The sequence below is a fragment of the Saccostrea cucullata genome, unplaced genomic scaffold (assembly GCF_032062105.1).
Source record: "Saccostrea cucullata isolate Sc308-1 unplaced genomic scaffold, CSIRO_AGI_Scuc_v1 ctg2449, whole genome shotgun sequence".
Classification (NCBI taxonomy): domain Eukaryota; kingdom Metazoa; phylum Mollusca; class Bivalvia; order Ostreida; family Ostreidae; genus Saccostrea; species Saccostrea cuccullata.
Window position 1 is genome coordinate 266 of NW_026918935.1, and position 144,179 is coordinate 144,444.

Sequence of the window (144,179 nt, forward strand, 5' to 3'; positions counted from 1 at the left end):
AAATTTAAGGTAATAAATTAGGACACATCCCACTATACATACTAATAGTAATATATGAGAAGTATGTCTAAATAAACTGAGTATTCAATGCCTACATATATGTTATGTATTCAATTTCATTGAATTTGTTCCTATTAGGGATTAAATGCCTTAAAATAAAATGGTATAGAAATTATAATTGGTGGAAAAATCAAGTTCATATGGGGGGGGGGAGGGGTGTTTTCCGCTTATGCTGACGGAGTTTGAGTACGCAGGGATATTTCTACATAAATAAGAGAAGTTGAGAAAAAAAATATAAATTCATCGTGTTTATATAATCATCACAATATTTTGCTGTTAGATTATGTACATTTTACTTTAGTTACGTATTTTTCTTCAGTTCAAAGAAATAAATATTTTTTATTGCGTTTTATTGCGTTTTATCGCAAAACTTTGCGTTTAATCATTTGTATTGCAAGGGTATTTCATGTCTACTGCTGAGTCAAAGTCTTAGACACTACATCTATGAAGCAATTTTGTACAGAAAATGACTTTTTGTAAGTGCAATAACAGTATTACTGCATTAGACAGAAGCTTTTTTAAAGAATTGTCCGAGAACTATTTTTCTTGTCCATCAAGTAGACGAATTCGCAGCCTACATGAAATGAATAGAGAGCTTGATACATGTACATGTAATGGATTGTTTGACACCATACCAGAGAGCTACATGTACGATACAGAATATAACTTCAAAGGTGTTAATTAACACTGCCATGTTAACTTGACGTTCCCTTATCATAAACTTGACGTCAACATTAAGGGCTGACCCTTTTCTTCAAAGTGGTTTAGAGGCAGATACCAGCTTTTGCACCTGATCAATTCATTACATTCCAAAAAAAAACAAAAAAAACATCAGACCTAAAGTTTTTGAAGATTACGAAACAACAAATATAAAAGAGAGCAGAGTAAAGAACAACAGCAAAGTAGTGGAAATACCAAACACAAAAAAGACCAATACAATATATCTTATTCTTTGTGGGCACTGCAGTAAACTGGAACAATCTGGAAGAGGAAGATGTCCGTGCCCCAAAGCTAGAGGGCTTCAAGTCAGCATTACAACAGCGTCGCAACTAAATGCACCCCCCTCCCCCTCCGTCACATTAAAGGCCAAGAGGATTATTTGACGAACAGAAACAGATATAGATATAACAACTCCTCTGAGGAGGTAGTCATTTCATGATTTACAAGACAAAGCCAATGGGGATAATTTTTCTATTAAAAATGCTCCTCTAGCTTTAGAAATGAAAAACTTCTAATTTGATCATGATTATTTGAACATCTCTAGATATTTATTTGGAATCTTGTGTCTGAAAAAGTTATGTTCTGTACAAGCATTAAATATTAATGAATTAAACTGAAATGAATTGTTTAACAGATACAGCAATTTAGGATGTTCAGGTAACCTTCAAAGGAAACATTTCATTTGAGGGGTCACATTTGCACTTCATTTATTTTGTAGTTTTGTGTGGAGGAAACTGAATCAACCTAATCTCGTATTATTCTTCAATGTTATGTAAATTAAATTTATATATTAAACCACAAAGATATATACGATGCATATAATATATCATTTCTTGAATTATTTATACAAATGAATGATCCTCTGCATGTTCTTCGACAAGGATTTTAAAAATTTTGAAAAAAATTTAAATGTAATTTGATTAATCATTTTTGCAAAGAAATTGTAATTTAATTGTTATTTACCTAATTGCTTTTTAAAGTAATTGACCCCATCCCTGGTTGATATCTATTTACACCTGCCTCGTGTTAAACTGAAATGCAAACTTATGAATTGGTAGTGTTTCATACCATAAATATTTCCTAGGGGATGATATTTTTTGTAAAAAAAAAAACAACAAAAAACTGTTAATCCTGAATTAAATGTAACAAAAATAAATCTAGGCAATATATTTTTACTGATACTATTTATTTCTTTTTTAGTCGTGTCCAGAGAGGTTGAAAATTCTTCCTTGTACCTTATATAAAAAGATTCCTATACAAGCAAAAATTTTTATTCGTATTTTTCCATGAATACAGGAAGCAAAAACATAAAAAAAAATAAAGCGGAAATTTTATTTTGATTTTCAATATATTCCTCTCTGGTTGCAAGGGATTTCACTGATTAAAATCTTAAAACTGATGCTATTCAAAGATACATGTTCAGCATATTAAGACAATGAAGGAAAATCATTATCAATATTCATTAAAAAAAATAACAGTAGTCATTACCTAGTAAATGTAATAAAATTTACAATTTAGAGACAGGAACCTCTGAAAACATAAGAGTTGGTTTTCAGGTGTCATGGAGAATTGATGATCATTTGTCAACCGGTAAAATCTGTCGTGTTCTCTTTATCAGGGTTTAGTACACGGAAACCTGATAAACCAATAATCGGTAAACACTCGAACAAAAAAGGTCATCAGACATGCATGCATTTACCATTGACAAAATATTGAATTCTAATAAGATTAAAGATTGTTTTTTTCAACTTGTCAATGATTTGCATCGTTTTGGAAACTGTGTGAAGGTAAAAATATCTTTTTCGTATCAATTAAATAGGGAGGATTAACCCCCAATTGTAATGATTTTGGTATATTCATGGACTATAGAAAATTTGAAGTCAGAATATTTATCAAAGTTAACTTAATTTTATAGTTTTCTATCATTGTTTCTCTTTTTCCTACCCAATACCAAACTGAAACGGCATTTTAAGGCCTTGTGTTGTCTTGATCTGAGATACGAGGATATATTAGATCAAAATATGAATGAAATTAATTATCATTGTCAATTCATAAAATGTGTGGATTTATCTCCAATCAATCTTACTCTTTGGATCTTGTGTCCAATCCCTTTGACATAAAGCAAAAGAAACAAAAAAAAAAACAAAAAAAAAAAAAATAAAAAAAAAAAAAAAAAAAAAAAAAAAAAAAAAAAAAAAAAAAAAAAAAAAAAAACAAAAAAAAAACAATAAAAAAAAAAGCATACTATTCATTAATTACTCCAACAATCGTTTAAGTCCTTCAGGAAAAAAAAGTATGCCTAAGTGTTTGTCATCATATACACACTAAAAATTATGGGCACGTGTTGGCGTCCTCATATGAATAAAACATCTAGATTCTCATGTGCGGTGTTGAAGCAACAAACTTCAGAAAGTTCATAGCACTCCATTTCTATAAAAGTACAAAGAAGAAAAGATTTATTTATTGGTCATTGATCACCTTTAAGTTGATATTATTTATTTATTTTTTGTCCCCCGCTTGAAAAGTGGGGAATATTAATTGGGGTTTGTCCGTCCGTCCGTCTGTCCGTTTTTCTGTCTGTCTGTAACGCTTTCGTTTCCACACGATATCTCGAGAATCCTTTGAGCTTTTGCGATGAAATTTTACATAGCAACTCTCTAACAACCCTTTTGATTTTGAGGTTGGTCAAGGTCATAAATAAGCAAATTCTGTCTGTTATAACACTTTCGTTTCCACACGATATCTCTAGAAATTTGAAAATGAAATTTTACATAACAACTCCCGGTGGCCTAAGGAAGACCCCTATTGATTTTGAGGTCAAAAGGTCAAAGTTCAAGGTCGTAAATTTATACATTCTGTCTGTGTGTAACACTATCATACACATTTTGAGCTTATGCAATGTAATTTTATACCAAAAAAATTCTCATCTCAAAGTGCGTTTGTTTTATTAGTATTTATAGTATTACATGTCGCTATTTTTAGCAAGGGGCACGGAGAGATATTGTATAAAACAGTTTCGGCGGCATGTTCTTATTACATCTATTAGAACTGTTTAATAAAGGCTAAATAAATTAAACACCATGGATTGTGTAAAATTGTGACTACCGAGCATTAATATATACATGTATGTGACTTCACTTCTGAATATACTTCACTACATTTATAGCGATTCCGTGGTCTAGTGGTATGTCTCCCGCTTCACATGTGAGAGGTCCCGGGATCGAATCTCGGAGGATCCTTTTTTTTTTAACTTTGCTTTTTTATGAGGTTATGAAATCATCATTACAGTGTGATAAATATTCCATATAAAAAGAATCTTCTATACACATAATAAAGAATAAGCAATCAAATCTTTAAACGCATATTGACATACTTGTATTTTATTTGATTCAGTATACATGTATACATTTAATAATTTACAAATTCATTATTAAGCGGGGGATTATTCTCTGAATTAGCTTGTTTTTACAAATCTCCCACAATTTAAATTTGGGAAAAACACAAATAAGGATTTATATATTTAGACTTCCTATTGATTAAAGCTGGTGTATGTAATTGAATTGAGATCTTATTTGCAAGGGTATAAATGGATTTAAGTACTTTTAAAAAATAAAATTCTACATACAGGGCATACAGACTAGTTTGTACATAATTTACCACTAAGATGCTATTCATCAAACAAGGAAAAGAATATGTAGTGGAAAAGTTTTAAAAAAAAATGTATGCATATTTTCGTTCACAGATTCTCTCTCCTATATATCATAATGATAATTATTTTTTTTAGCTATTTGAAATTGATTTTTTGTACATAAACAAATTCATTTATCTGCAAATGTTTTTATCAAGTTCAAGAACTTTCGCATTAAAAAAATATTAACACCAGATTCATTTACATAAAAATCAATTCTTTCATTGGATTAATTATTAAGTTTTGTTCAATACACCTCTATGATTCATTGATTGCAGATAATCTCATCAAAGGTACTGCGACATTTATTTTCTAACTTCCGTCAATTTAGAGGAAATTCGGATTAAAAAAACATGTGTATGACCATAAAACCCAATGAAATTTTATAGTTAATAGTCATACACACAATATCATACTTAATTGTATTGTTTAACTTATTATTCATGCTCAAGCATAACTACTTACCCCTTTATCACCGATCTCAATATCATCAATCCTTGACGTGGCCTCACCAGTAGACTCCATAGCGATTGGTGATCAGCAGATTTAGATTCAAAAATATTGCGGGATTATTGCTATTGAATTAATTCAATAATAATCTTAGGATTATATTGGCCAATTTAACAGCAAGAAATAATTCGTTTTATCTATTTCCGACTGAAATATGAATGTCTACTTGCGGTTTTGTTTTGTGAAAAACAAATCTATATTATTAGTAAACCAGCATAAATATGATTTTAAGTAGGTCAGTGCTGGTTTTAAAATAGGTCAATGCTAGTTCTATCCTTTGCTTGCTGATGCTGATCCCAGTAATGTTGTTTTTTTTGAATGCTGATCCTGATGCTAGCTCTTTCGTGATGCTACTTATGATTATTCTGGTTTATGTAACAAAATTAGTTCCCCTGCACTGCATATGTATATATATCGGAATTGTATTAAGTAATGTACCTGTAATTTGATTTAATTTGATAAATTATTACAATCGAGATTTAAAGAGTACAGAAGAAATCGGAGTATAAAATATAAACATAGCAAGCCAAAACAAATAACTTTAAAAAAAAAATCAAAACAAAAATTTGAAAGAATCAATTTGACTGTACAAAATGTTATGTGATGCTTTTATAAATAGTCGTCAACACACTTTGCAAGATAACGATAAAATGTTATCTAATTTACTTTAAAATCATCAGTATGACATTTTTAATGGATCATTTTAAAAGACACCTTTGTTTTTATGAAATTCTTTTCATCAGCCAATGTATTGATTGAAGTCTGGAAAAATCAATCCATATTAGATTTACTTTAAAAAAAATAACAGTTCAAGTTCAATTATTCACTCAAAACCATCTAAAATATATGGTGCATGATGACAATGAAAAATATGTACAACATATAAATTCAGGTCTGAGGTATTTAATGAATTTCAAGTTGCACGATTGTATGTTTTCTTGGTTGTACGATAACACACAGAAACGTTGCTGATCGCCAAAACGTGATGTGTACACTTCAAAACTTTATTTTGACACTTTTGCTTGAATTGGGAAACATTTATGAATTAAAATGTATTTGTTAGTATGTTGTTTGTTGTCCCTCTCGAGAATTTTTCACTCATATGGAGATGCCACCACTTGCTGATAGAGAGCGCTGCAAATTTTATCCTTCACGTAGTTGGTGCTTAGGACCATTGAGCAATCAAGGATCCTTTTCATACCAACTCTCACCGCGATACATTCGACGATCTAAAAACCCAAGAACTGCAAATGTGCCTTTTTGAATGTCGATTAATACTTCATAATTTTTTCTTGAAGTTCAGATAAAGAGATTCTTGAGTTTCTGATTGACAATATCTATGTGGTTTTTGGAGACCAGGTATTCCAACTATCTACTGGAATTCCCATTGGTACCTATTGCGCTCCGTCATTAGCAGACCTAATTTTGTATTCATATGAAGCAAAATTTGTGCAAAATTTTATACGTGAAAAGAAGAAAACACTTGCTGTGCCCTTCAATTCGACTTTTAGATATATCGACGAAGTATTGTCAATTAAGAATTGTAATTTCCATTCCTACGTTGATACGATACACTGTATATCCTAATGAGCTTGAGATAAAAGATATCACAGAGTCTGACACATCTGTTTCAAACTTGGATATTTTACTTGAAAAATACATTAATGGTAATCTAACATCAAACTTATATGATAAACGTGATGACTTTAACTTTTCTATCGTTAACGTCCCTTATGTATGCAGCAATATACCTTCATCACCTGCATACGGAGTATATATATATCAGTTGATTCGATACGCAAGAGCATGCTCTGCATATGAACAATTTCTAAAACGAGGTAAATTATTTACAAGCATGTTGATGAAACAAAAATATCAGGAGACTCTTTTAAAGTCATCATTTCGTTAGTTCTGTGGTCAATACAATGATCTTGTCAGCAAATACAGTTTATCATTGAGTCAAATGCTAACTGACGTTTTTCATACTTATTGTTAGTCCATTATTTATACACTGAATTGACAACAAATTTTCCCGTTATTACCTGATCATGACAAGGAGCACACGGCGGATGTGACCGGTCAGCAGGGGATGCTCACTCCTCCATGGCACCTGATCCCACCTCTGATGTTTCGGAGGTCCATGTTTTCTCTGCTCCTATTTTGTATCGTATTATGGACTTTAGGATTGAACACTGTTCGTTATTCCATATTCTTCATATACCCGCGTGAATGCAGGGTAGTGAATTAATGTACAGTATATAAATATTTTCAAGTTTCAGCATTTAGTTCTAATTTTCGAATGCCATTTTTTTTCTGCTGGCAAATGGTAAATAATATATAATTTATTGCATCTATAAGTTAGGAGGAAGGGGGGGGGTCGGTTTTCAAGGATCATTTTAAAAGAAAAGGATATGTTTCAAAACAAAAATGTAGAGAGCCCCCCTTCCCCCTGTTGCTGATCGCGCGGTTACAAACATGAATTGATTATAAAAAGATATTCAATTATCCATTTCTATAAATAAATATATTTTAAACTAACTCCTTGTAGTTTTTTTTAGATGAGAAATTTCAGCAATCTTTGCATTCATTTTATACATACAAATTTCCATGTAACAGGTACTTTTTCTCTGTAAATTCATATAAACCAAGATTAATTCATAAACTCTTGTAAAAATGCATAAAAGGAAGTCTTTGTGTTGCATTCAATTCGACATTATGATATTTCGAGGTCATCAATACAGTGAATTCCATTTACACGTCAACTCAGTGTACATGTATCCAAATAAAATCCAGGTAAGAGATTCCACACAGTCTTTCACATGTATATTTCATATAACTAGAAAAATACCTTAACTGAATCTTTTGTTTCAATGATTTTTTTCTCCCCTCTCTCTCTCTCTCTCCCATAAAAACACCTGTTTTTTTTGTTGATAGATGTATATAATGCTGTATGATGTGAGAATGAAGAAAAATAGATCACTGCCCACAAACTTTATACATGTATATTAACAATGAATAAGTACACAATAAATGTTGATAAATAAAAACTATTTCCTCCTTACATTTTGTTAAAACAAATATAAAAAAAGGATTACTTGAGTTCTCTCTCGGCTAGGATTTAGATTATTACAGTAATATTGCTCTTAAGGTTGGTCGCGGGTTTACTGCATGAAAATTCTTACGAGAAAACATATCCTGAGAATTTGATATAAGGTTCCTTAGAATTTACAGCGTATTATTTGCATTTTTTATTAAATTTGCCTACGTAGTTTTATTGCTATATTACTGTAAACGCAGTATTGTTGTTAGTACTTTTTACGCTGTACTATTGAAATGTATTGGAAAATGACGTTTTTAAGCCAATTTTGTGAAAATAGTCTCTGTATAACTTTTTAAAGACGTAGGCGAATTAGTCAGGAATTTCAAAATGTCAGGACGAGGTAAAATCAAAACTATTATTATAAAAAAAAATAAATATGTCTTCTCGCTAGACTTTTCGCTTAATAATTTCAGTTTTCTTTTATACTGCTAAAATTGTTGCGTTTATGGCGTTATTGATATCTACAACGTCATTTGTTGAACGTAGTCAAGTTTACAGTACGAATATAAATATCTTGACCTTTGGAATATGCATGATTTAAAAGGCGACAAAGATACAAAATTAGATTTTATTCATCATTTTATTTATTGCGGAGACATATTAGGATGACCAGCAACTTATTTTCACTAGTATTGTGAAATTATTTTCTGGATCACAAAGTCAGAATAAACTGTATAAACATTCCGCGTGCATGATAATTATTATACAGCGGCAACAACGCGAGTGAAAAAATATTAGTACCTGTATTTTTAGGAAATTCATGGTCAATAGGATTTAAGGCATAACAAAAAAATTTGATCACTTTATTCGTAAACGGTAAGAAAAACATCCCGATACTAAGGAAATAAGCGGCCGGGGGGGGGGGGGGGGGGGGGGGGGGGGGGGTGCAATGTTCTTTCTATATTCGTCGCAAGCTATAGTATTTGGCCCTAAATCTCAAACCTTTTTTTTATTTCGAATTCTCTGAATCGAATTTCAATACGCAAAATGTAAAACACTCGCATTTAGCTTTTACACTTTGAGCTTTTGTTTAAAAAAATATAGAGAGAAAAACGTGATACTTTTAAATTGTTTACAGTGTCTTATAGGTATTACAGTACCCGTGCCTGTTTCACAAACGTTTCTTAAGATATGTCGTAAGATATAACTTAAGATATACCTAAGTTAATATGCCTAAGTTAGAACTTAGGAAGTTCCTCAGATTGTTACAGCTGTTTTACGAAACAATCTTACCTTAGATTTTTCCTTAGTCTATTCTCAAAGTTGTGCTTAATGAAATAACTTCTCCGCTCTATCTACAACTCTCAGTATCTCACTCTGGGTTATATTTTTAGCTTCGAAAAGGGAGGGGATTATCCCAACTTTTACAGGACTTGGACAAAAGTATGTTTTAACTTTGTGAAGTTTGCTTGTTTAAAATTTAATACATAACAACCAAACAATAATGATAATGATGGTGATAATAAAAAATAACAAAACATAAAATACATGTAATTAAAATTAATCCGCTTTTAGTAATGAGGATTGATTCTATCCTGAAAATTATACGCATGTTCTCGCCATGGCTTTGATCAGCAGTCATGATACAATACGCATGTTCCCCTGAGTTTCAAATAACGTGCGCACATACAACCCCCCAATATTTCCGCTAAGTAATTTTTATTCATGATACATGTCTTTCTACATACCATAACTTTTACGCTGATTTGTTCTGATTGACTTTCAGCAGTAAGTTACACTTACAATTTAAATTATTCCTTTCATTTGGTATTGTATTTAATTATTCCTAAGACATAACATACAATCACATATCAGAATTCAGACTGATATTTAAATATAAGACATGTACAATAGCATTTACTTTGTATTAATCTATTTGATTCGTACAGAAATTTCAACGTCATTTGCAGAGAATTAAAAGGGAAACAACATAACGTTGCCTTTGTGACGTAACTGACGTCATAAACAAATGTGCATAAAACAACCGCTCGAATCGTCGAAATTGTGTACCAAAATTGATGACAAAAGCAAACCCACGACCTTCCTTAAATCAAGAGTCTTTGCCGTAACTTAGTCACACAATTATAACGCATCGTTTGAAAACAAAGTAAAAATATATTGATGAATACACGGTTCCCCGGTGTATAGATATTGTTTTTATTATCGAATAAAAAGAATTAAATAAAGCGATTTTTACAACTAAGAATCATTCCTGTAACAACTCAAGTAAATAAAAAAGTGATGAATTTCGAAATACAGTCTGACGCAGGCGAAGTACTTGTATTGAAAACCATGCATTGTAAAAATGTTTAACGCCTTCTAGACCGAAAAAAAGAGAAACAGCCAGCAGTTGTTCTCCTTGACTTATCAAAAGCCTGTCCCAGACCAGTTAAATACTCAACTAGTTCCGTTTCCTCTGCTTCCTTGGCACAATGGAGAACAGTGCGTCCGTAAAGATCCTTTTTATGAAGCAATTCTGGGGAATTCTTTATTAGTAACTGACAAATTTCTATATTTCCTGTCACACATGCAATGTGAAGAACATTTTTCCTTTCATTATCTTCTGCAGTGATGTCTATATCCTTCTTAAGAAGATATCTTAAGAAGTCCAAAGCCTGAACAAAGGAGGCTACGTGTAACACAGTCCATCCATTTTTGTCTCTTGTCTTCAATAAATCAGGATAATGATCGGTTACATACTTACACATCTCATATTTTTTACTGAGACAAGCAATATGCAGGATACTTTTACCATCATTTGTCAATGTAAAAAGATCTAAACCTTTTGTGACAAGAAAAGAAAACATTTCGACATTCCCACCAGAGCAAACTGAATGTAACACAGTCCATCCTTCGTTATCTGTGACGTATAATAAATAAGGATGCTTATGAATCAGATATTTGAACATTTTCATATGTTTACCTCTTTCGCAACATATATGCAATACAGTCTTTCCACTATCAGTTGTAGAGTAAATATTTAGAAATCTTGTCGATAAGTATCGAAAAAGAGATACGCTTCCCCCTAATGATGCAGAATGGAGGACATTTAATCCATTATTGTCACAAACATCCAGAAGCCCAGGGTTTTTTCTTAAAAGATAACTACACATCTCATAATGACCATTTTCACACGCGATATGGAGAACAGATTGTCCTAATTCATCTCTTCCATTCGCTTTAGGCTTTCCTCTACCTGCTGAATATGACATCCTATTTTGTGACATCCTATTTTCTTCCTCAAAAATATTTGATATATATTCAAACACATCGATTTTCCCAGAGAAAGCTGCCCAGTACAAGAGACTTCTCCCTTGATTATCTGTATGGTAATGGAGTAATGCAGGGTATTTTTTAGCTAGATATTTAACGATATCTATTCTTCCGCCTAGACATGCGCCTGTGAGAACCGTATGACCAAATTGTTTATCTTTAACATACGGATCAGAGCCAAATTTCAGAAGTATATCGAATGCATGCTCGTTCCCAAAACAGGCAACGTATTGTAATGCATCAAAACCCTTGTCGTCTGTAATATGCAAAAGAAAGGGATATTTTGAAAGAATGGGTTCAATAAATTGTATCTGCCCTTTAAGACATATTTCCTGAAGTAAACTGTGTCTGCCAGGACTCCACAATGGGTTAGCTGTACACCATGTTTGACGAAGATCTGCAAATTCACACACTTGAAGTAGTAATTCTAAATTACCACTTTCTACGGCATGAAAGCATGTTTGAATATCACATACTGCACCAGAGGACAAAATAAGACTGAAAATATCGTAATGATTTTTTGAGCAAGCAGCGTTAAGTGACCGATATCTTTCATCTTCATTTGAATTTGGATGTAAGTATTCTACCCATCGTTTATTTCCAGCTCTTGAAAAATGCACCATCATTGAATCTCCGTTCGTATCAGAACAACTTTCAAATCGAGAGATACAGGGCTTTGATGCTAACATGTGTTCATTAAAGTGTGAATCCTTCCATAATGCCAACAAAGATATCGACTTGTATTCAGTAACAACCCTTTTTGAAATGATATTAGCAATACGAGATGCCACATCATCAAATAAATCTTGCCCAATTAAAACTTGTGTTTCTGTTCGTTTTTCACTTGTTGACAATTTTTGTAGCAAGGAATGGTGACAATCCTGTATCATTCGCTTAGGATCCAAATAAAAAAGAGCAGTAAAAAGAGACTCTTGCACTGAACTGTGGGAAAACCTACAGATATTTTCTATTGAATCTCGAATGATCAAAAATCCATCATAACAATCAATACTATCTTGGAAATCATTCAGGGAAGACGCCTTTAAACCCACAAATTTTAGAGCGACACGCTTCGTTTCTAAGTCTACGTGAGGTTTATCGATTACTTTGAATTCCACTTTACCCCCACAAAGGAGAAGATATACAAGTACAGCAACTTTTGCAGTCCGATTTTTAAAGAGATTTTTGAAGTAGTCACTCAAAAAAGTCATAGGTTCCATTAGAAACTCAGATATTTTCTGTTTAATGGCTTCATTGTTTCTAGCCAGATTACAACATTGTGGAAATCCTATTGATATAGGCATTTTATCAACCTTAATTAGAAGGTCATTATCATTTATGGTTTTACATAAATTGTAATTTTTTGACATCTGAAGAATTTCTGCTTCTCGCAATGCATATGTGTTATTTGATAGATCAATCATTGATGAGCGAAAAAAAGCATCAATGTTTTCCTTTCCCTTGCTTATATATTCCTTATAAACATCATTTCTTGTTGTAAATATCAAAATGTTTGATTTCCCATAAATATCAGATTTTGTCAAGGCTTTTACCTTTTCAGTTGTTGATGTATATTCTTGAACATCACTGTTTAAAAAAGACCATTCCCCAAACACATTATCAATATAAACTACAATACCATTTCCGGGTGAAATGCTTCCGTACAAGTCTGTGAATTTACTAAGCTGAAGAGGAGGTTTTCCGTCCTCCATTAGTTGCTTCAATAAATATTTGGCTATCGTTGTTTTTCCAGTTCCAGGGTTTCCCGTTAGAACCACAAAGCCATTAGTATCTATCAGCTCCTTTGCTCTGTCAAACGCATAAGTCCTCACTAATAAATGGCTTAAAGCTTCATGATGCATAGATACCATTTTTCGGGTTGTTTCTAAGATGAGGAAAAAAGAATTATAACTTTCGTCTAAAAACACAACACCATTATAATCAATTTTTCCATTATCATACATTTTTTATTCTTGCATGATACATCTAGGTCATATTAAAGATATCCTCTTTTTTTGTCATTACCCTAACAAAACTACTCTAATTAAATTTAATTTACTATAGTTAACTATAATGAACACTCAGACACTATGAAAACTTTGATTTACTATAGTGAACACTTTGATACTTTTATCCACTATTGTAAACACTTTGATTTACTGAAGTGATCACTATGAAATCTTTGACTTATCACGGTGAACACTACTAAAACTCGACTTACTATGGAAAAACGTTGATTTATTATAGTGATAACTTTGAAAACTTTGATTTACTGTAGTGAACACTTTAACACTTTAGTGAAAACTTTGATTAACTATAGTTAACACTTTGACACTTTGATTTACTATAGTTAACAGTAGTAAACTATAGTTTACTATAGTATTTGTTTGTTAGGGAATTTTCTACAGTAACATTTTAAACAGTGGTAATTACTGCATGCTGGTCAGTGTGAGTAATACAGGTAAAAATTCTCATTACATGCAACGAGAAGTGAAGGAATGAAGCAACAAGTAGGTATTCATATTACATTCAATATATTTTAAAATTTACTAACCGATCATGTTAGCTATTCTTGGATCTACAAAGAAAAAAATAATTATTTCACTAAAATATAAGTTAGCAAATCATTACACTTTGTAGAATAGTGGAAATGATTACTTAAACGAGACGGCTGAAAATGATGAGATTTGATAAAATAAGGAGGAAGTAAAAAAAATTTTATAATGATAATTGAATGCATCCTGAATAGCGTCACATCAAGATGGCATGAAAATTGTGTTTCTACTATGCATATTTAATAACGATTAATTAAAAATGTATATATATCTACAGTGTTTTATTCACAACCAGAAAAACTTTTTATACCAATAAATTTTGATTCTACCCGAAAATAAGACTAATAGGTTACTCTAAAGACCATTCGAAGTTAACACATGTAAAATATTTTTTTCAGTGGACATATCCGTTATTATATTACAGTTTATTTTTATTATATTCCACTAGCGGCCAAATCTTGGCTGAAAATGAATAAAATTCACGTTTATAAACCCCAAATTCAAAATTCACAAAGGGCGGGCTTTTTCTTGTCTTCCATATTTTTTTCACGCGTGAATGAACAAAGTCCCTGGGATTTCTGGGATTGTTAGATCTTTTATAGCATTCCTGAAGCAGTCCCAAAGTGCTAATTCCCAGCTTAGTCCTGAGGATTTTTCTGGAATATCTAGATATCCCGCTAGTACTTAATTTCTAATACTACTGTATATATTGATATATGTTGCTCTACAAGCCAGGGCATACGTGACTTTAACTAGCATGCGTTTATTACCACGAGGCAGTATCATCTCTCTCTGGATAGTCTGGATCTGACCTGAAAAAATTCAAGTTTACATAAAATAATACAGGTAAATTACTAAATTAGGTGTATTTCATCAAAATTAGCATAGTAATATCTCTGGTATTTATTATATATGTTATATTATAAAACACTAGTATTCCAAAAAGCAGTACTTGTATATCCATAAACCTTATACAGTTATTGACTGGGTATGAGGGCAACATCTGATTGGTTGGACCTGAAGGTGAAAATGTTGCCCGAGGCTGCAGGCCAAGGGCAACATTTTCACCTTCAGGTTCAACAAATCAGATGTTGCCCTCATACCCAGTCTATAACTGTTTTGTTATACCTTCAGTGCTCACTTAAGATTTAATAAATACATACTATTTTATCAAATACTTTATATGGAAAAATACTGGCTTAATCAGTAAATATAAAACAATAGCTGAGAAAAAACAAAATTAATTATATTTTTATTATATCACAAAAATTATTTTTCACAGAACATATACCCATCCCTTCTTCCTTGCTAGTAGCAACAACTCTTACAGCTCTTAGCTTCGGCTATGTCTGTGTCGCCGATATTGAACGATGATTAATTACTTGTGGCGTAGCAGTGACGTTGCGGTCTAACAATTCTTATGTTGGACCGGCAGGCCCGTCAACAGTGAAATTGTTAAACCGAATGTAATAAACTTTTCTTTTGTTGGACTTTTTATTAGTAATAAATATATAGAAAGCTATTTATAAGGGTATAACAAATTCTTATAACTTTTAACTCCCACGTACTTGATAGATTATCCACCGTCTTATGAAATTCTCTCACATCTCCAAGTAACTCAATGTATTTTTTCTCTTGTTCTGGATCCATGGAGCAGGTTTGTATTGTGTTGATGGCATCCTCGTACACCCCTGTGGTTCCAAGGTAGTTCTCTAGTTCTACAAAGATATCTCGGATGTTCCGCCATTCCGCTCTGAACTTTGATTCGGAAAGAGAAGGATCAGCAGCGTGTCCATAATATTTGTTTCTTAAAAGGCGAAGCCTTTCAATGTTTGCTGCAACACTTTTATCTCCTGGTCTGGGAATTTCTCCCCAACCTTCCGAATGTGGAGGTATTTTACTTACATTTCGTAGAAGTAAGTACAATAAAGATATGTCAAAATCGGAATAATCGCCACTGTATGCTGTTTGTGAGGTAGGAAAAATGATTTCTAAATGTGATCTATTGAGTGGATTTCTTTTTTTAAGTTTAAGTTGTTTGTCTGTATATTCTTTAACTGTTTTTGATAAATCTGACGGCAAAACTTCTTTTTTCAGAATGTCACGCAATACATCGGTACAGGGACCCAGTATGAGCCGTGCCAGTCGAGCAATATTCGTCGTTTCTTGGGTAGACGCATATTTTGATAGAGACATATCAAATATTTAGCAACTGCCAGTTTATGGTATTCTAATCTACAATAAAGAACAAGTGAATGAAAGCATCAATGTTAATGTTTTATAATTACTTAGAAAATCTAAGCGTATAAAAACAAATTCTTTCAATTTGAAATATCAAGAATTAACGTTATAGAAAGGGTATAAGTGTTGAATAGAAAACAAAGCCTTCGCTTGATATCTTCCAAATTTATTCAAGAGTTGAATCCGAAGATTATGTATTTTTCTCATTTGTCGTGTGACTTTTAGGCTTAGTTGAATGGTTGAATTTATTTCATGTAGGCGCGCATGTACAAGTAGTAATAAGTTTTGGGTACCCCTGCTGATATTATTTTTTGTTATAAGGAAAATGGATAAGATAATAAGAATTCCGTCCACAATGTAAACGATAAAATGCTAATGTAAATAATAATCTTGTAAAATTTTAAAGTAATCGGTTTCTCTCCCCAAAATAGACTTTTGTTAACCCGTTTTGGTTGTCTGTCGAAATTTTTCACCAACCATTAAATTGATTTCCAAACTTGAAAATTTGATTCCATCGTAAACAGAACACTGTGTCGCGATATGTCGCTTTTCTATTTTATAGGGAATTTGAATTCGCATAAATATAACTTAAACTTTAATCCATGTAATACATCTTTTACACCTTTAACAAATATTCATAGCTTGCGATTTTCAGAAACTTGTAGGAAAAGGGAAATACATATATGAAGGTAAATTAGGACGCTATAAATTAATACATAAAAATAAGATAAAGAAGATGTTATACAATGTAAATACACATTAAACGTACTTGTAATAAACAAAATTCAGGAAAAATAAGATGAAAGCTTGAAAAGGTGGTACTTACCCTCTATCAAATGTTCCACATCTCAATGCTTCTAATTCGTGTAACATGTAAATACATGTGTGCACAAAATGTATGGAGGACTTAAAATTGAACAAAGTCACAAGATATTTGTGGAATTGAAATAGTTTTACCTTTGAATGTCATTAAAACATGACTAAACAATCACTTTAGAAGGGAGTAAGTAGTTAACGGAAAAACAACCTGATCTTCAAGTAGATGATTGTACAATACCACTTGTTTCATATTCTGACGTTGTTTATGAAAATCAGTGATTTTAAAAAGTTTTTTTTTATTTAACATTAACATTTCAGATTGTGGGAAGAAGGTTTCACTTAACCTAAAGTACTTTCCCTCATGATTTAAATTGAATTCAAATTTCCATATCATGTTACGTGTCAGGCAACTTTACTGTACATCAGATGAGCCTACTGTTTACACACGTCAGCATGTTTAAAGGCTGCAAGATTGCCGTTGAGTACTATTACATCATTATAGTTTATAAAGACTAAGATCTTGCATGTTAACGTTAATGCGTACTTAATTCATAACCATGGTTAATACTTTAGTTTATTCATGTAATTTTGTATAAGTATATTGAATTTATTTATGGAATCTAAAGTGAAAAGGAAATATAACTAAAATTATTCTGCTCCTGTTCTGTGACTGACGAAATTAAGACTTTACAAATCCGTCCTGGTTTTGTTTATTGTAGTCTGTTCTTTCCTCTGCAAAGCTCTGTATCTGTTTGTTAGCGTGCTTTTAATGGAAATCTTATTAAAGTTCCTCACCTTATTGTATTTAATGATAAAGAAATTAAAGATATCTCAAATCAATTTTTATTGGGTTAGTGCAATGTCAGTTGGGAATGTAAAAATATCCAGACGTATATATTAAGATCAAAGTAATTTGAAGTTGTAATAATCATGTGTTGTCATCAGTTTGAGACATAATTTTTTTTAATTTAAGAAAAAACCAAAATAAATTCAAGGACACAAGAGTTAAATTATAATAAGGAGATTGTCCTTTGTTGTGAATAAATACAGTTTTAAAAGACAATATTCTTAATTTTTATATGTTTTGTTTCTAGTTCAAAATGTCTAGGAAGATAATTCAGCATAACCAAGAATATTCACAATACCCACAAATGTTATAACAAGTCGTTTTAAACCAAGATTATTACATTTTGCATCATTACATTTCGTGTCAAGGGAAACTAGCTGTATTAATTTAAAATGTATTGAGGAACGTCGGTTGTACTGACATGTACATTTAATTTGCTTTTTTAAGGGAATGATAAATACTCCTCTTTTAAAATCGCAACTAAGGATTTTGATGTCCACTTTCGCCTTGATATTTAATTGTCTTCGTCCTTTTCATTATTTGGGTATTTTCCCCCCGTATTATTTCTTTCCAAAGTCAGACTTATCTTTTAATATCAATTCAAAGTAATTTTATTGTATTGGTACATTTATTCTAATTTTTGGAAAGTATCGCAATGATTGATTAACGAAAATTCAATGTGTACTTAGAAGACTGGCGTATGTCTATTTGAATTCATAAAATTGATTATTTAATATATCAAGACATATTACACTTCTATATGATAATGTTTTAATGGCTGGGATATTAATAAGAACTTAAACAAGGACTGTCTCTCTGTGTTTCGCTCATTTACTTTTATCATTTTTTTAAAAATTTTATTGTCAATTTCCGCAAGCAAGTAGTGGCGTCTTTATATGAGTGAAAAATTCTCCAGAGAGACGTTGAACAAATTACAATCAATCAATCATCTTGGAGAATCATCAATTTTTAACCGTAAAACCAAACCTACCTCTCAAAGAGAATTCCCAAACATAACGCACAAAGGTAGAAACTGCATTATAGATTTACAAAACATTACTATACCTAATGATCATGAGAAGATCAGGACAATCAACTTTGATCTGAGGTATAAATTCCAGAGCAATCCTAAAAAAGCATTCAAGATCTTGATAAATAAACACGAGCGGTTTTCATAAATGCAATAAATTTAAAAACTGAAATCAAAGCGTCTGCACAATAACAGAAAAATACCAAACATAAACATTGGGAAGTCCCCTTACAAGCAAGACGCGTTTTGGAACGTGATGAATGGATTTTAAGTTCTTGCTTAAGGCATCTTTTTTTAAGTAACGATATTTTCGAGGGTTGGGATTCGAGCCCGCTCCCTAAGTATCAACTCTTTACCTTGCTCCTAAAGAGCAGACACATCAATTTCTCGAAGAATACTGACCACAGTAATGACTCTGAAGATATGGTCAGCGTTGACGTAATTTTCTTCGAGAAATAGATGCGTCTGCTCTTGAGGGGCGAAGTAAGGAGTTACTACCATTAATCGCGGGTTCGAATCCCAACCCTAAAAAATATCATTACCCGTAAAGGGTCGAGTTTCATATTCTGCTCCAAGTCACTAAACAAGATCAAGCTATTTGGAGGAAAGATTTGAAAAAGCTCTCAAAGCAAGTTAAGACAAATAGTGCAGATACATTGAGCTCTCATTGGAAACGATGTTGAAGAAATAGATCCTACTGACGAAAAACTTCAGGAAACTTACCTTTCAAGCTATAAACCAAAAAGTAAAAGGAAATTGTGTGTGTGACTATGATATGAAAACAGAAAGTTTAATAAATGGATAGTTTGATGTAATGTCTGCTGTTTTTATTTTCTGCGTGCACCCATAGTTCTCTTAATAAAACTGCAACGAAAAACACCGTATGAATTTGATAACAATCATTTCATTAAAAACAATATTTATCCTGAAAAAATAAGGATTTATTTCATTCATTTTATCAGATCAATTTAATGTTAGAAGAGGAAAACAATTGAATTGTCCTTACTTTTGACATTTAGATATACCGGCGAGGTATATATAAAATATTTGATAACTGTCTTGAAATATAAGCGATATTTGGGCGAGGGTAAGAAAACGAGATAGAGGGCGAGGCTTGCCGAGCTTCTTACGTTTTCCACCCGAGCTTATAAATATCGCTTATATGATAAAAATAAGCAAGAGCATGCTCTACATATGAACAATTTCTACAAGTAGGTAAATTAATGATAAACAAGTTGATGAAACAAGACGTTCATCAGTCTCGTTTAAAGTCATTATTTTGTAAGTTCTATGGTCGATACAATGACCTTGTAAGCATATACAATTAATCATTGAGTCAAATGCTGCCTGACGTTTTTTATACTAATTGTTACTAATTGTAGTCCATTATTTATACATTAAATTGACTACGGATTTTCCCATTATTTCCCGAACATGACAAAGAGCATACGGTGGGTGTGAAAGGTCGGCAGAGGATGCTCACTCCTCCATGGCTCCTATTCCAACCTCTGATGATTTGATGGTCTGTGATAGTTCTGCACCTTTTTTATATTGTTTTGTGGACTTCTGATCTGACAAACTGTGCGTTTTCTTCATATGTTCCATTTATGCAGTCGGTCGGGATAGAGAAACCAAACAAACTATTTAAATATGGCCTAAACGTGAAGACATTCACTGTTCTATTTTCAACTTTTCCTTACTATGTAGCATTATTCAATTATTACCAGAAGATGGGGTTTACGTTTCACACCTGAGTCTAGAAACAAGAGCATGCTTATGTGAATCGGAAGCAAGAAAAAAGCAAGTTATTGCCAAACAAATCGAATAATCAAGAATATAAACCCCTTGAAAATCTTTAATTCGCAAGTTATCTGGTCGATACAAGGACCATGTCAGCAAAAACAATATACAATTATGTTTAACCTGAGAAATGCTTTTTCATACTTACTTTAATGCTATTATAATTATTTAAATAATATATATGGCTACGTATTTTTCAAACATGACAAAGAGCACACGGCGATTGTGAAAGGTCGACATGGAATCCGGGCTTGTGTAAGTCTCACTGTTTCAATTGTAATTTGGAAGAAGAATTTGATTTTTTTCAACCTCTTGAAATCTACCCTTCCATACTTACAGTTCCCTTTCAAAGGAAGAAATTTTTCAACATCAAATTTAGTGCTAATTCCCTTTAATCAACATATATTGGCAACTAATTATAAGGTGAGTTTGATCAATCCTTATTTACTTTTGGATTCTTAATTTTCATTTTATAACCTTACAAATGTACATTGCTAGGTTTAATAAATGCTCTTATCTTATTCTCCTTATAACTTCTGGCATACAGTATGACAGCATATAGCACAGGTGCATAGACGTTGATTCAATCTGTTGTTGATATTAAAAAGCAGAACTTCTTAAATTTTTAAAAAAATTTCAAAATCAGATCCCTATTTTCTACATTTTGTCCAATGAAACCTCACAATAAAGTAAAATCTAGACTTTTTGATACCATAGGCAACAACTGAATCAATACAAGAGGAAACTTGAGATTAGTCATCAGTAGAACCGCTTCGTCAAAGCAGCTCTGATTATACAGAGAAGTACTCTAGTCTGAAGCTAAAATTAGGAAAAAATAAAGAGTTTTTCAATTGTACTCAGTTTATCGACGATTTTATATTAATAGTTTTGAATTATAGTAAGGTTCATTAATATTTCAACTCAATTGTTCCCCGTGAACTAAAATCATAAGTGTTGAAAAATCAAGGATCAACCGGGACTCGATTCCAGGGCCTCTGGCGTACCGTGCGAGCGCTATAAACCGCTGTGCTATTGAGAACCGATATACTTACTGACTTCCATGTATGTTTGAACCCTGTGACAATAAAATTTAAGATATCAGAGAGTCTGCCACGTCTGTTCATATTTGGGTTTTTTCTAACTATCAAAAATTAAAGCCAATAAATAACTGAATGATTTGATCTTACTTGTTCTGAGTAGGATCAATTTTTAAAGCGAGGCTACTCACTTGTGGACACGTGTGGCTTATCAGCAGGGGAAGTCTCCTTCCCTTACATGTACATGTAGGAACGGAAGCCCAATATTGCAAACAAACAAAAAATAAAGAAAGAAAAAGATGGGTAGCACTATTGGACTTCCGTATATATGCCTCTTTTTCCGTCCAGGGTTTTCCACAAGGGGTTTTACCATGGCGGCCCGCCATGGTTAAAGAATGACTGCACTTAAGTACGTCATTTTGAATCTTTTCGGCTACCCATTTTAAGCTTAACATTTCAATATATCTCTAAATTAATCTTTCATTAATGTGCAAGTATGTGCTTTTCATATTTATTTCTAGAATTTTTTGACATACATATTTCTATAATTACAGAAAATGTATTTGAAAAGATCATGTAAAAGCCTTAAATTCCGGAAATTTGAACGGGACCACTTTCGAATCTAAGGTATCCGCAAATAGGCGGAGACATTTCTAGTGGATAGGAGAAATTGGGTTAAACGCATTTTTCAATCGCTAAAAAGGAACTAGGGTCATGTAATGTTTATTTTTCATCGATAGAAATGTGTTAAGTTTTGTTATGAACACGATTTTCATCAAGTCAAAGAACACCGACATACTAATCCCGTAGCTGATAGTTGATAAGGACCTTCTATAAGGATTAATATGTTCCTTGCACGAACATTAAAAGGTATGGGAATCTTTCACTATTTTCTGTGGAATAATGTTGTTTTTCAACTTGGTAGAAGAAAATATCCACATTCTCTGAAATATTGTACACTGTAGGTACAAAACATAATAAACAGTGGTATGAGAAAGACCAGGTATGTAAAAGACGTGCTCTTGCACCCGCTACTTGCACCACGTGATGCGTTTCTTGTCTCGTTCCAGTAGCTTGGTTCCTGTGTTGTAATTCCTATAAAGCAAACAAAGAGGATAAATGAAGCACCGAGAAACAACAACATTAGATAAGAAATAACAATAAAAATATATGTGACTAGCTGTGAAACACTGACGCCCCGATTTTACAGCTTATTACAAAGGGAAATTTTCTTTAATGCATGATCAAAACATTGCTACTAACATGAAGTACCTACATATATTAATTAATGCAAGAGTCACGATACATTGTAAAACATAGTAATTCTGATCGATAGGTTGAGACACGGTTGATTAGACTGATGTTTACAAAGAAATGTTGTGGTTACATAGAAAATAAATTCGTTATGCAGGTCCAATCAAGGTTGCAAAAGAATGAATCCCTGGTTATATTTCAAACACCCGTGTATAGAACACCATTGATTGAGCCTGGGTACATGTAACTAATGATATATGCGCCAGAGCGCCAACTCGCTTAAATCATGGCAAAGATTGTTTTTAAGTGTAGGTCAAAGGTAAATGACAAGATGTTAACAATGTTGTTTGTATTCTTTTACGAAATCAATGTCTGGTTTGTTGGGCATGCCAATTATTCTAAAACTTAAGAATCTTGGTCGTACCTAGGGATGTGGGGACCTCTTTGGATGTTGAGACCTCTCTGGACGGTATATCTATGATCTGTCCACCCATCACACATTGGTACTCTCCAGGATACTCTGCTGTATAACCGGCTATCCCATTTTTGTGGGCGTGTCCTACAGAGAACCAGATAACACATCTGTTTCATACTTTATACATTTTTTAACTGAGTATGATCTAATATATGCAGTTTTATTTAAGGAATGTTTTTCAGTTTTGTGTGAGTTATTGGTGTGTGAATCACACAGATTTGTCACGTAGGCATATTTCATGAAGCGCGCTAGCTCTTCATGTAAAATATGCCTACGTGCAAGTCTGTGTGATTCTCACACCAATAATTCACACTAAACTTAAAAACATTCCTTATATTTACATTTTACATGTTTGGAAGAACCGAAAATATACTCAATATTTGAATTTCTCGCTGCCCTATATTGTTATACTTTTACTAACGTCGCTGTAGCCCTATTGTGACGTCACGGCTACGCACGTGTCTCCGTGTATATTTCTACGCGTGAGTATACACGAAAATGGTTTTCAAATCAATTTCACAGTTGGCTTAGTAGAAAAACACAGCGAATGTAAATATTTTTATTTAAATATAAACAGGTTATAGTCTTTCAATTAAGGAACGTTTTTAAGTTTTGTGCGAGTTATTGGTGTGTGAATCACACAGACTTGTCACATAGGCATTATTTCATGAAGCGCGCTAGTCTGTGTGATTCACACACCAATAATTCACACTAAACTTAAAAACATTCCTTATATTTACATTTTTACATGTTTGGAAGCACCAAAAATATACTTAAAATTTGAATTTCTCGCTGCCCTATATTGTTGTACTTTTACTAACGTCTCTGTAGCGTTTTTGTGACGTCGCTGTAGCCTCATTGTGACGTCACGTTAGCGCACGTTTCTCCGTGTATATTTCTACGCGTGAGTATACACGAAAATGGTTTTCAAATCAATTTCAAGGTTTGCTTAGTAGAAATCACAGCGAATGTAAATATTCCAAGATAAAGTCTTCCATGAACTTTAATCCCTTTTCTATTTTTATATTAAAGCTTATAAATATGTTAAGTATAATAAGTATTTTTTCTTTGACTCATATGGTGACGTCATCTCTCACGCAAGGACTCGTTCTCCAGGTGTACGTCTCGCAGTGGTTTCAAACCCGCGAGACGTACATGATTATCTCTGAACATCGCTACTCTAGAACAGATGCTCTTACCACTAAGTATTTAAGATCTAAAAACAAATTTTTAAAAATGCTGACCTACCTTGTTCTTTTGTTTGACACTTTGTCACTAATTTTCCTCTGTTCCATGTACAGGTGACGATAAAATCATCTTCTTCCTTCATCTTTATATGGATTCCGTCTGATGACAAATTGAAGAACTTATGTTGGCAGGTCAGATTTATGTGTTCCTTGTTGTAGGTGGCATCAACCGTAAATTCTGAACCTATTAAAATGATTTTCATTAAAAAATAAATAAAACAAATATTAATCGTGTTCTTACTAATTCGATCGATCGAAGGATAGAGAGAAACTTACGACATGGTATCATTATAATAGATTTATTGATATGGCTTCCATTATTACACCTGGAATGTATCACTATCTGTTTTCCCGCATGTTGCTCCAGATGAAAAGTGAAACTGAATCGAAGAGATTTATTGGTATTCTCATAATTCCCATTAATACACCACATTTTTCCTTGATTCCAATCGCATTGATCAACATGATTAGGATCTCCCTCTACAGTAATCGTAATATGTCTGACGTCACAATTAATGTCAGTTAGAATGGTTTTTCTTTCATTGTGGCAGAATTCTTTTGTTTCTTCGGTTTTTGACAAAATTACTGAAAATTAAAAAGAAATCATTTTTACATTTTTATTAAAAACCATTACATAAAGACATACTGAAGATATGGTTATATATAAAAACCATATATTAACTGTGATAGATAAAATACTCTATCCAGGAAAATTTTCGCCCCTTTCGTCCTCTTGAGAAATGAGCGAATTTAAAACGGGACGAATTCAAATAAACAGCATAATTTCTTACGTAGAACTAAGAATGGGCGAATTTAAATTGGGCCAAATTGTTCACAACTACAAATGGGCGAAAATAACACGGGTCGAAAATAACCCTGTATACTACGTCAATGTTACATGTAATGATTTTATCATAGGAAACATCATTGTTGATGTGTGTTGAGCAAAAAAAAATGTAATCAGTGTATGATTTATTTACTGAAGTGTCAAGTTCAAGTTCAGTTTATATCACCCAGAACAACGTATTGGTGCATGAGGTAAGGTGCATATATTACATATATACATTATATATAATATATGCAGTCTGGTCAGAGGTACATAAACTATATAGTAAACATGAAAGGAAATTAAAGACGTACAACACACTGAGGGAGATAACTCTTGCAATTTCAATTGAACGTTTGACGTGACATCAAATTTAACGTTGGTTATGAAGCATCATGGTGATGAATGCTACGATCCCGATGTATCAATCATAAAAGAAAAATGGGATATGGGGATTGATTTCTGAAAATTTTATTTAAGCCTACATTGCCTAAATTCTTGTTATGTACAATATTGGCGACGCACATGTAACTGTCTATATATTTTAATTTGTGCATTCGCGATAAAAACATTGGTTAGTTTTTTTTTTAATTTAAACAACAACACCAATAAACAAATAAAAACTTTTTACAACATCGATGTCTTTCTCAGAGCCTTACTGATCAAAGAGGAACAAGTATCAAATATGTCTTGATACATAAAAAAAACCAGTAGTCATTATGTATTCTGCATTCACGAATTAACAAACTACATGTATTGTGTACCACAGGGATTCATATGACGAAATATATCTACACTTTAATCAACGTTTTGTTAAACGTTAATAGTCTTAGCAGCGACGCAAAATGGAAAGGGTAGGGGTGGAGGGGGTATTCAAAAATTACCCATAAATCTACATTTAAATACGCTTTAAATATGAGAACTCTAATATATGTAAGTTAATATATTTTTAAGCAAAAACAATATTCCAATTTGACTTTTTTTAAATGTGTTTTTAGATTCATAGCATATATAGTCATTGACCCAAGTCTGAAAGAGGTGCGGGAACACGATTTAGGGAAAGAGAGGGACGGGTTTTTTTTCCGCTATTAAATCAAAACTGGTCGTACAAAAATTATACAAAAAATCATGAAGATTATTTTTACTACATGTAACAGCTACCTTTAGAATTTTTTTTACCCAAAATTAAACTTAACAACAGGTTTTTTTCACACAAAAAGAAACTGAAATTGAAAAATACATAATTTTAAAGGCTTAGATGATTCATGGTTGATCAGTTTAATAAAAGGTCTTTAAACATTTCTTTGATGATATGTATATCAAAAAGATGACTTTATTTTTGGGTTAAATGGTTAAAAGAATATGTCAATAAAATTTGAAAATTATAGCTAAATTGGCTTTTTTTGAAAATCAATGTTTTAGTTTGTTGATTAAAATTGAAAAGTTTATCTCCTCGTTAACAACTAAAGGGTAGGGGGTAAATTTGGGAATTTCCTGTCAAAAAACCCACTCTAATGACTTTGTCCAACATGTGGATTTATACAGTAGATTTAACAATGTATTTAATATACAATTATAAAAATATTGAAAATTAAACGAGAGGAATATTTAGCGGGGTGTGTATTGTACATCCATAAGGGAAAAAAATAACAGTTAGGAAAACAGACATGTTAAATGTTTCGAGTTCGATCGATCGATCGATCGCGAGAGAGAGAGAGAGAGAGAGAGAGAGAGAGAGAGAGAGAGAGAGAGAGAGAGAGAGAGAGAGAGAGAGAGAGAGAGAGAGAGAGAGAGAGAGAGAGAGAGAGAGAGAGAGAGAGAGAGAAAGAGAGAGAGAGAGAGAGAGAGAGAGAGACCTGTTTTGACGGGATTTTTGGATGTCAAATGACCATATAAAAATAGTTTTTCTCAGTTACACATAGGTCAAAAAACGTCGTGTTCGAGTTTGCGCCGCCTGGACATACCATTGCTTACAAAAACATAACTAATTTATTAAAAAAATAAAATTTATGATTTATGGTTTATTCTTTAGATAGAAAAGATGATGCTTGCTAGATACTTTAAAATTCATTGATGTGCTTAACGCGGTTTTAATTTTATGACGCTAGTCCACGAACTTTTTGATAAGCCCTCGTAATATTTGTGTATAAAAACAAGTCAAGGTAACAAAATTTCATTCTAATTTTTCTAAGCATCAAACATACAAATATATTTGCATATCCACTGCTCTCTCCCACTATGAACATGTAGTCATCAACTGCATTCATAGGACTATAGACGCAACTGCTTCTACTATCAGTGCAATTGCTCTATCACACTCGTGTAGAACAATCTCTGCTACACTAACGTAGCGTGTTGAGAAGTATATATATGATGTGTTTCTTAAGAGGAATAAAAATAAGTGTTTAATTATATTCTTGGAAAAAAAAGGAAATTCAGAATATTTAAGATTGTTGATTTATATCTTAAAAAATTCAGTTTTTGTCAATGTATTTAATTGTATAATAAAACATTTTAAAGTCATAGAGAACTGTCATATTTTTATTTTTTCGTATCAAGCATATTTGTACAAAGAACGATAACTCTTCACACTTGGGTAATAACATTCAGAAAGAGAAACTTTCTTTAACTAGTATACCTATTTCAAGAATGATTTCAGCTATTAAAAATAAATAAAAAAAACTAAAAAAAATATATAGAAAAGCATTCTGGAGTAATAGTCATTATAAAAGCGTTCTCATTTTTCATCATAGTGTTAAATTGATTTTTGTCAGAGGGTTTTAATATAACGTTGATCAATGACGTCACAACTGCATCAAAACAAAAATGTGATGAGGGCACTGCTTGTATCCAGATAAATGTGTTTGAGAGGGAAATACTTTTTAAATTAGTTGTGATTTATTAGAAAAAAGGAGCATTAATCAGGTTTACTAATTTAAAAGCCGTATGTTTTTCTTTACTGAAGACAAGAAGCTGCGTCCTTATGTAAGTCAGGATTTCCTCTGATATTCTTGAAAAAAAATCTAAGAATGCAAATATAAGTAATAAACAACGATTATTCAGTGAACATGGCATTATGAATAGCAATAGCTCTGCTAGCGCGCATCATGGAATATGCCAGCAGAGCAATTGCTATTCATAACGCCATGTTCACTGAATAACGTTGTTTATTTCTTAAATATTTACAATCGCTGTGTTTTTCTAGTAAGCTTACTGTGAAATTGATTTGAAAAACATTTTAGTGTATACTCACGCGTAGAAATATACACGCAGAAACGTGCGTTAACGTGACTTCAAAATCAGATTGCAGCGCCGTTCGTAAAATACAACAATATAGGGCAACGAAAAATTCAAATATTGAGTATATTTTAGTTGCCTCCAAACAGATAAAATGTAAATATAAGGAATGTTTTTCAGTTTAGTGTGAATTAATGGTGTGTGAATCACACAGACTTGGATGTAGGCATATTTTTCATTAAACGCTAGCGTAAGTTGTGTATTAGTTGAAGCAAATATATAATAAAAAATGTAAATAATAGAAATGCTAGCTTTCAACATGCACAGTCCATAGAGCAACCAGGTAAGCAAGATCAGCGAAACAATTAAGCGCAATTTGACGTCATTTTAATTTTTGACGTTATTGTGTTCAATTGTGACTGCAGTCAAGGGTATTGCGACGTGCCTGAGTCGACACTGCGTTAAAACGTATGCGCAGATCAAATAGATCGGGCCTCGTTAAATCATATTTCTCCTTTGAATCATTTACAGCACAAATTGGTCACAAAATATATATAGATCCAGGCACCCATTTGTTTTTGTTTAATATATCGTCTGTACTTATTGTATCTAGATATAACAGGGAAATTCCTAGAAATTATCTAGACGAGATATTGATAGTGACTAAACATGCACTTCCCTTTATACGCGCTATCTAATGAACTTACTTGTGTATTTAATAAACAGAAGCCTTATAGTACGAATTTATAATAAAGAATACGGTTTTTCTATATATTTTGCACTTGAGATTGAAATAATATATACATATAGGATGCATTATATGGATACATATGAAAATAATCAGAACAAAAGCAGTTATACTAAACTATTTATTGTGTAGTTGTTGTCTCCTTCAACGTGCTCCGTCTTTTGTACATAAGGCCATTTTTGTAATTAGATAAGCTTCCTGAGTTTTTAAGTGTGATTGATTCGTAGTATAAATAACAGAATTTAAAGCTCCACTCGAATACTCAAATCTGAAAGTTTCTTTGTTAGTTTTTAATCAAAACATTATATAACACATCCTCTTACATATCATAACCCGACTTTCTATAATAAGCGTACAGGTCACGCGTGATATAAATCCCGCAATATTGGTATATTTAAGGAATCACTGTCTAGTTTTGAGAGTATGCCAGGGCATCAACAATAGGGGAAACATGGGATAATTTGCATAACGGGCGAAGCCCGTTATGCTAAAATTATCCCATGTTTACCACTATTGTTGATGTCCCTGGCATACTCTCAAAACTAGACAGTGATTCCTTATATTTCCATTTCATTGTGAAATAAAATTGTAGACTTAGACATTAAAAATGTAGACTAATAGATTTAATTACATGAGGACTTCCATGCCAATTTCAATAGTCCTCCCATCTGACGTCAAACACAAAGGCAGCCGCACGAGATTTTCATGCGTATTTGGCATCCTTAGCGTCAGACACAGAGACAGATGCGCACGGGATTTACATGCGTATTAGGCCTCCTAAGCTTCTGACCTATCGACCTGCTTAATTTACATTCCGGCAGAATTATCAAGAAATAAATTCCCCCAACTTTCAAACAGATATCACAGAGAAAAAAAATAGAAATCGAAATATATATCCATCATCCCTAAATCTGCCATAGAACAGAATTTTGTTGACATGTTGAAATTTAGATTCAATGAACTTCGTAATTTCTCATGTTTGAGATTTCAGGGGAAGGTACTGCGCCCATACTGCAGCCTATTACTTGTTTTTAGTATTTTCCGGTTAAATTCGAAGTAATTGTTTTTCTAATACGTTTTTGAGAATACAAATTAAGTCGTCCACATTAGGATACGGGATGTTTCTTTTATCCCCGGTGTTCTAAGCGTTCTTGTGAGCATTTAGTAATTCTTCAAATTCCAACACAGAAGGAGAGACAACTCTTTTTAAGAAATAATGAAAAAAAACAAAGCCTAGCTATCCACACGCCATGGTTACAAAATTTTACCTTTGCATCAAAAAAAAAAAAAAAAAAAAACGTAATACTATTTTAAAGTAGTGAAATATATTGGAAGCAGACCCAGCATGCAAAAACTTATTCAAATCGGAACCTATCATTGCGTGTATTAAGCATAAAAACATAGATCTATTGATAAAATCAAGTTTACAATAAACAAAGAATATCTTTTTTGGGACCCCTAATGAGGCATAATCTGTCGCCGGAACACTCTACTACTACCTTATGACCCTCATTCCCTCATTTTAATCAAACCAATATCATCTTACTTCAATCCATGTGGTTTAGAGTGTCGGGTCCCAATGACTCATTATTAAGTCGGGTTGATTGATGTCGTTTATGGAAAAAAAATCAAATAATAACTTTTAACGTAATCTGTATTTTTCTTTATCGAAGATTAAATTCAAGAAATTAATTTAAGCCTAACAAAAAAGTAAGAAACTTAATAAAACAAATAATCAATTAAAATGAATTTATTGCGTTGAAGATGCCCATTTAGTTATCCTTATAAAATCGATTTTTGAATCTAAGAAACACCTTCTTTGTTTTTAAAATTCTTTTCATCAACATATTGATTGATAAATTATTTGGCATTTTTTCAAGTCTTGTTATATCATGAAAATTTAATAGATCAAGTTCATTTATTCACTCAAAATCAACAAAAATATATGGTACATAATGACAATGAGAAATATATACATTTGTGGTATATCTCCTTTATATAAACATACAGAGAGAAAATATTTTCAATTCTGTATGAAGTTTGTCAGAGGTCAGAGGTCAATACGTGGCCTAATCACACGGCGCAATAATATCTACCGGTACATAAATTATAAAATGACCTGCTCTACTTGCTTTTCTTGTATAAAAATGAACAAAATAAGCCATTAAAATGATAATTATTTTATTTACAATGAAAACAAGTATTTCATACAGTTTTTTGGCTATCGATTCAACCTGTGTACGTAGAGAAATCTAGTCTAGCGTTTGTTTACATTTCTTTCAATTTTGTCAGCCTCACAGTCTCTAACGTTCATCCCTATTTTTTGTGTAGACGTTTGGTTAAATTTTCATGATAAACTTTTACTTTATCTTTAAATTCTACTCACGATAAATGCGTAAATCTGTTGGAAAATATCATTGTAATCATGCCATGAACAGCTGCCAAACACCTCGGCGTTTTCGTAGTTCAATGTAAAGCTGTCGCCAGTGTCTCCGTACGTGTTTTACGATAAGTATGCCTTTAGTTACTGAAATCGTAGAATGTTTTTGATCAAATTGCAAAATAACTGGCTCGGACAAGTGTCTCAATCCATCGGATCGGATCCAGCCATCCCCTTCCGGCGACCGAAAATCCTCCAACTGTTTATTATCAGACTTCGGACGTGTTTCTTGTGTCTTTTCAGCATCGATTATCAATTTTCACAAATAAAAATATTCCCAGAAAACAATCTGTTCACTATTATTGATCACAAGTAGCCTTTCACAAAATATTCCCTTCGAAAATTCCTTAGCCTAAAGAATTCGAAGCGTAACAGCCATTCAAGCCGATTTACACCTTACGTCATTTTTCAAAATCTAAGACGGACGGTTAGTGCAATAATTTAAATTCGAAAATATTCAATTGTCTGTCTCAAATGTGTATATAAATAATAAATAACAAGTTTATAAACTTCAATGGGAATTGAAGTAGGTCGGTACGTGATCAAATCTTCTGAGAAGGCCTTCGGCCTTCACAGGATTTGATCACATGCCCAACCCACTTCAATTCCCATTGAAGGTTATAAACTTGTTATTTATTTCTTAAATATGTACAGTACTGTAGTTTCATCAATATTCGTTGAGCACCAATTTTCGTGGATTTCGTTGTTGAGTAGATCCACGAATTTAAATGTTCATTGAATTACGAAATATGACATTCATTTGAATAGGCAATGCTTTTGTCCACGAAATTACGTATCCTCGAAAACGTCTGATTCACAAAATCCACGAAATTTGATGCCAACGAAAATTGATGAAACCACAGTATATAAATTCAGGTTAGAGACAAGGAATGGTGACATTCCTGTATCATTCGATTAGGATCCAAATAAAACAGAGCAGTAAAAAGAGACTCTTGTACTGAGCTATGGGAAAACCAACAGATATTATCTATCGAATCTCGAATGATCAAAAATCCATCATAACAATCAATACTATCCTGGAAGTCATTCTGGTAAGACGCATTTGGACCAACAATTTTCAGAGCGACATTCTTCGTCTTTAAGTCTACGTGAGGTTTATATATCGATTACTTTGAATTAGGGAATAACTAACTAACAACCAACAAAATTCATGAATTGCATTAGAATGGGAATAACTCATCCAAATCTTCTCGTAAGCGTCGCCGGAAAAACGGTTTACGCGTCGCCGGTAAAACTCAGTTTGCGACCGTTAAATCAGCATTAACTGTCGCAAATACCAAATTAAACGATGAGTTATTCCCATTCTAATGCATTTCATGAATTGTATTGGTTGTTTACGTCTTATTTTGATGAATTTTGGTACATAAAATACGTCACGGAGCATTGTGTTTTGCTTCGCTCTATTATGACGTCACAATGAAAAGCTTTCACGCTCGTTAATGCTCGTTTTACTGCTTCAAACATCAGTGAATTAGCCAAATAAAAAGTGTTTTACAAAACAATTGCATTAGAATTCCACTTTACCCCCTCAGAGGAGAAGATATACAAGGACAGTAACCTTTGCAGTCCGCTTTCTCAGGAGTTTTATGAAGTAGTCACTCAAAAAGGCCATAGGTTCCACACGAAACTAAGATATATTCTGTTTAATGGTTTCATTGTTTGTGGCCAGGTTACAACATTGTAGAAATCCTATTGATATAGGCATTTTATCATACTTGATTAGAAGTTTATTATCCTTTATGCTTAAACATAAATTGTAATTTTTGACATCTGAAGTATTTTATCTTCTCGCATTGCATATGTGTTATTTGATAGATCAATCATTGATGACCGAAGAAATGCATCAATGTATTCCTTACCCTAACCCTATTCTTTATAAACATCATTCCTTTTTGTAAATATCAAAATGTTTGATTTCCCATTAATACCACATCTTGTCAAGGCCTTTATTGGCACGTAACAACCGGGGGGGGGGTAGGGGGGGCTGTCCCCACTTCTTATCCCAACAAAACCTTTACTACAGAAAATGTCCATTGAAAAAGTGGTTGCCCCCCCCCCACTTTTTAGCACAGTATAGACACAGGAAGGAAATAGAGAAAAACATTGGAAGTGAAAGGAAGTGGCCACTAACCCCCCCCCCCCCCAACACGAAATAGGATTTTCGAGTTTGGGCAATTTTTAATTTTCGTTCTTTTTATTTTTTTGCTCGTCAATTCTTCAACATCACTGTTTAAATAAGACCATTACCCTAACACAAATTGAATATAAACTGTAATACCATTTCCGGGTGAACTGCTTCCGTACAAGTCTGAAAATCTATTAATCTGAAAAGGAGGTTTTCCGTCCTCCATTAGTTGCTTCAATAAATATTTGGCAATCGTAGTTTTACCAGTTCTGGGGTTTCCCTTTAAAGCCACGAAACCTTTAGTATTTATCAGCTCCTTTGCTCTGTCAAATACTAATAAATTGCTAAAAGCTTCAGGATGCATGGATACCATTTTTCGGGTTGTTTCTTAAATAAGGAAAAAGAATTATAACTGTTGTCTTAAAACACAACTACTTTATAATGAATTTTCCCATTGTCATACATTTTTCTATCCTTGCATGATATATCTAGGTCATATTAAAGATATCCTCTATTACGAGGGGTTATCAAAAAGTACGTTGACTGAGACTATAAAATTAGTAGCAGTTACCCCATATCATACTGTTGGTTATGTGTAGATACCCGATGGGCATGGTCATAATGACACGAGGGAGCGTAGCTACCGAGTTGTCATTATGACCACGCCCATCGGGTATCTACACATAACCAACAGTGTGATATGGAGTAAATGACTTGTACCATAGTTTTCTAAAATCATTCATATGTAAGTCAGCTTAGGAATCGGTCGGACTAGTTCGCAATTGAAACATTAAGTGTTTGGTTTCAAAGAAGCATTTGGATTTTATATGATTTTACGCTTCTTCGTGTCCTTCTGACCATGTCCATCGAATATAGGGTAAGTGATTTGTATACAATACTTTTCAAAGTTTGCTACAAATGCTGTGACACGGGGTCTCGGTTTATACTCGGCAATCAGGGTCATTGAGCAGTGAGAGATCTTCTTCCTGAGAACACCTTCTGCGACACGGGACGTCTGTTTATACTTTATAGGTCTCCACGTCCCACAGTGGGATTCAACTCCTAACTTCGTGACTCTAGGGCAGGCGTTTTAACCACTGTGCCACACACGCGACATAAAAATCAAACATATCTAGGCCCGTTTATGTAATTGAAAAAATAACAGCTTTGTCGTGCACAGTGGTACGTTGATTGAAATGTTTTATGGGTTATGTATTTTCAATTTTTAATGAAAATTAGATCTTTGATCGGCTAGATTCGCAATCGAAAACTTTATTTAAGTGCAGAAGTGTACACTTTTTTTAAGTCAAGTATGTTCCGTGTTTTCTTTGTTGGTTATCAAAATAACGATATATTGGAATCTACTAAGCCAACGTCATCCTGATCATTACACTATTTAAAAATGTTTTTAAAAAACAAGCGATTTCTGAAGTTATTTCTTCACTTTTAACTATCGTTAAAGTATTAATGGCCGTTTTTAAATGTTATTTATTACTAAATGTTGTATACAATTGAACATTTTCCAGGCTCCTTTTTACTCTCTTAAATTTGGTATAAAGAGCATGTATGATTGTTTCATTTAAAAACCGTGCATGATCGTTTTATAAATAGAACTTTCTTTTGTCCCGACTCGATGGGCGGAGTTATAGAAAAGTGTGGGTTATGTACAGAAAACCCACACTTTTAACAAAAGAAATCACACCTAACTATGGTACAAGTAGTATATAGTCTAAGCTCACAAAATTTTTAAGGAACATAAAACAACAAAAAATAAACAAATATTATTATGACATAAAAACGACATTATATCATCACCCGACGCCGTCGCCGTTTAGTTTTATGACGTCCGACAACGTCATTTTTTTTCAATGTCTGCTTTTTCTACCTCATACACTTATTTTGATGAGATTCCCTGGAGCTGAGGAAGGACTTCAATCCGTATTGTATATTTGACTTTACAATGTCATGAACAGCGGCTTTAAATGCATATGATATTCCAAATTGATTAAGACAATGGGAGAGATTCTAACTTGGTTCGTCCAGAATATTTTGCTTTTTTGAGTACACGATCTACAACATATAATCAGCGTCATTTTTTGACGTGATTGATTTTTCACACCTTGACTTCAAATAAATTAACTGTGCATTTCTATTCTCCCTGAATCTATTTTAGCATTAAAAACAAGTAATATTGATGCATATTATTTCACCGTAGCCAGTTTAAACATTTTCTGGGTGTGTACCAGTTTTTCTAGGGGCACAACTCCATAGAATGTTGAAAAAGGAAACCACTACCCCCTTTTAACGTCATTTTCAAGGCAATATTTGTTTGGATACTCCATATAAAATTTACGATAAAATTTCATAGAACTTTCAGAATTAGATAAAAATTTACTATTTTAATAATGTCCCAACACATACCTTAATTAACGGGATATTTAGATGTCAAATGTTCATATCATAATAGTTTTTCTTAGTTAGATTAGGTTGAAAAAAAACGTCGTTTCGAGGTTGCGCCGCATGGACATACCATTGCTTACAAAAACATAACTTATTTATTAAAAAATAAAATTTGTGATCTGTGATTTATTCTATAGATAGAAAATGTTGTTGATAACTAGATATTTCAAAATTCATTTATGTACTAAAAGCGGTTTAAATTTGATAAATTTGATAATCCTTCGTACTTTTTCATTACCCTAACAAAAAAAAAATGCAAAAAGTTAACTTAAGTTTACTATAGTTAATTATAGTAAAACACTTAGACACTTAGAAACTATGAAAACTTTAAGACACTATAGTGAACACTTTACCACTTTGATGTACTGTAGTGAACACTTTGACACTTTGATTTAATATACTGATAACTATAAAAACTGATTTACAACGGTGATCACTATGGAAACTTTTACCTACTCTTGAAAAACTTTGATTTACTATGATAATAACTTTGACACTTTAGTGAAAACTTTGAAAACCTTTATTGACTATAGTTAACACCTTGACATTGTATTTAAAACATTGCAAACCTTGATTTACTAAATTGAACACTTTGACACTTTGATATTTGTTTGTTAGGGTATATTCTACATTTACATTTTAAACAGGGATAGTTAAGGTATCCGATCCATATTAGCCTCAGATTCAATGGAATTGAATGCATAATAGATATATATGGGCTGAATAATCAGTGTAGTTAGAAGTAATTTTCATCTTTTAGTATAAGAATGTAAGAGTGGGACATGTCCTAATTTATTACCTTTTCCTGCCTTTGACGAGTTATCTCCCTTTGATTTTACTCAATAAAAATTAATTTCAAAAAATCTGTTTGGTAAAAAAAAAATATTTTTAATTGTTTTTCTATTCCCAATGATCAAATACATCTTTCCACCACAGCATTTTTTGATATTGGAAGTATTTATTTTTTTATCCTAAAAAACTTACTTCTTTCAATAGACTTCAATGCAATCTTCAATAATTAATTTCTGCTTAGGTAATAAAATTTTGGAAAATTTCTCTTGGTAAATCCCTTTCTACTCTAAAATGCTTTAAAATGATATCAGGATATTTTACAAACAATTGCTATTTAAGGTTAGAAATTTTGGTTGTAATATGGGTCGGATATCTTAATACATGCCGGTCAAATTTTCGAGTAATACAGGTAAAAAATATATTACATGCATGGAGAAGTGAAGGAATGTAGCAACAAATAGGTATTCATATTACATTCAATATAATTTAAAATCCACAAACCGATCATTTAAGTAATTTTTGGATCTACAAAGAAAATAATTTTTTCAATAAAATCTAAGTTAGCAAATCATAACTTTTGTTAGAGAAGTGGAAATGTTGACTTAAACGAGACTGCTGAAAATGATGGGACTTGATAAAATAAGGGGGAAGTACAACCTTGTAATTTTTATAAAAGGATACTTGAATGCATCCTGAATAGCGTCACCTCAAGATGGCAGGGAAAACTGTGTTTCTACTACAGGTGTTTTATTAGGCTGAATAAGATATATATATATATATATATCTACAGTGTCTTATTTCAATCAGAAATACATTTTATACCAATAAATTTTCTTTTTGAGTCTACCCGAGAATACGATAAATAGGTTACTCTGGAGACTATTTGAAGTTTACACATTTAAAATATTTTTCAATGGAAATATCCGTTCTTATATAACAGTTTATATTTAGAAATATTCCACTAGCTGCCAAATCTTTGCTGTAAATGAATTAAATTTAATTTTTAAACCCCTAATTCAAAATTCACAAAGGCCGAGCTTCTTTCTTCCATATTTTTCTCGCCTGGATGAACAAAGTTCCTGTGATTTCTTGCTAGATCTTTTATATTCCTGAAACAGTCCCAAAAGACCCAACTCCCAACTTAGTCCAGAAGATTTTTCTTGAATATCTAGATATCCCATTAGTACGTATATTTATAGTACTACTGTATATATTGAACTACAAGCCAGAACATACGTGACTTTAACTAACATGCGTTTATTACTACGAGGCAGTAACAACTCTCTCTGGATAGTCTGGATTTGATCTGAAAAATGTAAAGTTTACATAAAATAATACAGGTAAATATGATGTAATTCATAAAAAATAAGCTTATTTATATCCGTCGTACTTATCATATATTTTTTATTTTAAAAAACACACTAGTATTAAAAAAAGCATAGTTGTATATTCATAAACAAATTGTTATAAGTTTTAACTCCCGCTTACTTGAAAGATTATCCACCATTTTATGAAATTCTCTCACATTTCAAGATAACTAAATGTACTTTTCTCTTGTTCTTGGTTTGTATTGTGTCGATGGCATCCTTGTACACCCCTGTGGTTCCAAGGTAGTTCTCTAATTCTACAAGGATATCTCGGATGTTCCGCTATTCTGCTCTGAACTTTGATTCGAAAAGAGAAGGATCAGCAGCGTGTCCATAATATTTGTTTCTTACAAGGCGGTCTTTCAATGTTTGCTGCAACACGTTTATCACCTGTTTTTGGAATTTCTCCCCAACCTTCCGAATGTAGAGGCATTTTACTGACATTTCGTAAGAAGTACAAAAAGAAAATCTGAAAAATCCCCAATGTATGGTGTTTGGGGAAAAAGTGATTTATTCCGTGGATTTCTTTTTTTAAAGTTAAGTTGTTTGTACATATTCTTTCATTTATTTTGACAAATCTGACGGAAAAACTTCTGTTTTCAGAATGTCACGCAATACGTGGGTACAGGGACCCAGTATAAGCCATGCCAGTCGAGCAATATTCGTTGTTTCCTGGGTGGACGAATGCATAGATAGAGACATTTCGAATCTTTAGCAGATTCAAGTTGATGATCATCTTATCTACAAAGAAGAAACTGTGAATGAAAGCATCTGCGTAATTATCTTTCATAATTTTATTTAAATGAGTGAATAATACATTATTACTGTAAAATCACATATTTTCATAATTGGAATATGTTTAGTAGTAACGAATATGAAATGTTTCATTTAGTGGTTGTCAAGAACTTGTTGGTCTTTTCGTACCTCTAAAACAAAGAATATACCCCCAAAGATTTTGTGATCTCAAAGTACATAGAAATAAGACAGATATGATACAATGTGAAGTTGCTGCTAATAAAAAAAATAAGAAAAAGAGATGAAAGCTTTAAAAAGAAGTACTGACCTTCTATCAAATGATCCGCGGCTCAATGCTTCTAATTCGTGTAACATGTAATTATGCACAACATGTAAGGATGACTTGAAAAAAATGAATCAAGTCACAAGTAATTTGTAAATTAAATTTGTTTGACCTCTGAATGTCATTAACACATGACTAAACAATCACTTTAGAAGCGAGTAAGTAGTTAACGGAAACACAATCTGATCTTCAAGTAGATGATTGTTTCATATCCTGACGCTTATGCAAATTATTAAGTGATTTTAAGAAAATGAATTTTACTTTCCATATCATGTTATGTGTTAACAAACTTTACTGTATATCAAATCTGCTTACTATTTACACATTGCAGCATATTAAAGGCTGCAAGATTGTCGTTGAGTACTATTACACTATTATAATTTATAAAGACTAAGATCTAGCGTGTCAATCTAAACGCGTGCTTAATTCATAAACATGTTAAATACTTAAATTTATCCAAATAATTTTGTATAAGTATATCTGATTTAATCTTGAATCTTAAATGAAAAAAGGAACTACATGTATAACTAAAATTATTCTGCACATAAAAGAAAATATAGTTTCCTGTTCTTAGACATAAGAAATTAAGGCTTTACAAGTAGGACCGGATTTGTTAATTGTATTCTGTCCATTCAATCACTTTGTCCTGGCGAATTTTACCGATACTGAACCTAACCAATCCGGAATATTTCCAAAAATAGACAATTCAGTACGGGCCTTGAGGTATTTGTGAAAGATTGTCCTTCGAGCCGTAAAGCCCTAACAAAAAATACTACAGTTAATTATTGCTTACTATAGTAACTTTAATTAACTAAACTGATCACTTTGACATTATGAAAACTTTGATTTATTACAGTGAACACTTTGACAATTTGATTTACCATGTTGAACACTTTGACAATTTTATTTACTAAAGTCATTACTATGAAAAATTTACCATAGTGATCACTATGAAAACTTTCATTTACAATGGTAAAAAAAAATTGATTTACTATCGTGATAACTTTGAAATCTTAATGATCACTTTGAAAACTTTGAATTCCTATAGTTATCACTTTGACACTATAGTGAAAACATTGAAAAACTTACTTTAAAGGTAACTTTGATACTTTGGTTTATTATAGTTGACTACAGTAAACTATAGTTAACAATAATATTTTTATAAGGGAGGGTCAAAACTCATAACCTGCTCTAAGTCACTAAACAAGATCAAGCTATTTGCAGGAATGATTCGAAAAAGCTCTCAAGACAAGTAGCAAATAGTGTGGATCGAGCTCTCACTGAAAACGATATTGAAGAAAAAGATCTTACTGACGACACAATTCAAGAAAATTACCTTTCAGGTTATACAGCAAAAAAAAAAAAAAATTTTGAGAGATTACATTGATTCCGGAAAAAATGCATTCCTGTTGCAAGCATTAACAGATTTGATCAGGTGCGAATTTGTGCTTTTACCAATAGCAATTGATGAATATAAAACCAAAATTTGCAACAAAAAGATTCCAGTAAAATAGATTAATACTACATCAAATTAATTATGTGATATGAAACTATGCCAGTTTTGATATTTTTATCTTTACTTACCTCAGGGTCCAAACAGTAAATATATAAACGATCGAGGTTACACCGAATGTATTGGGCAAACGACAGGCTAGGCTTGCGCAAGAATGCTTGAGAGTTCACCCCGTAGGCAATTTGCTTGTAGTATAATTAACCCTATAAGATTATGCTATTCCTTGGCAACTCGGGCTTTCAAATCCGCATGTCGTGTTCATATATTTATTGGAGGATACGAATTTCTGTTTTATAATGTACTTTTATACACAAACTTAACATTGATTTTATGGCACAAGCATTTTAAAAAGTAGGAAGAACTTGCAGTATAAAGATATATGCAACTTAAATAAAAAAACGTCATTCAAGTACTAGTTCTAGCTTTTAAATGATAGAACAAGTTTTTACCGGCATTAGTTTTGATTAGTTTTGGTGTATGAAGGCTCGAAAATCTATTTAGATATCTCAGCAATCCAAGTACCGTTTAATAGAGGTCTGTAGCAAGGGTTTTTAATGTTGGGGAGGGGGCGGGGGGCTTCGAAATAAATCTACATACTATAGAGCTGTGTCACACGTGTACCATCAGATCTATTTTTCCCATGATATATATTTTCCGCATAAATCCATAATAGCTGTCAAGACCCAACTATTTTGGGTCACATGTATCGAAATAGCCCGATTTTTTAAAATGACAAAACTAAATGCTTATAGGAGAAACGATTAAACAATTTTGCTTTGAGACTTCATTCAGTCATAAGTAGGCGGGTCATTTTAGAAAATGTACACAAGAATTTTTTTCAAATTGAATTTTCGTTAGGAACATAGGCATATAGTCCACGTATTGCAGTCCTTTTTTTTTTTACAGGACAGCAACTTGTCTAGCTATTTATTGTTATATTTTACGTACCCTTTTGCAAAAGAAATAATGCTTGATACAAAGATATTTAGACAGAAAATTATTTAAATGCAATTTTGTACTGCATTGTCTGCTGTTCTTTTTCATTTTATTTGTAGTTCTCTCAATGACAATACAACGAAAACCACCGTCTGAATTTGATAACAATCATTTGATTAACTATTTACAACATACTGAAGTGTGACTCAACATACACTTAGTGTTCACTTCATAAAAATAGGACGTTGTCTTTTCGCAGCAAGCACTTGAGAGCGCAAATAAAGTTTTTCTAAAATTAAGCGTAAATAATGATACAGGTAGTGTAATCTTTAAACAAGATTATATTTTTCTCTCATAAAGGAAAATGAAAATAAATTGATGATTAAATTTACTTTTGAAAGTGTGTGAAAATGCGTGATTTTGCATATGGGGAACGCTATAAGCGTGCTTTGGCGTTAGAAATAGGAAAAGGTAATGGTATAACGTATATAAGTTAAAATGCGTCACTGCGGGGAAGGGGGTTTAAAAGGATATTCTAGAGAAAAATAAGGCTTATTTAATCCAATCACTTTATCAAAATACGGTTTCCGAAGTCATTTAATTTAATTATAATTTTTGTCCATTATTTGCACACTAAATCGACAATATTTTCCCGTATTTTCCCGATCATGACAAAGAGCACACGGCGAATATGTGACAGTAGCTTTTTCTATTCATGTATCGACTCCATGTTCCAGTAACATCTTTCATATTTGGATATATCAATAGAAAAAGACGTGAGTTTCATCTTTCTTATGTTTACTGTTGGTCATTATTGTCATTAAAAACCTTACATGATAAAATGTACATTGCTAGATGTAACAGATGTTTTCATCTCACCTTACAAAAAAATATAACTGCTGTCAAAAAAAGCTTTACTTGTACTGTGCTGCAGCATGTAGCAAAGAAGCATAGAAGTGGAGTCGATCCATGTTTGATCCTTAAATTGCAGAACTTTTCATTTTGTCAAAATTCTATAGCATCAAATCTTAATTTTCTACATGCTGTACGATAATGCCTCACAATAAATTGAAATCTAGACGTTTTGATACCATAGTCAACTGCATCGATATAAGAGGAACTTGATATAAGATATCAGTAACACTGCTTTTTTGAAAACAACTCTGATTATTTAGACAAGTACTGCTAAATATGACATTATAAAGAGGCCGGTGTTCCTCATTGGCAACATTTCTGAAGTTCTTCGGACTTTTCTTGTCATGAAATTGTTGTAATTCGTTATTGTGTTCCTTTATGAGCTGACCTACTTTCATGTGAGTATGGGGGTACATATTATTCAAAAACTTCTTAATGAGGAAAGAAAACACTTCCTGCGGATAAAAACCAAAATTCAGACAAACACGTTATTAACGATATCAAATTATTTTAAAATAGTAAATTATGGAAAGGTTTATTAATATGTCGACTCGATTTATCCTAGTGAACATATGTCGCAGGAGGATGAGAAACCAAATCTCAACCAGACTTAAACCGAGGACTTACTGTGTATCATTTCAGCGCTCTAACTACTGAGTTATTGAATCCTGAGATATTGTCTGGCCTCTTACGTACCATTTAGCCCGGTGACATTACCATTAAAGATTACAGAAAATATGCCTATTTGAGAGGAGTCTGTTCCTACCTGGGGTTTTTACAAGATAAAATAAAGGCCAGTTAACAACTAAATGATGTGACCTTGAACTGAGAGGGATCAATTTAAAGCGAGACTACTCACTAAAAATGGAATATCATTTACCTGATCACCACACAGGGCTGACGGTGCGTTTTACTTAACAACAGAGAAGTTCTCATCTATAATTCACCTTTTTTCATCGCACTTTCAAGGTCTCCTTTTTATGTCTTTTTCATAGTTTTCGAACATATATGTTGAAATGTATTTAGAAATCAATCACTGTTCAATTTCTTCACCTTTACGTTGGAACATGATCCCACAACTCATGTTCTTAGACATCCTTATTCACTCTGCTTTAGATTTCTATTGCTTAAGTGCACTTTTGAGCTTCCTTAGAATTTGTTATTTTCGCAACATAAAATATCTACCTACACAGACTTCAACCTACGTTTCCAACTATCGTTCATGGTCCCTAGCATTCCTGTCAAACTAGACAGTGATTCTTTATATTTTTATATTTCTGTGTGAAATAAAATTGTGAAATATAAATCTAAGAATATTTGAAAGATTCTAAATATAGGAAGCTCAATGTGTTAATAAGTGCCTGCCCCTGTCAGACACAAACATAGCCAAACGAGAAACTAATGCAGTTTGACTGTTCACATAAATGTACAAAATGCTTTGTACTTGCTTTTTATTTAAACACAAGTGAGTTAAGGCTAAATATGGGTTTTTCTATGCAAATGAGCTAATAAAGTGCATAAATTGTATATTTTATGTACAGAGAAAGTTCAAATTGATTTTCTTTTACATACTTAGTACCCACATTATATATTTTCAAGTGCATATTATGACGTCATATTATGACGTCATAGTTCTTTCCCATTCAAGGTAATCAAGCACATCAAATAACAACAAGGAATTATTCTATTTAAATAAAAAAAATAAAAGTATAATATTAAGAAAAATATTCTTAAAATTAATAAAATATCTGCAGAAATCTTATGCTTTTCTTCAATCGATAAAATTTTTACTAAACTTACACTGGACTGTACATTTTTACCCTGTTTCAACTTAGAAGTGTACGAATAGTAACTAAACAATTGCAGTGTCGACACCTTTGCAGCAATATCTTAAATCTGTTGGGAAATCAGTTGTTCTTTATACCTTGTTTCTGTAAAGCAAAGTAATATATGCCCTTGCGCCGAAGCGATTTTGTTGATGTTTTTTATAAACTTGTTTAGTAAAGGCTGATGACGTCATAATATTTGCGGTATGTATAGCAATTATGGGTTAAATTAATTATTTTGCATGGCTAGCTCCATACGTACCCTTAACTCACTTGCAAATAAGATTTCATTTAGATATCATCCTTCAACATACTATAGAGAGTACGAATTCCTTTATATTTGAATTTTAGGAAAAAAATACAATGAAAAGGAAAAATATTTTAATTAAAGAAAGTTCAGATAAAAATATATAAATTTTAACAATATGTTACTATTTTTTAAAGAATTTCTTTTAAAGTCAGATTCTCCGTTATCTAAATAGGAATATGTACAATATTCGTAGTACATTTATAAAACATACATTGACTGAAACGTTTAACAAATAAGCCCAATTCAACGTCAGATCGCTATATTTGCAAGGGTGTTTATTCTTAATAATGTTGCTTCGTGAATCTTATGAAATGGTATTTGTTGTAGGGAATATTGATAAGACTGGAGAGACCCCGAATAGTCTCCACAAACTTGTTGACAGATTCCCAGTATCTGCCACGAAATATCTCTGAGGTGATGAGGCACGTGAATCCCGTCATAATAGAGCAACAGAGTTTGTAGATCCTGTAGAGAATGTTGTGAGGTCACTGTGTCACCCAGACTGTGGTGATTCAGTACAAACAACATGTGTAACATCACTAGAGGTGGGATAATTAATATAGGCATACCGTGTTTCTTACTTATCTCCTGTTCCAACACGAGGTCGTCAATGTAAGTGTTTACATAATGTAGCCCAATATCTGTCAATACAGCTCTTCCCATTTTAGTGCCCAGGGTATTCCCCTCCATGTAGTTTCTATATATATCTACATTAACATGATGCCTATACATAACATACGGTACTGACATTCTATCCTGTGCTTTATGTAAACAACTTAAAGAGTCTTCGTATCTTTGTGTTCTGTAGAAGTACATAGCAAGATACAGAATGTTAGATAAATATCCAAACTTACACGACTGTTTTAGCAATTTGATTCCTGTGTTAACCTTATAGAAAATCTTATTCCGTTTTTCACTGTGATTAATTCTATTCTGTAGAAACATGGCAGTACTGAGTAGCACTTTTGATGTGACACATTGTAAAGAGACCGTCTCATACAATGTAAGCCTTTTCTCAATCATTCTTTGTATTTGTTTCATGTAAACTGCAAAATTCTCAATACATAAAATTCCTAGATCAAATGAATATAATTCACTAAATAAGCTAATATCTAGTTCAGTGGTAGAAATAATACTGCAGTCAACTGTATGGACTATAAATGCTCTGTTTAATATAGCATTATTGAGTAAAGGTCGGATTGTTTCACTTAATAGTAGACATGATATCCCCTTACTGTATAAATCAAACAAATGGCTAAACAATGAGGTTTGTATAGAACCAGTGACTTTCACTCTAAACATGTTGTTTTGTGGAATAAAAAAGTTTGGACATTCCCCAGTATGTACCATATATATTAATAATTTGAAGCTTTCCCAAAAACAAGACAATAAGTTATCAGGTGTCCAGGACATGGAAATATTTTTCTGTACGACCCAAAAAATTAGAGTTTTTATGAAATATGAACAGAGAATGGATGTATAAGGAGGACAATTAATCACCTCTTTCAAAAAAATTTTGAAGAGACCATAACACAAAAACTGACAATGGTTCATTGAATAGATTAGTTTTTGTTCTCCTCGAGAAAATGAGATTCTCCATTCTAGTTCATTTTCGGGTGTACTCCCGATCGGAACAACATGAAATCCTCCGCTTAATATATCTGATATAACATGCTTATTTGGCCAGTTCTTTTCACGACATCTTTGTATCCAAGGTAGTGCTGATGTAGGCCAATGATGTGAATGAAAACAGAACGCATTGTCCATTTCTGCATCTTGGAAAAAGGAAATGGTAGAACAAGGTCCATGAGGTACAACAGGAGGGGTTGGAACATTGCAGGTCTGTAAGAATCGCAAATAATTATATCTGAATAATTTACTTGAAATGGATATTATGTTATTCATTACTACACAGGAGGAAACGGTTACTGCATGATTTGATTGACTCATCAGGTTAAGTCTTGTAAAACCCGGTGGTAAATCATCCAACTCCATCAGAATCACGGTGTGTTCTGGAATACGGTAGAGACTGACCTGACAAAGATCACATATCACTTTGTGGTTTGGAAGCCAAAACATCCAATCATTATCTGAAGTCTTCAGTCGGAATCCCTCACCTCTACTGCCACTCTGCATTCTTGTCATGATATACACAGGTTTATTCACTGCCTCTATAGTGTCCATCACTTCTCTCCTCATCCTCACCTGTGTAGGGGTCCCTAATTGACAACAAAGTCCAACGTATATAACTTCTGACAGGCGAGGTATGTGATACATCCCAATACATCAGATATATTATCAGAGTCAAAAAGCACCCATCTGCAAAATAAATTTAATAAACTTAAAGTTTTTCTGTTTCATTTCTTCAATATATAAGGAGATTGCTCAGCTATTGATATACCATAAGTTGCGATTTTTCTTATCTATTTTATGCGCCCGGATCGATAGATAAAAGGTGTATATTGTTTTTGTCCTGTCTGTTTGTCTTTTTATCTGTTTGTCTGTTTATCTGTTTATTTGTTTGCCTGTCTGTCTGTTGTCAACTTTAACCTTCACCATTACTTTTGAATCATGTAAGATAGAGACTTCTAATTTGGTATGCGGAGTTCACCAATAAAGTTCTTTCAAATGACCTTGTAACCTTGACTGTTCACGTGCTGACTCTATATATTCAAGTATCTATATATTATTTTATAACAGTTAACGTGACATGAAATATCCCAAAGTATCTAAAACTAACTTGTTTCATAATTAGATATGTTAATAGAAACAGACGTTAATAATAATCGGACAACAAAAGTTTATGTTATGGCAAACTTTAAAATAATGTTTGTTTACCCTCTCCACTCTGAAGATGAAAAACTTGATTCGGTACTTAGGGATGGAATTTCTTTCAGAAAACTTGAATTTTGTGTTAAATACTTATTTTTTCAGACGATATAAAAATAATCTCTAACAAAATTTAGAAAAGTTTTGAGTCGTGGATTCTGAAGAAGATTACGCCAGGAGATGGACCAGGTATGAAAACGCAGACATTTACTCTTTGTTAGAATGGATTAAATGTATTAGATCCGTGTTTAAATCGAGTATTTAAAGATAAAGGGAAAATATGAAAAACATATTTCCTTCTGAATTCAATAATTTAGAAGTGAAAAAAATAATTAGACAATATGATCAGTATATACTGTTCCCTGCTGTCAATGCAAGTAACAACATTGTTTATGTATGTAATCCTCTTTATTAAAAAAATGCATTTTAGAAGAACTTGGTTTAAATTTTACAAGTAAAGCTCCCTTTCTAAGGAAAAAATTCTTCAGAACCATATGTCAGTTTTTTTTATTATTTTTAATATCCCAAAGAACAAAAATGAATTAAATTTTAACTACTATATATAAATTTGATACCAAACGTCATCAGAATCCTTACTACCAAAGATACATTGCGGGTTCCAGGAAATGTTCAGGAAATATTAACAGTAGTGAAGGTGAAACTTCAATAGTTCTGTGCTACAATATATGTGACGCGCCAAGAAAAAATCTCCATTATCTCTATTATGACGATATGTCAGAAAACGCGTTTAAATATCATAATGACGTAACGTCGTATGTGTACATCAAGTAACGAGAATTGATCATGTGGTAAAAAGACAATTTGACTATCACGGCATTTACAAAGATATGTTAAATTGAGTTTAAAAGCAAATATCGTGGATGTCGCGTGATATTCAGATGGAGTTCAGTTAATGAAATAGGTGTGCTCTTTTCGCATGTACGATAAGGGTTCCCAGAGAATATCGCAGTGTAGTCTGTGCATCCACTTCTGTGAACTACAAGTGTATGACGTCATAATTGAAAATGACGTCAAGTCACTGCAAACTTGAGCTGTAATGAGAGGGAGAGTGCCATAAACCTTACATCTTATTTCAATCTGCATATGAAGATGTAGAAATCTAGTTTAAAATAAACATGTTTTAATTATTTTTTAAAGATATAATGTATCCAAATAATTTAGATATCTTTATTTTATTGCTCTTGTGTAAAAGTCAGCGTGTTCAAAATACATTCGGAAATGTACGTTTGACATTTATCCTTGTGGATAGAGTCAGAACTCATAATACGTGTATAAAAGAGCCTGGTGCAGGTCTTTAATGAGGATTAGTTTGAAAATCTGTAAGAAGAATCTCCCTTCTATCTGGGTCTTTCTTGGGAAAAATGAAAGATGGCTTCGTTTTAAAACAGATGACGATATTGAGCGGAAAATACCCTCAGATTTGTCGGTAAGTTGAAGTTAATGTAAAATATTTTGTAACAGAGTAATAGTTGAAATTTTCCCAAGCACATTTCGGGTTTCCAAGAATGCAACGAGTTTATTTATATGACAAAAAGTTATAAATAATTGTGTTATAGGGCTGCGCTGAAGCAATTTATGTGAAGCAATTCTAAAAGGTAAACACGTCACGTGATCAACTACGTCATGTGATATCGTAACAAATATGTTTATATATAGCCTAGGGAACTCTCTATATGAATCGGCCCTATTTAGGTACTTAAAATAAAGCTTAAAATCGACTTTGAAATGCAGTGTTACGTTTTAAACGCATTTAAAGCTATGGAGAGCCTTATTAGTACCCCAGTCGGCCTTTCCTCTGCTATTCGTGACAAAAACACAAAAGATTTGTACAGATGGAAAGTTTGCCTTCTTGAATACTTGAAAAGTGCTGTTAGAATCCCGTTTTTTTAACGAAAAATTTCGGTTGAGACGTATAAAATACAAAACATCGGGAAAGGTTTCGTGCAAATGTGTGGAATAATTACTTTACTCACAGGACACTGGGATTTTAGCAGCTCTTTTAAGGATGTATTCTTCTCATACCGGAAAAAAAAACGTGCATTAAACTTTTCACATGCTTATATTTTTCTGAAAGTGTAATACCCAAGGAATAATTTAAAGACAGGAAAAGAGTATGTTAGTGTCCATATAAGAGAGATTCAACCGTTCGAACATAGGCCAAAATAAAGCATGGGGAATTTCATTAAAAACGCTATTAGACCATAAAATACCCCCATAAAATTATAAATACAATCAATTTTAACTCAATTTTGTTTAGATTTACTCAAAAGTATTGAAAAGTTGATTTTTTAAGCAAAATATGAGCAAATAAATACCAATTAAATAAATTGTACCCAAAAATGTTGTTCACTAGTGTCAAAATTAGGCAAACTTTTTTCCTATAAAATTGCTCGAAAAACCATAGAAAAACATATTTCTACAATTAAACTTTTTGAGAAAATTGTTGTACAGTTTCTTTAGGTATTATGACTCCTTTTCATAGCATGACAAGTAGGGGTTAGTGCACATATAAGAAAGTTTTGATATTTTTTATATCACCACCCCCTTTTTCTTTTCAGCATTTAATAAAATAAATCAAGGCATTTAGGCGTGAAAAGTGTGTTTTTTTTATTCACCAAATATTCAAAATTAGTGTGATAATTTGAGATAATAATTACAATCTTGTTAAGAAAAGCTTTTTATGAATAAAAAGTAATCAATTAACACATAAAACTTCATAATAGTTTGTTAAATGTCCTCTTTTTCTCTTGCCCAGCGGGTTCCGGATTGGGTCCTGGTTTGTGGTGCTGGATGGTGGCTTCCCTGGGATCAGTCAAATACGAGGGTTGTCCCGTAAAATCGTGGACAAAGCGTTTTTCTCGAAAAGTAATAGGCGCACTAAGCTGAAAATTTCAGTAAATGTTTATTTATCATATATAAGTGCATAATAATTTTTTTCATAAAATGTAGGCAAAAATAAAGATTTTATTATGCTTGAATGTGCACGAGGTATTGTCCTACGGCGCACGGTAAAAAATACCAAAGTTTTATCAAAGAATACAAAAGTTTGAATTCAAATTAAAGTTTTAAATGCATAAGATTTGGATTAAAATTATCCTAATTCAATTTCACAATCAATTTTGTAGTCTTTGTAAACATTTTAAGGCATTTGCTTAATTTTTGGCAGTTTTTCGAGCATTCGAAATGGGAAAGTGGTAAACGCAACACACGAAAAATGGCGACCTTTTATGACGTTACGGCGCACCGGAGAACAGTTCAGTTTTATTTCGATGTTGTAATGACACCTTTAGATACTTGAAATGACCATAGAAGAAACACGATTAAAAAAATATCGCCTTATCTTAAATATAGAAATGAAATAGGAGTTTTCTAGCGAAGTTTTTTTATCGAGTCTCTGGGGAGTACAAAACATACGGACAAACTCCTAATGTAATAGTAAAAGACGCTGTCACTGTAGACCGCCGATATGAGATTTTCTATTAGTTGAATGATGGTGAGAATATTGTACGTAACTTACTGATAATTCTTCAAAAGATCGCATGAGGGTGCTAATTGGTTCTTCGGCTGTTTATGGAGACTAAAAAATGTGTATCAATGAAATTCCTAAATTTGAGTCGGACTCATCCAACTTCATTTTCAGCAAAGATAAAACGTGACGCTGTTTTAGACACTTTGACGTTATAATCGATGCGCCGTAAGGTGATACAATACATAGCATAAAATCTCATATTTTTTTTATTTATGCATATATTTATCTGAAATTTGCTGTGTATATTACTAAAATATGTACTAAATAATAGTGAAAATTTCAGAAGGCAGTGATGTTTATTTTTCACATGAGACAACTTGTCCACGATTTTACGGGACAACCCTCGTACAGTTCCACTTTCTCAATATGATTTGAATGGTTTTCTCCATCTGATTTTAGTGGTTCTTAAACCCTGCTCTCTTCTAAAGTTCTTCATTTCTGATTCTTGTGACAAGACTTACCTGAAAAAATTATTTTAGAAAAAAAAAGATTATTATTCCTGGTAACATCATTGTTCAAAAAATGTAAAATCATTATTTTGTCTACCTGACTTTGTTTTTATGAGCCCAAGCCCGCAGTTAAGAATCAAATAATTTCTACATGTTCTATAATGTTTTAGAAATATTCCATTTTCTAACCCTCATAGGTCGCCATAGAACGAAGCTACCTAGTTTCGTACCGAATGTAAACAGCTAAAAATTATAGATGTTATTTTATTATTTTCGTAGGGTATGTAATAAATTTGGGATATATATTCTGCATTTACAATATCAAAGGAAATCTATCAAATATTACGAGCTAAAGTTGCAATAAAAAAGATAATACGAATGCTGTCGTCTGCACGCATCTGAAGACCCCTTAGGCCTAACGTTTCGTACATGTATGTAACATGTTTATGCTATGTTTCAGTTTGAGATGTAATAGTATTCTATGTATTTTGAAACTGTTGTATCTATATTGCATAAACATTGCTATTTTCAATAAGTTTGAAAGCATTGTAAACCTACATTTTCGCTTTTCCACTGCTACTGGAACGTCAACACACTTCGAGAACGGCGCTCTTTGCTGGCATGTTTGGGAACCACTTTCGAGAATGTACCTGTTGGCCTAATTGTAAAATTCGGCAATTTTTTAAAAATGTTTTCAAATTTCTGTCTGTTGGCTCTTTTAACGGAGTGCCATTCGGCATTCCTGTCGCTTTGAAAGGGGCGGTCCCGTCTTCTTCCCCTCTCGATCGGGTTCGTAATGTCGATTTCACTTGTCGACTTTCTTAGGCCTATGTCGTAAATATCGTAATTTTGCACATGTGTTGGTCATAAATACAACATAGAAAGATTTTTTATTTAAAAATAAACACAATCAAACATGTAGATCATGAAAACTTTTAAAAAGTGTTTGTAAATTGTTATCAGTTTGAATTTTACGACATGTTCAAGTACGAAGACCCACTTGGGGTAAAATGATCAGAAGAATTCATCCTTAAGGCAAGTTAGATGTTTTTCGATTATATTATTTACACAAAGAAGTTATTAAACTTCGGGGCATTGTTGTTCTATTTAGCTTTTTAGCTCACCTGAGCCAAAGGCTTAAGTGAGCTTTTCTGATAAAAATGTGTCCGTTGTCTGTTGTCGTCGTTGTAGTTATCGTCGTCGTCGTCGTTATAAACTTTTCACTTATTCATCTTCTTCTCAAGAACCACTGGGCCAATTTCAACTAACCTTGCTACAAAATATCCTGAGGTGAAGGGAATTCAAGTTTGTTCATATGAATGGCCACGCCCTTTTCCAATGGGAGATAATTATGAATTAGAGAAAAATGAATAGCATTTTTTAAAATAATCTTCTTCCCGAGAACCACTGGGCCAGGAAAGATGAAACTCATGTGGAATCATCACCAGGTAGTGTAGATTAAAGTTCTTTTTCAAATCATGACCCCCGAGAGTAGGGTGGGGCCAAAATGGCTGATCAAAGTTTTTCATAGGAATATATGCGAAAAATCTAAAAAAAAAATCTTCCCAAGAACAACTGGGCCAGAAATGATGAAACTCATGTGGAATCATCCTCAGGTAGTGTAGATTCAAATTTGATCAAACAATGACCCCCGGGGGTAGGGTGGAGCAGAAATGGCCGATCAAAGTTTTACATAGGAATATATAGGAATGTTTAAAAATCTTATTTAAAAAGTGGCCTATCAAATTAAGTTTTACATAGGAATATATAAAAAATATCGATAAAAATCTTCTACTCAAGAACCACTTGGCCAGGAATGATGAAACTCATGTGGAATCATCCTCTAGTAGTGTAGATTCAATTTTTTTTCAAACCATGACCCCCGGGGATAGGGTGGAGCCGAAATGGCCGATCAAAGTTTTACATAGGAATATATAGGAATGATCTTTAAACATCTTCCTCTCAAGAACCACTGGGCCAGGAAAGATAAAACTCATTTGGAATCATCCTCAGGTAGTGTAGATTCAAATTTGTTCAAATCATGACCCCTGAGAGTAGGGTGGGGCCAAAATGGCCGATCAAATTTTTACATATATATATATATATATATATATATATATATATATATATATATATAAGGAAACCTTTTAAAATCCTCTTTTCAAGAACTTTAAATCCATGCTTAGTAATATTTATAGGGAATCATCCTAAGGTAGTGCAGATTCTAATTTGTTCAAACCATGACCCCCTGGGAGGTTAAAATTCAACCCCCCCCCCCTTCAAACTCAGTAAACTTTCAGTTATTAATTCTAAATAACATGCTATTTTTTGATATAGCAATAATTCAAAAGGTCTCTAAAATCATTGTAAGTAAAACATGACTTTTTTATTGCTTGCAGGGATAACTATTTGTTATTATTCTTTTCCCCTTTCTAGTTTGAAGAAGGTAACGGAATCAGCCGATGTTAACCGAAAGCTCTCGGCCAGTCAAAGTTTGCGGAGATGACCGAGCGACAACCGCGATAGGGAAAATGCCAGTTAAAAGCTAATTTAGAAATACAAATTTAAAAAATTAAGAAAAATGATAAGGCCTGATAGGTGGATCAGTTTACTGTTTAAGGTTGTTGCTAAAGACGGTAAGCTTTTTAAAAAAAGCTCCACTTGTTTAACGCCTCTAATCGTACAAATACAGACAGCATATTCTAGGGAAAAAAACAATAACTTGCACGATAATTATGACATTATTTTAAAACGATATATTTGGCCCTAAACAGCACTGCTTAAGCACACTTAACGAGGACTACATTCTTGTCTAAGAGATGTCTTGTACAAAATTTATAAACAACGGGCTAAATCCTTCTTTCATCATAAATCATATAAAAAAATCGCTTTAATTTGACATGTCAAGATTAAAACATTTTGCACCACCCAGACCTAAAACGTACATGTCGGACCTTTTCTTATGCGGACCGGACCTTATACTGCCGGACCAAATATGTTTTCTTATTAAATCTGGTCGGTTTTTTAAACGAGGCAGATCAAATATTATGCGGCACCGGTCAAACTGTATATGTCGACTCTATTTATCCCAGTGATCTCATGTTACAGATTGTAAAAAAATCAAGTATCAACCGGAACCAAATCCTAGGCCTCTGGCGTACCGTGCCAGCGCTCTACCCACTGATCTTTTACATATAGGGCTGAGGGGCATGTGTGAATCATCAGCAGGGCATATTTTCTCCCCTAATGCACCTCATACCACATCTCGAACTTCCAGGGTTCTGTTTTATACCCTTTATTTTTTTTCTAAGTTTAAAGGTTTAAGGAAATCAATCATTCGTTGAGCTTCAAAACGGCTCTATGTCTTCACCGTTATCTTGGAACTGGTTCTCAGAGATCAATAGTCAATCTGCTTTATATTTGTATTAGTTTAATGCTTTTTTGAGCTTGCTAACTAATCATTATATTTATTACGTGGAATACTTAGCAACAATGGACTTCACCAATTATGAATTGATAACCCTACGTTTCCAATTATTTTTTTTGAAATCCCTGCCACATACAACAGACCATACAGTGACTCCTTATATATCAATATTACTGTGTAAATTTAAATGTAAAACATTTTGAAAAAAAAATGCAAATTTAATAAAGATTACCTTTGTTAAAGTTAATCTTTAATGATAACATGTGTGTTTTAACATTTTGGTTTTATTTATTGAAGAAAAATTACAAAAATGTAATATTCTTAATTATCTAAAAGCAATATGTACAATATTCCTAGTATAATTATTAAACCTTGTATCGGATTTCACGAATTTCAACTGTTCCTAACTTAAAACAATATATGCATGAATAATTTTCATTGAGTGTCTAACAATAATTTTAAAAAAATATGTAAAGTCACTCATTCAAAAAGGTCAGATCACTAAATTTAGAGGATTGTTTATTCTTAACAATGTAACTTCTTGAATTTTAAAAAATGGTATTTATTGTAGGGAATCTTGAAAAGACTGGAGAGATCCCGTGAAGTCCCCACAGATTTGTTGACAGATTCCCAGTATGAGCCACAAAATATATCTGGAGTAAGAATATACATAAACACCGTCATCATAGAGAAGCAGATTCTGTAGATCTTGAAGAGATTGTTGCGACCTGGCAGTGTCACCCAGTCTGTGATGATTCAGTGTAAACAACATGTGTAACATCACCAGATGAGGTATATATAATGCAGTTATGTCATGCTTCTTAATGATATCCTGTTCTAACACCAGTTCATCAATATAAGTGTGCGCAGGCAGTAGCATAATATCTCTCACAATAGCCATCCACATCTTAGTCCCTAATGTATTTATTTCCATATAGTGTCTGTACTTATCTACATTAACATGATCCTCCTACATAATATACGGCAATGACATCTTCTCCTACACCTCATGTAAACAGCTGAGTGAGTTTTCATATCTACGTATTCTGTAGAAGTAGAATAAATTACTTCTTTCAGAAAAAAATTGAAGAGACTATAACACAAAAATTGAATAATATACACCTATTTACTGGCTATGAGGACAATAGCAAGTTTATCGTTCCCCAAGACAGCAAACTATTTCCCGAGGCGCAAATAGGTGTTATATTATTATATTATACCGATGCTACTTTACTTTTGTTAATTTTTGGGAGTCCAGGGTATACACAATTATGATATTCCATATTATACCGATGCTGACTTAACCTTTGTTACGTCATAATATATACGCGTCACAATCCGTATAAAACCAGAAGTTTTCCGAGATGAAAAGCGAGGGAAACAGAATGCTGCCGGTGAATAGTTTGATGACTATTTCACCATGGGCAGATAGCACAAAAAACTATTTCACAGTAGGGGCTGTTTGGAAAAGATAGCATGTTTATTCGTCATGTTTTTATATTAAACAAATTCACAGAGGTATAATAAACGAGTTTGTGTTTTGCTCGAGAGAATGAGATTCCCCATTCTAGTTCATTTTCTGGTGTACTTCCGATAGGAACAACATTATTAAATCCTCCGCTAAATATATTTTATATAACATGCTGTTTTTGCCAGCCCCGTTCACGACATCTCCATTTCCATGGTAGTGCTGATGTAGGCCAGAGATGTGACTGGAAACAGAAAACATTGTCAGTCTCTGCGTTGTTAGTGTGCGCGTTTGGGAACAAGGAAATGGTAGAACAAGGTCCGTTAGGAACGGCAGTAGGAATAATCAAGGAAATAAAGAGTTGCAAATGGATTTCTCTGAAAAATGTACTTGAAAATATATACGTTGTTATTTATTACTGCACAGGAAGAAACGATATTTGCATTCTTAGATTGACTTATTAGGATAAGTCTGGTTAATCCCGGCGGAAGATGTTCAAACTCAATCAGAATCACAGCGTATTGTGGGATACGGTATAGGCCGATCTGAGAGATATCACACATCACCTTGTGGTCTGAAAGCCAGAACATTATATCGGTGTCTAAAGTTCTTGGTCTGAATCCCTCACGCCTACTCCCACTATGCATTCTATCAAATCCCCTCATCATGAACAGAGGTTTATTCACTGTCTCCATAATGTCCATCACTTCTCTCCTCATCCGTACCTCTGTAGGAGTCTCTACATGATAACAAAATTCCGCGTATATTACTTCCGAGAGACGAAGTATGCTATTCATTCCGATATATCATGAGAGAAAAAAAGGCAAACGTCTGAAATATGAATGACTTCATACTTCTTTATTTCTTTTCATTATATAGAAAAAACTCTGCTATCGATCAAAGTTGTACGTGGCGCTTGGTTTTTGCTTTGTTTTATCATTTTTGTTTCCTTTTTTGCGCAAAGTGCTCAAAAAATTAAAATTATTTTAATTTGAGGAGAGCTTTGTGACGTTTACGAACACATTAATTTGATGAATATAATTATCTTTGTATATTTTACACTGAAATAGAATACAGTATTATCAAATAAATATATCTCAGTTTAAGTTTTGTAAAATCTCTATTGTCCTCAGATCAACAAAACAATAAACACGATACTAATGGTTGACAAAATGAGCAAAGGCTCGTAGATTAAGGGATATGTTTAATGGTAGGAAATGCCCACAAGGAAACATTAACCATTTGGAGCTAACGACCAATATAACCTAGGGGATTTATGCATTGAGGTTGTGAAAAAAAACTTATTTTATCGTTGTGTCTGTAAATTAGCAGACATATCATTTCACATATGTAATAAAACGAAACCCACCGGTACTTCTTTAATGAAAACTGAATGAAAATATCTTTATCAAATAAAAAATCCTACCTATTATTTTTTGGGGGTTTTGTATCAATCATGACACTACCAGCACCCTATATCTGGAAATCAATGAGATCAGTATCACTATTTTTATTCAGAAATAAGGAAATATCGATGTCAAATAACGTCGACGATCACATTACCTATAAATAGACAAAACATGATATAATATTTGACATATATTTTCAGGGAATGTTGTAGTCATTCAACCTATTAGTAATATTTAAAATAAAAAAATGATTTGAGTAAATTTTCTTGATAGGAAAAATAAAGTTTACATGAAATTACAATTCGGGAATTATTTGCAGCACATTTAAGGTTACAAAAAGAGGGCGGAGACTAATTTGTACAGGAAAACTTTACTATGACATCATACAAAATAGACGTCATACAACAATTCCACAAAATGGGGTGATTTGCTAATATAACCTGTGAGAAATCACCTAAATTCATCAAATCTTACTACAGCATGCTGTTTTTCTTGTTAGTTATATCCCACACAACAAGTCACTGATCGCAATACACATGTCAATTAGACGTAATTTTGTAAAACGTGACGTAGTTTGTATGCAGTGAAAGGCAGATCAAATATTTTCTCAATGAAAAATGCATTCTATAATTAAACAAAATTTTATCAACAGATATTCTATAGGCCATTAACTTGGAATCAATGTTTTCTTCACGATTTTATTCATTTATTTTCTTTATATCACGTATTTAATTGACACTGACGTATTTTTGTATGTAAGCATATCGGAGAGTAATGTCGGTTTTAATAAATCGATCTAGTGCAAGGGCATACTCTAGAACTATTAACGTATCTGAAAAGTGCTGCGATTCTAATGAAATCGTAGAAATAATTTCATTACATCAATATTTTATGACGTTGATCAGCAAAAAAAAAAAAAAAAAAAAATACAGCGTTCGGTAATACAAATTTAGTTTTAACAAAAAAAATTGCAGAATTTAGAGAGGATTGCAGCACTTTCAGAAACTACAATGCGTGTTTAAAATATTTATAAACTAAACTTGAAATTTTAACTTGAATATGCCCTTGCATTAGTGAAATGTATAGGTAACATCAATACTGCAAGTAAATGTGCTAAAATTTCGCGACTGCCGCATCGAGTGACAAGTCTAAATAAAAAATCTAATCGTTCTCGAAATGTAGTTATTAACCAAAATTTGAATTATCCGACATAAATAATGTAGTAGAAATAATCGCCATCCCGATAATGAATACATTTTTAATTACAAAATATTGTCGATATTTCCATTGCGAACCTTAACTGTACTGCGTTGTGCTTTGCAGTATCATATTATTTGTATAATCATAATTACATAATATTTGTCGCCATGCTTCGGTCAATTAAAAGCCAAAAATGGAAGATAACTTGTCTTAGTTCACAACAAAATTTGCAGACACCAAGACTAAATTGAGATCAATTTTAGAATAATGTTTGGCTTTCCACTATCCACTTTGGGTGAAGTTATTGGGTCAGTAGGTACTTGGGAATTTTGTTTCAGGAGTTTTCAACATACTTGTTGACGGTACAAGGGGAAAAAGATGCTCCTGGAACTTAATGCTGTGTTTTTGGATAAAATATTCTATTGTACATAGCCCCAGTCAACATACCCCTAGTAACTAATCGGGTTACTACGGGATATCATTTCCTATTCTTTTATGTCCGAGCCAAGAAAGAAGTAATGGCTAAAGTCTGCATAGCTCCACAAAACAAGCATTTATTCGCATATTTAAAAACAATTATTCGATTTTCAAAAACATAATTGCGAAGTCTGATATGATTAAATACTTATTAAAAGGGGTACAGGAGAATAAATATGGCAATGCACCTGTTTCCTTATTATGAGGAAAATGTATTACTGTGGAATCATTATTGTTCGTGGGGGACCAATGTTCGTGGCTTTCGTGGGTAACCTAGACCCACGAATTTACATCCCCACGAACGTATGTACAAACATTTGGTTTATCATTTGTTAAAAGTTATTTACATCGTAAAATAATTGTTACCCTTGTGTCCGAATGATCTCGCATAAAGAAGACAATCTGCATGTTGTTAATTATTGATAGGAAACCAAAATTAAACCAAAATGAAAAAAAAAAATTAAGTATCAAAGACGTCGAGAACTATATACAATAAGTAATAAAATGATAAATACAACTGTTAAACTTGAGTAGTGTTTACAACATAGTCCAGCACGCTCAAATGCCCCTTCGATGAGGTCAATTTTTTGGAGTGGGTGCTAATTAGCCAATTAGCATGATTTGGTTTCAGGATAAACGTTTTTAAGTCAATTTTGGCATTGTAGTTGTAGTTCTCATGTCACAGGGTGAATCAAAATTAATTAATTAATATTACTAATTATCATTCCTATCATTCGGCTGTAATTTGTCGTTGCAAGCCACCGGTACATTTTTGTTTTCACAAGAGAGATAACTATTGACGGGATTATCCTTCTTTGTTTTAATGTTGGAGGGGAAAAATCGAAATGGAACTTGTTACCAACGAAATTACGTCCCCACGAACCAGGAAATTTTTGGCTATCCACGAACTTTGACCCCCACGAATAAAAATGATTCCACAGTATTTCTTCTTACAAAAAAAGAACTGCTGTCAGGAAGAAACTTTAGTCGTACGGTGCCATAGCATATGGCACAGAAGTATAGAAGAAAAAATGATCAGTTGATGATCCTTAAAAGCGGAAAATTGCTTATTCTTAAAAAAATGTCAACAGTATAAAAGCATACTAATTTCATTTTTTCAACAATAGTTCCTCTTATTAAGAAAGATATACTTTTGATGCCATAGACAGCTGCAATGATAAAAGAGGAAATTTAGTAATCGGTAAAATACTTCGTTTAAACAGCACTGATTATTCGGGCAAGTATTATTTAAAAGTTGAAATTCAAAAGATGTGGAGTTCGCAAGTGAGTTAAGGCTACATACGGAGGTTTCTATGCAAAAAAAACCTAATTAAATTCCATAACTGCTCTATCTACCGCACAGAAAATATTAAGACTTGTTTTCTAAAAAAAAAAAATTGGAACCCAGGACATGCGATAGCCAGTACACATTATGACGTCATATTATGACGTCATCGACCTCTACTACACAGGTTTATAAGAAACATCAACAAAATCACTTCGGCGCAAGGACATACCATACTTTGTTATACAGAAACAAGGTAAAAAAAGACGCAGGATATTCAAAGGATTTAAGATATTGCTGCACAAATGGTAAAACATTAAGGTAAGACAGGGTAAAAACTCACAGTCTAGTGTAAGTTTTCTAAAAATTGTTTCGATTGAGAAAGTGTTTAGGATTTGTGCAGCAATTTTATTTACTTTAAGAATATTCTCCTTAATGTTATACATTGTTTATTTTAAATTAGATAGGATATGCCCTTGCGCCAATGTGATTTTGTTGATTTGATTTGTTACCTTAAATGGAAGAAAACAGTGACGTCATAATATGACGCCATAATGTGCACTTGAATTAACAAACTAAGTACTAAGTATGTATAAGAAAATCAATTTGCACTTTCTCTATACATAAGATATACAACTTATGGTTTTGTATTAGCTCATTTGCATAGAAATATCCATATTTAGCTTTAACTCACTTGCGTTCTTCATTGACAGCTATTCCGATGGAATCCCGATGGATAATTATTGTACTTCTTTAGTTATAAGTTTATCCTTTTATGATAGTATGAGGTAAGTTTCATTTAAAAACACTATGTACAAAGAAAAACACTTGTTGTGGTTTAAAATCAAAATTCAGATACCCAGTTTATCGACAAAGGTAAATTAATAATTATGGTAAATAATAGATATGTTCATTCATATGTCCATTTGATTTATCAATGAACTCATGTCACAGGTTGTGAAAAATCAATTCTCATCCGGATCTCGACCCAAGAACCTCTGGCGTACCGAAAAAGTAATCCAACTATGAGTTCTCTAGACCCGATATTTTACCCTACCCTCACGTACCTTTAAACTCAGTGACATTAATATTAAAGATATCAAGGAGTCTGCCTCCTATTTGACTTTTCTCTGACTATAGAGGATACAAGATAGTTTAAAGCTAAATGAGATGAGCTTGTTATGAGTAAGATCGATTTTCAATGCGATTCAGTAAAACGTTAAATATCATTTACATGATCGAAACAGAAAACTGGCGCTGCGTGTGACTCATCACAAGGGAATGTTACCTCCTGTAATGTACTTAATCTTACCTTTCGATCTTCCAGGGTTTCGTATTTTATGCTCTTTTCATCTTTATGAAAGTTAAAGGGTTTTTGAAAATCACTCACTGTTCAATTTCTTCATCCTTCACCTTGGAAATTGATCCCGCACCTAATGTTCCTCGAGATCACTGTGCTCTAAATTTCTTTTGTTTAAATGCATTTTGAGTTCTTTAGGGTTCGTTATCTCTGCAACGTAGATAACTTGCAAACGGACTTCGCCCGTTATGCATAAGTAGTAGATAGCCCAAGGTTTCCAACTATCGTTGATGGTCCCTAGCACACCCGACAATCTAGACAAGGATTCCTTATACTGTTATATTTCTGTGTGAAATATAACTGTTTATATTGATCTGAAAATATCTAAAAGATTCTAAATAAAAAAAAGGGCATTAGTACCTGACCCTTGTTGACAGACATAAGCATAGCCGCAGGAGCATTGCAGCATATAATTGAAAAAAAAAACATTTTGACAATTAAATTAAATGTACAGAATGCTATTTACATGTACTTGCACTTTATTTAACATTTATATTTCAAAGTTGGAGATCAGAAAATTATCTAAAATTCGTTTTGCATCTAAATTTGGGGGGGAAAATACAATTTAAAAAAAGAATGCTTTTGTTACAGAAAAGAGGTATGTCCAATACACGATGTTTATCGATATTGTCGACATCGCTGTAAAGAACCAGTCCTCTTAATTTAACACTATTTCTTAGTCAACTAACATTATTAACTATTTCTACAACCAACTGCTTGATGACATTGATTTGACAATGTGTCAACAAAATCTACATTCTCTTATTTTATAACATATTCAATGTGACACTGTTGTAATACATGTTTTATTTATGTTGTAATGTTAAAAGGGACATCGCCACAGTTTCAATTGGGATTTATAAAGCCAATTTTAATGTTTTGAACGTAATACAAGTGGATGTGATATGCTTTCTTTTCATTGGTGTAATTTAAGTCCAATAATTGAATGCATTTCCATTTTCATATCATAAATAGCAATTATTTTCATTACGTTGAGAATCAAACCTTTGATATCAATACTTAGTAAAATGGTATAAAATAAGAGGTGAATTGTAATGTCTTGTAATGAATATAAAACGTAGTTATATTTACATTTTTATTAAAATATGGAAATGTTTTGTGAAGCTTTAAAATTACTCAACCGCTTATTACATTAACCCGATGATTGGACTAACTTAAATTAAAAATGTTAAAAAGAACAATGAATTTAAAAAAAAAATTACATTATAGTTAGATTTGAATTTATTTCACAAAAATTCACGAACAGGAATCACGCTTGCATTTATTCCAATAAACATGAACCAATAAAAAAAATTAATTTATGTTTTAAAAAATTATTTCTAGTTATTTTATCATTACAGGTAAATTTGTTGCGGTCATTAATGAACACTGTGAGCATAAAACATTTGATTTCATCACAGCGTAAACATAAAACAATGATAATCTAATAAGGTATCTAAATGTGTAAAAATATTTTATAATTTTGTTTTTAAAATAATTACTTTGATATCTTAAACGTGTCTATGTTTGGACAGGAGTTAAAAAACCCAATAAATGATATCGTGAAGTATAAAAGTGTATGTTTTTAATTCAATTTCTAAAGTTAGGATGAAACCAAAAATGCGCTTTTTTTCATTTTATTCTTATTTCCCTTTAAAAGAACAAAATTTACATTTAATAAAACTTACGTACGAAGCTGTTTTTGCTGCAACCCTCACAAGAATAAAATTCTGCAGAATAATCAAACTTATATAGGCGTAAATTTTAGTTAATCTATTTTCCACGTATTTTAAAAATAATTATATGAATTTCCCTTTTTGTTTTCAATCCATGTCCTTGACTTCGCTATGCCCACACGATTTTATAATAAAAAAAAAATCATACAACAGATTTAAATAAAAGTTATCATAAAATAAGTAAAATAAACTAGATACGATCTCGTTGCGAGCAACGAGTGGGTCTTCCGTCCGATTCTTGATAAGATGAGATAAGATTTTGATTGCGATTTTCATTCTTAAAAAATGATAAAGATTGTGAAGAAGAACGATTTTGCCTCCATAATCTGTAAAAAAGACATTGAATATTAAAGACGTTAAAAATCGATTTTTGGTCCCTCACGGCCCCTAATATTAGGGATCAACCACTTTTTTTCTTCATATCATCTTAAAGCTCTCAAGATTCTGATCACTTTTTGTTCAACAACTATTCAGAGCTTCCTTTCCGTTTTCGAGTTATTTGCAAAAAAATATTTAGGGGCCAACCCTTCAACTCCCTAATAGGGACGTGTAGTGAAAAATGAAAGATTGCATATTGTTCAGAACATTATTTTGAGCATCTTTTGTTCAATATTACTTATCAAAATATTTCTCCCAATCGAGATATAAAGCGTCAAAGATTTAGCATTCTGGCCCCTTGTGGTCCCTAATTTTGTACCATACGACATAAAAATCATAATATATAGTTGTAAATGGTTGAGATAAACATCTTTGCTTCAGTAATGTATTACAAAATATTAATTGAGAAGTAGATATCGATTAAAGACTTTTGGCCCTTCACGGCCCCTAATTGAAGTGCCCAACCCCTTTTTCTTGATTTCATCGTAAAGCTCTTATGATTTTGAACACTTTTTGTTCAACAACTATTCAGAGATTCATTTTCGTTTTTGAGTTATTTGCAAAAGAAATATTTAGGGGCCAACCCTTCAACTCCCTAACAGGGACGTTTAACGAAAAATGAAAGGATGCATATTGTTCAGAACATTATTTTGAACATCTTTTGTTCAATATTACTTATCAAAATATTTCTCCCAATCGAGATATAAAGCGTCAAAGATTTAGAATTCTGGCCCCGTGTGGCCCCTAATTATATAGCATACGACAGGAAAATGGTAATATATAGGTGAAGATTGTTAAGATAAACATTTTTGCTTCAGTAATGGTTAACAAAATATTGACTGCTAAAAAGTTATTGAAGAAAGACTTTTGGCCCCTTTCAGCCCTTAATGTGATGAGTCAGCACTTTTTTCTTGATATCATATGAAAGATCTTGTAGTTCTACACAAATATTGTTCAATATGTTTTGACAAAATAGTTATACTTTTAAAGATACAAAGCAAAATGTCTCAAAAATCAGTCATGATTCGTGTCCTAAATTTCGACCCCTACCGAGCTTCCATACTAGGCACTTTCAGAAGATTTGAAAGTATAGGTACAAAACTACAAGGTGTCAACTATATTCGCTAAAAATTTCGGCACTCTAACTTTTGCCGTTTTGGAGTTTTTGTCCGGACAAAATGGTCACTAAAATGCGATTAAAGGGCGATAATTCTCGACCGGAAGTGAATTTTCAAAAATTAAGAAAAATGTATCAAGTTCAGATCATGATACATCATCCCTTAAAATTTCATATAAACCCGTCCAAGCATCTCTGAGAAATCGTCTGCACAAAAATAAGGACAGAAAAAAATAATAATAAAAGTGAAAAAAAAACAATAGAATAATTAAAGGGTCTTCCGTTGGAGACGGAAGACCCTAATAGTTCATTAAGCTACATAGTTAATAAATGTATGGGTACTCATTCTGACGTCAACATATTTCTGAATTGTTTCTTGTTCCTTTGCACAGAAACTTACATGTACTCGTACTATAATAATCGTTAACACGTTCTTCTTCCATAACTGGAAATTGCTCTGTAAAATAACAAGAGTGAAATACAGGTATAAAAAAGAATTACACATGTAGCCGTAAGCTTTTAAATAAAATGGACTGGCATATCATTTCTTACATATTTATGCATAATGCGAATTTTACACTCTTATCAATCATAGATATAATAATGATATTTAAATCTTAAGATCTAAAATTCATTAAATTGTTCATTACGTGTCATAATTATACTGAATACGTTATATGTGCGGTACCGATGAGTCACCTACTTGATTTACCGATTTACCACTAACCTATTTTTTTGAGCTCTTTTATTTAATAATGCTAAATAGGAGTTATAATAAGATATATTAAGATTTACCCTCATATATGGTTTTCAAAAAAGAAACGCATAGTAGAATTGTAGTGACTCAAGGAACGTAAACTTTTTTTTAGTTCAATGATGTATTGATAATACAAAAATTTGGTTTATAAGAGGAATACTATCTAAATGTCATAATTACTCAAGAGTTTTAAAATCCTATACAGATTAAGGTCATTAAAGATCAGAATCTGATAATACCCCCTAAAGACACAAATGATAGCTAAAAAGGCATCTAATGGAAGTAATGAAAGTAAATGTGTGTGATGAAAACTGTATTGGAATACCCTCCCCCTCTAAATGTAAAGCTTTGGACATCTGTTGCTGAGTCAGATGCGATTGTCTTTGATAAATCATGTCTGTACATTTTGTCCAATGCTGCTCAACTGGGTTTAAATCTGGCATTTTAGATGACTATGTATGGCAGAAACAGGTTGTTGTAGCTTTGCAAGAATGGGAGCGTCAAACAATCGATTTATTGCTTTGTATTGTTAGATTAAAATACGGCTCTAGAATGCCATATAATTGAAAAGGCATGTGCAAGTAGAACATTGTAAGAGTACCTTTTTCTATCAAAGTCCTTTGAATACGAACCAGATTAGTCTAACGTTTATGTGATACCATTTTCCGTATCATTACACTACCACCACCAACTATTTTTTACGTTCTTGATACAGTTTTTTTGTAACGTTCAACAATAAAGCCTTAGAACTCTTAAATTTATAAAAGGCTTTTGGCTCAACCAAATTTTTCAGCAGTGATGCTGTAGTCATACTCTATTGATCAAATATCTTTGAAGTCGGTGTTTGGGGTGTTGTGGGGTCAGAACAATGGCATGAATAATCCTCCTGCAGTAATCCATAGTAAACTGAAAACAGTCTTGTTAAATGGTCTGTGCAGTTCAGGAATAGCTAATGCTGTAGATGATGTTATTGTGTTACGTTCATGAAGTTTACGTACATGTAATCCTCTAAAGTAATGCTGAGCTGCTGATGTCACGTGTGGTCTCCCGTATTTCTTGCGAATACTGGGTGTTCCAGGTTTATGATTTATGTTTTATAGGTTAGGTATGGTGATGTGCATAACATTAAAACCTTTTGCAATTACTGTGGTATATCTGCCTCCGGTTGCCCATTTTCCTTTTTGTGCAATTCAACATTCATACAGAGCATTTCTAGAAAGCGCCTTTTTTAGATAAAACCAGATTCACAAAATCGAGAACCCCCGCTTTTGATAGCCCTTTTGTTTCTGAAGTAAATGCATCAGAAACAAACCAATGAAAATTGAGATCAAAGATTTTTAATGAATTTTGCAAAATCAGGTCTTTTTGTCTTTGAGATTTGTAGAATAGCTGTAAAGTTAACAATTTCATAAAAAATAATACATTTTACTTGAATGCGCCGTGTCCTTCTAAAACAGAAATTACGCGGATATGTTAAGCAAGCATATAAATCATTTTTCGGAAAATTTAGACTTTCTAAAGAAAATTTAGTTTGACAAATTACCAAAACCGCTGATAAAAGTCAACTGTTATTAACTACTAAATACAGATAAAAAAAGTGTCTAAATCAAAGACGTGCACCACTACCACGGATCACGTGACTTCTATTTTTAGCAAAATTTTCCTTAATAAAAAGGCTAACAAAACAACAATACCCGGAGTTTACTAATTTCTTTGAGTAAAAAATATAGTTTAAAAACATCTATTTTGCCTAAAAAGTGCTGCTAGAATCCCACTGTCCTGTCAGTAAAATAATTATTCAACACATTCGCACAAAACCTTACCCTGTGTTTTGAATTTTATACATATCAACCGAGATTTTTCGTGAAATCATGCTTAACTCAGGATTCTTGCAGCACTTTCCAAGTTTGTCAGACGGCGAACTTTCCATCTGTACAAATCTTACGTTTTGATATATACAGCTTATTGTTGTTCTGCTGCATTATTTTTGTCACAAATGACAGAGAAAGTCCAGTCGGGATTCGTATATAGCCGACTGTCTTAGAGAGAGAATATCATCGAAGAAAATAAATTAGTATACCTGTTTTATTAACTGAAATTCGAATGAATTTTACATTATATTAATGATATTTTCTTTTAAACTACATTTCACGTATCTTTGTACAGGCCGTCGTAGCCAAATTCTCTTTACACTACAGGATCTTGATGTACACATATGACGTCATCGGTGGTAGATTTTAATAAAAATGACAGATACGGCATAATAAAATAATTTTTTTTATTTATTGTTAATGTTTACAGGTTTCTATTCATTTTCTAGAGTTAAATAACATCTCTAAATACCAATATTACGAAAACTTGTGTTTAAAATTGACGTCATCTCGCTTACTATGACGTCATAATGTAGCACTAATTTAGTCAAGGTAGAATATTTTGTATGCTTCCTTATCACCCCTACGTATGAAAAAATAACAACATTTTTCAGGATATTCTTCCTACTATGCGTTTTTTTTTTAAAGTATATAATGGGACGCTCACTCCTCCATAGGACACCTCGGATGTTTTTGAGGTCCGTGATTGCTCTGCTTCTATTTTGTATTAACGTACCACATGTTGGCAATAATTTTGTTTTACTCAGGTTAACTAGTGACCATTACAATTTATACTTTTTGATTATATTTTCCATATTTAAAATAAATTACGACACGTAGTGGTATTGCCAAACATCTGTAGTGACTTACAAAAATGCATCATTGTAGCGTCAGTACGGTATGGTACTGGGTGTTGAGTACATGCATTATGCTGAGGTTATCGTGGTGACCCAGCGGAAAAATAAAGGACCAAGCCCAGAAAAATGCTGTTTGTGTGATCAAGACTCACGGAAACCACATATCATATGCTGCAACAAGTAATTAAAGACATTCTTAGCTTATATTATATAAGAGGATTATTTTCGTAGTTTTCATTGGCTGAAAGGACGTCACGTGACATTCCTCCTTTTGCGATAGCTAAGCGAAAGCGCGTCCGCGGAAAATGATATTGCACGACACGCCGTTCGGTTGCACTGAAGTTACGTAGAACGTGACGTCAGGATAAAAGAAACGTGAAACTAACCATTGTGACGTAATGACAGCCAAGTCTGTTGTGTTAGAACTGTGTCGCTGCATTCTCTTTGAGTGATTATATAATATAATATTACTATATATATATTATTATTATTATTATTAATATTACTATATATAATATAACTATTATGGACTTCAGTTATAAGGACTCATGGAAATTGATATTGACCTCAAACACAGAAAATGAAAGCGACCTCGCAGGCTCGGTCGCTATCACTTTTTGTGTCTTCGGTCAATATCAATTGTTATGAGTCCTTATAACCACATATCGACCTACACTGAAGTCCATAATTGTATATTATTTATCAAAAAAGAATATTATAATTGGAAACTATGGCTTTTATTTGGCAGGTAAAAAAAATCTAAATACATTTATTTCCTTATTATCTGGAAAAATGTGACATTAATGGTGTGGTTCACTGACGCCAAATTTCCTTTTTATTATTTTTTTATATAAATAAATGAAACAAACACTAAAAAAAAAACACAGGATATAGAAACGTTTCAATACCTAGAACTATATGTTTGTAAATACATGGAAAAAAAGTATAATTTTTATATAATTTAGAGATGAAAAAAACTTTTTTTTAACCTTAAAAATGTCATAAGCGTTTCTTGAATCAAATACATTCTATATAAGGATCTATTTTTTTTAGTTTTCAGAAAGTAGATGAACGTCACAGACTCATCACATTAGGCATATTTTAACAACAGCGTTCACAGTGTGTTTGGAGGGTAGTGAGTTCGAATCTTGACCGCGACTGAGCAATGTCTATAGGTAATGGGTAACATCTTTTCCTGTACTATGTGCTCAGCACTTTGAAATCAAATTATTGGTTCTTCAGATAAAGAAATTAAACAAGAGGCCCATGGGCCACATAGCTCACCTGAGAAGCTTTGGCCATTCTGTTCTTTACCAGATTTCCCCCTTGTAATACATATTGTGACCCCACCCTTCCCACTTATCCTAGTTTAAACAATTTGAAATCTACACTACCCCAGTATACTTCCAAATAAGTTTCAGCTTTGATTTTTAGATTTTTTTTCTATATATTTCTATGTAAAACATTAATTCCCCATTGTGCCCCCCCCCCCAACCCCCAGAGGTCACAATTTGAACAATTTAGAATCTACACTACCCCAGGATGCTTCCAAATAAGTTTCAGCTTCTCTGGCTCAGTGGTTCTTGAGAAGAAGATTTTCAAAGATTTTTCCTATATATTTCTATGTAAAACTTTGATTCCCCATAGCGGCCCCGCCCTACCCCCGGGGATCATGATTTGAACAATTTAAAATCTACACTACCCCAGGATGCTTCCATATAAGTTTCAGCTTTTCTGGCCCAGTGGTTCTTGAGAAGAAGATTTTGAAAGAATTTTCCTATATATGTCTATGTAAAACATTGATTCCCCATTGTGGCCCCGCCCTACCCCCGGGGGTCATGATTTGTACAATTTAGAATCTACACTACCCCAGGATGTTTCCCCATAAGTTTCAGCTTTTCTGGCCAAGTGGTTCTTAAGAAGAAAATTTTCAAAGATTTTTCCTTTATATTTCTATGTAAAACACTGATTCCCCATTGTGGCCCTGCCCTACCCCCGGGGGTCATGATTTGAACAATTAGGAATTTACACTACCCCTGGATGCTTCCACATAAGTTTCAGCTTTTCTGGCACAGTTGTTCTTGAGAAGAAGATTTTCAAAGATTTTTCCTATATATTTCAATGTAAAACATTGATTCCACATTGTGGCCCGCCCTACCCCCGGGGGTCATGATTTGTACAATTTAGAATTTACACTACCCCTGGATGCTTCCCCATAAGTTTCAGCTTTTCTGGGCCAGTGGTTCTTAAGAAGAAAATTTTCAAAGATTTTTCCTATATATTTCTATGTAAAACACTGATTCCCCATTGTGGCCCCGACCTACCCCCGGGGGTCATGATTTGAACAATTAAAAATCTACACTACCCCAGAATGCTTCCAAATAAGTTTCAGCTTTTCTGGCCCAGTGGTTCTTGAGAAGAAGATTTTGAAAGATTTTTCCTATACATGTCTATGTAAAACATTGATTCCCCATTGTGGCCCCGCCCTACCCCCGGGGGTCATGATTTTTACAATTTAGATTCTACACTACCCCAGGATGCTTCCTCATAAGTTTCAGCTTTTTTGGCCCAGTGGTTCTTAAGAAGAAAATTTTCAAAGATTTCTCCTATATATTTCTATGTAAAACACTGATTCCCCATTGTGGCCCCGCCCTAACCCCGGGGGTCATGATTTGAACAATTAAAAATTTACACTACCCCAGGATGCTTCCACATAAGTTTCAGCTTTTCTGGCCCAGTGGTTCTTCAGAAGAAGATTTTTTAATGACCCAACCCTATTTTTGTCTTTTCTTGATTATCTCCCCTTGCGAGGGGCTATGTCCCTTCATTTTAACAAATTAAATTTCCCTTTACCCAAGAATGCTTTGTACCAAGTTTGGTCAAAATTGGCCCAGTGGTTCTTGAGAAGAAGTCGAAAATGTAAAAAGTTTACAGACGGACGGACGGACAGACGGAAGGACGGACGAGGAACAAAATGTGATTAGAAAAGCTCACTTGAGCCTTCGGCTCAGGTGAGCTAAAAACAAAGAGCCTGTGTCACTGAGACTTTTGCACGACAAAAGTTCCTAATTGCTAAATGAGCATAAGTTTTGAATAAATGTCTATTTGAAGGTAATTTGAAGTCCTTTACTGATGCATAGTGAATTTTATTTGAGTGAAAATGCTCGAACAAAACATAAAACAACATACAATCAATTAATCACTTCATTTAAAGTGTATTATCTTGTGTATAATCTCAGTTGACTCGATATGCAAGAGCATGCTCTGCGTATGAAGAATTTCTTAAACGAGGTAAATTATTGACAAGCAAGTTAAGTAGATGAAACAAGAATATCAACAGTCTCATTTAACAGTTCGTAAGTTCTATGGTCGATACAATGTCCTTGTCGGCAAATACAATTTATCATTGAGTCAAATGGTGACTGGCGTTTTTCATACCAACTGTAAGTCAACTATTTATACATTGAATTGACGACGGATTTTTTCTGTTGTTTCCTGATCATGACAACGAGCACACGGCGGATGCGCGGGTTGATACATATTTTTGACTGATTCTGTTTTGAAATGGCATAGATAATAAATCCCTGAAATATAAAGAAATCGTAGGTTTTTCTTGATGCTTAGATATGAGATTTTGTTTTGCCATCTGTATAATTCCAAACAAAATTTTGCAAAATCTTATAGTTCTCCCATTCTACTTGGTAAACATTATTCAGGTTGTCAATTTAAATGTAAATCTGTGAGAAATAATGCTGATTTCTGAAAAAAGTTTGTTTCTGTCATTTATCCATTTATCCATAAGGAAAAAAAATGTATACACATTTCAGAATTTCACCTAAAACATATATATATATATATATATAAAATACCTTTCATTTTCATTTTCTTATATAAGAATAGAAGTAATTTATGTTTAAACTGCTTATTCTATTTATCTGATCAAATAAACGATTTGATGACGAACGAATGAAAGCTATTTTTGTAATTCTCTATTCAGAAATTTCATTTTTTGCCACATGAACCCAACTGGTTACTGTCGGACCGACATGACGTCATTTGAGTTACAAGTAATTTGATATTTAATCCGTATAAGAAGAGTGCAGAAGAAATTGGAGCAGCAAATATAAAAATAGCGAGCCCAAGCAAGTTTTCAGATAAAACATATTAAAAGTTATGCAAAGAAATAATTCAGCTGTTCTACAGTCAATGTAAAGTTGAAAATATTTTTACAAGGTCTTCGAATATTTCAACACACTTTGCAAGCTAAGGTAACAAGCAAATTGAATCTATTTTAATTGCATTTTAAAAATCTAAGCTAGTCATCCATGAAACACCTGTTTTGCTCATAAAATTCTTTACATTGACCAATTTATTGACAAGTTTTTTGATCCTTTTTCGAGTATGGAAATATCAAGAAAATTTAATAGTTCTTTCAAAACCAACTAAAATATACATGTATGGTACATATATGATACATGATAACAATGAAAAATATGTTATATGGTATATGGTACATGGCAACAATGAAAAATATGTACAGCATATGAATTCAGGTTAGAGGTACAAGTATAAGATATACTGATTCAGAAAGTAAAAGAGATTTAAAAAACGAAAGGGAAAAACCAATATATATATATATATACTTATGGTATAATATATATATATACTTATGGTATAAATGAGGAGAAATTTTAAAGGACAGATTTGTACATTTTTTTCATAAACCTGCATATTTCTTCCATGTCTTATAAATTGAAAAGGGGGTGTGTTTGTACCTTTAAAATATGTAAAACAGACATATTCTTTTATTTTTGGCATTGATTTTTAATAAATCAAAGTCTAAATAGGTCCAATCTATTCATGCTTTGCTGAGTGTCACAGTGGTTAGAGTGTCTTCTTTTGAGTTGCAAAGTAAGGTTTTGATCCTAAAGTCGCGGGTTCGAATCCCACTGTTTGACGTGGAGTCCAGTCTTCAAACAACACCGTATAAAACAAGGTCCCGTGTCGCAGTAGGTGCTGGTATGTAAAAGATGCCTGCTTGCTCAATGACCACGTGTGCCGAACATAGAACTAAATTTGTAGCTCTCCACCGGCACGATATTGCTTCTCAATGCGTTAAAAATTCTCGAGAGGGAGGTTAAATAACATACAGTGAATCACTCAATCTTATCATAGATTGCCGCAAGTATAAAATTTAAGGGAATTGGTATAAAATTGAAGACTAAATTAACTTTTGGAAATAAGTGAAAAATGCATGAATTTGGGAAAACGGTATATAAGTCATTAGCGTTAGAAAAACGAAATGGTTTATGCGTCAATGTGCGTGACTGTGGGGAAGGAGGGAAAGATTTAATTAGCTGCTGTTTTGGAAGTAGTGAATTTGCTAACTTTGAATTTGATCATGTGCCTGTAAACTTAAATACTATGTAGTCGATGTTAAAAAGATGCTTGAAATTGACTGACAATACCTTTGTATCTTTTGAACTTCCATCAATCTAAGCATTCATTTCTATGCATACATTAAATTTCCAGGTTATAGGTACATATATTTGTATATATTCTTCTGAACAAGGATTTATTCATACACTCTGGTAAACATCCAAATAAGAAAGTCTATTGCTGTTGCATTCAACACAACATTAGGATATTTCGAGTTCCAAGTATCAATAAATAAAAGTGACTTTCATTTACATGTCCACTCGATGTATCCAAGTGAAATCCAGTTAGAGATTCCACACAGTCTGTTACATCCATTCTTCATAGTTCTAGACAAATACCTTAGCTGAAATTTTGGTTTCAATAAAATAAATTTTAGAACCCTCTTTCATAAAATAAAAAAAGTACATATATGTAATGCTGTAGAATGTGGGAACTCAAAAAAAGTTCACTTTTCTCAAACTTCATATTTACACAATGAATCAGTAAATAATAAATGTTTATTAATGAAAACCATTTCTTTTTTTTAAATTTTGTTAAAAATACTTTTAAAAATTTACATGAGGTTTTCTTTCGGCGAAGAATTAGATTATTTAAACAAAATGTCCTGAAATCAACGGTCTTTGCCGATAATAACGCATCATTTAAAGAATGTGAAGATACGGTATATTGATAAGAACACGGTTCCTTTTATATGAATATTGTTTTATAATCCGATGAAAAGAATTTATCATGCAATTTTTTTCAACTCCGAATCATTCTTAAAAGAATTCAGGAACGAGGGCTGTTCGATAAATAATTGTCTCGGTGCCCAGAAAGAAGCAAACGACGCTTTTCAATGTTTTATGTTACATGATTTTACTTATTAATCTCTTTTTTTTTCAAACAAGTCCGTAACATTTTTTATGCAATTCCGATTGTTTTAGAACGCATTTTTTGGCATGACCCTTAGTATACTGGAAATGGCATATCCAATGATATCCTGAATTGTTTTTTCCTTCTGAATGTGTTTTTATTTTCAAGTTTGGAAATAGAAACAAGTCAAAAGGTCAAACATCTGGCAAATATTGTTAATATGAAAAAATATGAACTTTCTGTATATTCCGAAAACCCTTTCACTCTTCAGGGCATGCGGGTTTGGACGCTTTCATGAAGAAATTCATGATACTGAGTCCATCCTCTAATAAACCGTATGATTTTTTTGCCAAAAAATTGCTTTCTAGACTCCTCCAGATATTAAATTGTCTCCCCAAATACGAATTTAAACAAGAATACCAAGATTATTTAAGAAAACTGCATATAAATCTGTCTTTGTGCTCTTGCATACCTTTGCTCTTGTCAGACCTTCCCCGTTTTTATCAAGTATATCTTATGGTAAATTTCGTTTTGATGGATTAAGCAATAGATTCATGTTACAATATATGTTTGAATATAAGACAAACGTGGATATATATAGGATCTCCCATGATTTGTAGTTGGATATGATTTTTATCCAACGAGTTGTGTGAGCCTTGGCGAGGGGATAAAAACACACAACGAGTTGGATAAAAATCATATTCAACTACAAAACATGGGAGATTCTTTTTATCCCATGCTTAATACTTCACAACCGATGTTGAACAGTGTTTTATATAGGACTCTGCTATATTTTACTTCCTCACGCTAACGCAAAAACCATTGTGACGTCTTAACTGTGGGATATGAAAACGACTTCCCATGAGCTATATCCAAGGGATAAAGGTGTAGACATGGGATAAATACAATTACTGACTTTATGAAATAATTGTTAAGACTTTCGTACACACTATCGTTTTCACTCATGTTTTCAAAATATAGGGTGACCATTGAGTACCAAGTTTTTTGTTTTTTTTTTTACTGCCAAACGTTTCTTAAAAACAGTGTAAACTATTCCCGTTATGATGTCTTTCAAAGAAGAAGGTATGGTTTTAGCTTTATTGCGCCCGAAAAATGTAATGACATAAAAAAGTTTTGAAACTGGCTTAAATATTAGTTAAATAAATGACTCTGATAAAACAAGAAAAAATATGGCATGAAGATTTACCATTCTGCATATATGACGTCATTAAAGTGAAGCATTTCCCTATTTTCTACAGAAAAAGTCTCAAAATGGCATATTTCAAGGGTGATTTTCTTTAGAAAACAGTGTCTACAGCCGTCGCCCACGTTAATTTTTTGATATTTTGAGCAAATTTCAATAACAAATCACATATCTCAAGATCTATGTGGGCGATGCCTGTCGACAATGTTATCTGAAGGAAAATTCCATTGAAAATTGGTGTCTCCTGCAACGTTTTTAGGAAAATACGGGAAAATGCACATGTTTATGACGTTATAATTGGCTTTAAAACACATGTGAGAAAAATGAATTGTATGATTTTTCTGGATTGAATCTCAATTATTTAAAAAGCCATGGGTTTTCAACTTTTACACCAGTTTCATTATTTAGAAAGCAGTTGTCCTCCTTGACTTATCAAAAGCATGTCCCAGACCAGTTAAATACTCAACTAGTTCCTTTTGCTCTGCTTCCTTGGCACAATGGAGAACAGTGTGCCCGTAAAGATCCTTTTTTGAACAGTTCTGGAGAATCTTTTACTAAAAACTGACAAATTTCTTAATTCCTTTTAAACAGCCAATCTGAAGAACATTTTTCCTTTCATAATCTTCTGTAGTGTTGTCTATATCTTTTGTAGGAAGATATCTTTAGAGGTCTTAAGCCTGAACAAATGAGGCTACGTGTAAAACTGTCCATCCATATTTGTCTCTTGTTTTTAATAGATCAGGATAATGATCAATTACATACTTACACATCTCATATTTTTTTACTGAGACAAGCAATATCCAAGATACTTTTATCACCATTGGGCAATGCATGAAGTTCCAAACCTTTTGTGACAAGAAAAAAACATTTCAACATTCCCCCTTGTGAATGAACCGAAAAGTATAATGGTCTACTACGTTTTTACTACAAACACGTGAGATAGGGATCGTCAATATTGAGAGCACCTCAGAGTTGGTTGCTTTTTGTACCGAGGAATAATCACTTGCAGTTGTCTTTTCAATGGACATTTTCTGTTGGGTGAACTTCTACAGATGTCAGCGACTATGGATAAAGAAGTGTGGAAATCATGTTGCGCCAAAATGAAATAACTAATACAAACAAATGATATACTAGTGTCCGTGTTTGCTCTGCTCTTATTTTGTATATTTGTTTAATGGACGTTAAGATTGAATACTGTTCGTTATTTCCATATCCTTCATCAATCAAAATGGTTATCAGATACATTCGATTCTGCATTTCTTAGTAGTTCAAAACAACAAAAAGTATTCCACAGAATATCATGTATAAATCTGCACAATATACCGAATGCCAAAACCAGAATACTACTAAATAATATAATTATATTCTTTACATATGAACCACAGTATTTCTGACCCCTTGAAAATAATATAAAAAATCTTGCAAGTAGGTTATCAGCATTGGCTCGGGCTAATTCGAAAGTGAAATTTGGAGTTTGGCAGTAAATTGTAGTGAATAAATAAAATTTAGTAGTGAAAGATATTGGAACCTATTTTACTTGTCAGATTTTTTCGAGCTAGTTGATTTTTATTCTAACTGTTCTATCCCCCCACCCACTTTAAAAAAACGAGGCTAATTACCTGAATTAATTTTTCTTAATGGAGTTCATCGAAATGCTTGGTTGTGCCCTCAAACTGGAATAGTTTTTAGAGGCCTGGAATTCCTTCACCAATTTTATTTAATTAGCCCAACTATATTTCTAAGAAGGCAAGATGTTTTGTATGTAAGTTTCATCTATATATGTTATGTAGTTCATATTAAAAAACCAAGAGGGATAATTGACGATATCCCATTCAGGGTGTAAACATAGCAGTTTAAATTACTTTCCATACATTGTACTTGACATAAATTATTTTTGCGCATAATGCGCTCCATAAGATCCGTAAATGCTCACCCAACCGAAAATGTCCACTAGCAGTACAGCACGGGGAAACTCTAAACAAACGGACCTGTACAATGGAGTGGGGAAAACTTTAATTTCATCATTGTTAATCATTTGTATGCAAATATGAGCATGGGATTAGTAGATAATAATGTACATAATGCATCAAGTCTTTCTGAAAGCGATTTTAAAAACTAGCCTTTTTGAAAAACACATGTAGTATTTTATGTAGTACTTAACCCATAAATGTATTAAATGCAACTCATTGAGCTGATTGGTCTATTTGTGTCCCTCAATGAACAGACGTCACAAAAAATATTTTCCTCGACCTGATGATTCTCGCGATACTCTTCCCGCGCAGATCCAGGATAAACGTCAATCCTTTATTAATATGCATGAGAATATCGTGTTCTTTTCCTGACCAGTACTTTGTTAATACTGAATAAAATTTCGTCGAATTTGCAAGAATGCTTCATTTTTGGTAGCTTATCATACTCCAGAAATTTTTGTTCAGTTTTAACTGTGCAAAAATACTGTTTAACACGGCATACATATCTTTAAATGACCGATACCTTTGATCTTTATTTGAATTTGGAAGTAAGTATTCTACCCATCACTTACTTCCAGCTCTTGAAAAATGCACCATCATTGAATCTCCGTTCGTATCAGAACAACTCACGAATCGAGAGATACAAGGCGTTGATGCTAAAATGTGTTCATTAAAGTGTGAATCCTTCCATAACGCAAACAAAGATATCGATTTGTATTCAGGAACTACCCTTTTTGAAATGATTTTAGCAATTCGAGATGTCACATCATCATTTAAACCTTGCCCAATAAAAACTTGTGTTTCTGTTTGTTTTTCACTTGTTGACAATTTTTGTAGTTAGAACATAACTTACTTATTCAGCCAATCAAATGCTTCCATTTCTCGCGAAGAATCGATTCTTCATGAGGAAGAATTCTTCTATTTCTGAAATATTTAACGGTGTCTGATTGGTTCAGTTGACAGTAATATGGGTGTGTCTTCATTGGTTTTTGTTCAACACACAATAAGAAACTATTCAAACCACGTGCTGTTTACAATGATATTTCAACTTTCTAGGCCTTGCTACACTTGGAAAGCCACTGTAATCTTTTGTCCTATTTCTGAATTTTTTTTTCACATTTCAGTACATACAGAAAATACAACCATCGTCATGTATATCAGAGATGAACCTTGTCTTTGAAAGCAGATTTAAGTAAAAATCTTCATCAAATTTTTATTTGACCCTTAACAGCGATACCCACTCCTGCTGACTAGGGCCTTGTCATCTTAAAACAATCATTTTTCAAAAATATAGATTCTTGTTACAAGGATATCCATTAGTTCAGTAGTTTTAAAATTTTCCTTATACCATTTCCCCACTAAATCACTTACGTAGCATCGTTATTTTAACTTTTGAATACCAATTTCTCCCCCCAGTTGCTACGTGCCTGCATCAAGCTATTTCATATAATCCCGTGCTAACCTGAATGGGTTGGAGTACCCTTCTAAAACCGCATGTGTTCGATAGTAATTGCGTGCTCGAAATGTACAACGAGCGGTAAAGATGAACATTATATACATGTATGACACAGCCATGGGAGGAGTTTATTTTCAATCCATTCATTTGATTGGCTGAGGTTCTGTTCTAAGTCAGTAAGAGCATATGAAGAGAAATCTTCGTCACGAAGAATGGGCTCCGCTTCGCTCCGCCCATTCTTCATGACGAAGATTTCTCTTCATATGATCTTACTATTACTAAGAAATGATTCGTTTACGATCCACATAAAACAAGTCAGTAAAAAGAGACTCTTGTACTGAGCTGTGGGAAAACCTACAGATTTTTCTATCGAATCTCCAATGATCAAATATCCATCATAACAATCAATACTCTCCTGGAAAATCATTCTGGTAAGACGCCTTTAGACCAAGAAATCTTCGTCTCTAAGTCCACGTGAGGTTTATCAATTACTTTGAATTACTTTGAATTCCACTTTACCCCCGCAAAGGAGAAGATATACAAGTACAGCAACTTTTGCAGTCCGATTTTTCAAGAGATTTTTAAAGTAGTCACTCAAAAACGTCATAGGTACCATCAGAAACTGGGATATATTCTGTTTTATGGCTTCATTGGTGAAATCCTATTGATATAGGCATTTTATCAACCTTGATTAGGTTATCATCATTTATGAAATTACATAAATTGTATTTTTAGACATCTTAAAAATTTCTTCTTCTCGCAATGCATATGCAATTTTACTCCCACTAAAAGGGGAACTATTTATCGACTGGGAAACCTCATTAATAATTAATTAATGCGCCTTATTAATAAGAGTTTTAACTCGATGTTTCTTTTGTATAAAATGCCAAATACGGATATAAAAGTCCTATATTCTAATGATAAAAATAAAGCAAGAAGAAATGAATTGAGATAACATTAGGTAAGATTTTCGAAAAACAATAACTCTTTTCCCCCAAGTTATCAGCATTCATTATTTTCTTTATAAAGTGTGATTGGAGTGTGAAGGAAGATTTTATAAATCCTGACATGCGTCGAAAAACGAAAAATCAAGAACAATCAACAACCTCTTTCACAGACGCTATAACTACATGTAATATTAATTTTTTTAAGTAGTCTAAGCTATCCAGCAGTTTTAAATAACAAATAACATCATTTTGTGATACTTCGAAAACATAATATTTGTGTGACGTCATACTCAACATTTCCCGTACAAATTAGGCCCCGCCTCCTTACTGTAACCATAACTTTGCTGCGTTTTAGAAAAAAGGAAGCCTTTCCATAGATTCTCCATAAGATTAATTATACAATGACACCAAATATATTGATCTCTCCCATGGCGAATATCATTTAGTTAAAACTAGATGAAAAAAATTAATATAGATTGCGTTTAAATAGCATGTGATTGACTCACATAAACATTTACCTTGTACTTAACATAATTTCTTAATGAATGATGGCCTTGGCCGTAAACGTTTATAAAAATCTAATTTGCATGAGCCAAATATATTTTTAATTTTAGAATGAATCATAGTCTACAGAAATTTCCTTATAAGGCAATACTTTATGATGAAGAGTTGTTCCTTGGTTCCAGTCGATACAGTTTATTTTTTTTGAAAAATTCCGTGAAACGATAACATTGCTAGTTGCAACTACACTTAAACATTTTTGTAAAATTTCAAAAGTAAACTAAATATTTGGATTGATATTGCAGCCTACTTAAATATTCGTACACAAAGATTAATAATTTAATGAAATCATGAATACCCTGTTGATATTTATGGTATGTCAATTCTTTATCTTTAAGGCTCACTCTGCACGCAGTAGAGTTTTCTCAATATTTCAAAATAGTAGTATCATTCTGGAAACTTAAAGCCATATAAAAGCTCAGTAAATAAAAAATTAAAAGATGTTCTATCTGTTTTATTTCTTTATGTAAAGATAAGACTTTGTACTCTTTATAATTTAATTCAATAGCGTGTCAAAGATGTCAAAATTTAAAACACATCCCTATTTATTTACCGACTCCATATTGATTTTATATGTATGAAGACGTACCAGTGGGTGGTCACAGTGTTAAAGTTTAAATTTATCTAGAGAAAAGTAAGCTTGTCCCCTTCTAGAATGTATGATTCATATATAAAGAAACCATCACAAAACTGTGTTCAAAGGGCTTTAATTAAGATTTATACTAGGCAATCAAGGCTATTTGAGAAGTTATTTACTAATATCTTGATCGTACCAAAGCCTTCCATGACCTTAGTTTTAAGATATTCCGATCCTCATAATCGAAAATGCTTAAAAAAGTCGCTGAATTCTCAAAGTATATGATTTTATCTATGAGAATTCTTCAGACTTCATCTTTAAAGCTAATCATATTACATGTGAAAATTTAGTATAAATTTTCCACTTCAAATTTGATCAACAAACCATTTTAGATTTGAGTTGTATAGGTATCCAGGATTTTGTAAAAAATGCATAAATATTATACTAATAAGATACTTTAGTTTTTATTTTTTTTATTTTGATCATTTTACAATACAATATGTATAAAGACGTTCCTATCATTGCATAACACCACAAATCACTTTTATTATTTCATATCATGTTTATAACGATTGGTATTTAGATTTTTATAAAACAATCAATTTCTTTCAATAAGTTATCTCAAACACTTTTATGGGATAAAATTTTTGAATTTTTATAAGACCTTTCTGACATCAAAGAAGCTTGAAGCACATTGGGAGGCATAAAGAAAAAAATGCTGCATGAAACGATTAATATTCAATTTTTAAAGCTTCATTTTTGAATTTGTGTTTTGAAATTCATTATAAATTTAAGATTTGTCCTTCCTTTCTGAGGATCGGAGTACCTTAAGGTTTCATCCAAAGGGCCCACCATTTTCAATTCAACTAACAGAGTGCTTGGCCAAAAAAAAATTACTGCCTATTTTTGTCGACATACCGACTTTCCAATCAAACAATGTAATATATTTTATTGAGGAACATAGAAATACATTGTATTTAGTATGATCCGGTGAAATATTTTTCATTCCCTCGGATGGTACATTAAATGGTGCCACTTATTAAGGATTGCAACACCCTTTGCACGCAGAATATCAATTATTCAGTCATTGGAAATGAGTACGCTTTCTGAAAGCTGCCGGAGGAATAAATTATAACAAGTGAATAAAAACAGGTCAAATAAACTAATTTTTGCCAAAATACGGTTGAAATATGGCCTAGATGGCCTTGAACACTACTTAATCAATCCAATTGCCGAGCGCCTTTTCTACACTGGAAAGTTTGAAACTAAACCTGGTTGTCCTGCAAAAGTGTCTTTCATTCATCATTCATCAATCACATCCAATGTAATCTGTTTATCTTGTATGAGGGATCATTTCTTCCCTTCCGGTTTGACATTATAAGACATTGAGCTTTTTCTATGTACATATGTACAGTAAAATCTGTCTAATCCGACATGTACACACTGGGAGGCGAATTTTGTGTCGGAATAGACAGGGTGTCGGAATAGACAGGATATCCGGTTGCACATTGTAGAAAAAATATGTAGATTAATGGAAAATAATTTTACTTCATAATTTACAGTGTGTCGGATAACAGACATCGTATTAGACAGTTTTCCTGATTGTACAAGTATCGATAGTGTATTTAACACAGGACTAAAATATACCATATAATGCTTCACTTAATACATGTAGCCTTGAAAAATTCTTAAAATGTCATTAAATGGCACAGCTCAATCCTTTATAGGCCTATTAGTAAACTTTTTTGATTAATAAAAAGTTTCTTTTCGTGCAGGCCATAATTGAAAACTAACATGTTAATCTAGAAGCAAGTAAGTAAAGAATCAACAATAATTTAGTTTTTAAAACATTTATTTTTAAAAAATAAAGAAAACATATTTATCTTTCACTGTTTAATACACAATTTATACATACAAGAACTTTAAGCTTTATCTTGAATATATTTTGAGTCTGTCCTAGTTACAACCCCTTTGTGAGAACTAACAAATAAAAACTTAGTTTGTTTTTCAACTGTCTTGCATGAATAAAACTAGAAAACGAAAAATGTATTTCATGTTGCAATGAACTCCAGTGAAAATTAAATATTCAAATCAACAGCTGGGTTTAAATGGAGAACAAAGACATCAAAATAGAGATCATTTACCACGTAGTTGTAAGTATTCCCTGTCAATTGGACATGACTGCAATGCAGCTTGTCCCTGATAATAGTTGAGAGGATAGGACAATTTTGGTAAAACGCATTTTTAAATCGCTAAAAAAGAACTTGGGTCCGGTAATGATTATTTTTCATCGATAGAGACGTGTTAAGTTTTGTCGAGAACATTATTGTCATCGGAGCAAAAAACACCGATATTCTTATCACATAGCTGATAGTTGATAAGGGCCTTCTATAACGAAGAGGATGTTCCTTGCAAGAACATCAAAAGGTATGGGAATCTTTCACTATTTTCTGTGGAATAATGTTGTTTTTCAACTTGGCAGAAGAGAATATCCACATTCTCTGAAATATTGTACACTATAGGTACAATACATAATAAACAGTGGTATCAGAAAGTCCAGTTGGGTAAAAGACTTGCTCCTACACCCGCTACTTGTACCACGTGATGCGTTTCTTGTCTTGTTCAAGTTGCTTGGTTCCTGTGTTGTAATCCCTATCAAGCAAAACAAAGATGATAAATGAAGAATTGTGAAAAATGGATAGCAACATTAGATAAAAAGTAACAATAAAAAATATATGTGCCTAGCTGTGAAACACAGATGCCCCCATTTTTACAGCTTATTTCAAAGGTACAAGTTTCTATTGCATGTACAAGGTCCAAAGATCAAAAACATTGCTTCTAACATGAAGTACCTACATGTATTAATTAATGCAAGAGTCATGATACATTGTAAAACATAGTCATTCTTATTGATAGGCTGAGACACAGTTGATTAGACTGATGTTTAAAAAGAAGTTTTGTGGTTACATAGGAAATAAATTCGTTATGCAGGTCCAATCAAGGTTGTAAGGGAATTAATCCCTGGTTATATTTCATACACCCGTGTATGGAACACCATTGATTGAGTCTGGGTAACTAATGATATAGGCGCTAGAGCGCCAACTCGCTAAAATCATGGCAAAGATTGTTTTAAGTGTAGGTCAAAGGTAAATGACAAGATGTTAATAATGTTGTTTGTATTCTTGTGAAAGTCGAAATCACTGTCTGGTATGTTGGGTACGCTAATTCTTTTAAGAATCATGGTCGTACCTTGGGATGTGGGGACCTCTGTGGATGTTGAGACCTCTCTGGACGGTATATCAATGATCTGTCCACCCATCACACACTGGTACTCCCCTGGATACTCTGCTGTATAACTATCTATTCCATTTTTGTGGGCGTGTCCTAAAGAGAACCAGATAACACATCTGTTTCATACTTTATACATTTTTTAACTGAGTATGATCTAATATATGCAGTTTTATTTAATGAATGTTTTTCAGTTTTGTGTGAGTTATTGGTGTGTGAATCACACAGATTTGTCACGTAGACATATTTCATGAAGCGCGCTAGCTGTTCGTGTAAAATATGCCTACATGCAAGTGTGTGATTCTCACACCAATAATTCTCACTAAACTTAAAATCATTCCTTATATTTACATTTTACATGTTTGGAAGCACCTAAAATATACTCAATATTTGAATTTCTCGCTGCCCTATATTGCTATACTTTTACTTACGTCGCTGTAGCCCTATTGTGAAGTCACGGCTACGCACGTGTCTCCTTGTATATTTTTACGCGTGAGTATACACGAAAATGATTTTCAAATCAATTTCACAGTTGGCTTAGTAGAAAAACACAGCGAATGTAAATGTTTTTATTTTAATATAAAAGGTTATAGTCTTCCAATTAAGGAATGTCTTTAAGTTTTGTGTGAGTTATTTGTGTGTGAATTACACAGACTTGTCACGTAGGCATATTTCATGAAGCGCGCTACATGCAAGTCTGTGTGATTCACACTAAACATAAAAACATTCCTTATATTTACATTTTTACATGATTGGAAGCACCAAAAATATACTTAAGATTTGAATTTCTCGCTGTCCTATTTCGTTGTACTTTTACTCACGTTGATGTAGCCTTTTTGTGACGTCGCTGTAGCCTCATTGTGACGTCTTGTTAGCGCACCTTTCTCCGTGTATATTTCTACTCGTGAGTATACACGGAGATGGTTTTCAAATCAATTTCAAGGTTTGCTTAGTAGAAATCACAGCGAATGTAAATATTCCAAGATAAAGTCTTCCATGAACTTTAATCCTTTTTTAGCTCACCTGAGCTGAAAGCTCAAGTGAGCTTTTCTGATCACCCGGTGTCCGTCGTCCGTCCGTCCGTGTTTACGAGAGTGCATTTATTGGGTATTTTTCATGCCAAGATTGTACTTATTGGGTACTTTTTGCTTATTGGGTATACCCAATAAGAAGTGTCGCTGAATATGCTTAAAACACCCCAATTGGGTATTTGCAGGTTAGTACCCAACAAAACTTGGACACGACGATTTGTCCAAAAAAGTGTCCAAAAAAGTTGCTTTCACGGACGCACCGTGTTTTGTATTTCAGTTTTACATTCGGAACTCTAAATTCTCGAGAGTTCCGAAAATCAACTTCCGTTGATCCTGATCATAACAACGTTTGTTTTCATGGGAAAAAATATGGCGAGTAAGAAACACTTAATGTCAACAACATTGTCTGATTGACAAGAGAAAAGGTAAGTTTATTCGATTAATATTTATCTATTGCTGGGTTCTTGTTTAAGGAAAATTGATTTTAATGTAATTTTGAAAACAATTGTGCACAAAATTAAAATAGATATATCGGAACAATTAATCCTAAGTTGCACTTGTATGTAATTTGAATTTTCTCTGTCTTTTTAACTCTCTTGAGGGCGAGAAGTATTTAGTAAATGATCGTATATTGTTAGATAATCTTTAATAAATCGAAAGTGTTAATTATTTAATTTTATATTATAACCAACTAAGTATGTTCTGACAATGTATATTGGAAAGGGAAATGAAAATCTTAACAATCGTGTGTTCATAAATCAGCTGTAAATTATCGGTTCATGTAGACAGTATTACAATCGCAAAGTGAGCTGAGATGAGATAAATGGGATAATTGACAACAACTAAATAATTGTATGTAAGTTTATCTCATCTGATGTGTAAGAGAATCATTGTATTACTGAAAAAACGTTCAGTCAAAACAGTGCTTATTTCTGTCTTTGTTTTTGAGTGTCTGCTTTATTTTGATTTTTTTTAAATTATTGTTTTTGGCATTTGTTTTAATTAATTTAAAACAATACTGAAATTGATATAGGGCTACTATAAATATTTCACATGATGGGTGTGTAATTAGCATCGCGCTACACCTGGGGCTTCCATTTTTGAGGATGGGGCTAGTGGTTTTCTGCACTGAGGAATCCCCTTGGGCTATTATATATAGGAATTTTAAAATACACATGTAATGCATGAAAAGCACCACCGGTATTTTCACTCCTTTTTGCTATTAAATTCCCTATATGAAAATATTCAAGACAGCATGCTCCTATTATCCATAAATCTCCACAACTGCATCCATTTTGCATTACTACCAGACTGATTTACTTAAAAACGATCTTTTTTTTCCTAATTTGAATTCCCCCCTTTCCTTTGTTTAATATAGCAATATTTGCATGTACATGCAAATATTGCTATATTAAACAAAGGAAAGGGGGGAATATATTATATATGCCTCACAGATATCTCATTATTAAATTATATACATTTACTCAATCAGCTCAATGATAAGTGTCATGCAATTATGTTGCGCTTTTTTTATTTAAAGCCATATATGGCGTAACTGATCAAAAAATATATTTTTTGAAAAATACAAAATTAAGTAAAGAAATATAGTTAATACATTTAAATTAAAGCTTTTCATACAATTCGGAGCTCGGAGAACACCTCGTTTCATCTAATAATACGATTTTATCTTCTCTGTAATATGTTATTTAAATCTTTTGTATTTTCTTCCAAGTCGGAGAAAATTTCGAGAATCCAAATTAAATTTTGATATCTTTATAACGCAATTGACTTAGATTTTGTAATTTACGGAAAATTTCTATCTTTATCATGTTTATATAAATTAATGATACAAATAATAAGTTTTTATAATTTCAGTCTAATAATTTTCATTGTACATACGCCATACATGGTTTTAAATGATTCAAGATGTAAACAAAATGATTTTTGCTTCGTTTTAATTAGACGAACTAGTGAATGACCAGAAGAGGAATATTTAAAATCTTTTTTTCATTTTTTTAAATCATTAATTTATATATGATTAAATTTTACTAGCGACAATTAAATTAAACTTTAATTTTAAAAAGAATCATCTGTAGTTAATACCCTGACTTTTTTCACGATGAACTTTTTTTCAATGTTACTTTTTAATTTTTGCCTCTATATTTGGGCTTGTCACTTTTTACTCGGGGATAATAACTTTTTTTATTGCCACCAAGCTGTGGATTAGTACTTGATTTCTTTTATTGCACAGCAATGACTATGATTTAATAGCACAAAAAGCTAATGGGTTTACGTATGTGAATTTATATGATTAATGCTTACTTGTGATTTTAGGATAACTGGAGATAATGATTCCTTTTTTCCATTGATATTTCATAAATATTTTCCTAAGTATTATGTTACAATAAATTGGTTTAGATTTTTTTTATAAAAGTAATCAATAATTGCAATGGAAATTAAAACCATAATCATGTTCATTGAGGATTTTCATGTATTATGTAACAGGTCAAACAGGAACTTCAATTGTGAACATTGCAGAGAACACACTCATCAGAAGATGACCCTCAGAAATAGGACAATTGTAAGTAATCAGTAAAATGAACAGAAAAACTTCATGCCAACCATAAGATTTTTAGAGACATTTTCGCTTCTTAAATTAGAAGAAATAGAGGGAAAAACTTGTATATACTACATAACTACTAGGCAACCAACCTTTAACGGCAGGAAAGCTTTTGGTATGTGTAATACAGCTACATAAAACCTCTTTAGAATTCATGCTGAGTTTGAGAAAGTACCTTAGTATTTTTTCTAGTGTTCATGCACACTGTTAGCTTGTTTGTACTATCATTTTATTTTATATTCTTCAGATGCCCTTTACCTTTGCCAGTTTTGAATCATTTGTTTTAAGGGCATCTGAGGGTTGGTTCCAGAACTTAATTAATTGTAAAGTAAATACCGTGGTACTATTCGGTCATAGGTTATGTTAATGCGTGTATAACATTTTGTTCTGATAGAGGTGGCATACAGGAAAAGAAACAATACTAGATATCACTTCAAAGGAATAAAATAGCTTCATTTTGAAAAGCACAAGCGATTGCATAATAATTAACAGTAAATACAGACAGACATACACTACCATTCTTTTGTAAAGGGGGGGGGGCTGAGAAAAAGAAAACAAAAAACATGAATTTGATAAAGCAAAAGAAAAAGATCGAGGAAATCCTTCTCCAAACTTGAAAACGATTAATGTAGAATTAGGAGATAAAAAGATACTCATTTTTTATTTGAAAAATTAAACTTCAACATTAATGTGTGTTTATTCATATTGTAGCAGCGTAAAGGCGTATGAATTTTTTTTTTTGGGTGGGGGTGAAGAACTCAAGATTTATCCCTGAAAAGAATGGGTCACCTGTCCCCCAGATGCTACCTGCCTGACATGTATATATATATTTCTTAACTTCGCTGTAAATTCTGCAATGAATATTCCGATTTACTTATCGATTATAAATACATTCGAAGTTTTTCCGAGTTTATATAAAATTTTATATGCATGCAGCTAGCATCCAAATACGTGACAAGAGTATAAAGTTGCTTTGAATATTGAAGTGGTCAGTATGCGAGTTTATTTGTTTAGACAGTGATTAAATGTGAAGAAATTATTACGTCTTTGGTATTTTCTGTTTATAATATTTTGTTGCTTTTTCGCAAGAAATTGATTAAACGTGTCTTTATGTACATCTACGCGTGTGCTTTAATTTTCGCAATGAACAGGAATATTGCGATTACGTGCATGAGAATTACAAAATGTCCCGGAAAATCGTCAAAGTTTAACATATTAGTGATATTCATCGAAGTCTACAGAGAACTTTTTTTAATTTAAAAAAATGAAAGCTGGTGTATGCACTTTTCAAATACGAGCTACAAGATTGTGTCGCTTTCTATAGAAAACACGCTTTCCAAAGGTATTCACCTGTGGAGGAATAGAATCACGTGACATATTATCTATTCTTGGCAGGTCAACAAGAGGTTAATCCTATGTAAATGTATTCACCGAACAGATTCAAAATCATGATACTTTTAAGTAGAAGGCATAGAGCGGAATGTTGTTCAACAAAGATATTTTCACACAATCTCTATAAATATAATATACACATTATATTTTGATGTCGACTTTTAACAAATCTGCGCTCGATGTTAACGAAAGCTCTTAAGTGGGTACCTGTCACAAATTTCTTTTGATATTCATGAAAATCAAAGGACCCCACCTTCAAACCACAGCTTTGCATGTTCCTTTTTTGCAATTATTTGAAATTTTTAAACATTGGAGCATATACTACAGACATAAGAGAACAATGTAATTTACTTCTTAAGCTTTTTAATGAAACTTTAAAATTTTGACGAGAAACCGGGGACCACAGATAATGGCTTATTGAGACTTCTTCTTTTGTGCAAAGCATACCCCAGGAAGGGGGGATGGAGTGTCAAGTGTGTCTCTGTCCCTGTCAATATAATTTCAAAGCAGTTAGTAAGGTTTGGGTCAATTTTAAATCCTCTTTAGCAGAACCATTGGGCTAAAAACAATACTAATGTGAAAGCTTTATCATTAAGTGTAGAGATGTTTTTGAAGATTATGTACCCCTAATGTACTGATAGTTTTACATTAGAAGTCTAAAATTTGCAAGGAATAGGTGTAAAATCTTTTTAAAATCTCCTTCTTAACAATCAGAAACTAACAAACTGTCTAATTAATATGCAACATCGTTTTGTGTGTTGAATGATGATTCCATTTTGATAAAATTATGGCAGATGGGGGGTAGGATGAAGATGCAGTTAGACATAGAAGAAACAAAAAAGAGTTGATAGAATTTAGTTTTTTTTTCATTTTATTTATCAATACATATTTCTGAATAAGAAATATACTTCTACTTCTTGGTTGAGTTTGATCAACATAAAGGGTGATCTTACTGTAGTCAAGAAAAACATGTTTTATACGGCAAAGAAATGCCTTTATCTAATTGCAGAATGAATAAAAAGGACAGAGGCAGATTTGAAGGAGATGCATGAAATGAGGAATATTTCAAAGATTGCCTGAGCCTAACCACTGCTACTGGATAAACATATGGCAATATAAAAGAGCAGGGTCAATGGAGGTATCATACAGTATAGGCCATGAGAGATCCTGAAGAAGAAAGTATGGAAGAGAAACAAAAATAAAACCATTTTGACATTTATTGAAATATAGGATCAAAAACTTACATGTAAAATTTGGGCATGTAATGACTTTTCTCTTGCTCTAAGACTTATAACAGTGATGATTTCATTTAATATCTTTATCCCGATTTGTCGAAAAGATTTGGACATAGTGCATCAATTATTTTAAAGTTTTGATACAACGAATTCTTTCATTGTACTTGTAACTGAGTTTTCTGGTGCGACACTGTTTAATCGGCTTCAAAACTAAATTTGTGATTTCCAAACCAGATTAATAAGATACATGTAATATCTTTTAACATCGGTGACTATTAAATCCATTCTTTTACATCTCGGAAGTATTTTTATTATTACAGGGAAAATATGCATTGTACATGTATCTGTAATAAACAGGATTATAGAAATTTTCCATATAATACAACACAATCTTAGCAACTGAAGGCAAATATTCTATCAAGGGTGTGATCTATTTATCAATATGGTTTTCAGCATCTTGCTCTACCTGTAATGACTTGCTCAAGTTCCAATATTTAAATTTAAATTTTGCAAACATGGTTATAAAATTCTTTAAAAGCCAAATAGTTTAGGCACAAAATGCTTATATATTTCCTATCATTTGTAGAGTGTACACTGAATGAGATGTGGAATGTTAGAATTAAAGTATTAAATATGTTTTGGACTTATGTATGCTTATGCAGATAAATTTGAATTCAACTAGGGAAGGTAAATGTCATACTTATTTGGTTTGCAATCTAATGCAAGAGTATAAATATCCAAGACAAATTTGACAATTTTAATGAAGGGTATAAGTAACCCAAGAAGAATTGGACAAGTAAACATTACCTGTTGGGTTTTATTCTAATGTTGGGATGTAATATCCAAGAGGAGTTGAACCAATGTCCAATACCTATTGGGTTTTCTTTCTTATGAAAAAAATTTTGAGTTACCCAAGAAGAATGTCCAATACCTTTTAATTTATATACTATTGAAGAGATGAAGATATCCAAGAAGAATTGGACAGGTGTCCATTACATGTTGGGTAGTATTCTGATGAGGAGATTCTCAAGAAACCCAAGAATTAGACAAGTGTCCATTGCCTGTTGGGTGGGATGTAGATATCCAAGAGGAGTTGGACAGATGTCCATTACCTGTTGAGTGGTATTCTGATGAAACAATTCAAGAAACCCAAGAAGAATTGGACAAGTGTCCATTACCTGTTGGGTGAGATGTAGATATCCAAGAGGGGTTGGACAGGTGTCCATTACCTGTTGGGTTGTATTTTGATGATGCAATTCAAGAAACCAAAGAATTAGACAAGTGTCCATTGCTTGTTGGGTGGGATGTAGATATCCAAGAGGAGTTGGACAGATGTCCATTACTTGTTGGGTGGTATTCTGATGAATCAATTCAAGAAACTCAAGAAGAATTGGACAAGTGTCCATTACCTGTTGGGTGAGATGTAGATATCCAAGAGGAGTTGGACAGGTGTCCATTACCTGTTGGGTTGTATTTTGATGATGCAATTCAAGAAACCCAAGAATTAGACAAGTGTCCATTGCCTGTTGGGTGGGATGTAGATATCCAAGAGGAGTTGGACAGATGTCCATTACCTGTTGGGTGGTATTCTCATGAAACAATTCAAGAAACCCAAGAAGAATTGGACAAGTGTCCATTACCTGTTGGGTGAGATGTAGATATCCAAGAGGGGTTGGACAGGTGTCCATTACCTGTTGGGTTGTATTTTGATGATGCAATTCAAGAAACCAAAGAATTAGACAAGTGTCCATTGCTTGTTGGGTAGGATGTAGATATCCAAGAGGAGTTGGACAGATATCCATTACCTGTTGCGTGGTATTCTGATGAAACAAATCAAGAAACCCAAGAAGAATTGGACAAGTGTCCATTACCTGTTGGGTGAGATGTAGATATCCAAGAGGAGTTGGACAGGTGTCCATTACCTGTTGGGTTGTATTCTGATGGTGCATTTCAAGAAACCCAAGAATTAGACAAGTGTCCATTGCCTGTTGGGTGGGATGTAGATATCCAAGAGGAGTTGGACAGATGTCATTACCTGTTGGGTGGTATTCTTATGAAACAATTCAAGAAACCCAAGAAGAATTGGACAAGTGTCCATTACCTGTTGGGTGGGATGTAGATATCGGAGTTGGACATGTGTCCATTACCTATTGGGTTGTATTTTGATGAGGAGATTCAAGAAACCCAAATAGAATTGGACAATGTAAACATGTTCAATTGTTCTTGGGTAGTTTAATCCCTTCGTCAAAATACAACCCAACAGGTATTGGACACCTGTCCAATGCCTGTTGGATACCTTCATTCTGCCCAACATGTAATGGGCATTTGCTTATTATTAATTGGTCAAGACTCAAAAAGGTTTCTCCTTAAATACTTATTTTTGTTATTCAAGAAAGGTTGAACAGAGTCTTAGATGTGTTGAGTTGTGTTTGCACAATTCAGTTTTTTTTTTGCACTTAGGTATTCATATATTTTAATATTAGATATTTTGAAATATACAGGTGTATATCCTTATTGCTAAGAACAAATTAGTTAGGTGTTACAATGAAAGAGCTATATCACAGAAACTGACAAAAATATGGGTTCAAAACCAAAGATTTTCAGTCTTGTCTGAATTTACCAGCAAATATTAAATATATAATAAATTTGGAATGAATAAAAAAACAATAAGAAAAAACCCAATAAAATACGGACACGAGGATTAATATCCAATAAGATTTGAACAGTAACTACCCAAATAATGCTCTCTCGTGTGTACACTTTTTTTGTATCCAATAAGCAGTATCCAATAGGACTTGGACTTGATGTACCCAATATATAACCAAATGTGTGTCTGTCCGTCTGTCTGTCCGTCCGTCCGTCCGTCCGTCCGTCTGTAAACTTTTCACATTTTCAACTTCTTCTCAAGAACCACTGGGCCAATTTTAACCAAACTTGGTACAAAGCATCCTTGGGTGAAGGGGGATTAAAATTGTTAAAATCAAGGGCCAAGACCCCTTCCAAGGGGAGATAATCACAAAAAAACGAAAAAAGGTTGGGGTCATTAAAAAATCTTCTCCTCAAGAACCAAGAGTTATGTCCAAGACACGATGTAGATACGATATCGACACATTACTTTTTATAGTTTACTATAATAGTTCTATATTCTCATGTGTTTATTACAATACTTTCTGTTTTAATACTATTTCCTTACTGTTAATATCTTCGATATCGTGCCGATATCGAATCATGGTTGTTCCAAGAATTGTGATTTCCATCCTTAATATGGTGTTTTTTAAGAACTGTTACTTAAAAATTTCTTTATAAATCTTTCCCTGATATGTCGATATCGTCGATATCGATGATATCGCTTCGATATCGATGATATCGCTTCGATATCGAATCTTGTTTGCTCAGCCCGTGGTAAATACTTTCCCTTTTTTCTATGAATGTGTTTATGTTTAAATACTTTACTTTTACGAAGATATTACCTGCCATCGATATCGACGATATCGTATCGATATCGAATCATTTTTGTTTAGAGCATATTACTTTACCAATATTCACCCTAATACAAAAACTTTATTTCTACATCACTTCTGTGTTTAAGAAGTTTACCTTACTGTCGATATCGTCGATATCGACGATATCGTATCGATATCGAATCATGATTGTTAAAACATTTTCAAGAATTTTCACCCTAATCCAACATCTTACTCTAAATCTAATCTAAAACAATAACAACCCTAAAATTTTCTTAATCATATTATTGTATTTTTATATTTATGCCAATTAGAAATAGAATTTGACTTCACTCGTGACTTTCTAAAATTCTGTTATACAACGTACCTCAATGTGAAAATAAATTGTGCAAATAGGATCGATATCGATACGATATCGTCATGATGTTGTCGATATCGACGACATCGACGTAATATAGAGTCTCAAATACGGCACCAGGTATTTCCAGTTAATAGTGCTCACCATGATCGATATCAATACGATATGGACATAATATTGTCGATATCGTCGATATCGACATTGGATTTGTTCTTGGACATGTATGAGAACCAATGGGCCACAAAAGTTGAAATTTATGTGGAAGCATCCTGGGGTAGTTTAGATATTAAATTGTTAAAATCATGACCCCCGGGTGTAGGGCGGGGCCACAATATGGAATCCAAGTTTTACATAGAAATATATAGAACAAATCTTTTAAAAATCTTCTTCTCAAGAACCACTTGGCCAGGAAAGCTGAAACTTAAGTGGAAGCATCCTTGGGTAGTGTAGATATTAAATTGTTAAAATCATGACCCCCGGGGGGAGGGCGTGCCACAATTGGGAATCCAAGTTTAAACTAGAAAAATATATAGAATAAATCTTTAAAAATCTTCTTCTCAAGAACCACTTGGCCAGGTGTTAATATTAAATTGTTAAAATCATGACCCCTGGGGGTAGGGCGGGGCCACAAAAGGGAATCTCAAGTTTTACATAGAGATTTATTGAACAAATCTTTTAAAATCTTCTATTCAAGAACCACTAGGCCAGGAAAGCTGAAACTTATGTGGAAGCATCCTTGAGTAGTCTGGATATTAAATTGTTAAAATCATGACCCTCGGGCGTAGGGCGGGGCCACAAAGGGGAATCCAAGTTTTACATAGAAATATATATAGAACAAATCTTTTAAAAAGATCTGCATCACCCAAGTTACTCAGGTGAGCGATGTGGCCCATGGGCCTCTTGTCTATTTTATATTAAAGCTTATAAATATGTTAAATATAATAATTTTTTTTCTTTCACTCATATGGTGACATCATCTTTCACGCAAAGACTCGTTCTCCAGGTGTACGTCTCACAGCAGTTTTAAACCCGCGACGTTATGATTATCTCTGAACATCGCTACTCTAGAACAGATGCTCTCACCACTGCGCGTGTATCTAATCTCAAGTATTTAAGATCTGAAAACAAATTTTTAAAAATCGTTGACCTACCTTGTTCTTTTGTTTGACACAGTGTCTTTGATATTCCTTTGTTCCATGTACAGGTGACGATAAAATCATCTTCTTCCTTCTTCTTTATATGGATTCCGTCTGACGACATATTGAAGAATTTATGTTGACAGGTCAGATTTATGTGCTCTTTGTTATGGGTGGCAAAAACCGTGAATTCTGAAGCTATTGAAATCAAATAAATAAGATAAAAAAATTAAACGCATATTAATCGTTTTCTTACTAGTTCGATCGATCGAAGGATAGAGAAAGACTTACGACATGGTATCATAATATAAGTTTCATTGACATGTCTTCCATTATTACACCTGGAATGTATCACCATCTGTTTTCCCGCATGATGTTCCAGATTGAAAGTGAAACTGAATGTCAGAGATTTATTGGTATTATCATAATTCCCATTAATACACCACATTTTTCCTTGATTCCAATCACATTGATCAACATGATTAGGATCTCCCTCTACAGTAATCGTAATATGTCTGACGTCACAATCAATGCCAGTTACAATGGTTTTTCTTTCATTGTGGCAGAATTCTTTTGTTTCTTCAGTTTTTGACAACATTACTGAAAAAAAAAAAAATTATATTTTCATTAAAAACCATTACATAAAGACATACCGAAGATATGGTTATATATAAAAACCATATACCAATACTTAAGGTAATATTTACTGTGATAGAAATTTTCGCCCCCTTTAATTTTCGCCCCTTTCGTCCTTTTGATAAGTGGGCGAATTTAAAACGTAGCAAATTCAATTAAACAGCATAATTTCTTGACAGAACTTAAAATGGGCAAATTTAAACTGGGCCAAATTGTTCACAACTGCAAATGGGCGAAAATAACTTGGGGCAAAAATAACCCAGTGTACTACATTAATGTTACATGTAATGATTTTATCGTAGGAAACATCATTGTTGATGTGTAATGAGAGAAAAAAAATGTAATCAGGGTATGAATTTTTATTGAAGTGTCAAGTTCAAGTTCAGTTTATTTCACCCAAACAGCATATTGGTGCATTAGGTAAGGTGCATATATGACATATATACATTATATATAATATATAATAATAATAATAATAATGCCTTATTTAGAGAAGGTTACCCGATTAGTACAAGGTACTATTCTTCCCAGGGGCCTTCTAATTTCAAACAACATATTACATAAAATGATACAATCAAAGATAAAACATGTAGAGTTCGTTAATGTATGAATAATTTAATGTAATGTACAGCTAAAAGAGATATAGATTCAAAATAAAGAAATCAATATTAATTGTTCATGAGACAATGTCTTAAACAACAGTAATACCCGGTAATCAAACATCTTGTACAAAGGACATATCCAAACATTTATTTACAGACGTTGGCTAATTATAATTTTTTCTACATTCGTCTAAAAATAGGTAAGGTTGGTGATAATTTTACATTTTATGGTAGGTAATTCCATAAATTTACACCTGAATATTGAATAGAATTCGTAAAAAAAATGTTCGATGTTTTGGTAAACGAAGATTATAATTCAATTCTAAACGTAAGGAATAGGAATCATGGCTATGAAAAACAAAAAAGTCTTGGAGATATTCAGGGCTCATACCATAAAAAAGTTTTGTACAATAAAATACACTTATGAAGTGTGACTAATTCAAATACATTTAGCCATCCCAGTTTTTCAAACAATGGTTTTGATGGTTCGTCGGGTGCTGCATCAAGAATAATTCTAGCAGCCCGTTTCTGAAGTTTATGAATTCTTTCAATGCTAGTTTTAGATGCATTGCCCCAAATATAGAATAAAATTCAATATTTTAGTTTGTTAATTAAAATTGAAAAGCTTCTCTCTTCGTCAACAACTAAAGGGGAGGGATAAATTTGGGAATTTCCCGTCCAAAAAAACACTCTAACAACTTTGTCCAATATGTGCATTTATAAAGAAGATATAGCAACGTACATTGTATTAAATATACTATTGTAAGATATTGAAAATTAAACGAGAATGTTGGGAGATGAAGGATATGTAGATAACGAACAGTATTCAATCTCAACGTCCAAAAACAATATACAAAATAAGAGCAGAGCAAACACGGACTTCTGAAACATCAGAGATGGGATCAGGTGCCATGGAGGAGTGAGCATCTCCTGCCGACCGGTCACGCTCTCCGTGTACTCGTTGTAATGATCAGGAAATAACGGAAAAAATCTGTCGTCAATTCAGTGTATAAATGATGGACTAACAATTGGTATGGAAAACGTCAGTCAGTATATGACTCAATGATAAATTGTATTTGCTGACAAGATCATTGTATCGACCATAGAATTTACGAAATGATGTCTTTAAACGAGGCTGTTGATATTCTTGTTTCATCAACTTGGTTGTCAATAATTTACCTCGTTTAAGAAATTGTTCATACGTAGAGCACGCTCTTGCTTATCGAATCAACTGAGATAAATATACTCCGTATGCAGGTGATGAAGGTATATTGCTGCATTAGTAAGGGAAGATGACGATAGAAAACTTAAAGTCAACACCTTTATCATAAAGCTTGGTTGTTAGATTATCATTAGTGTCTTTTTTAAGTAAAATACCCAAGTATGAAGCAGAAGTGTCGGACTCTGTAATATCTTTTATCTCAAGCTCTCCAGGGTATATCGTATCGATTGATTGATTGATTTTATATTGTTAAACGTCCCTCTCGAGAATTTTTCACTATATCATATCGACGTAGGAATGGAAATTATCATTATTAATTGACAATACGTTGTCGTTATATCTAAATGTCGAGTTGAAGGCCACAGCAAGTGATTTCTTCTTTTCATGCATAAGATTTTGTATAAATTCTGCTTTATATGAATATAAAATTACGCCTGCTAATAACGGAGCGCAAATTGTACTCATGGGAATTCCAATAGGTTGTTGGAATACTTGGTCTCTGAAAACCACATAGTCAAAAAAATCCTAATATGTGACGCAATAATCCGCCGATGTGGCTGCATGGTGTTTTTCCCAGAACTTTTAATACAAAAGTAATGAGGAGTTCTATTATAAATATATTGACTGTACCAGCAGGTTTTTATAAGTTTCTATTTAAATATTTATATATATGTAGAAGAGTTTAAATATAACACTGATTAATACTGTACATCACATATAACATTAAGTTGTGTATTGAAATGAAGAACAGTTATAATGGAGGCTTGAACATTAGTTTACTGTTCTTTCTTGATGGTATCATGTATTAAAACACTATGTCATTCCTCATTTCTATCTTGTATAATTTACAAAATGTAGTTTATTTAGACTCGTTCAGAGTCGCTGCACATCAAGGTCATTCATCACATTCTCAATCAAATTAATCAGGCAGTGCTACATGCCCTCATTGAAAACATTTGTATCAAAAAGATCTAATGAAAAGCAAGAGGTTCTTTCACAAAAAACATCTTACTACTCAGACTAAAACTTCGCCACTCTATACATTTTTCTTGATGTTTAAAAAAGATTGTATTCCCAAATACACCTCATTTAAATATACTTATATATGCAATGACAGATTAATTATTTTATAATTAAAATATCAATATTATGTAATAGAATTAATTTTCCTAACTTAGATAATTGATGTAGATTGGAAGACATCTTAATCATATGTTAATCTCACATTGAAATATATTGTGAATGGGTCACAGATTTACAAAACGAAAAAATATTTTCTGTCTGATAAAAATCCAGGTCAGAAGAAGACGACAATATCTGATTTACTGATAGTGTGGGTATCTTAGGCAGCTTTAAATCTACACAATTAACAATGGATAAAAGACGAGTCTACCAGGTGTCATTCAAGAGTAGCAAGTCATGGCATTTAAATATAATAGTATTAATTATTTATGGTATTAATTACAAATGTACGTGTCAGACAAACAAAAATGCGTTAAATATACAGCATGAATACGATTTAGAATTCTAAACTTAAGGGAGAAAAACTTGCAACACAAATAAATAAAAAAAGTCCATAATGCACTGTAGATTTTTTACAACATATTGGATAGTTATAAAAACGGGAATGTAGGTTTTTTTGCAACTTATTCCTCCCTTGGTAGAGCTTATTATATCTTTATGTAAAATAAAATTGCTACATTTACTTATCGCCTTACCTAAATATTGACTTTAAGAGAAATTGCTTGCAGGGTCAGGATTTTTTAAAAAATCTATTTGTCCGGTATTTGATGCTAATATACATCTGCATGCTTCAAACAATTCAATCTAAACTTTGTACACATGGCACCATTTCGTGAAAGATAACACAACCCCCATCTTTCTCTGCTTTCACTTTTCTACTGGCCATGTGTCTTGATAATCAGTTGATGATCAGCATAAAAAAGCAGTGCCCTCACTTAGTTAAAAAACATTAAAAATTCGCACATAACAATATCGCTTACACACTAACGTACGTACTCGATTATGACTTTTAATGATATTTTAATGACTGAGCGAGCATTTTGAATTTTCTTAATGAAAATAATTATAAAGTATACCCCAAAAAATTATGACTTTTCATGTGTTTATAAAGTACTACATAATGTGACAGAAACAAAGAATTTATACAAAAAATAAAAATGTTGGAAAAACCATAAAATTCCTATGTTTTAAATTTTAACAGCACATATGAATAACTTTTTTCTTATTTTTTAACATTCTTATTTTCCCTTTCTTTCATACATTTAGGTTCTCATAACGTCAAAAACACACTTTTAGATCGAGAATCTACGTACCTATTAGTTGGAAATTCGTTCTGAAAATCAGTTATACGAAATTGAAATTGAATTTTTCGACCTGTTATTTTTTTGTTTTGCTTTTTTTAAAGACAAAAATGCTTAAAACAGTGTATACGCTTCATTTTATTATGATGCAGAAAATATTGGGCCCCTTTGACTGAAAATGGTCGATAAAGATTTGTTTTATCCATTTGTTAATTTACTTCATAGAAATGTCAGTCAAAAACTTGTAATTCATATATTATAAGTTAAATCTCTCGACTACTCGATCAGTATAGGGCTTACAATGTCTAGGCAGTCATCTGTGCATTTATTGAAAAATTATTTGATTGAATAATATTACAATTAAACTTTCCTCGTATTATTTTTCTAACGCATTATCTACATTCCCCCAACAAAAAATTACAGTAAAGACTGGTGTAAAAAGAAGTACCTTGATATAATGTACTCAGAAAAACCACGTTATAGATCCATAAATCCATTATCAAATATGCTCAAGGTGTTGACCGAGTCTTAAACGCAAATAATTAAATCCATATTTTCTTACTCATTAAATATTAAAGTTGAGTCTGCAGGAATCAGAGCTTGAAGTTTACTCCGACAGGATACAATGTACCTGAAAAAAAAAACATTTTTTGGCATTTAACTTTGAAGACTGGGATTTTTATAACGTCACTTTATAGGTCAGTCCGGTCACAGACACTTGTTTCGTTTTTAGGGCTCCCCCTACTCTATATATGAATCAATACGAGTTCAAAAATATTTTCATCTGTAGTATTAAGTTACGCAATAAACAATTTTCCATTGAAATTCCTAAGAGCGTCCGTTTTAACTTCCGTGTGTTTTGAAATTCGTGAAGTAAATTAGTTAAATTATGTGTAGTAATACACTACCAAGGAGATTAATTTAAAAAGTGTTTGATTATAAGAATCTTAAAGATTTTAATAAAATTTCTACCATTATGCTTGCACAAAAAAATTTTCTTACTGCTCAATGACCTCAAGTGCTGTGTATAAGTCAAAATGTGTACTCCCCGACGGCAATTAGTAGTGTCTCAATATCATTCAAACATTCTCGGAAGTGTCGGTAAACAAAAAGTCGGAAAACGTTACTTTATACAGATTTAGTCGTATACAGAGGTGCCTGTTACGCATTCAGATATTATATTTTTCCCTCTTATATATATAACTACAACCTGTAAGTTTTGGCTGGTAGCATTTTGCTTAAAAAGCCCGCGAAACCAATATTTAAAATGGAAAACCACGCGAACTTGCATTAAATATATTTGTATATAACTTACCTGTATTCAGAAAGATTACTTCAAGGACGTTTGTGTTGAGATGAAATTTAAATTAAATATGATACCGAAAACCTAACAAGTTCACCGAGTCATTTCTAATAAGCCGTGAGCGTTAAAGTCTAATAACAGATGCAAGTTTCTGCCGATTTGAAAAAAACAAAAAACAAACTTTAAATTCATTTATTTTTACTGCAAACAAGCATTTAAAAAGGCGCAGATAAGTTAAAACGTAATTCAATTCTTTTGAAAACAAAATAAATTCTGTCACGATAGTGTACTAGAAAAAAGTGTTCATTTAGCAATCAGGAAGCCGGGGTTTGATATCTGTATCAATAAGAAGAATTCTACAAAAATAAAAACAAAAACGTAAAGGTTATTTTTAAGCTAATGGGTTTGTGGCCTTTCCGGCTCATTGAAATGGGTCGGTATGTAAGTTTGTTTTATTCTACAGAAGTACACATTGATGATAACGAAAATCGGGAAAGAAAACATTTATTTTCATATTTCCTCTGAATAAAACACTTTCATACACATAATTACATATATCAAGAAAAAAAATTCAATTTCTAAAATTTATTTCTTTTTATTAATTCACATTCAAATTTTTCCTTTTTTTCTAGTTCAATGATAAATTATAAGTTAATAAATATAAATTTTAGAAAGGTATAAAATGTAGAGTATAATATCAAAAAGGTTTTAACAGACATACGTCTGGTTTATACTGGATGGACGTTTTTATCAGAACCTCTATAAATCCAAACATGTCGTTCTTACTTTCTTACTTAAAATCTAAATTCAGGTACTCATTTTATCGATGACATTAGATTAACAATATTGAATTTAATGTGTAGTAAGTTAATTAATATGTTGACTTTATCATGTCAATGAATAACTACAGTGCTCTAACCACTGCATTATTTGCTAAAGGTTTTTGGAAGTAAATTCTTCTTCCTTCACCTTGAAAATTGATCACAAACCTCATTTCTTAGTGATCCATATTCAGTCTGCTTTAGACTAATACTGTTTCAATTCACTTTTAAGGTTCATTGATACTCTGATAAGAGAGATAACTCAACAGATAAGAAAGATAACTTTCTGCAGACATTTTGTCATGAAATTCAGTTATTTGTCATGCCAGAGTTTATAAATCTCTATCATGTGGACCATTTTCTTGTTAACTCAAGCAAACTTATCCCACCGTTCAGAGGTTGATTTCAAGTTCTATTGCTAGTATATGCAAAAATTATTTTGAATAGTTTACCTTAAACATTTACACTCAGTTCCTTTAAACGGTGTAAATTGATAAAAAAAATTTATTTCTAAACGTGAAAGTCTTTTAATTGTACAGAAATAAAAGCCGCAGAATTGTTTATAATCATTTAATTAATATTTTATTTCATTAAAAAAGAATTTCAAGGGCGATAATGGAACGATAACTCTTGCTTATAGATGTATTTTATTTCACATGCACAGAAAACAATTTGATATTCTGATTTAAAAAGCATCGCTCCAGTATGTTTTCTAAAGGGAATTAGATAGGTATGAGAGTAAATATTATTTTAATATATACCTCATATTTCTAATTAAATTGTGAGATTAAAAATAATTGATCTTTCTAATGACCATATGGTTTTTTCTTCAAATCATGATTCGACATATCATTTATTTCTGAAAAAGTAAGCAACGCTTCATACTTCAAACTATTTTTTATTTGAATTGAATGTTATAGTTGTTGCTGAAAATCAATGCTTGGAATTTTAAAAAAAAGTTGTGAAATGTGGAGCAGAGGGATATTGTGCCTTAAGCTTCTTTACGAATAGGTTGTTATCTTTGCAACAAATTCCAATAGGGACTTTGCCAATCATTCATAGCTAGCACCTCGTTTCTAACTATCGTGTATGGACCCTAGCATACCCGACAAAGTAGACAATGAGTCCTTATTTTGTATATTACTTTTGAAATAAAATTAGGAAATATAGATTTTAAAATAACTACAATATTCTAATTACAGAAGGTCTCACGTTTTAATTAGTACCCGCCCACTAACGTCAGACACCAACATAGCCGGACGAATACAGATGCATATAATTGGGAAAAATGCTTTTTGACAAGTAAAATAACTGTACAAAATTGTACATAATTGAATTTTATTTCTATAACATGACATGTACATTCGTATTTCAACGAAGAACAAATAAAAAAATTTCAAAATCCCTTTATATCTAATTCGAAAGAAATGCACTTAAAAGGAAGAATGTTTTTTACAGAACAGGTTAAATGATATGATGTGAATTTTAACACTTTGTTTATAATCATTAAATAAAAAAGATTAAAAAAATCAGATTCTGAATTACATGATTATCTTAAATGAATATCTGCAATATTCCTAGTTTGATTATAAAACATGCATAGGTTTAAACGTATAACAATTGAACACAACATAAAACTATAATCTATATTAAACAGTGCTCTACAATATTTCTTTTTAAATGTAAACAAATGCTCTTATTCAATAAACGTCATATTGCAATATTTGAAAGACTGTTTATTCTTAACAATGTTGCTTCCTGAAGCTTGTGAAATGGTTTTTGTTGAAGGGAACATTGATTAGACTGGAGAGATCCCGAATAGTCTCCACAGATCTGTTGACAAATTCCCAGTATTTGCCACGAAATATCACTGAGTAGAGGAAGTATATGAATCCCATCATCATAGAGTAGCAGAGTCTGTAAATCATGTAGAGATTGTTGTGACCTGACTGTGTCACCCAGTCTGCGGTAATTCAGTATAAACAACATGTGTAACATCACCAGAGGTGGTATTATCAAGTAATGCATTTCTTTTATTGATCAACTGCTCCAACACGAGTTCATCAATGTAAGTGTATAAAAAATGTAGCAGAATGTCTTTCACAACCGCATTCCTCATTATAGTTCCCAGGGGTTTCCATTCCATGACATGTTTGTACACATCTTCATTTACATTTATGTTATACATAATAAAGGGCAATGACATTTTCTCCTTTGCTTTAAGTAAACAACTGAGTGACTCTTCATATCTTTGTGTTCTGTAGTAGTACATAGCAAGATACAGAATGTCAGACAAAAATCCAAATTTACACGACTGTTTTAGCAATTTGAATCCCGTATTACTTCTATAGAAAACCTTATTCCGTGTTCTATTTTGATTAATTCTACTCTGTAAGAACATAGCAGTATTTCGTAGTACATCTGATGTGTTACATTGTAAAGATACTGCCTCATACGACGTAAGCTCTCTCTCAATCATACTTTGTGTTTGTTTCATGTAAACTGCAAATTCCTCAATATCCATAATCCCGTGACCAAATATAGATAATTCTCTAAATAAGCTTATATCCAAATCAGTTGTAGATTTTATACAGTTCTCGTTTATACAGCCCCTAAATGTTTTGTCAAATATAGCCATACTGAGGTGAGGTCAGATTGTTTTACTTAAAAGTAAACATGACATTCCTTTACAATACAAATCATACAACTGACTAAACAATGAGGTTTGATCAGAGCCCGTGATTCTAACTCTGAACATGTTGTTTTGTGGAATAAAAAAGTATGGACATTCACCTCTATGTACCATGTAAATCAGTAGTTTAAAGCTTTCCCAGAAACAAGTCAATAAGTTGTCAGGTGTCCAGGACAAGGACGTATTGGTCTGTATGACCCAAAACACAATAGTTTTTATGAAATGTGAGCAAAGAATGGATGGATTAGTCTGACAATAAATTACTTCTTTCAGAAAAATCTTAAACAGACCATAACACAAAAATTGACAATGATTCATTAAATAAACGAGTTTTTGTTCAGCTCGTGAAAATGAGATTCTCCATTCTAGTTCGTCTTCAGGTGTGCTTCCGATCGGAACAACATGAAATCCTCCGTTTAATATATCTAATACAAGATTTTGATCTGGCCAATCGTGTTGACGACATCTCTGTATCCATGGTAATGCTGACGTAGGCCAATGATGTGACAGATGACAGAACGCAAAGTCAGTCTCTGCATTTTGGAAAACAGAATAGGTAGAACAAGGTCCATGGGGAAAAGCAGTAGTCAAAGGAACATTGCAGGTTCTTAAGTGTTGCAAATAATTATCTCTGAATAAGGTACTTGAAATGTATACATTGTTACTCATTACTACACAGGAGGAAATTATTTTTACCTCATTTGATTGACTCATCAGGTTAAGTCTGGTAAATCCTGGTGGTAATCCAATCACACTCCATCATTATCACAGTGTTTTGTGGAATACGATAGAGACTGATCTGAGAGAGATCACATATCACCTTGTGGTCGGGAGGCCAAAACATCCAATCTTCATCTGAAGTCTTCAGTCTGAATCCCTCACGTCTACTCTCACTTTGCATCCGATCTAATCTTCTCAAGATGAATACAGGTTTATTCACCGCCTCCGTAGTGCCATTAACTTCTCTCCTCATCCTAACTTCTGTTGGACTTCCTACCCCAAAACATAGTCCTACATACACAACTTCTGACAGGCGAGGTATGTGATACATCAGGATATACTATAAAATTATTAAAGAGCACATATCTGAAAAATATTTTTCCATAAGTACACATTCTCTATTTAATTGTAAATTTCTTAATTATTTAGAGAGAGTTTTAAGTTACTGACAAATGTTTCAAGCGGCGCTATTTTGGATATTATCTCCAAGGACACAGTAAAGTAAATATCTCCGACCTGGTGAAAGATTTCTAACGCATTACTTTGATCATTGAGTTTTTTGTGTATTTTACAGAAAAATAGAATATTGTGAAATAAATATACCTAAGCTTAGTTTTCTATGTATTCAAAGATCCGTAGGTTAAAAAAAATTTGCACATTACCAACAGTTAACAAAGAAGGATAACGAACAGTATTCATTATCAAAGTCCATAAAACAATAAAAAAAATCGGAGCAGAGCAAACACGCCCCCTCCAAAACATCAGAGATTAGATCAGATTAGATCAGATCAGATGCCATGGAGGAATGAGCATCCCCAGCTGACCGGTCACGCTTCTTGACATGATCGAGAAATAACGGAAAAATCCATCGTCAACTCAATGTATAATAATTAATGAACTAACAAAGTCAGCCAAAACACGCAGGTAAATATTTGGATATGCTTTTAGGGGGATACATGAATTATTTGGAGATAACAAACAATATTATTTAAAGAAAAATGGCATTGAGGATGTGAAAAAAAACTCTTCTTTACATGTACTTCTGTTATTAGTATGCTAAAATCTTTTCCAATATGTAATCCACCTACCTGTACAGAATTCCTAAACGTCCTAACAAAATATCTATCTTTTTCAAATGAAATAAAACCTCACTTGAATATTTTACTTTCGGTTGTAGTATTCAGCCCCTTACTTGTACTCTATTTCTGGAAATCAATGACAAATCAATATCACTATTGAATTTTTTGCAAGAACCGCTGACTTTTACGATCGAAGGTTTACTTTTACACCTGGAAAATATACAGAAGCTCTTTTGCAATATAACATTTCAGTTCAACAGTTTTAAAAAGATGGAAATTGGTCATTTTTAACCAGTATTACATGAACTAAGAAAGGGACTGCAACAAGACGGCAACAATCCTACCCCTTATCCACCTTCTTTTCCACTTTCGGACTCCTTTCGTTATTTTTTTTCCAAAAAAGTTTTTCTTCTTTATTTCATTTTATTTCCGAAAATGAAAATGAAAGGAAATCCTAACTCTCATTTGTAAATACTTTCAGTTAATTTTCTTTTATCTCCTATCGTCTCTTGCGTTTTTAATAATGAAAATACCCCTAAAACCATTTCTATAACCACTTTTAATGTTTATGTTATCTATTATCAATTCCGTACCTCCATACATAAGGCAGGTTTAAATGTTTAAGTATGTGTCAACAGTAAAAATAAGTGCTTATTGCGAAAGTCCATTTTTTATAATAAGATAATATCGATTTTTGTTAACGAAGATACCATTACCATTACCTGTAAATTGAAAAAAAAAAGATATTTGACTGAAAAATTTAGAGCAGAACGCCGGATGATTCAAAGTCCATAAACATCTGAAAATATCTATACATATTTTGATTTGAAACCACAAGACAAAGGCAAATGAAAATTTAATTTTTATTTATCTTATTTTATTCTTTTAAAGTACATGTTTACACTTTGAGTGATTTAATTTTTTAGTTGATGGAAATATTTTTTTTATTAAAAAAAAAAGAATACTCAGATAACAAAAACTTTTTTTTCCTATAATAAAGATAAATAAAGTGTATTTTGAAGCTGGAAAAAGAATAGAGATATAAGTTCATCTGGTGAAAATTGTATATCGCCCAACCTCCTAACTCCCTTACTACCCTAAATGTATTAATATCAGAAAAATCCTCGCTGCTTGTGAACAAATGTTATAAAGCGTCATTTTCTTTGCATGCTGAAAATCTACAGTTTGTTTTCGAGATTCATTATGGTATGTGACAGTATTTGGTTTTACTCTCAAACTTAAGTTCCACTCAAGGACCTAATGTAACCGGAATTCGCTACATGATATCAATGCAATTTAAAAAATTAGACCATACTAGTTTAACGAAAATGATAGAAGGAAAATACCTCCTAAACGTCACACACTTTCTTTATCAATAATAATATTTTTTGCTTTATACCAACTTCTTATTAACCAAGAAATCTTTTGCTACTCAAACAGTCTCGAAAGTCACTCTTACCAAACCAAAAATTTAAATAACAAGAGTTTGCAAATTAACAGGTATTTAATATCTGTCCACAATTGTATTTTGTTAACAGCACAAAATATTCACGTTTATATATCTACAACAAAAAATGATGCATTAAGGCCCTATCCTACCTAACAGATGTACAATGTCCAGAGTCAGTCTTACCAAATGCAACCAAAGTTTGGTGTGGGTGCTCTAGTCAAAATACTTTAAAACTAGAAAAATTGCAACTTGCAGCGTTGTATGGGGGCCCAGTGGTGCCGATAGTGTTGAAATAGAAACAGTTGTCAGACAAACTCCCAATTTGATTAATTCAGAAAACATATCTAAAGTTACATTAAAGTGAAAAGTATTTGAAAATATAATTTCTATTTTGAACTTTTTGAAGCAACTTGAAGTTAATTATTTTTAATTACTGTTTTCAGTAAACAAGTTTTGTTTGATATTTATTTCTGGCACGCAATTTTAAGTCCATTGTTTGTTGGCGTGTCAGTTTATTCTTTGTAAAGTTATCTATTTTTTTCTATCTTTGTGTGAGTGTTTGCGAGTGTGGTGTATGTAAGGTTTTTGTGTTTTTGTTTGTTTATTCATTTCTTTGATCTGTTAAATAAAATAATTTTTGTTTAATTGATTTGAAATCCAAAAGAACTCATTACACATACATAAAAGCTTTCATTTCATTGGCTGTTTGCCTCAACCAGGATTATCGTTCTTTCCGAGAATTTACAGATGGTGCTAGGTGTGACCGGCGTTTTACAGTGCATGTCAGCCAAGGGTTTATGGGGAGCGTTGTGGACCGAAAACCTTTGGCTAGCGAAGATGATAGATTAATAGAAACAGTTTTTTGCGATCTTTGAATACGACCTCAAGTTCTTTGATACTTTTTAAAAAAAATCATGAAGCTTTGTGAAAACTTTATATTTAATAAGAATAAGTTTTAATTTTTTATTTGTGATAAAAATAAAATTAAAGCATGAAAATAAAACTACTGAATAATGAAATAGATAATAAAATTATTCAACAAAACGGAAAAAAGCATGAAAAGCTTTTTTTTCTCTGCATTGATTCATTTTATGTTATTGTTTATGCAAGGCAATCTATAACTTCCATAACCTTTTTCTCTATCGTTGCTACAATAGAAATGGTGAAATTTAATAGCCTACGGAGCAACATGGTTTATCTGATTGGACATTTAAACAACCAATACAAAGGAAGGTATTTTAGAAAACGGACTATACACTTCCTGAAATTTCATGTTAAGATAAACACAAGCAGGATAGGAAGATTTAAATAATTGATATTGAAAATGTTCAGAACATATTATTTAAGAGGCAAAGTATGATTTAAAAATCTATAAATCAATATTTAGAACAATTTCCATGTCTATTAACGCATAACTGCTTTGTACTCTGCTCTTTTTTCTGGTAAGTAATTTTTTTTTTCTTTCCACAAGATAAAACACACCCTTTAAGTCCAGCTTAATGTTGGCTTATTGGTCTTTAATGGTGGTTTAATGGTTGTCTTTAAGTCACCATTAGGTCACCATTACGCAACTTTAAGTAACATATACACCACCATTAAGTAACGATTAAGCCAACTCAAAGTCCTTAATGGGTGCTTAAATGTAGCTTAATGGTAGCTATATGGTGGCTTACAGGTCCTTAATGGCAACTTTTAGACCACCATTAAGTCACCAATAAGCACCTTTAAGCTACCATTAAGTCACATTACGCAGTCCATAATATTGTTTATATGGGTGAAAAATTATTTTTATAGTGATTTATTATCAATGTAATGAAAGTAGAGTTCGCTTATATCTTGATAGTATTGAAAAAGAACGAAATTCAAAATCCAAAAAAAAAACAAAAAAACGCCACAGTCTGGGCGCGATCCAATGACTTCAGGGTTGCAAGGCCACCACCTTATCCATTAGGCTATCGCCGCTCATATTATGTAAAGAAGGATATGGAAATAACGAACAGTATTCAATCTCAACGTCCATTAAACAAATATACAAAATAAGAGCAAAGCAAACACGGACCTCCGAAACATCAGAGGTGGGATCAGGTGCCATGGAGGAGTAAGCATCCACTGCCGACCGGTCCCACCCGCCGTGTGCTCGTTGTCGTAATCAGGAAATAACGGAAAAAATCCGTGGTTAATTCAGTGAATAAATAATGGACTAACAATTGGTATGAAAAACGTCAGTCAGCATTTCATTCAATGATAAATTGTATTTGCTGACAAGGTCATTGTATCGACCATAGAATTTACGAAATGATGACTTTAAACGAGACTGTTGATATTCTTGTTTCATCAACTTGCTTGCCAATAATTTACCTCGTTTAAGAAATTGTTCATACGTAGAGCATGCTCTTGCATATCGAATCAACTGAGATATAAATACTCCGTATGCAGGTAATGAAGGTATATTGCTGCATAAGTAAGGGAAGTTGACGATAGAAAACTTAAAGTCATCACGTTTATCATATAGCTTGGTTGTTAGATTACCATTAGTGTCTTTTTCAAGTAAAATATCCAAGTATGAAGCAGAAGTGTCGGACTCTGTGGTATTTTTTTTTATCTCAAGCTCACCAGGATATATCGTGTCGACATAGGAATGGAAATTATCATTATTAATTGACAATAGGTCGTCGATATATCTAAATGTCGAGATGAAGGCCACAGCAAGTGTTTTCTTCTTTTCACGTAAAAGAAAATATTAAATATTTAACCTTTATTTTTTTCAAAATTTGTTTGGACTTGTATAGGTATTTACTAGTATTTAGTTGAACATTTCCAAAAGTATTGAATTGATTTATTAATCAAAATATAAACAATTTTATTTGTGGATCTTAACACATTAATATATATATCTACACTGAGTTCGGCTTTAGATTGATATAATGTGATTGAATTCTTCGCTCTGTTATTCAAAAAATGTCGAAATGTAAGCATTAAATCATGATTAAAAATGAATAAATTCTAGATTAAATACAAAAGACTAGGATAGAAAAAGAAAGAGGAAAAACAGATTCTACTATTATCTTTAATATACTGCGGATATTAAGGGTTTCTGTGTCAACAATTTAGTGACAATTCTTGCGTAAGAGTTACCTGGTTAATTACGTTTACAAAAACTTTTTTTTTATAATATCATATTCAGTTTCAATTCATTTTGAATCATAATGGGTATCAAAATAATTGACTTCTTACGACGAATCATAATTTTTAATTTGTTATATGCTTGCGTTAAATTTAAACTTTTTAAAAAATAATTGATCATTAAAATCTGTCAGTGTACGTTGTGTATGTATAGTTTCCTGTTAGTTAACCGGGGACGGGGGACACCTAATTAAGGTCTATCGTCTGACCAGTCGGTTTACTGTTCACCAGGGACCTATATACTAACGGGATAGGCAACTACCGCAAACCTCGCAATATCTCGTAAGTCGCGGGATTTCGTAAGTCTACTTTAATTAACTATATTTCTACCGCTATCGCATATTTGAGATCAAATCCTTTAATTATCTGTCAGAAAATCATTCAAGATTTGTTTTAATCACGTATTATACTCCTTATCTTAGTAGTAATTTTGTTTTATGCAAAATCAGCACATGCCCCGATCGGCCATATTTCTGAGAAATCGCCGATTTCGGTCTTTGTTTTCTTTATATTCCAATTATATTATTATTAGGATTTAAAATTTATTAATAAATCTATTTCATTACATAAAAGGAATAAATGATAATAATCAGAAAACACCCTGTTTACTGGGAATAAATGTTAATTGAAAAATTCCTTGTTGTCTTGCGTGATTTTTTGGGTATAAAAACATGAGAATGAAGGCGTTGCTTTTCCCTTTAGTATAAAGGTTCCTGTGTACACTGATCATCTGTTAATCTTACCCCGTTTCTCAATGTGTATACATCTGGTCGGATGTCATATTTAGTCTGATCGGCGGTTCCTCTGAAAATCGATTTTGAAATAACAATCAATGAAGACCGACTCGATTTTGACTGATACTTAGCGCTCATTATTTAAAAAAAATAACGAATTCATTAGAATAATTCATGATGTAAAAGCTATTAAAAAGTTTTTAATGGTAAAAGTCATTCTTTGAAAACTAAACATTTGTATACCAGTAGCCCCCCCCCCCCCCCAAAAAAAAAGACAGATATTTTTTTTATGAGATTATATAGTTATATTCCTGTGAATTCTGTAGCGGAATGTTTCTTTTAACGCATGAAATAGAAATACCATTTTGTTTTTAAAAAGTAATATATATTTTGTGTTTATGAATATGGATAATTTATAAGAACAAATTGATTTTTGGCATTGTAAATTTAAGATATTTCACAAGGGCTTGCTCACGGTGTGTAATAATTATTTATTTTTAAAAATCATATACACTTAAAATAAAAACAACGCATGTAATAATGATTTTTTTTAAAAATAATTTACGGTTCTGATACAGGATGTCTTGTTTTATTATCACTGTAAATGATTTTAAGAAAAAATTACACACTTCGAGCAAGCCCCTGTGCCTATTAGCTAACTTTGTTTCCAGTGATCAAGTTTATGCATGATGACAAAAATAAAACTCGTAGAAATTATGATGAAGACAGAATTATGAGTTGGAATAGATTTTGCGTAAATAATATTTAAAAAACAAAAAGTTAGTTCAAAGATTCTATATAAGATGCGTAAAAGTTTAATGAGGGTTGACCATTAAGTCACCATTAAGCTCAGCTTAATGGTGGCTTTATGGTAGCTGAAGTTTGGAAATTAAGCACCTTTTAGTTGCAGCTTAATGGTGGCTTAATAGTGGCTTAAAGGAATTAACTTCTTTTATCCACCATTAAGTCACCATTAAGCTACCATTAAGCGAATGCTTAAAGGTGGTCTTTCGTCTTGTGTTCCTTATTGTTACTTTGGACATACTCCTATGTTATTTATACATTGAGAGTATATTAACAGGATGCATTCTTTCTTTTTCTCATTTTGTATTTTTGTTAATTCTCTTGTAAACTGCTGTTAATGAGCTAAGTCAGGTTGATACACAGTTTACACTTTGATATTGCAAAGGCCACAGAGTACTTTTCATTTATGTTACGCATATAAAATTTCTGTGAACCTGAGCAAACAATCCCAGAAAAGTCCTCAAAAAGCATACAAGATCTTGCTAAATCTAACTTGAAAGAATCACGGGAGGTTTCCTTAGAAGACGAAGATTCAATTACAGTCAAGACAAAAACTGTCACTAAAGGCTCTGTAGAACTATCAGAAATTACGGAGGAGGAAAAGACCCCGTAAAAGCCAGAAACGTATTTGAATGTAATCAAGTGTCTTTGAGTTCAGTAATGATGAGCGACATGGAATTTTTTTCAGGTAGCGATATTTATATAGCAAAAGAATATAGTGAAAAAAGACATGGAACAGACACACGTCAACCAATCGAAAGTGAATACATTAAGGATGTCGATCCAGCTGTATCCAGTGAAAACCAAACAGAAAAGAGTAATGAGGCAATTTATTCCTCGAAGAAAAGTGACGTCATCACTAACGACAGCAATGACTCAGAAGAGAAGATGATTCCGAGAAATATTTGTATCGATTACTTCGTCCTGGAGAATCTTACCTTACTGGAATCTTTCCTAAAAACAGAGATTCTAAAACGAGCATTGAGATGCATGTAAGAAATGGTTCTAGGAGCCGTAAAGGGTAAAAGTTCATATCCTGTTCTAAGTCAATAAACAAAATCAAGCTCTTTGCAGGAATGATCCGAATCAAGCGCTCTTATCAAGGTTAGACAAATAGTGCGGATCGATCTGGATCTCATTGGAAAAGATGTTGAAGAAATAGATCTTACTGACAAAACAATTCAGAAAACTTATCTTTCAAGTTATAGAGCGAAAAGAATTTTTTTACGATTTCGAAAGATGAAATTGGCTCCTGAGAAATGCATTCCTGGTGCGAAATGGTTCCATTACCATTGATGAATATGAAATGCCAGATACGGGCAACAAAAAGCAAAAAGATCCTCATAAAGCAGGCAAGACTACATCGAAGTAGCCTTGTGATGTTAAAGTATGCCTGCTATGATATTGATATCTTTGATATTTTTAAAAATCTTTTTTATTATTTTACTTTCTCTTTACCAAACGAAATGATGCGTGTGATTGTGATATTTAGACAGTAAAGTATATAAATGTATACTGTGATGTATTTTCTAGTTTCTTTTTCACTTCACTCGTAGTTAAGAGAATTTTTTTTTAATTCATTTGAAGCAGAATTTTTTTTCTAAAATTGTATATCAAAGGAAAAAATCAGTTGATGTGTCCTTCAGCTAGACATTTAAATATTCCGGAGAGATATAAGTACACACAGTAATCAACAGTAGTTAATTCTATTTATATATTATTATATAACAGATTGCTTGACATGATAAATACCACAGAATATTAAAACTGTGTTATATTTGGATATATTAAAAGAAACAATTAAAAGTTAACGTTAACGCATTCCAAAATCAAAACAGAAAATCTTTTTTTCTGTTTTAAGCATATTGCCCTTAGGTATTGACAAAACTCAACAAATAACACAGTTTACAAGATATTTATTTGTGCAAATATTAAAAAAGTTTAAAGAACGCAAACCATCGTTTACATAGCTAGATTTTACGGAGTAAATTTCCTCCAAAAGACTATCACTGAAACAGTTTTCACTAACACATTTCAATTTGAAAAAGGCAAAAAATCTACAGGGTAAATTTCCTCTCAAAAATGACACTGATACAGTTAGCATATAATAGTCAATTCAAAAGCGACTGTCCATGATATAAAAAAATTTTACGGAGTAAATTTCCTCCCGAAAATTATCACTGATACAGTATTCACTACAAACAATTACAAATTGAAAATAGCAAAAATCTAGAGAGTAAATTTCCTCTCTAAACTCACATTGGTGTATTGTACATTCAGTGTATCAATGCCAAAATCAACCACCGTTTACATAGCTAGATTTTACGGAGTAAATTTCCTCCCATAGAATTTCACTAATACAGTGTTTACTACTTTTATTACAGTTTGTTACTAACAAAAATCCAGAGAGTAAATTTCCTCTCTTAATTCACGTCGGTGGATTGTTCATTCAGTATTTCAATGCCAAATCAACCATCGTTTACTTTGCTAGATTTTACGGAGTAAATTTCCTCCCAAAGAATATCACTGATACAGTTTTCTCTACTAACATTACAAATTAGAACTAACAAAATACAGAGTAAATTTCCTCTCTAAATTCACGTCGCTGCATTGTACATTCAGTATTTCAAAGCCAAAGAAACCATCGTTTACGTAGCTACATTTTACGGAGTAAATTTCCTCCCAAAGAATATCACTGATACATTGTTCACCACTATATTTCAAAATAGAAAAAAAACTCTACAGGGTAAATTTCCTCTCAAAATGCACCTCGGTGCATTGTACATTCAGTATTTCAAAGCCAAATCAACCATCGTTTACACAGCTAGATTTTACGGAGTAAATTTCCTCCCAAAGACTATCACTGACAGTGTACACAACTAGATTCATCTAGAGAGGAAATTTCTTCTCAAAATGACATTCATACGGTAAACATACAGTAATAAATTCAGAAGCGACTATCTTTTATATAACAAGACTTTAGGGAGTAAATTTCCTCCCAAAGAATGTCACTGATAAATTGTTCACTACTTACATTACAGTTTGTTATTAACAAAAATCTAGAGAGTAAATTTCCTCTCTAAATTCATGTCTGTGTATTGTACATTCGGTATTCCAAATCAACAATCGTTAACATAGCAATAATTTACGGAGTAAATTTCCTCCCAAAGAATATCACTGATACATTGTTCAACACAACATAGAAAAAAAAGTCTGCGAAGTAAATTTCCTCTAAAAATGCACGTCGGTGCATTGTACATTCAGTATTTCAAAGCCAAATCATCCATCGTTTACACAGCTAGATTTTTACGGAGTAAATTTCCTCCCAAAGAGTGTCACTGATATACTGTACACAACAACATTACAATTTGAAAATAGCAAAAATCTGGAGAGAAAATTTCCTCTCAAACTGACATTCATACAGTAAAAATACACTAGTCAATTCAGAAGCGACTATCCTTTATATACCAAGGCTTTAGGGAGTAAATTTCCTCCCAAAGAATTTCACTGATAGAGTGTTCATTACAGTTTGTTATTAACAAAAATCCAGAGAGTAAATTTCCTCTCTAAATTCACGTCGGTGCATTTTACATTCAGTATTTCAATGCCAAATCAACCATTAGTTACACAGCTAGATTTTACAGAGTAAATTTCCTCCCAAAGAATATCACTGATATAGTTTACACAACTACATTACAATTTGAAAAAGGCAAAAATATACAGGGTAAATTTCCTCTCAAAAATGACACTGATACAGTTAGCATACAGTAGTCAATTCAAAAGCGACTATCCTTGATATAACAAGATTTTACGGAGTAAATTTCCTCCCAAAGAATATCACTGATACAGTATTCATTACAACAATTATAATTTGAAAATAGCAAAAATTTACAGAGTAAATTTCCTCTCTAAACTCACATTGGTGCATTGTACATTCAGTATTTCAAAGCCAAAGCAACCATCATTAACATACTAGATTTAACATTCATTATTTGCATATAGAAAATAAACATCTAAAAATAGTTTGATACAATATACACTTTTTACAGGAAAAAAAACATGCATTTTACATCTTATTCAATAAATGACTTTCGAGGGACATTTTTATCTCAATATACTAGTGATGAAATACATTATAATTTAATCTATAAATAAACAACAAAGAATGTATACAAACACATACAGTTTTTTGACTGATTTCAAGGCGTATTCAACGAGGGGCTGGGGGTTTCAATGCGCATACAGTAGCATGGTGACGTCACAGACAGTATCTCAAAGTACGTTTATAACTGTATTGTCCAGTCTATATCCGCGAAGAAAAAAGGAGAAGGAGGCAAGTCCCTCTCTTGATGATTGTCGAACAGTTTGGTTTCAAACACATCTATCACATTTACTTTCTTTGACCAAAGCTCCACTTCTATGCTTTCCTTAAGGCTGATGCCATTGAACACTGACTGAATGCATTCCCAACATGTCCAAAGGAAATATGGCCGCCATATTTTGAACAAATCCATTGTTGACCTATTGATAAAATTTTTAAACTCATAAATCATCTCATATAATTGTTTTCAAGCTTTCAATTTTTCAAAACTCATAGGCATTTATTTCTTCAGGCATGCCGGATTACATAATGTGCACCACAGTCGAGTAGTGTTGCTTGCACAATTTTGTAAAATCGAAAAATAGTTTTTCCGTTAGTTTTCCGTAAGAAAATTTCATTCATCTAAAGAACACGTATATATACCCCCAGTCTACATACACATTTAGACAAACTAAGACAAGATAAATTTTTATTGAGGATGATGTAAATTTTCTCATATTAATCCAGATCATATACTTATTTTATGCTTAAAGAAAATTTTATAATGGAAAATATATGTATATTAAATCTCATGAAATAAGAAAAGCCATTTGCAGATTTAGAAAAAGTGCTGATGACCTAAGAATTGAAAAAGGCAGATACGAATCTGTAAAAAATAATGCTGGTCAAAGAATACTCTTAGATAGAAACAAAAGAATATGTTTGATGTGTAACCAAAACAATATAGAAGATGAATATCATTTTCTTACTGAATGCCCATTATATACCGAGGAGAGAGATAAATTTTTTCGTGATATCTCATTACTAAATAAAAAGTTCATATTATTATCAAAAGGAGACAAATTTCTCAGGTTAATGTCTATTGAAGATAATCTAATTATTACAAAGCAAAGTGAATATCTTGTCAAAGCCTTCAAAATAAGGCATAATGCCATGAGTTTTCATAAATGATGTTATAGACACATATTTATTTGTAAACTGGTATATATGTATATTGATAATATTGATTTTGATTGCATGTTAATTAACAATTTGATAACCCCAGTAACTGCATCTACATGTCCAGTTACTTGTAATATTATATCAGTTATATACATGTGTGTGTGTGTGTGTTTATATTTGTATATGTTTACTAACCTTTCTTTCAGAACTTTCTATCTTGTCATTGTAAGAACCTTTCTGCCTTCTTGGCCCAAAATTGGAAATAAAATTATCTTATACTTTTGCATGAAATACGATTTTGAATGCAGATTAGTTCAGACAAGACATTTGCTACTAAAACACTAATTACTAACGCCAAAAGGGGAGTTCAGAGAGTTAAATGATAATATGTGTATGCAGGTAGTTTTACTGCAAATAAAATGATCGCTAAAGTGTTTAGTATTTCACACAATAAAGATAACCACCTTGACCAAGGATCGAAATCCTTATGGAACTAGTACTGTAGTTAAGGATAGAATTCATATGCCAGACACTACCTCAGTTATATTTATCGTAACATATATACATATATAATTATAAATTTACCTTTATTATTCAATGTTTGGTCTTGGTTTTCTTATTCCTCCATTCATCAGAAAACAGTCACTTTTATATATCCAGTCGTCACTTAAACCACTCCTGAAATAATTTTGTTCACCTATTGAAGGGTGGTCTAACTTGGTTTTCTTTCTCTTACTTGCTTCGTGTTCCCTGCAACTTTGAAGTGGAGAAGCCACTGGGCACACTGCATATATCCGATACCGCCAATTTCAAAACTGCCTTACACACAAATCCTCATGTGGGGATAATACACATGTAACCGGAAACGGAAAAATAAACTGTTTTCACACAGAACCTGAAAACAAATTTATTGTTTTCAAGATAAATGAATGATTTAGCGTCAGTAGGTTTTTATGAGAGAAAATTGAGATGGTCTGTTTCTTATCATTTCATCATTTTCTTTTCCGGTGCGTGAATCCCCGGTGTTACATTTGTAATCAAACCCTTGTATTGGATAGAGCTGCGGCCATATGTCATAATATTCTGACCTAAATCAAGCTGTAATTTCCATATCTTTTCACCATCAAAATCTAAGCCCTAAAAATTCATAATTCGCCTCAGCTATTTACATTTTGTTGATATGTGTACTCTGCTTCAATTGCATAGACATTATCTTTCATGCAGCAGTTACCAATATTTAGGTTTCAAAGATGTGATAAAAAATCATTGACTGTTATTCGTTTTAGTTGACCTATCGACACTAACATCATGGGGTCAAAAAAGAGAAAAATAGACTTTAGAAAAAGCTAACGCAAAAGCAAAACTTCTAAAACTTGTTTTAAGCTTTTAATTTCAAAACTCAACTAATGTAAATCATTTAAAAATTAAATTTAACCAGGAAATGATACCAACTTCCGGGAATTTTGTACCCTTTTCCCAATAATTCAACTCGCAGTACTTCCAGAATTACCAAGTTTTATCGTACCCGAAGTTAATTTATACAAAGGGAAATAGAATTATATGGAAATACGTAAAACAAAAATTGAAAGACAGCTTATTTCTAATAACGATTTAGTTTCCCACAGCATTGTAAATTTAATAATTTTTTATAACTGTCTTTTTCGTTAATTAACTTTTTTTTTACAGTAATTGATTAATATGACCCCCCCCCCCTTCCAAAAAAAAGACTGGGTGCAAAGGATTCTAAATAATTAGTTTTGTACCTTTGTTTTAAACCAAATTAACTGAAGACATTAAATGCCGTGCAAAAATCTCTCGGGGAAGTTTAACAGATTAACGTTAATTCAGCTTTTATTGAGTTCGCTCTCCAGATAGTTTTTCATGTTTCCTTTCTTTGAAAGGATATCTATTTATACTTCTTAAAACAACTTTTAAGAATATATAATAAAAAAAATTAATAAGGAAAAAGCAATACTGATAAACTTTTGTTGCTGACTTAAAAATTCAAATTTATATGTAAATCATTTTTAGAATTTAAAAAAGTGCATTCTTTTATTTAAGCATAATTTTTCTTGATATCTAGGCAATAAAGTGTATTTTTTTTCACTTAATTGAGTGACTGAAAGTAATTGCGACTTCGGCAGGATGGGCAAAGTGATACCTCATTAGACCTAAAGAATACATGCTGAGCACATATTGCTCCTGATCGAGAATTAATGGATGGAGGATCTGATAACCATATGTACTTAACTGTGTGGGATTGTTTTGCATAACATGGAATAAAGAAAGTAATTTTGTAGACACTATATTTTGAACTTAGACAGAATGTCCATTTGTTTGGCAACTTCATCTACCTAATACTGTAATAATAGCAATTATCTGGAACCCTTTCGACAAGACATGCAAGATCTGTTGTCGAAAAGTTTTGCTAAGAACAGTTTTTTCTTTCATATTTCTCAAAAATAATTTAGTCTATCTGTACATTTTTTAATTATTAAATATTTCAGAGAGAGTAATTCTTAAACACTCGGGAATTCAACTAAATAAAAATAATCGATATCAGCCTGTGAAAAAGAAAAGATAATCTCGGCCTTATCCAAGTTCCCCTATGATTACATAGTGTAGGGATTACATGGTGAAGTGATTACATAATACATTTATATTTCTTTAAATTTGTGAATATACAAATTGTACAGTGTTAGCGTTAAAAGTTTTAAAAAAGGCATGTTTAAATTAAAAAAGAAGAAATACATGAAATAGACAGATTGTGTAACTGTAATTACGATACATAAAATAATATATATCTTATTAAATCTTTACAATCATTCTTTACAATTCTTGCAGTCTGACATCCAATTAACTGTAAATAATAAATTACAATAGGATCGAAAGACACTGGCATAAAGAAAGTCATTTACAATATTAGAGTTCTATTGTCAAAAATAAGTGTATTTATAAAGCTTATTTTCTCGTTTTTAATCTCATTGTGTATAAGTGTAGATATATCATCGAAAAGGAATAATTGTCCGTGATTTTTTTTCACATCTTCATGATCTTTGGAACCGCATATTTCATATGTATTTACAAAAAATAATAAATATACGACACGAGTAGATAAGGTTAATGCACTTACAGCAGAGTATAATGTTAAATATTAACAAATTGTAAGTAATAGTGTGGCAACTAGTGCATTTCACAGGCTTAGATTTTGGAGGTGAGAAAATGTTGAAATTACAGTCTAATTTAGGCCAGTTTATTATAACATGGCCGCAGCTCTATCCAATACAAAGGGTTGATTACAAGTGTAACAGCGGGGATTCACAGCGGAAATGAAAATGGTTAAATGATGAGAAGCCATTAGACTATCACAATTTTTTCTCACAACAACTTAATTCATTTATCTTGAAAACGATGGATTTGTTTTTAAGTTCTGTGTGAAAACAGCTTATTTTTCCGTTTCCTGTTTCATATCCTACATTTATAAGATTTGTGTGTATGACAGTTTTGAAATTGGCGGCATCGGATATCTGCATTCTTCCCAGTGGTTCATCTACTTCAAAATCCCAGAGAACACGAAGCAAGTTAGAGAAAGAAATCCAAGTTACACTGCCCAACATTTTGTGAACACAATTATTTCAGGAGTGGTTTAAGTGACGACTGGGTTTAAAAGTGACTCTTTTCTGATGAATGGAGAAATAAGGAAACTAAGACCAAACATTGAACAATAAAGGTAAATTTGCAATTATATAATTATGTGTATGTTACGATGAAGTGTAATTAAGGTAGTGTCTTCAGGTGAATTCTACCCTTAACTACATTTCCTGAGGATTTCGATCCTTGGTCAAGGTGGTTGCTTTCTTTATTGTGTGAAATTCTAACACTTTAGCTATCATTTTATTTGGAGTAAAACTACCCACATGCATGTACATGTTATCATTAAACTCTCTGAACCTTTTAAAATTAATGGCGGTAGTAATACGTGTTTTAATTGCATATGTCCTGTCTGAACTCATCTGAATGCAAAATCGTGTTTCATGCAATAGTACAGTGTATATCATCTGGATTTATATGATAAACATGATAAAGGGACATCATTCTCAAATAAAATTTATCTTGTCTTAGTTTGTCTAAATGTGTGTGTAGACTGGGGGTATATATACGTTCTTTAGATGAATGAAATTTTCATACGGAAAACCAACGGAAAAACTATTTTTCGATTTTACAAAAATTGTGCAAGCAACACTACTCGACTGTGGTGCACATTATGTAATCCGGCATGCCTGAAGAAATAAATGCCCATGAGTTTTGAAAAATTGAAAGTTTGAAAACAATTTTATGAGATGACTTACGAGTTTAAAAATTTTATCAATAGGTCAACTATGGATTTGTTCAAAATATGGCGGCCATATTTCCTTTGGACATGTTGGGAATGCATTCAGTCAGTGTTCAATGGCATCAGCCATAAGGAAGGCACAGAAGTATAGCTTCGGTCAAAGAAAGTAAATGTGATAGATGGGTTTGAAATCAAACTGTTCGACAATAATCACAAGAGGGACTTGCCTCCTTCACCTTTTTTCTTCGCGGATATAGACTGGACAACACAGTTTTCAACGTACTTTGAGATATTGTTTGTGACATCACCATGCTACTGCATGCGCACTGAACCCCCTCCCCTCGTTGAGATAAAAAAACTGTATGTGTTTGTATAGATTCTTTGTTGTTTATTTATAGATTAAATAATAATGTATTTCATCATTAGTATATTGAGATAAAAATTTCCCTTGAAAATCTTTTTTTGGATAAGATGTAAAATGTATGTTTTTTTCCTGTAAAAAGTTTTTTTTTAGAGGAAATTAACCCTTTGATATTCTACTGTTTTCTATATATAATGTTTATTTTCTATCTGCAAATAATGAATAAAAAATCTAGCATGTTAATGATGGTTGCTTTGGCTTTGAAATACTGAATGTACAATGCACCAATGTGAGTTTAGAGAGGAAATTTACTCTGTAAATTTTTGCTATTTTCAAATTGTAATTGTTGTTGTGAATACTGTATCAGTGAGATTCTTTGGGAGGAAATTTACTCCGTAAAATATTGTTATATCAAGGATAGTCGCTTTTGAATTGACTACTGTATGCTAACTGTATCAGTGTCATTTTTTGAGAGGAAATTAACCCTGTATATTTTTGCCTTTTTCAAATTGTACTGTGGAAGTGAACAATATATCAGTGATAGTCTTTGGGAGAAAATTTACTCCGTAAAATCTAGCTGCATAAACGATGGTTGATTTGGCATTGAAATACTGAATGTACAATGCACCGACGTGAATTTACATAGGAAAGTTACTCTCTGGATGTTTGTTAATAACTAACTGTAATGTTAGTAGTGAACACTCTATCAGTGAAATTCTTTGGGAGGAAATTTACTCCGTAAAGTCTTGTTATATAAAGGAAAGTCACATCTGAATTGACTACTGTATGTTTACTGTATGAATGTCATTTTGAGAGGAAATTTTCTCTCTAGATTTTCGCTATTTCCAAATTTTAATGTAGTTGTGTACATTATAACAGTTATATTCTGTGGGAGGAAATTTACTCCGTAAAATCTAGCTGTGTAAACGATGGTTTCTTTGGCTTTGAAATACTGAATGTACAACGCACCGACGTGAATTAAGAGAGGAAATTTACTCTGTAGATTTTTGTTATAAACAAACTATAATGATAGTAGTGAACACTGTATCAGTGATATTCTTTGGGAGGAAATTTACTCCGTAAAATCTAGCTATGTTAACGATAGTTTATTTGGCTTTGAAATACTGAATGTACAATGAACAGACGTGAATTTAGAGAGGAAATTTACTCTCTAGATTTTTGTTAATAACAAACTGTAATGTAAGAAGGGAAAACTCTATCAGTGAAATTCTTTGGGAGGAAATTTACTCCGTAAAGTCTTGTTTTATAAATGATAGTCGCTTTTGAATTGAGTACTTTTTGTTTGCTGTATGAATGTCATTTTGAGAGGAAATTTCCTCTCTCGATTTTTGCTATTTTCAAATTGTAATGTAGTTGTGTACACTATATCAGTGATAGTCTTTGGGAAGAAATTTACTCCTTAAAATCTAGCTGTGTAAACGATGGTTGATTTTGCTTTGAAATACTGAATGTACAATGCAGCGACGTGAATTTAGAGAGGAAATTTACTCTGTAGACTTTTGTTAGTACTAATTTGCAATGTAAGTAGTGAACACTTTATCTGTGAAATTCTTTGGGAGGAAATTTACTCCGTAAAATCTAGCTCTGTAAACGATGGTTGATTTCGCATTGAAATACTGAGTGTACAATACAGCGACGTAAATTTAGAGAGGAAATTTACTCTCTAGATTTTTGTTTATAACAAACTGTAATGAAAGTAGTGAACACTGTATCAGTGAAAATCTTTTGGAGGAAATTTACTCCGTAAAATATAGCAATGTAAACGATGGTTGATTTGGCATTGAAATACTGAATGTACAATGCAAAAATGTGCATTTAGAGAGGAAATTTACTCTCTAGATTTTTGCTATTTCCAAATTGTAATTGTTGTAGTGAATACTTTATCAGTGATATTCTTTGGGAGGAAATTTACTCCGTAAAACCTTGTTTAATCATGGATAGTCGCTTTTGAATTGACTACTGAATGTTAACTGTATCAGTGTCATTTTTGAGAGGAAATTTACCCTGTAGATTTTTGTCTTTTTCAAATTGTAATGTGGTAGTGAAATCTGTTTCAGTGATAGTTTTTGGGAGGAAATTTACTCCGTAAAATCTAGCAATGTAAACGATGAATTGCGTTTTTTTTTACTTTTAGTATTTGCACCAATAAATATCTTGTAAACTGTGTTATTTGTTGAGTTTTGTCAATACCTAAGGGCAAAATGCTTAAAACAGAAAAAAAGATTTTCTGTTTTGATTTTGGAATGCGTTCGTTGTGGCAAACTTTAAAATAATGTTTGTTTTCCCTCTTCCCAAAAAGTTGGGTCTGCAGTTAGGAAAGAAAATCCCTTAGAAAAATTTAATTACTGTTAAAATCTTTTTTTCAAAAAATTCAAAAAGTAATGATTAAGTTTTGAGTCAGGCCATTTATATGCAGTCGGTCTGGATAGGGTAAACAACAAACTATTTAAATAGGGCCTAAACGTGTCGCCATTCACTGTTCTATTGTCAATATTCTCTTACTTTGTAGCAATATACAATACAGTTATTACCTGTAGACGGGGTTAATGTCTCCTATTTGTGACTAAAAGCAAGAGCAGGCGGCTTATGTGAACTGGAAGCAAGCAAGAAGAAATTGGAAAAAAAATATAAGCCTAAAAGTTAAAAGTTGTCAATTCGCAACTTTTCCGATTGATACAAGAATAAAGGTCAAAACTTACAAATGTTATCTATACTAACTTTTATGCTATCACTTACCCTCTGATATGTTAATGGATTTTCCAAACAGGACAAGGAGCACAAGGCGAATGTGATAAATTTGTATGGAATCCTTAATTGTTGTAATGTTCACTATTCTTACTGTATTTTGGAAGAAGATTTTGAATTCAATTCTACCTCTAACACCAAATTTCAATGCTTATTACTTTTAATTTATTAGCAACAAGTTATAAACAGAGTTTGATCTTCCCTACATTAAGCTTGAGTTCGATGTACCATGTGTTTACTGTTGGGTTCTTATTTTCATTTTAAAACATTCCAAAGATACATTGTTGGGTCCATCAAATGCTTTTATATTTTCTCCTTAGAAAACAAACAAATAATTATTGTCAAAAAAGAAACTTTAGTTGAAATGTGCCACAGCGTATAGCAAAGCAGCATTGGCGCTGAGGAAATCAGTTGTTGATCCTTAAAAAAGGATCTTTCAAAAAATCTCAAAAATCAGTATCATTTTTTTTAACGTTTGACCAACAATTCCTCACAATAAATTGAAATTTAGACATTTTGATGCCATTGACAAAAACTGCATTAATAAAAGAGGACCTTGAGACTATTCTTCAGTAAAACTGTTTCATTAAAACAATTCTAAGTATTCAGACAGGAACTCCAGTCCTTTGAATGAGACCATATAAACCGAAGACCCGCGTCGTAGTAGGTGCTGGCACGAAAAAATCACTCCCTGCTCGGTGGCCCTGAGAACCGAATGTAGAACAAAATTTGCAGCTCTCCACCGGCAAGTGGTGGGGTCTCCATATGACTGTAAAATACTCGAAAAGGATTTAAAACAATATTCAATCAATCAATCAGACAAGTACTCTGAAGTTGAAATTAAAAGGATGTGGTGTTAATCATTGACAATTATTTCCCATGCAATTATTGGAATTCCGCTTGGAGCTTATTGATCTTTTTAGGCTTTAGATCTATTTAATGTTAGTATGAAGTAGAATTCATTTTGATAACTTCTTCACGAGAAGAGGAAAAACACTTGTTGTGGCCTATGGTCAAACTTCAGATACTCAGTTTATGAACAAGGTTAAATTAAGTATTGATTTATGGTTAGGTTCAAAAATATATCAACGCAATTTATCCTAGTAAACTCGTATCACAGGAGGATGAAAATTCCTGTTTTAACCTAGGCCTGGACGCCATCCAAGGGCTTCTGACGTTCCATGCCAGCACTTCAAACACTGAGCCATTCAAACCCTATATTTTTTTCTAATCATTTATTCAATAATGTATAACATGACAGTGAGGCAAAACTTCCGCAGAAGCCCTCTGGTAATACTTCACCAGGGGTGCCAGGAGCTCCCTGGATCAATATAATATTATTTAATATATTTCTAATTTATTTGAACACAGAATTTTTCACATTATGCTAATATATAATTATTGACTTCATTTTCATACATATACATAAGTATCTCAAAGAAAATTTTTACCATTTATATAATTATATATAATCAAAGTATTCGTTTAACATCAATAGAAGCATGACCATTGTTGCAGTGGAGATTGTGTAAAAAAAAAAAGAAGAAGAAAGTCTATATCAATCTCACTGTAACTAGTATTTAGGGCCAGGTCTCCCTAAAATACAGGTCTTTTTATGTTTTACATCTTAAAAACAGGATCAATATGCAGAGTTTTGTGATAATAAAATTAGATTATATAAACAAACACATCAGAATGAATGAATTTTACAAAGACAGGAAGAGTTTTTCCTCACATACATAATTTTAATCATATTCTAAACCTAAAGTTTCCAGAACCATGTAAAATAACATAGCAAAAACATATTGTGTCTTATAGTGGATTTAAAATTTAAATGCATGTACATGTATATATTATTAATCACGGGAGCATATCCTAGTATTAGAATCACAAGGAATTTTGAAATACATGATTAATTTTCTCTTTGAAATTTGTCAAATCATGTGATTGTAAAAGTGAAAAGTTCGATTTCATTTCATTTTTGAATGCGTTTTAAATGCTGAGGGTCAGTTATTTTTAAATTCTCATATTTAGTTTCATTTCTTGTTTTTCATATGACCCATTTATAAATACATATTAAAATGTTAACAACGTTTCTTTGGGTTTGCGGTTCCTCCAAGTTGCCTAATGTTATTGTTTGTTGGTTAATTTATAAAGTTCCATTTAGTTGCAGCACATTTTCAATTATATCTTCTAGTAATTTAAGTGTTGTTTTAACTTTTGTGCAATGGAAAAAGAGGTGTTGTTGATTTTCTTTATGATTTTTACATAGGTTGCATAAATCATTGGATAGTCCGATTTTACATAATTTATCTTCAGTATACAATATATTATGCACGCATTTCCATTGGAATTCTTGAATTTTATTTTTAACTTTCATTTTTGAAATACTGTCCCAAACTAAGTTCCACTGTATGTTATTTTGGTAAATATTTTCCCATTTTCTTGACATTTTGGAATTATTGTCTTGTTTAAGGTTTCAACTTTATTAGTATCTCTTTTTATAAGTAAATCATTATTCAATTTATAAGGGAGTTTTGTTTCGCTATTTGATACTGAGCTGTTTCTTTTCAGTATTGGATAAAACAGTTTAGGAATGGCTGATTTTATTTTACTATATTCAAATATCCAACATCTTTTGTCTACTAATTTATTAAAAATGGTGTCGTTATATTTAAAACAATTTTCAGCATCATTCCAAATGTCTTTAATTTTTAATAAACCACTTTTTATAAATGATTCCACATATAGGCTTTTCCCTTGGAATTGTATGAGTTTATTACCAAACAGTGAGAGGTTAAGTATTTCCTCTCGATTCTCTGACACAAATTTTGACTGAAATTCGCTGTATGCGATGAGTGCTTTCTTATAAAAACTAGACATGTTATTTTAGGAAATTGGAGATAAATCTGAACAAGTGCATAAGAAATATTCTTGACTTGAATGCATATCTTTACTATGTAACCAGTATTTACCAATAGCATTCCATGTTTCTAACTTTGAAAGCATGATTTTATAAATTGTTTTTATTTGTTTACTTTTTATAAAATTGAATGAATTTATCATGTTCATTCCTTCTTCGTTCTTGCTTAAGCAGCACACGTTTCTGTCAATTTTATTTAATTTATTATCCCAAATAAAAGACCAGACAATGTCATTTATTTGTTTTGCATATATATCAGGTATTCCCCTCATTTCGATTTCATAGCCAATAATTGGAATTATCAATTTTTTTATTATCAAAGTTTTCCCTTTGAATGTAAGGTTTCTAGTTTTCCAGACATGCAAGACATGCAAGATGTTCTTTATTTTTTCCAGCCATATTGCATTAGTATCAATACCATATATTAGTTTTAATCCACTGTATCTTTTTAAATTTTGGTGTTTTACCTTTTGATTTGCCTATAAACAGGCCCTTTCTTTTCGAGAAATTGATTTTTGCCCCAGAGGCTTTTTTCATATATTTCAAACACATTGAAGGAATGTATTATAGATTCTTCGTCCTTATTAAAAAAGTTGTGTATCGTCTGCGAACATATTTATTTTACATTTTATTTTTTTATCTTTATTAGGAATTAAAATACCCTTTATCTGCGGATTTTGTCTAATAACACAGGCCATAGGCTCTATTTGAAGAACATATACAGTACCGACCAGACCCAACCTGACACAAAGCAGTCCCAGAGCAGTCCCGGGGACTGCTTTCTGGGACTGCTAAAGCAGTCCCGCAGCAGTCCCAGAGCTGTCCCACAGCGTTCCCAGAGCAGTCCCACAGCAGTCCCAGAGCGGTCCCAGCAGTCCCAGAAGGCAGTCCCAGCAGTCCCAGAAAGCAGTTCCAGCAGTCCCAGTGGGCGGGGTTTATTAATTTAATGGGCGGGGCTAACTCAGAAATGAGATTGCCAATAAACAATGGAACTATAAAAGGCAGCTGAATTTTTTTCTGAGCAGTATGCCAGGAATCTTTACAATGCGAAGGTCATTTACATGAGCTGTACCCGTATCGATTTGAAATAATTTGAAATAATATTCATTGAAGGAAGAATTAAAGCTTACACACCTACATAAATGAATTACATTGAACATGAATATTTAATCACAATTATCTTGGGCTTTATGTGATTGATACTGGATCCCATTTTTATTTTCTATACAGAAAATTAAGATTGAATTAAATTTATTTAACCAGAATAAGTTTTAAATTGATCTTATCATTATAGATCAGGCCGATATCTATACTATCGGGATACTCTTAAAGCATTTTTTTTAAATTATTGGGGTTTTTGAAAAATTCGTTGCTAATTTTGCGAAGTAATATTTTTTTAAGTATTGATTATTCTTTACTTACATAATTTAAAAATTATTGTTTTATTTGTAAATTGTATAAGTGACCAGTATAGAATCATAAGATTATGTTTAACTTTAATTAATCTTGAAAGAAATTTATACTCATTTCAGTTATCCTTTTTTTTTTTTTTGCATTACATTTTTTACATAGTTTGAAATTATGGCCATTGTTAATAGAGCAGCATGTTCAATGATGTGTAACACTGATACGTGTACCCAGATAACATGCATGATTGGTTTTCTGCCCAAAGGCGATTGAAACCGTGCAGGTGTTTATACCATTTTATTTATACACATTATCGGCCAGGTAAACAATAGCAAAACAAAAAAGAAATAAATCACAATTCCCGGTATTTTCAACTGATTATTTATTTTTTTAATTTACTCTTTTAATAACTTATTTATAAACTAAAAACTAATTCATCTGTAAATTCCCGTATAATTGTTCACATTGCTTATGTTAAGGAAGAATGGTGGCATAATTTTATTTCATGTCATAAAATAAATTGTTAGATTTTTATTATAGGGTTACATGTAATTTAGCGTGATGCTTGTAAAACGTGTAGCCTTTTCAATAAAAATATCTACTTGTATATAAATAGTGCCAAATGAAAATGTTGAGTATTTAATTTTAGATTTAATAATAAAATAAATCTACATGTAGAAATTTTTTCTCATGAGCCAGTAGTTTTATATATTTTAGAAATAGAAATCTCCTCCTGACTTCCTTATTTAAGGGGCAATATCCCTCTGCTCCAAAGAGTAAAGTTCACGAACCATCAAAAAATGCCTCTCGCAAGATATAAACGCAATTTTTATCATAGACAGTATAGACTTTAAGCTTTTCATAACCGTTTTTCTTTTTTCAATATCTATTATACTTTTTATAAACGAGGTCTTGCAATATGGCAATGTTTAAATAGAAAAACGCAATAGGAACGTCATTTTTTGTAACGTAACGTCACGTCAATTAGCGATAGAATGACCTTGCTATTACAATGCACAGATATTTAGAAAAATAGGACTTTTAAAATGCAATAATTAGAACGAATTTTATATTTATCTTATCAACTTCATAATCAATCAAGATGATAATTCTGAATGAATAGAATTAAAAAAATATTGGAAATTACTTCCGCTGCGGTAGTTTTAGATACATAAAATAGTTGATAGTGTAGCCTTTTTATCGCAAATCTTGGTTGAAAGTACACACTTCGGCCGATATTGTGAAACGTTGGGTGATGATACTGATGAATATGACTGAAATACAATTGAATCTTACCGACTTACGATTGCGCAATCCAACAAAGAATCTGATTGGTGCTTTTTTTATAGGCCCGCCCACTTTTTGAAATGTACGGACGAAAATATGGAATGTTTCGAAGTAAAAATAGAACATCTGTAGAAAACGGGCAAACAAGTGGTATATTTTGAACTAAGAATTTAATAGACCTTTACAATACCTTATTAATTGTTGTGATTGTAGGCAATCTGTATAATGATCTTCAAATACCATATTTCAGAGCTGGCAGCAGTCATGTCATGTTATATCAGGTGCATGTTCCCGGAGCACATGAACACAACCGTTGGCGTTTCTCTTTTTTTTTTCTTCGATGCACCAATAAAAATAAAACGTACTTCGATTTGGAAAATGTTGTTACATTAGTTATTTTCCACATGAATTATTAGTAATATTATATTTTATATTTTTAATGAATAACATTCGCAATAACAGTAAAAATTTCACTTCCCACAAAAAAGAACAAAGATCTAGATTTTTCTGGACGCATGTTTATTGCCATGGCGACCGTTGAAATGGGAACGTAGTAGCAAAGATACATTTAAAACATATGGTTATATTTTTGACAGTATGGACAATAGAACAGTAAACTTTTGAATAAATTCGATGTTTACGCGTTTTACCACCTGATTATGAATTTATTTTTTTCCCCACTAAATACAGGCACGTAGCATCGTTTTTGAAAGTGGGGGGCAACCTGAGAAATTTTTTTTTACTAACCTGAAAAAGTTGACAAGCAAAAAAACACAAATTAAAAGTTGCCCAATCTCGAAAATCCTATTTCGTAGTTTTTTCCTTACAATCCTTGCTGTCACTATACTATGGTTATAAAGTGTGTGTGGGGGGGGGGGGGGGCAACCATCCCATCAATGAACATTTACTATAGTAAAGGTTATGTTGGGGAAAAAGTGGGGGGCCCCGGATGCTACGTCCCTTGAATAACAAGTTGTCCGCTATCACCTGGGTAATAAATGATTTCCAGTAATACCCCGTTTTAAATTTGTGTTTGCCAACACAATGAAAAAGCTCACTTATGACTAAAACATGGAGAAAAAAATTTAATGCACGAAAAAGTCGCAAAGAAAAAACACCTAAAGTGTAAAATGTCGTCAACAGGAAATCGGCAGAAATACATGTATGTAGGATGAAATGAAATAGTTTGTGCCATCGATATCCATGTCTCGTCTGCGTAAGGAACATATCACATGCTAAAAAAAATTTTCCAGTTTGTTTGTTGACTTGTTTTTTTTTCGCGCGAGAGTGGGCGGGTTCTTATCAACCAATTCAAACGCTTGTTTAACAAAAAGAAATCCGTGATTCTAATTGTTCAATTGTCAGATCCAGTAGTATCATCACACAACGCAACTCTATTTCGGCCGGAGAGTATACTTTGAAGCGAGATTTGCGATAAAAATCTAGATCTTAATACCAGTACATTACTTGAAAAGAAGTACATGTACACAATAGTTGAAAGGACCTTTTTTCTATACAACTTGGCGAGCACCCGCGAAAATTAGGCCTCAGCTTTTAATTAATTTTCACAGGCAAGCGAGAAATATCCGTTAGATTCGCGCACACCTCAATCTCACGGATATTTTTTCTCATCTTCGCGAACCAGCCAATCGCTGGGTCATCTTTAATCCAGTAAAATAATTTATGTATGGAGTACGGTATTTGTAGTGTGTTGTTAATGCTTTGTTAGCAATTGACTTACATGTAATCATTTTATCATGTTTTTTTTTAATTGTGCATTGCTAGCTTATCGTTTATCACTTTCAATTTCATGTTCAAATTATGATTTCCATGCGTATGTAATTCTTATAAATACGTGTCAAAATAAAAAGTGAAATACAAGTACAGACATTAACATTTTACTACATGTAATACTTACAGGGAAAGATCGATTTTACCCGAAAAAGACTCCTTAATAAGACCTTATTATAGACACATTTATAAGAGGAAAGTGTAAAATGGTCTCAGTTTTTCTTGAAATAGAAAAGACATTTATGGTCGTAGTAAGCAATTTTAGAAAAGAAAGGGGGGGGGGGGTATACAAAGGACGAACATATACAAAGTTGTATCTTTTAAAAATAATTTTTTAAAGGAAAGTGTTACAGTAAATTATTTTAACACTATAGTGGCCAAAGAAGGATCTTTGATGTGATGTTCTTTTATAAAAAATAATAAACACTATCTAGGGTCATATATTTTAAATTCAGCTCTTGTTTCTGAAAACAAAATTGAAACCAGTTCTTCATAATACTTTTGAAGAAAGCTATAAATAATTTTTCACGTTATGCAAGTGCATAAAAATTATCTACGCGGTTTTATGAAGTGAAATGAATGATTTTTCGGTTTTGAAACAAAATAAAAACGATTAATATATATTGCTGCCACATGTGATACTTATACATATTATATGTATTGTATGCATCGACGTGAGGATTTGTTAAAGCGAACATGTGCATTTTATGTAAACACACACACACGAGTGCTCCGTTGAATCCAGTTCACAGAGTAATAATAGATAATTTCCCGTTTCAATTAAATGAATTTAACAAAGCGACAGAAAACTACATGTATATCTTTAAAAAAAAAAAGAATTTTCCCCATTTATCCCTGCCACTGATTCCCAATGACTGCATCTATTATGACGTCACAAATGACGTACACCGAGTAACGTCATGTACAACTGTGAACTGTGTAAGTTTGTTTTCCTTTGATTTCAGAAATGTAATTTTTAAATTCTTTGCCACATTTATTGCCTTCAATGAAAATTGACGGCTTTTTTCTATCACCATGTGTGTTATCTATTTATTTGATGTCTTATGACCTACCAATGAATCACTGACTGTCACTTTAAAAAAATACCGATTCTTGATAACAAAGTTTAGATTTTACTCTTATTTCTTATACTCGTCACAGTCATAAACAAACATAGTAATTGACATGAAAGTTTATATTTGCGATAGTCAAACATATAGTAAGTTGAAAGTTGTAATTGTCTGTAAATCAGTCTAATTTTGGAAAAAGAACCGTCGATAAATCGGCATTTTTAACGAATATGTTTTTAGACTGAAGCCATCATATTTATTCCAGTAGCCAGACGTGTCTATAAGTGCATCAGTTGACATTTTCTTGCTTGTGTGATATTAGTGTTCATCCACTTACATAATCAATATTATAAACTTTTCTAATTGATCCTTTAAAGTCTGTATAAAAGACAGAGACAAATATGGTTGTTCATGATCATAGCATTTTTACGCGCGTCGACATTTTATTTAATTTTTTTTTCACCATGAGCACACTCGTTACCGCAAAATATTTTCATTGGAAATAATTTGTCGAACAGTTATAATTATTTTTCTGTTTCAATATTTTGCGGTAACGACTGTGCTCTATGTGATATTCACGATTTATTGTGTAAATTTTGAGCAATTTTCCGGAAAAACTCGACCCATACTGCGTTTTAGAATTTAGTTTTACATCGTAACATCCGGTTTTGACAAAATTGTTGCACATGTGAAATGTGTCAATGTTCTAGGTTGATAATAACCGAAATCATTTTTTCTAATGTCCTTTTCAAAATTTACATATTTGCTAGGCCAAATAAGGCATTTTGTGGATTGAATTCTTTCAGGACTTTTTTTTTTTAAATCCAGACATTGATATTCAGCAACAGCTATAGCATTAAATTCAAATGGAAAATAGTTTGAAGTATGAAGCGTTGCTTACTTTTTTCAGAAATGAATAATATGTCAAATCATGATGTGAAGAAAATTTGATATGGTAAATAGAAAGATTAATTATTTTTTATCTCACAATTAAATTAGAAATCTGAGGTATATATAAAAATAATATTTACTCTCATACCTATCTAATTCCCATTAGAAAACATACTGAAGCGCTGCTTTTTAAACCACAATTACAAATTGTTTTCTGTGCATGTAAAATAACACGCATCCATAAACAAGAGTTATCCTTCCATTATCGCCCTTGAAAATATTTTTTAATGAAACAAAATATTACTTAAATGTTTATAAACAACACTGCATCTGAAATTTTTGTACAATTAAAAGAATTATACTTTAAGAGGTAAAGATTTCTCAATTTACACTGTTTAAAGGTACTGAGTATAAATGTTTTAAGTAAATTATTATAAATCATAAATGTACATACAAGCAATAGATACTTTAAATCAACATTTGTACCTTCGAATAAGTTAGATTGAGTTGATTATGAAATGGTTGGCATGAATGAAACTTGTAAACTCTGACATGACAATTCACTGAATTTCATGACAAAATGTCTAAGGAAAGTTATCTTTCTTTTAAGAAGGACCGGTCACGGTAGCCTAGTGGTAGAGCGTTCGCTTCGTGATCGGGAGGCCCGGGTTCGATTCTCGATCGCGGCGCCGCGTCATACCTAAGACGTAAACAAAGGTAGTGATTGTTCCTTCGCCAAGCGCTCGGCACTAGAAGTGAAAATCATGGTTCTTTCGGATATGACCTTAAGGTGGCTCATTACATCCACAGTTTATTTTGGATTTCAACCCAGTCAGCATCAATATGTTGGCCCAATGTAATGTCAACAATATTCATTTTGTTGGCCCAACGTTGCATACCAATATTGGTTCAATGTTTAAGTGCAAAGTGGGCTCATGTTGGGCCAACGTATTGGCTTTACGTTGGCCCAATATTAGACGCCGATTGCATGGATGTTGGTCCAACTTTGGATATATGTTGGGCCTACGTACTAGACTACAAATATTGGTCTTATGTTGGCCCGTTATGTCTTTTACATTGGCCCAACGTGTCTTTTACGTTGGCTTAGAGCTTCTTTTACATTGGCCCGGCGTTCCTCTAGCTTACATTGGCCCATTGTTTCTCTGATGTTGGCCCGATGTTCATTTCACATTTGCTCAACGTATTTTTACGTTGGCCCAGAGTTTGTTTTACGTTGACCCAGTGTTCTCAACCAATGACTCATATTTGTAATTTCCAATAAGTGGAAGAAATAACAAGAATAAGATAATTTGATACGGTTTAATAATTAAATCATTTAAATGAATTAAAAACACTAAATCAAAAATTAAAATTAAAAACTTAATTAAAGTCGAAGGGTAATAATGATAATTCACCAGATACCAAAAAATTCAAAGTCATATCAAGGCCATTCTTCGGTTGGTCTCCTATTCTGTTGCCATTTTTTGTTTCCTCCTCTTCCTACCCCCCATCTCTATCGCAAGAGTATCGTAACGAGTCCTTTTCAGCATCTTCGATATCTTTGTCTTTTGCATCTTTGCAACATCCATTCTTTCTCACAGTTACTGTCAAAATAAGATACTGTGATTTTATTTGTTATGTGAAAAAAAAATTGTTTTTAATTATTTAAAACTGCACACTACAGGGATCTACTTTGTAAGGTAGTTTTATGTCACTAGAGTGATCTGCCCTTAGAAGTAAGATAGAAAATATTGTTTCGGTATTTACACAATTTATGTTGGATTAAAATATTCGAAACATTATATTACACAAACTTAGATAAACTTATGTACAAATTAAAATACAAATGTGTTTTTGGTTTACTTTACTTGCAATCATTTTAATGACAAGATATTTGTGCAACATTATGTCAAAAGTATGAAAAAATTGTAATATTAGCTCAATAAATTAATGTGACTTTGATGCATTACCCTTGACACATGTCTGATCTTTGACAATTAGACATATTTTTCATGTTTAACTAAATTTGTAAGTTGTCAATCCACACACACACAAACAAACAAACCAAGTTCAGTATATCTTGGGAGTATAAAATAATATTTTAAAAATATGTAAAAAAAAAATACTCACACAGCTACAAATCTTTCAATGAGAAAAAGGAAAATGCTCTCTTAATTATCATCCCTCCCTATAGCCAGTTCATTTTCTTTGCACCACCAGTGTCTAATCATTGAACTCATAATTCTCCGTACACTTTGTTTCGTATTGTCACCTCTAATCGTTCCCCGTTTTCTTACCTAAAAAGTACCATGTGATTTTTTAAATGCTTAATATTATCATAGCTCTTCAATAAATATTTCAACTATTTTTATTCGTACTGTTTATAATGGGTCGGTTTAATGTCATATGATTATTTACAAAATCAAAAATGTATCAGACACAGGAATAAGAAATTATAAATGTATTTGGGAATCACACATACTTAGACTTTTCCTGTTAGTATCGGAAAGACCCGAGATCGCTGCACATTTTTTTAGGACTTTTTTTGTCTGAGACCTTATTGAAAGTACAGAATGCTGGTCTAAGGGAACTAATATTATACAACTGTAGTATTTATAGCACCATAATTCAAAGTTTGTAGACAAGGAAATAGATTTACATGATAATGATATCACTTATAAAGATTATACGTACATGCATGCTCGTGTCTCTATCAACAATGATCGCCCCCTCCCCATGTTCCCCCATGCATGTGCGAAAGTGGAGCGTTGTGCGCATTAATGAGTTAATTATTATATATACAGTGTATATATTTTACTTTAAAGGACAAGAGTTTAGATTTATCCCACATACAATAATTAAAACCAAAAATCACATATAATGAGAAAAGAATATGCATACATGTACAGATCGAATCTGCTACATTGTAAATCAAAATCTGTTCCACTATGTTACATGTGTTATGATCATTGATGGAAAATTTCCTTTTAAAATACTCATGCAGAAAAAAAAATCAGAAATACTCACATTTTGTTTTAACTGCGTCTATTCTCACACATAATTCAGTCCTTTGTCTTTGTTCTCTACATCTTGCGCGCAAGGAAGGCTGACCTCTATTTAACTCAAAAACTTAATTTATTGCCCTCCTGGGAGTGACATCTTTCAAAGAGTGGAATAGCACGTACAGCTGCAATGCTAACATTGGCATTACACTAAATGTGTCTTCTACAATGTTCTTGACCCACATCCAAATATTTCTTTTAAAATTCTTAAATTGATAAGCTTGTATGCAGTATTACTTTTTGGCTTTCACAGGGGAAAACAGTATCTTTTTTAATTTGCAACAATATAAATTCGTGCATATAGCCGAGATATACATGCAGATGTATTTTCCCCCAATATGATATATAATACGTTAATGATATCCAATAAAAAACATGAAGATTTATTTAATATAAAAATTGCACAACATTATGAAATATGTGTGTGCATGATACAGGGAGAGAAAGAGAAAATCATTAGGTATAGTACTTAACACTAGCTTGATATAAACGTTGGGCCAACGTTGGACCAGTTGTGTTAGCCTAATACCTTGGCATAAAAATATAGAGATATGTACCTGATTAACTAGTGACTGTTAAGGAAATGTAATTTTTTACCATAAGTACAACAACATTTAATCAATAGATTGATAAACACATATTTAAATGATTTATGCAGTATACATTTGACACAGTGGGTCAAAGTTGGTCCAACTAAAAATGTATAAGTAAGGCACTGAAAAGATAAAGCCAGATAACAAAATTAATGTTATTAACTTATTATAAAATACATTTAATGTATACTGATCCAGTCACACGTGTGTAGTGTTACATAATCATAAATGATCAACCTTTTAGTAAAATTATCCTCTCAACTGTTGCAGTATATCTTTGACAAAGATTTGCATTGGGCCAATAATGGTCCAATAACACGAGACCAACCATTTTATGCTAAGTTTGAAACATTGTGCCAACGTTGTCTTGCCAACGCTGACCCAATCGTTGTACACCTGTATTCAATATTGGGCCAACGTAAGTCCAACGATGCAGAACCAATGTTAAAGAAAGTAATTTCTGTGAAAATTACATACATCGGGCCAATGTCGGCCCAACAATGTAAAACCAATGTATGTTATCACGACAACTTATGTGAGATTAAGATACATTGGGCCAACATTGGCCCAACAACGAATAACTGCCATATGCTGATATTGCCACTAAGAGATAATGTCTATCATTGGCCCAATATTGGCCCAATCATGTTATACCAACACCGACCTTGACCCAACAGACCGTTACTCTACCAACGTTGGGCCAATATATGAATGCTGACTGGAAATACAGCACCACTTATAATGTAGATGTCAAATATCCAGATGAGGGTATTGATATCATAAATATTTTTTATAGAATTTTTTAGTTTTTGTTTTATTTTAGTTAAATGTTTTATTTCAGGTTTATTATTCTCAGAATTTCAGAACTTTCAGTGTCAAATGATGGGCATCTTCTTAAGACAAGTACACAAAGTGAAAATTCCTCATAATACCTGATAATAATTTTATAAGAAAAAATAATTTTCTCCTAAAAAACAATTAATGTCATTATCTTTTTAATCTATGCATAAAAGTTTAAAAAATGTGTTCTGAAGAGACAAGGAATGTATTTCAATGAATTACATGTGTCAAATTGAATGAAGAATGTTTAAACGAAATGAAAAATCCATTTTAAAAAATATTTGGTATAAAAAGTCCACTTTCAAGAGTTATCTTTCCTAATTAGCCAAGACTCAAAACACTATGGAATGTTTGACATTACATCTGAAATTCATATTAAAGCTTTAAATTACCAGAGTATACATTTAAATCAATAAAACAAATATATTAATTAACACCAACACAGTAAATAGCGCAAATAATTAAAATTTTAATTTCAACAAGGTTGTAGATTTTAACTCAAATTTCCTCCATACATAAATATCAGTGGATGACAGAGTTCACTGCATGCGTGGCTTTGAAATTGACATTACTTGTTTGGCGAAGATTTGACTATTGCTGTCTTTTGTTTCTGCCTAAAAGCAATTCTTCTTGGTTTATGCATAATGAATCCGTAACTTTGTTTTCACTGTTTACAACACCGCATGTTTCATCTATTTTTAAAGCGTTTTAAAGGTCAGGGTCATATTATAGAGGTTCCTACACTACTCGTTCCCTGAGCAAAACGGCCGACACAATGGAAGTTCATTTTTTTGTGTAGTACGTCATCAAAAAGTGGTATAATGAGCCTCCTTAAAAACGTAGGTCCCGTGTCACGGTAGGCGTTGGCACGATAAAGAACCCTCACTGCTCAATGGCCCTGGGTGCCGAGTATAGGTCTAAATTTGAAGCCCTTCACCGGCATCGGTGACGTCTCCATATGAGTGAAAATTCTCAAGAGGGAAGTTAAACAATATACAATCAATCAATCTTATAAGAAGAGTTATCTCTCTTATCAGAGGGATGATCCACCTTAACAACTTTATTTTTAAAAATATTCTATATTACATATGTGTAAATATACAGTCCCTAAAACTATAAATTAACTATCTTACATGTAATCTCAAGTTATTAAAAGACTATAAGAAATCCTTATTTATCAAACAGTTTAAACTCCTCTCTGCTGCAAGGAAACAAAACAACATGGAAACTGCAAATTCAGAATACACAAGGGGGCGGAGCTATCTGTCACTCAGAACCAATGTCACACATGAGTGAACAAAGCAGTCCCAGAAAGCAGTCCCAGGGGCAGCTGGGACTGCTGGGACTGCTTTTCAAAGCAGTCCCAGAGCAGTCCCACAGCGGTCCCACAGCAGTCCCAGAGAGGTCCCAAAGCAGTCCCGGGGACTGCTTTCTGGGATTGCTTTGGTGTCAGGTTGGGTCTGGTCGGTACTGTAGCAATGGAGCAATAGGGCAACCTTGTCTTGCCGATCTTGAGATTGGAAAGTATTTAGATACAAATCCATTAGTTTAAATGCATCTTTTTGATTAATAAGAACCATTTTTATCTAATCGCAATATTTTTTACCAAAGTTAAATCTTTTTAATGTTGCTTCTACCCAACCCCATTCAATTCTATCGAACGCTTTTTGTTGATCTAGAAATATAATTGCTCCTTCTAAATCTTCATTATCAGCATAATCGATAAATTCTTGAATCAGTCTATTTGCATCACTTATGTTTCTGCCTTTAGCAAATCCTTTTTGGTCTGGGTGAATTAATTTCGGTAGAACTTTTTTTAATCTCTCGGCGAGTATTTTAGCTATAATTTTATCATCATTGTTCAGCATTGTTAAAGGTCTCCAATTTTTTATATCTTTCATTCCCTTTATGTATTAATGAAATGACTCCTTTTGTTTGCGAGTCACAAAGTGTGGCCCTATGAAAAATGTGTTTTATAACTTTTGGAAATTCATTTTTAATTATATCCCAGTATATCTGATAAAAAGTTGATAAAATCCCATCTTCACCGGGAGATTTATTTTGCTTTAATGACATCACTGCTAGATATATTTCTTGATCGCTTATATCACTATCGAGCATGTTTACATCATAATCGTCTAATTTACATTGTACTTCCGCTAATAATAGTTCCCCACTTTCACTATCCCAACCTTCCGTATTTAATAATTTGTAATAAAAATGAATTTGCTCTTCGATGATTGAATCAATGTCAGTTTTGAAGGTACCGTTCTCTGTTTTTATTCTTTTCCACAATTTTTTCTCTCCATTACTCTTTTCTAATTGAAAGAAATATTTCAAAGGAGCTTCTCCTTCTTCAAACCATCTACATTTTGATCGTATTATTGCCGCTTCTGTCTTATCTATATAAATTTCTTTTATTTTTTGCTCAAGGTCATTTTGATATTTTTTATTTGTCATAGGATTGTTTTTAATCTCTTCTAATTCTTTTTCTAATTTCTCTAGTTTTTGTTTATTAACATTTAATTTTTTTGACATCTCAATACACAACGTTTTTATCTTATATTTAGTTAAGTTCCACCAGTATAGAATATCCTGAAAGTTAACTAAGCTTTTCTTGTAATTTTCCCAGAATTCAACAAATGATTTTCGGAAGTCGTCGGTTGTTACTGTTTTATGATTCATTGTCCATAACCCTGGGCCTCTTTGGATATTATCTAATTGTAGTTTTAATGTTATCAAATCGTGATCGCTAAATGGGAAATGGACAATAGCACAATTGTTTATTTTGTGTAGTATATTTTCACTTGTAAGGAAATAATCTATTCGTGAATTGCCCCTATGAAATGTTCGGGTTTCGTTCTCGCCAGATATCCTGCAATTCACAACGTTGAATTAAATCATTAAGTTCTGATACTGCAATATCTTTTCGTAGGGGCACGGGATGCCTATCAAGCTGTTTGTTTTGAGTACAATAAAAGTCACTGCATATAATGAGCTAATTCATCAAATTTTAGTGAGTTAAAATACTGCTTTCTATCAACTCCGTTATTCGGTGTGTAAATACACCTTATG

General features: G+C 32.4%; 2 protein-coding genes and 1 long non-coding RNA gene across 5 annotated transcripts; 1 reads left to right on the plus strand and 2 right to left on the minus strand.

Moving 5' to 3' along the window:
- Window positions 1-7,669: 7,669 nt before the first annotated feature.
- Window positions 7,670-17,113, minus strand: LOC134275925 (uncharacterized). The gene is made up of 5 exons (XM_062758208.1): window positions 16,974-17,113; window positions 15,475-16,141; window positions 14,677-14,718; window positions 13,906-13,929; window positions 7,670-13,236 (listed from the first exon to the last, which is right to left on the minus strand). The coding sequence occupies exons 2-5, from the start codon at window positions 16,100-16,102 to the stop codon at window positions 10,388-10,390; spliced, it is 3,543 nt and encodes a 1,180-aa protein (XP_062614192.1). The 5' UTR covers window positions 16,103-16,141; window positions 16,974-17,113; the 3' UTR covers window positions 7,670-10,387.
- Window positions 17,114-22,224: 5,111 nt separating this feature from the next.
- Window positions 22,225-102,332, minus strand: LOC134275933 (uncharacterized). Of its 3 annotated transcripts, none has more exons than XM_062758224.1 (5): window positions 102,180-102,332; window positions 97,239-97,547; window positions 24,658-24,840; window positions 23,359-23,493; window positions 22,227-22,775 (listed from the first exon to the last, which is right to left on the minus strand). In XM_062758224.1, the coding sequence occupies exons 1-5, from the start codon at window positions 102,226-102,228 to the stop codon at window positions 22,594-22,596; spliced, it is 858 nt and encodes a 285-aa protein (XP_062614208.1). In that variant the 5' UTR covers window positions 102,229-102,332; the 3' UTR covers window positions 22,227-22,593. The 3 variants fall into 3 exon arrangements, with proteins under 3 accessions (XP_062614216.1, XP_062614208.1, XP_062614201.1); XM_062758217.1 differs by lacking the exons at window positions 22,227-22,775; window positions 23,359-23,493; window positions 24,658-24,840 and adding exons at window positions 84,391-85,078; window positions 85,676-85,810; window positions 96,963-97,145; XM_062758232.1 differs by lacking the exons at window positions 97,239-97,547; window positions 102,180-102,332 and adding an exon at window positions 24,933-25,238 and having other exon boundaries at window positions 22,225-22,775.
- On the plus strand, window positions 86,854-93,281 carry LOC134275919 (uncharacterized). The gene is made up of 3 exons (XR_009993949.1): window positions 86,854-87,170; window positions 89,251-89,326; window positions 91,767-93,281. It is a non-coding gene; the product is annotated as an uncharacterized LOC134275919 (long non-coding RNA).
- Window positions 102,333-144,179: the final 41,847 nt, after the last annotated feature.

What these genes read in the sequence shown, in the direction of transcription:
- LOC134275925 (XM_062758208.1), bottom strand. Translation starts at nt 16,102, where the DNA reads ATGTCTCTATCAAAATATGCGTCTACCCAAGAAACGACGAATATTGCT. An exon ending in AGAGATGATACTGCCTCGTG is followed by an intron (nt 13,930 to 14,676) that starts GTAATAAACGCA and finishes TTTTCTTTGTAG; the next exon opens with ATCCAAGAATAGCTAACATG. An exon ending in AAGAATAGCTAACATGATCG is followed by an intron (nt 13,237 to 13,905) that starts GTTAGTAAATTT and finishes TCCTCATCTTAG; the next exon opens with AAACAACCCGAAAAATGGTA.
- LOC134275933 (XM_062758224.1), bottom strand. Translation starts at nt 102,228, where the DNA reads ATGGATTTATGGATCTATAACGTGGTTTTTCTGAGTACATTATATCAA. An exon ending in TTATATTATGATACCATGTC is followed by an intron (nt 24,841 to 97,238) that starts GTAAGTCTTTCT and finishes TCATTTTAATAG; the next exon opens with GTTCAGAATTTACGGTTGAT. An exon ending in AGAGGTCCCCACATCCCTAG is followed by an intron (nt 22,776 to 23,358) that starts GTACGACCAAGA and finishes TTTGCTTTATAG; the next exon opens with GAATTACAACACAGGAACCA.